Here is a 144,179-nt window from a genome sequence, read left to right as displayed (position 1 = left end):
ACGATGAGCATCCCGAATCCCCCTGTTACACGTTCTAAACCCAGCCCGTCTTCAGCTCTCCCTCCCTCCTCCCCAGTACCTGCCCCTCACCTCCGTGAGATCTGCAAACATTTAGTAGACTCCCGCCAGGCTTCACAGCTCTTCACGCAAGCTTTCCTTCCTCTCACGGTATCCTCCACATCCTTGCCCCTCTGTAATCTTATTCAACCCCCCCCAACTCCCCAGTTCAGAAGGAATCCAAGTGTCTGCTCCACTGTGCTCACCTCCCCGTGGCTGAGAGTTTCTGGGGAACGTCCCACAATCTCTGGCTGGCAGCATATAACCCCATGGATGCAACTCAGCTGGGTCCTCAATGCCGCAGGAATTCTGCCCCCAAAGTGCCACAGCAGATCTTTGTAAACCTCTCCAAGCTCCAGCCCCACCCCTCCCCTCACACTCTCAGCAGGTGACTTTGCCCCCACTTCTAAGGGGTGGGGGGTCTTTCAGCATCCTGCCGGCACATCATCAAATGTTAACCCCCTTCCCACATTCACCCAAAAATTGTCTGCACATACCTGGGGGCTCATATCCCTCCATCCCTTCTGGTCCTGAGTGCCTGCCTCAGTGGACCCCTCAGCCTCACTCCCATCCCTCCCGCTGGCTGCCCCCTCCTCCCTACTCCATACCTCCCCTTTTTTAATGCCCACATAAAACCACTGTTGGGAAGAAGACTTTTCCTCTTCCAACTTGTGTCCTATGATTGAGGGCCTGCAAATTAACTGAGAAAAGCCAGACCAACAGGAGAAAAGACAAGGTTTATTTTCACACGTGAGAGCAGGAGATCCCAGTAAAGGAAAAACTCACAAAATAGTTCAAAGTAAAATTATTATATATATATATATATATATATATATATATATATATATATATATATATATATATATATATATATATACTTAACAAAAGTGGGAGTTAGTGCTTCAGTGGGAAAGTATGGTGGGAAATTCTACTGGGCTTTTTTTTTTGGCCGTGCCAGGCAGTATGCAGGATCTTAATTCCCTGACCAGGGATCGAACCTGTGCCCCCTGCAGTGGAAGCACAGAGTCTTAACCATTGGACCTCCAGGGAAGTCCCTCTACTGGGCTTTTTGATGCTATGGGGAATGGGCAGTTGGTCTTCTAGGCAGCTGTATATTTGTAAGAAACTCCCTGGGAAGGGATTCAGCAGCTGTGTTTTGGGGAGGCTCTACTTTAGTCAGATAAGGTTTCCTTCCACATCTTCTGTTGCTCAAATGCTTTCAATTTAAAATAATCTTTATACCAACTCTGGGGATCTGAGAGGGAAGTCATACCACTCATACAAAGTATCATGGGTATGGTAGATTTTACTGATCATTTTGGCCACCAATGGAGTTTAGATCATAGAAGTACAAACAACCTAAAACTGAACGGTAGAACTTCCTGTTTGTAAAATTCCCTCGGTCTAACTAACTTGTGCCAATTCGAGTACGTCTTCGGGGCACCACTCTCCCTTGCCCTCTGCTTCGCTTTTGTTCACAGCCCAGCAATGGCAACACTCCTCCCCCACTTCTTTTTCAGAGCACTGTCGCCCTCCCCAGCTTCTACACTTAAATCACCCCAGACCTCCTTTTACGTGGCCAAAGACCACATATTCAGCTAAGCAATGGGCACCTCCTGTGAGTCTCTGCAGTACCCCAGTCTCTGCCAGGCTCAGGAGAAGGAGAGAAATTCCTTCCCCCTCTGACCCTCTGGTATGAGAGAGTGGTGGTGGGGAAGAAGCCACAGCCAGTTTTGACTTTATTTATTTATTAACATCTTTATTGGAATATAATTGCTTTACAATGGTGTGTTAGTTGCTGCTGTATAACAAGTGAATCAGCTATACATATACATATATCCCCATATACCCTCCCTCTTGCATCTCCCTCCCACCCTCCCTATCCCACCCCTCTAGGTGGTCACAAAGCACCGAGCTGATCTCCCTGTGCTATGCAGCTGCTTCCCACTAGCTATCTATTTTACATTTGGTAGTGTATATATGTCAGTGCCACTCTCTCACTTCGTCCCAGCTTACCCTTCCCCCTCCCCGTGTCCTCAAGTCCATTCTCTACATCTGCGTTTTTATTCCTGTCCGGCCCCTAGGTTCATCAGGACAATTTCTTTTTTTTTTTTAGATTCCATATATATGCGTTAGCATATGGTATTTGGTTTTCTCTTTCTGACTCACTTCACTCTGTATGACAGACTCCAGGTCCATCCACCTCACTACAAATAACTCAATTTCGTTTCTTTTTATGGCTGAGTAATATTCCATTGTAAATATGTACCACATCTTCTTTATCCATTCGTCTGTTGATGGACACTTAGGTTGCTTCCATGTCCTGGCTATTGTAAATAGTGTTTCAGGGAACATTGTGGTACATGTCTCTTTTTGAATTATGGTTTTCTCAGGGTATATGCCCAGTAGTGGGATTGCTGAGTCATATGGTAGTTCTATTTTTAGTTTTTTAAGGAACATCCATACTGTTCTCCATAGTGGCTGTATCAATTTACATTCCTGCCAACAGTGCAAGAGGGTTCCCTTTTCTCCACACCCTCTCCAGCATTTATTGTTTGTAGATTTTCTGATGGTGGCCATTCTGACTGGTATGAGGTGATACCTTATTGTAGTTTTGATTTGCATTCCTCTGATGATTAGTGATGTTGAGCATCCTTTCATTAGTTTGTTGGAAATCTGTATATCTTCTTTGGAGAAATGTCTATTTAGATCTTCTGCTTATTTTTGGATTGGGTTGTTTGTTTTTTTGATATTGAGCTTCATGAGCTGCTTGTATATTTTGGAGACTAATTCTTTACCAGTTGCTTTGTTTACAAATATTTTCTCTCATTCTGTGGGCTGATTCTTCATCTGTTTATGGTTTCCTTTGCTGTGCAAAAGCTTTGAAGTTTCATTAGGTCCCATTTGTTTATTTTTGTTTTTATTTCCATTTCTCTAGGAGGTAGGTCAAAAAGGATCTTGCTGTGATGTATGTCATAGAGTGTTCTGCCTATGTTTTCCTCTAAGAGTTTTACAGTGTCTGGCCTTACATTTAGGTCTTTAATCCATTTCGAGTTTATTTTTGTGTTTGGTGTTAGGGAGTATTCTAGTTTCATCCTTTTACATGTAGTTGTTGAGTTTTCCCAGCACCGTTTACCAAAGAGGCTGTCTTTTCTCCATTGTATATTCTTGCCTCCTTTATCAAAGATAAGGTGACCATATGTGTGTGGGTTTACCTCTGGGCTTTCTATCCTGCTCCATTGATCTATATTTCTGTTTTTGTGCCAGTACCATACTGCCTTGATTACTGTAGCTTTGTAGTATAGTCTGAAGTCAGGGAGCCTGATTCCTCCAGCTCTGTTTTTCTTTCTCAAGATTGCTTTGGCTATTCGGGGTCTTTTGTGTTTCCATACAGATTGTGAAGTTTTTTGTTCTAGTTCTGTTAAAAATGCCATTGGTAGTTTGATAGGGATTGCATTGAATCTGTAGATTGCTTTGGGCAGTATAGTCATTTTCACAACGTTGATTCTTCCAATCCAAGAACATGGTATATCACTCCATCTGTTTGTATTGTTTTTAATTTCTTTCATCAGTGTCTTATAGTTTTCTGCATACAGGTCTTTTGTCTCCTTAGGTAGGCTTATTCCTAGGTATTTTATTCTTTTTGTTGCAGTGGTAAATGCGAGTGTTTCCTTTATTTCTCTTTCAGCTTTTTCATCATTAGTGTATAGGAATGCAAGAGATTTCTGTGCATTAATTTTGTATCCTGCTACTTTACCAAATTCATTGATTAGCTCTAGTAGTTTTCTGGTAGCATCTTTAGGATTCTCTATGTATAGTATCATGTCATCTGCAAACAGTGACAGTTTTACTTCTTCTTTCCTATTTGGATTCCCTTTATTTCTTTTTCTTCTCTGATTGCTGTGGCTAAAGCTTCCAAAACTATGTTGAATAATAGCGGTGAGAGTAGGCAACCTTGTCTTGTTCCTGATCTTAGAGGAAATGGTTTCAGTTTTTCACCATTGAGAATGGTGTTGGCTGTGGGTTTGTCATATATGGCCTTTATTATGTTGAGGTAAGTTCCTTCTATACCTACCTTCTGGAGAGTTTTTATCATAAATGGGTGTTGAATTTTGTCAAAAGCTTTTTCTGCATCTATTGACATTATCATATGGTTTTTATCCTTCAATTTGTTAATATGGTGTATCACATTGATTGATTAGCATATATTGAAGAATCCTTACATTCCTGGGCTAAATGCCACTTGATCATGATGTATGATCCTTTTAATGGGCTGTTGGATTCTGTTTGCTAGTATTTTGTTGAGGATTTTTGCATCTATGTTCATCAGTGATATTGGTCTGTAGTTTTCTTTTTTAGTGACATCCTTGTCTGGTTTTGGTATCAGGGTGATGGTGGCCTCGTAGAATGAGTTTAGGAGTGTTCCTCTCTCTGCTATATTTTGCAAGAGTTTGAGAAGGATAGGTGTTAGCTCTTCTCTAAATGTTTGATGGAATTCACCCGTGAAGACATCTGGTCCTGAACTTTTGTTTCTTGGAAGATTTTGTGTGTGTGTGTGTGTGTGTGTGTGTGTGTGTGTGTGTGATTCCTGGGCCTCTCACTGCTGTGGCCTCTTCTGTTGCGGAGCACAGGCTCCGGACGTGCAAGCTCAGCGGCCATGGTCCACGGGCCCAGCCAGTCCACGGCATGTGGGATCTTCCTGGACCGGGGCACGAACCCGTGTCCCCTGCATCGACAGGAGGACTCTCAACCACTACACCACCAGGGAAGCCCAGTTTCCTGGAAGATTTTTAATCACAGTTTCAATTTCAGTGCTTGTGATTGGTCTGTTTTTATTTTCTATTTCTTCCTGGTTCAGTCTCAGAAGGTTGTGCTTTTCTAAGAATTTGTCCATTTCTTCCAGCTTGTCCATTTTATTGGCATATAGTTGCCTGTAGTAATCTCTCATGATCCTTTGTATTTCTGCAGTGTCACTTGTTACTTCTCCATTTTCATTTCTAATTCTGTTGATTTGAGTCTTCTCCCTTTTTTCTTGATGAATCTGGCTAATGGTTAATCAATTTTGTTTATCTTCTCAAAGAACCAGCTTTTACTTTTATTGATCTTTGCTATTGTTTCCTTCATTTCTTTTTCACTGATATCTGATCTGATCTTTATGATTTCTTTCCTTCTGCTAACTTTTAGGGGTTTTTTGTTCTTCTTTTTCTAATTGCTTTAGGTGTAAAGTTAGGTTGTTTATTTGAGATTTTTCTTGTTTCTTGAGGTAGGATTGTATTGCTATAAACTTCCCTCTTAGAACTACTTTTCCTGCATCCCATAGGTTTTAGGTCGTCGTGTTTTCATTGTCATTTTTTTCTAGGTATTTTTTGATTTCCTCTTTGATTTCTTCAGTAATCTTTTGGTTATTTAGTAGTGTATTGTTTAGCCTTAATGTGTTTGTATTTTTTAAAGTTTTTTTTTTTTTTTCCTGTAATTGATGTCTAGTCTCCTAGTATTGTCATCGGGAAAGATACTTGATACGATTTCAATTTCCTTAAATTTACCAAGGCTTGATTTGTGACCCAAGATATGATCTATCCTGGAGAATGTTCCATGAGAGCTTGAGGAGAAAGTGTATTCTGTTGCTTTTGGTTGGAATGTCATATAACTATCACTGAAGTCCATCTTGTTAATGTATCATTTAAAGCTTGTGTTTCCTTATTTATTTTCATTCTGGATGATCTGTCCATTGGTGAAAGTGGGGTGTTAGAGTCCCCTACTATGATTGTGTTACTGTCAACTTCCCCTTTTATGGCTGTTAGCATTTGCCTTATGTATCGAGGTGTTCCTATGTTAGGTGCATAAATATTTACAATTGTTATATCTTCTTCTTGGATTGATCCCTTAATCATTATGTAGTGTCCTTCTTTGTCTCTTGAAATAGTCTATTTTAAAGTCTATTTTGTCTGATATGAGAACTGCTACTCCAACTTTCTTTTGATTTCCATTTGCATGGAATATCTTTTTCTATCCCCTCACTTTCAGTCTGTATGTGTCCCTAAGTCTGAAGTGGGTCTCTTGTAGACAGCATATATTCGGGTCTTGTTTTTGTAACCATTCAGCCAGTCTATGTCTTTTGGTTGGAGCATTTAATCCATTTACATTTAAGGTAATTATCAATATGTATGTTCCTATTACCATTTTCTTAATTGTTTTGGGTTTGTTATTGCAGGTCTTATCCTTCGCTTGTGTTTCCTGCCTAGAGAAATTCCTTTAGCATTTGTTGTAAAGCTGGTTTGGTGGTGCTGAATTCTCTTAACTTTTGCTTGTCTGTAAAGGTTTTTAATTTCTCCATCGAATCTGAATGAGATCCTTACTGGGTAGAGTAATCTTGGTTGTAGGTTTTTCCCTTTCATCACTTTAAATATGTCCTGCCACTCCCTTCTGGCTTGCAGAGTTTCTGCTGAAAGATCAGCTGTTAACCATACGGGGATTCCCTTGTATGTTATTTGTTGTTTTTCCCTTGCTGCTTTTAATATTTTTTCTTTGTGTGTAATTTTTGATAGTTTGATTAATATGTGTCTTGGAGTGTTTCTCCTTGGATTTATCCTGTATGGAACTCTCTGTGCTTCCTGGACTTGATTGACTATTTCCTTTCCCATGTTAGGGAAGTTTTCAACTATAATCTCTTCAAATATTTTCTCAGACCCTTTCTTTTTCTCTTCTTCTTCTGGGACCCCTATAATTTGAATGTTGGTGCGTTTAATGTTGTCCCAGAGGTTTCTGAGACTGTACTCAATTCTTTTCATTTTTTTTTCTTTATTCTGCTCTGTGGTAGTTATTTCCACTATTTTATCTTCCAGGTCACTTATCCGTTATTCTGCCTCTGTTATTCTGCTATTGATTCCTTCTAGAGAATTTTAAATTACATTTATTGTGTTGTTTATCATTGTTTGTTTGCTCTTTAGTTCTTCTAGGTCCTTATTAAATGTTTCTTGTATTTCTTCCATTCTATTTCCAAGATTTTGGATCAAAATATTTACTATCATTATTCTGAATTCTTTTTCAGGTAGACGGCCTATTTCCTCTTCATTTGTTTGCTCTGGTGGGTTTTTGCCTTGCTCCTTCATCTGCTGCATATTTCTCTGTTTTCTTATTTTGCTTAACTTACTGTGTTTGAGGTCTCCTTTTTGCAGGCTGCAGGTTCGTAGTTCCCGTTGTTTTTGGTGTCTGCCCCCAGTGGGTGAGGTTGGTTCAGTGGGTTGTATAGGCTTCCTGGTGGAGGGGACTAGTGCCTGTATTCTGGTGGATGAGGCTGGATCTTGTCTTTCTAGTGGGCAGGACCATGTCTGGTGGTTTGTTTTGGGGTGTCTGTGAACTTAGTATGATTTTAGGCAGCCTCTCTGCTAATGGGTGGGGTTGTGTTCCTGTCTTGCTAGTTGACTGGCATGGGGCATCCAGCACTGGAGCTTTCCCGCCATTGGGTGGAGCTGGGTCTTAGCGTTGAGACAGAGATCTCTAGGAGAGCTCTCTCTGATTGATATTACATGGGGCCGGGAGGTCTCTGGTGGTCCAATGTCCTGAACTCGGCTTTCCCACCTCAGAGGCTCAGGTCTGTCACCAGGCGGGAGCACGAAGACCCTGTCAGCCACACGGCTCAACAAGGCCAATTTGAATCTTTCTCAGGGATGGATAAGGCTGCTGAAGAAGAGATGTTTTTCTCTCTTTCTGTGAGATCATATTATTTGAGGACCAGCTTATTCTACAGCTTCCAGGAGCCACTGACACCACCTGGAGATAGAGAATTGCACTTGCAGAAGAATTTTCATTAGCAAAAATAAATGCTAGGAAAAACTGACATGACATCTTCAAAGAGCTGAAGGAATTCTATACTAGTTCAGCCAACCTCCAAGACTAAGTGTGAGGGTTCTTCATCTGGCAGTGTGGCAGTCTCAAGTTTTGATTTTAGAAACCACTCTTTTCCCTGGGACACAGGTCTCCCATGTCCCACTCCCCCAACACGCCCGCCCCCTCCCCCAGTCAGTCCCACTCAATGGAAGAGATGCTCATCTCCCTAGAATCAAACCGCCTGAGTCTGCTGTTCTCACCCCTCCTGCCTGCTCCCTCCTCCCTCATCTATTTTTTTCCTCTTTCTCTGCCTTTGAACTACTATCTCCATTGGCTTCTTTCCATGTGGATTTAAAGACTCTAAATTCTCTTTCAGTCTTTGGGGGAGGAAAAAAAAAAGGAAAAACCCAAATCCTCTTTCCTCATTTTATTTTATTTTTTTTTTTTTTTGTGGTATGCGGGCCTCTCACTGTTGGGGCCTCTCCCGTTGCGGAGCACAGGCTTCGGATGCGCAGGCTCAGCGGCCATGGCTCACGGGCCCAGCCGCTCCGCGGCATGTGGGATCTTCCGGGACCGGGGCACGAACCCGTGTCCCCTGCATCAGCAGGCGGACTCTCAACCACAGCGCCACCAGGGAAGCCCGGGAAGCCCCACCCAAACCCTCTTTAAATCTCGTCTTCCATCTCCAGCTGCTGCCCTAGTTCTCAGCCAAGATCTGGAAAAGTCGTCTCTGCTCGCGGTCCAGGCGTCCCCAGTCCCAGGTCTCCCATCGGGGTGCCGCTCTCTCCACTCCACAGAAACCTGCTCCGTTTACACCACGGGCGACTTCTCTGCTGCGAAATCCAGTGGCCACCCCGCTGCCCCGCTCCTCTCTCTCCGCTGCGTTCCATGCTGGGAACATGCCCTGCGCTCCCGGGTCCTCAGGCTCCGGGACCTTACCCTCGCCCCGCTGGCTTCCCTCCTGCGTCTCGGCTCCGGCTGCCCCTCCACGTGGTCCTCCCCACCGCCGTCCGCCCCTGTAAGGGTAGTTCTGCCCGGCTTCGTCTTCAGGCACCTTCCCACTCTGGGTGCTCTCGCTGAGCAATCCTGGCGTCATAACCATCATTTGTCACACCACGCCTCTCCCTGGAAAGTGCTGGCATCTTGGGGATGATGATTATAGCAGGACTGCGGGTTGCATCTATTCTCCCCTTTTTACCTAGTAACGGATCCCCGATATTTACCTGGGTACGTGGTGGTCCGCAATAAAGACGGCATTTCCCAGCCTCCCCTGCCCGAGGTTGTGGCCATGGGACTCGGTCCAGCTGATGCGAACGTGTTATGCGGGATTTCTAAGAAGACTACCTCAGAAAAGCTCACTTCACTCGGGGTCACCTCCCGCCTACCTTTCCCACTTCCTCCTTTTCACAGACTGGAAGGAGATGTCATGCCTGACTCCACTGCCATCTTAGATCATGAGGCGATTTTAAGGATGGCAGCCCCAAGTGGTAGGTTAAAAAGATGGGAGCAGTCTGGATAACTTGGTAGAGCCTCAACACCTGCCCTGCGTGCCCACCGGGACTTCTTTTATGGGAGAGGAAAGCAAACACACAGAACAGAACACTTGTGCAGTGTGTTTAGGTCCCTGTTGAATCTTTGGAGATTGGGAGTCAGCAGGCATCCTGATACATCTGTCTTCCTCTTGCCCATTAAGTTGATGACCTTCTCCCGTCCCAAACTTGCTGCTCGTCTTGTGTGCCCTACCACCCCTCCCTCCCAGCTCCCTTCCTGGCTCACCCTTTGTCCGGACTGGAAACCGTGGTGTCACGTTCAATTCCCTCCTATCTCCTTAGACCCACCCAGTGATCAAATCCTGTCATACCTGCCTTGCCACTGCATCTCAGGATGCACACTGCTTCTAGGCCCTGTTTCAGGCCACCATGAACCACTGCTCCATGACCACCTACAGCTCTCGGGGTCCTGGGATGCTGGGAAACTGCTGGACGCAAGCAGCGATCCTGGGAGCTAAGCCTGAGACGAAAGGGGAGGTGAGAGTGCCTGCGAGCTACGACGGTAGAATATATTAAAAATTACAAAAATTTGTATAGGCAAACCATTTCCTTAAGTTGATGGCCAAATGTGAAAACGTTATTTTTCATATCATTTATAATCCTGTCACAGTCCGCTTAACGAAGTTTGGTTAGATTTCAGTGAAAATTATCTTCCAGAGTAGTTTTCCCCTCCCCGGGAAGCGGGGTGGTAACTTTACTATGATTAGCATACATGGTGCAGAATTTCATGCAAATGAGATGTGCCAGCAGTGTGATCATTTAAATGTATTTAAACAAAAACAAAAAAAGGATGAATGCACAAACTTGCATGGGTGAAGGTGCCTGGGAGCTAGGCCTGGACCGCCTGAGACAAAAGGGAGGAGGAACCCCTGAAGGGACGTGAGGCCCCAGGGACAAGCCCCATCTGCCCCACCATTTCTTCCGGCGCCAGCCAGCTGGGGTGGTGTCACAGGCAAAGGAAGAGCCAGGCCAAATCTCAGCATTGGCATTTTAGCTCGGCTGCAGCAGGCCCTTCCTGGGGACTTCCCTCTTTCACCCCAAAGTCACTTCTAGCCACTTCTTCTTCGGGAGACTTATTATCAACTCAAGGCCCCCGGCATTCTCAGGTTTAATCTTCCATCTGCTAAGTACCTGCTGTGAGCCTGGTACCATGCTGACAACCTCCACCATCCTTTGGGAGAGTTTTTCATGCCTATTTTGTAGGTGGGACCCTGGGACTCAGAGTGGTGAAGTGACTCGCCCAGGGCAGCCAGGGCAGCACAGCTCGAAAAGAATGGGCCTGAGATTGGCCCCTGGGTCTGTCTGACTCCAAACCGCTCCTCTTCTCCTGTTCACCAATTATTCTAAGGCGGGATAAGGATCTCCATCACCTGCAGAGCTATTAAGAATTCGGATTCTGGAGCCAAACCCCAGAGATTCTGCTTCAGCTGTTTTAGGCTGGAGCTGGGGAGTCTGTGTTTCCTCAAGGGCACCAGGTCTCCCAGGTGATCCGGACACTCAGCAGGCCCAGGACTGGCCCTGCATCAGGTCCCGCTGCCTCTAGGTGATAGAAGCTGCCGCTTCCCCAGTGCAGCAGGGAGGGAGAGCCACTTGGTTGGCCTTGATGAGGCAGCTGCTGCCCTGCACAGGGGTCCGGCCAAGTATGAAAGAAGTGTGCTTAGCGGTAGGCCCAGCAGAGCCTGCTGAAAAGGGCAGGTGCCAGGAGACAGCTGTGCCCCTTTGTTATTCCTCCCCAGTACGGGGCTCAGGGATTGTTGCTTTGAATTCTTTGTGCATTTGACCAAATCTGTCTCTCTTCTTTCTATCCCCCCTACACAGAGGTGCCAAGTTAAGCTGCTGGGCACAGCACTGCCCGTGTCAGCCCGTTTGAACATTTTCATGGGCTCCTCTGCAACCAGAGGATCCAGGTGAAGCTCCTGGCCCCCAGGTGGTCTGACCTGACCTCCTCCTCCTGCCTTCTCTCTGGCTGGTCTCCTTCAGGAAGATGCTGGACCCTTTGCTCTGCTTCCCCCTTCTCCCCCTCCCTGGCCTGGAATATGCCCTAGAGCCCTTCTTCACTCCCCAGATCCCCCTCCAGCTTGAATAACCCGTCCTCCAGGGAGCCCTTCATGACTGCCCTGGCCCATATTCCTTCCTGGAAGACTTGCTGTCATTTATGCCTCGGATTCTGCTGTGTCCTGTGATCTCTACATGTTTGTGTCCTAACGACACAAGCAGAGGTCACTTATCAAGGTCACTGGCTGGGTCTTGAATGTCTTCTTGACTCTGCACCTGCACTCCCCAGCTGTGCCCCAAGCCTTGGATTTTCCTAACAATATTTTCCCTCCTTCCCCTGTCCTCAAAACTGAGCTTCCCTGTGGCCCTTTACTCTGTCATAGAATCAATAAGCCAGTTTGTGATAACTCAATCATATATTTAATTTTTTCATTTTATTAGAAGAGATAAATTTTACAGCACATCTGCCTTTTTCTAGGTTTTTGGCCTCAGTTATTTATTCATCACAAAAACTCTCTGAGGTAGGTGTAGTACCCATTTTATTGATGCGGAAACTAACGTTCGGGAAAGCTAAGCGATGTGCCCAAGGTCTCACAGCGAGTGAGAGATGGAGCCGGGAGTGAGGTCCAGGCAAGGCCTGTTCAATCATTTCCGTAACAGCACGACGAACTCCTTTACCGCTCTGCAGTGTTAACAAAAGCCGCTAGGTGGCGTCAGAAGGCAGTCTCGAGCTTGGCTGGCCTGCATGGCACGTTGGTGGCATGCCGAACCTGTGGTGCCCACATTTACCACTAGGGGGCAGGAGGGGGAAAGAAATGGCACATAGGGCCACACAAGGGGCGGCTCAGCCCCTATAGAACCCCCTTATCAAATGACTAGTGAACCCCATTACCTTAGGACTGGGGAAGGCCACGGAAGCTCATTGATTAGCTTTTACAAACATTACAAGTTTAAAAACGTGTTAACTGAAATCTTCCTTACATATAATTGAAGCACCACAGCCTAAGCAGAAGTGTAATCTTTTTTGTTGACTTAAAGGCATCAGCATGGCTGGTAAAAAGAACAGAATTCCATCTCCGCAACTTCCTGGCTTGGCCAACAAAGAGAACCACCATTAATTGTCTCCTGTGTGCCAGGCGCTTTACATGCTTTATCTCATTTCATCTTTACATCTTTGAGGGGTTCTGAGAGGTGAGGTAACTTGCCCAAGTTTACACAGCAGAGCCAGAATTTCAACTTCAGTGGATCCAAGTTCAAAGTTTCTTAAGCTCTCTGAGCCTCAGTCACCTCATCTGTTAAAGGGGCATAATTATAATACCTAGCCCAGTGTTGAATAAGGTAATGTATGTGAAGTGCTTCCGACAGGACAAAGATGTGGAGTGCTAACATGGGTGAAGTAAAAGATGCTGATTACCTGAGTGAGGTCTGTCACATAGTGAATCCTAAAACAGGTACCCAAGCACAGTCTCCCTTCTCTAGCACCAATAGCATTAGAAATTCCAGTGGCAGGTGTTTTCATATCTGATTTACATAAGAAACTGAGGCCAAAAGGGGGATGAGATTTGGCTGAACCCTGTGAACTGGCTGGTGTTCATTCATTCTCATTGATTCACATACTTGACAAACATTTATTGAATACTCAACACGTATCAGGCCTGTGCTAGGCACTAAGATATTGCCCCAAACTTCAGGTATTCACATTCTAGGGAAATCAGGACTGTGCTCTCATCCCCACTGCATTCTGTGAAGTCACCTCACCCATACATTCACTCATAGACCCACCCACCAATTCACCCATTCAGTCACTCACCCATCCACCAAACTAGCCATCCATCCATCCACCTATCTGCCCACATATTCATCCACCGATCTATCTACCCACCTAACTATCAATTCATCCACTCACCTATCTATCAATTCATCCACTCACCCATCCACCCATCCAAACATCCAACCATGAATGTACCCATTTACCTGTACATCCATCTAACAACTGTTTAGATGTTCCTTCCTCTGGGTGAAGGAACACCCTCTTTGGTGCTCCTGTAGTCATTTGTGTTCCCTTTATCACATCACTGATCACTCTGTTGCAATGGTCTAGTCTCTAACCTATATTCCCTTCTAAACAGCGAGTTCCCTGAGAACAGGAAACTGGAGAAGGGAAACTATAAGACATTCAGTAAATGCTTGTTAATAAAGCAGTGATGCCCAAAGCAGGAGCTGGGCAGTCAAGATTTGTCTAAGATGATCCACTGGAATGCAGGAAGACCATTTTAAAACTTCTGTTTGCATTTTAATTTTTAATTAAATAGCAAGAACATAATTAATCCTCTCCTGATACTTGATATCCAGATTGACAATGGTGTCACTGATGTACTGGGTAGTCCTGCCTCACCCTGAGTAGGTGAAGCATCCTGAGAGGAGGATGGGAGTTTCCACCTGTGGGTGGACTACTGGGAACCCCTCTCTCTTGTTCGCTAGTTTTCAGGCAATTGCAAATACAGTCATTCTTCAACTGTGGTGTCACTGATGTTAATCTATATAAGCGAGATCTTCAAGTATCAAAATCTTTGTGTGACTTTGTACAAGATATTGAGTGACTAAAATTTTTGAATTAGTTGGTGGTTAAATATGTTTAACATCATCCCCTGAATTGGATATCAAATGGCAAAACTGGGCTTTATGTTTAGCAAAACAAGGGGGTCAACCAAGAAAGGAGACATGGGATTTGGGACACGGGGGATCCCCCATAGCACAGCAGGGCAGGGGATGTCAGAATGGCTGCTGGGCATCAGACCCAGAAATCAGCCAGCTCAGATGGAGCTGATGGCTGGAGGACTCTGGGGAAAATGACTTGCTGGCAGGCCTTGTGTTTAGCCAGGATATGGTCATTTAAGTACTTCTGAACTGGTTGTTAAATAATAGCTAACATGAGCCACCCTTCTTCCACTGCCCAGCCTCTTCCCAGCAGCTGGACCTCACCACGGTCCAGACCCAGACCCCAGGAGTATGCCTGGCACAACAGGGGGCTTCTAGCGTCTGCCCCAGGCTTTGGTGGCTAGCGCTTTGTCCACTCTGGTTGCTACCTGCTATGAATGATCCCCATATACTGAATTAAATTGGTTTCGTTGGTGACTGAATCTTTTCAGCATAATTCTCTGCTCGTTAGAATATCTGATATGAAGGAAAGTTTGGAAACAAAAGTGAGGATGTGATGTAGACAAACAGTACAAAGAAAGGCAAGTAGAAACTCCAGGACAAACAAAAGGCTTACCAGGAAGATAGTTTGCTCATAGTATATTACAGTAGCTGGCTGAGCCGCCATCAGTATTTGCCTTATCATAATTACGTAAACATTGCTTCCCGATTTTCAGTTTTTAGACTCAGCCTGTAAACAAAGAACAGAAACCTTATTTGTAGTTGTGGAACAGAACAGTAATCATGAAGAAATAAAGTAAAGCTTACCAGCGCGGGGAGGAAGGAATAGAGAGGGAAATTGATATTTTCATCTCACCAAGGGAAAGTCAAAAGACACTGGGGAAGGATGGTGGGCTTAGGAGTAGAAATGTAAAGGTAGTATTTATACTGACAAAGTCATCCAAACAAGGAATTGCATATGAGTATCTGAACTCAGATTAATCAGGAAGCTAATAGATAATACCTAAAATTAATAATTCTAGAAAGCACGTTAAAATCACGTTAACTTGAGACACGGAGTGAACCACCAGCAAAGCAGCTGGAAGAATTCAGGGTGGCCCCGCTGGGAGCCCGGGAGGGTGACTGGGGCCTTTCCTTACAAGCTCCTCTGTGCTTCTTGACTTTTTAACCAACCTGTGCATGTGCTAAAAACCCCAAAGCAGTAAATGGAGGTTTTTTGTGATTAAAATGTACGAGGTGAGGACTGTTTGACAATACTCCATTCCGTGGCAGTTCATGAGATCTAAAATTTATTGACAGACAGCTTTGATGAGACATCTGTTGCCATGCAGACTCTCCCCGAAGAAACTGGGCTTCTCTCCTCTGTTGGACCTCATTGAAGGAGGCCCGAGAGAGGTGACCAGGTGGGGTTCCAGGGCTGGAAGGCTGCCGATGGGGTCGGAAGGGGACTTAGGGCTCTTCAGGTGGGGATCCCAGGTGGGGTGTGGCAGGGAAGGAACCAGACCAGATCCCAGACAGCAGGAGCTTGGCCATCCAGGGCCCCCATGCCTCCTGCACATCCCTGACCGGGATGGAGGACAAAGGGATGGTGGGGGAGAGGTCATTCCTGCCCGATGAACTGGGTCTCAGGGCCACTTGCCTGCTGGGCCAGCTGCCCCCAGCCCCTGGGCCATTCTGCATTCCTCCCCGAGGACAGATGGAGGCAGTGTTGGCTGCCAGACACATGCACAGGTGGGAAGGCAGGTCCTAGGAAGGGTGGCCTGTCCTTCTCATTCCCCTCCTCCCCCTCTGCCCCAATCTGAAGAGCTGAGAATACCGGTCGTCAGGGTACCCTCCTGTCCCTCCTACCACTCCACTTTCTGCCCACCCCAGACCCCGCCTGGACCCCCAGATTCCTCCCACCTTGCACAGGGCCCTTGATTCCATAATAATGCACCACTCCTCTCCATCAACCCCCGACTCTCAAGGTCCTGCTCCTAACTGACCCGGATCCTTGCTACTCAAAGCATGGTTCTTGGACCAGCATCACGGGCATCACCCGGAAGCTTATTGGAAATGCAGAGTCTTGGGGCTCCACTTCAGACCTCCTGCTTCGGGAGGCGCCTTTTAAGAAAATTCCCAAGGAATTCACATGTGCTTTAAAGTCTGAGAGGCAGTGAGTAGATTACACCATCTGACAAATCAATTTATCCAATACTACTAGTTGACATTAAAAAAAAAATCCTTCCTATGATCCAGGCTGTGTGCTAAGACTTTGCATGTCTTGTCTTTTTTTTTTTTTCGCGGTACGTGGGCCTCTCACTGCTGTAGCCTCTCCGGTTGAGGGGCACAGGCTCTGGACGCGCAGGCTCAGCGGCCATTGCTCTGCGGCACGTGGGATCTTCCCGGACCGGGGCACGAACCCGTGTCCCCTGCATCGGCAGGCGGACTCTCAACCACTGCACCACCAGGGAAGTGCGCATATCTTGTCTTATTTAACTTTCACACAACTTTACAAAGTACGGACTCTGCTGAATCCATTTTCCAGATGAAGAAGCTAAAGTTTGGAGAGATCAAGCTGTTTGCTTACGTTCACACAGCAAAGAGCCGAACTGGGATTTGAAGCCAGGCAATCTGGCTCCAAAAAACTCTGAGGTCTCAAGACAGAGGTCAGCAACTCTGTTATCCATCTTGGGAGGCTTTGTGTTTATTTTAAAAAAGAAAAGCAGGGGAGGGTGTCCAGGAGCGGGGAGGAGCTAGGGACATAGTGGGAGTGGACTTGGGTTCAAGAACCACTTTCGAAGAGGGTGACTTTGGGCCAGTCACTTAGCCTCCTCTTTGGAGTGAGAATGATAATGACAGTTTCTGCTCCAAGGCGGCTGGCTGGAGGGTGGGGGGGTGAGGGGGCGGTATTTGATTATTCAGTGAGAAGGTATGCAAATCCCTTTATAAACAATCTTCCGGGCCAGTGCCAGATGCGGGGGATGTAGAGATGGGTGATGACACCCTGCCCTCTGAGAGTTCAGAGCCCGGGGATGGGAGGGGTCGGGGGACTGATGGATCCGCCCATATTCAATTTCCAACAACGCGGGGTGTGTTTGTTACTACATAGACGCGCGGGGGACTGTGGGGACCAGGGGAGAGATGTGGGATCTGCTATGAGCAAGAGGAAATGCTGCCCTCCTTGAGGTGCCCCCAGGATTTAGTTCGGAAGCAGTCAGGCTGGTGAAGGGAGGGGCACAGGGCCAGGGCTGGGATTCGAGCAGGGCACTGCCCAGCAGCTAGAGGGCAGGAGGGTCTGGGGAAGGCAGTGTCCGCAGCACAGACCAGGGTGTGAGAGGGCCGGAGATGGGTCTGAGAGCCAATGGGCAGTTTCCCTGCCCGACCCGGACAGATTGCCCCAAGCCCCTCCCCCACTGCCAGCCTCATCTGACTTCATGTCTCTTGGCTTCCAGGCTCTTTCTGGCTTCTGACGAAGGCTTCTGATCTTTTCACTGGCATGAAATTGCTCTCCCCTCTCCCTGCTGCTGGGTTTGGAGACTGTGTTTTGGGCTAGCACCTCAGACCCCCACTGTTCTGCTGCCCAGCTTCCTCCTCAGCTCTCACTCATGTCTTGGGAAAACCGTCCCCTGAGTGTTGCCACTAGCCCACAGTGTGGTTTTGTGCCTCTTCCTCCAGGCAGACACAGCCCTGAGCCAGGGTTCACAGTAAAGCAAAAGGAGTGCGGACTGGACTTCAGTCCCACTCGCATTTCATTTGGGCCCTTTGTGCAGTGCTCAACCTGCACAACCGTACATGGTGATCCTGATGCTTAAGAAACTGCCCAGCTTTCTGCTCAGACTGGTTTTGGCGGGGGCGGTGGCGGCGCACCTTGGGAACAAAGACAGTGTTGTACTCATCTCTGACAGCCCAGTGTCCAGGAACAGAGCCTGGTGGGATGAGTAGGTGACCTCACACCCATGTCCTCCAGCTCAACTGTCAAAGTAAGGGCAAGGGAAGCCAGGAGACGCACTGCACAGCTGCATTGCACAGCCTGCCTGATGGGGCCAGGGCTGCACCTTCTGTCTCTACTTCTCCTCAGCTTGGACTCAGGGCACCCTATTTCTGCCCTCCAGTGGGACTCAGTCTAGGCAAAGTATCTGAGGCTAGAGGTGGGAGTAGTCTCTGAAATTCTTTTACGCAAAGGAAGATCTGCTCCCCAAGGAGGGATAAGGGACAGGCCCTGCCATGAGGGAGTTATAACCAGGGTGGGGAGATATCACATTTTTCACGAGAACAAATAATGAATAATTCAAAGCCACGTTTCAGGGCCACACTCTGTGGTTCAGGCTTCCCAGACTCCACTAGTGAGCGGATCCACTGAGCTCCTGCTGGGGCCCCTGGGAGTCTGGGGTGAGCCTGTACTGCCTGCTACAAGCTCCAGGGCTCTTTGAAAATTACCTGTTTCATCTTAAAAATCCATGAGGATTTTGCACTCAACTTCTGGGCTTGTTTTAACGTAACGTTGTGTGCTAAACTGCTTTCCAGGGGTAAAACAGAAACTGCAGAAAGATGCCCGCGTTTCCCTGTGACTTCACATCCTGCCAGCACAGTCTCGGAGTGGAGACAGCTGTTGTTTATCCTGTCCTGTCTCCGTCCCTTTCTGGTACTGATGGCTCAGTTTCCCTTAGGGAGAACCATCCCTCTGCACTCTCTGTCCACAGTCAGACTCTGCCCTCTGTCCCTGGGGTTGGACCCCTAGATCAGGTTACATTCCTCTGAGCCCAGTGTTTGCTCGGGGGTGAACACATGGCCCAAGTTGAACCAATAAGCATTAGCCTTAGGACTTCAGCTGCTACTACTGGGATGAGAAGGCTTATTCCTGCTAGGATGGCTAAAGTGCTGCGAGATAGCCTGGAAGTTTGGGGGCTGCCTAGTAGAAAAAGCTGCCTGGGAATGAATCAATCCAAAGGATAGCAGAGCTGAAACATGGCAAGAGGCAAAGTCCCAATGGGTCATGTAAATCTCTGGATCTAGCTATACCTGAAGCCACTTAATTTTGGGGTTAAACTGGTTTGCATTAGGTTTCTTTCATTGTAACCAACAGAGTTCTGACTAATTCAACCAGTGGATACATGCCCCAGTTTAGCGGCCCAGTCTTACTGGAAAGAATTTCAGAGCTTTGGCATGGGAGCCAGAAGACTGGATTTGGGTCCCAGCTTTCCCACAAACTTGCTGTGATTTTAAGGGTTGGATTAGGTCATCTCCAGGGTTGCTTCCAACTCTAAGATCTTCTGCCTAAAAATCTTGTACAAATTTAATGAAAGGCAAATTTACCCTGGACTTGGGGTGGGATTCCTGGACTGCAAATCTGGAGATTCTCACTCTGTGTCTGGGTGGGGCTCAGAAATCTGTATTTGTAACGCAATGTCCAGGTGGTTTTGATATGTAACCAGGTTTGGAAACCACTCAGATTCTTAAATTCTTCTTCCTAAAGCAGCAGTTTAAAGGTGCATCTGATAGGAATTTACTGAGCACCTACTATATGTCAGGGATACCTTTTTCTGACAATGGCCTTCTTGCTGGGCGGGGAGGGTACCCCCCATCCTCATGCTGGACTTGGTATAAAATCCTAAAGCTGGCTCTGAGAATGAACATACATCACTGGTGACACACTTCCTCAGTCATTCAATTGCTTCATAAATGGCATTTAAAACTTTTATTGATGAATAAGCTATTCACTCTCCACTTGGTTCGTTTATAAACAGCAAGAGGTGAACGCATGTATTTATGTTGCTGTGGCTGTTGACGTCTTGTGTAAAACCTTAACAAGACCCGGCCATGACAACCGTTAACTCCCACACTACTTGAATTCAAATGGCTTATTATCAAGATAAACATTTATTCTATGAAGGTATGCAATATGAATGTCATATTTTATACATGGTTACTTGTAACATAGTTCAGCTTGGGGCCAACACCATATTGAATTATTTAAAAGCATTTCTCCATGGGTTATTAAAAAGTTCAGTAAAATATATATTAGTGTATAAAATTTTAATGCATAGTTCTCATTGCAGTATTTGCAAACTCTTGGTCTTTAGAAGAGGAAAGCCAGGGAAGGCGCACTCCACACAGACTGTGTCTTTGAGAAGTTGCTCGACCAAACACAGCCTGTGCTTTGTCTCAGCAGAGACTTTCAGCCCCGTCAGGCTCTTATACAAGTTACGGGTGAGGAGTCCACAATAAGTGGACAGCCATCAACAGTGGCCCCGAGAGGACTTTGGGTCCCCAATTTCAGTGACTTTGACCCTTGCTGACTTGGCTACAGAGAAGTGTCCAGCAATTCTGTTATGTGTGACCCCTATAGCCCCTGGGTCGCTTAGGGGGTTAAGCTCGGCTCTCTCTGAGGGGGACAGGTAGAGGCTGGAGCCTGGGGTGTGACGTTAGGGGGTGAAGGGGAAGCTGGCAGTGGTGAGTGCCTGCAAGGTGAGGATGACACTTCACTTTCATGGCAGGTCTTCTGAGGGAAGGCACAGATGCTGGGGACGGGACCCTCGGGTGTGTGACATTGGGGACCAGCAGTGAACAAATGCTGCCCAAGCTAGGCAGGAGGAGGTGACATCACCCATTTTAAATGGACCACATGGATGATGAGAATCTCAGTGGTGGTTTTAATGACCCGAAGACCAGAGATATTTCCTCAAGTTTTCAGGACTGTGCAAATCCCACTGACTTCTTGGGTGACCCTGGGGAAGAGAGGGTATCCCCAATCATGAGTTATGTTGGGCATCTCACTGTCCTGCTAAGTCGGGGCTGAGAGCCAGATTGAACTTGAATTAAGAGAAAAGAACTCACAGCTGTCCCTCAGTATCTGAGGTGAGTGGGGGGATTATTTCCAGGGCCCTCTGCAGATACCAAGATCTGGGGATTCTCAAGTCCCTTATATAAAATGGTGTAGCATTTGCATATACCCTACTGCACATCCTCCTGTGTACTTGAAATCATCTCTAGATTACTTATATTACCTAATACAATGTAAATGCTATGTAAATAGTTGCTAGCATGTGGCAAATTCAAGTGTTGCTTTTTGGAACTTTCTGGATTTTTTTTTTTTTTATCTGAATGTTTGCTATCCGTGGTTGGTTGAATCTTCGGATCCGTGGATACCAAGGGCCGACTGTCACGTGGGCTTTGTTGCCCTTGAGTGTTGTGGAGCAAATGCAAACCTATTTCAGTGGTTGGAGTGAATAAAGGTTTGAAATCAGACAGGAGAGACGCCTGAAAGGTGAGCCCTTGTACTGAAATCCTGTGTGTCCAGCACAGACACAGGGAGAAGCGTCTTTTCTACAGCAAGTGAAAATAGTGTCAAGAAGCTGGAACACAGAGCAGAGAATGATTTTTAAGAGACTGAGATCCCCCAAAATGCCTCTTCATCTTTAAAGACTCACAGAGTGTGTTGAGTCATGGAGAAGATGAAGAAAAGGACTTGGGTCTTATGACAAAGTCTAGACATTCAGGACTTTAAAACAGAGCAGGGGACTTCCCTGGTGGCACAGTGGTTAAGAATCCTCCTGCCAACGCAGAGGACACGGGTTCGAGCCCCGGTCCGGGAAGATCTCACATGCCGCGGAGCAACCAAGCCCATGCGCCACAACTACAGAGCCTGCGCTCTAGAGCCCGCGAGCCACAACTACCGAAGCCCGCGCACCTAGAGCCCGTGCTCTGCAACAAGAGAAGCCACCGCAATGAGAAGCCTGTGCACCGCAACGAAGAGCAGCCCCTGCTCGCTGCAACTAGAGAAAGTCTGCGCGCAGCAACGAAGACCCAACACAGCCAAAAATAAATAAATAAATTTATAAAAATTAAAAAAAAGAGCAGGACATCCTGTTCCCCAAAGGCAGCCTGTCACTTTGAGAGATGGCACAGGTGGCAAATGGAGACGGGTTCAAGAAAGGCTTAGGAGGGAGTCACACCTGACTCAGGCAGGTGTGTTACTTGGGGAATTCAAAGACTGGGGCAACTGTGCCTGATGGAAGGACTCTCCTGACCTTCCCAAAACCACCATAGCCAGCGAAGCCATAGGGATGGGCAGGCCAGAGTGTGTGGGGTAGCAAACCACTGAGCTATCATTCTACATCCACGACGAAGGTATCAGTGAATACATTGAAAACAAGGTACCAGTAACTCAGACGTCCGCACCTGACAGAATGTACTGTTGTCCCACTTCTGTGGAAGCACACGGCACACTGGAGGGGAAATTAAAAACACCCAGAGTGCATCCACCTAATACACATGGAACAAACATGGTTAAACTGTCGAAGGGACGCCACATTTATTTATAGCCTGTGTGAGAAACTCACATGCCTCAGGCCAGCCCTAAGGTAATAATTCTAACCTTTGAGTGATGGAGGAGGTGTCTTTATGAAATCAGGGTCTGAAAGGCATCCATGATTCCACCAGAAGCACAGGGGCCTCAGCTGCAGGGGGAGGTGAGAAGCAGTAGAGTCGGCAGGGGAGGCCGGGGAACACAGGCAGTTCTGTGTGGCAGGAGGTGCAAGTTGGAAGTTTCAGGACAGGAGTTGGAGACATAAACAAATATCAGATCACGGTGTTTCCCTATAATTATAATGACCATATATTATTCTTTAAATTGGGACACTTTAAAAAAATTAAACATTTTGTTTTGAGATAATTAGAGATTCGCATGCAGTTGTAAGACATAATACAGAGAGGTCCTGAGTACCCTTTACCCAGTTTCCCCCAATGGTCATGTTTTGCAAAACTATAGTACAACGTCACAGACAGGAGATTGACATTGACACAGTGAAGATCCAGAGCCTCACCACAAGGATCTCTGCAGCTGTGCCTTTTAGCAACACCCAATTCTCTCCCACCTGCTGCCTCTTTAACCCCTGGTAACCATTTTCCTATTTCTATAATTTTGTCATTTCAAGAGTGCTATATCAATGAAATCATACAGTATGTAACCTTTGGAATAGTTTCTTTCACTCAGCATCCTCTGGAGATTCCTCCAGGTTGTCACACGTATCAATAGTTCATCCCTTTTGATTGCCGAGTAGTATTCCATGGTGCGGATGTGACACAGATTGTTTAACCACTCACCTGTTGAAGGACATTTGGATTGTTTCCAGGTTTTAATTTTTTGAGCACCCTCCATACTGTTCTCCACAGTGGCTGTACCGATTTACATTCCACTACCGGTGCACAAGCGTTCCCTTTTCTCCACATCCTTGCCAGGGGCGTTGTCCCTAATTTTTATTATATCCATTCTGATAGGTGCGCAGTGATATTTTATTTTGGTTTCAATTTGTACTTCCCTAATGGCTAATGATGCTGAACCCCTTTTCATGTGCTTGTTTGCCATTTGTATATCAGTAAAGCGTCTGTTCATGTCTTTTGCCCATTTTCTAACTGCATTGTGGTTTTTTTCTTTTAACTTTTGAGTTTGAGTGTTCTTTATATATTCTAAATACTACCAGTCTTGCTGAATATGTGGTTTGCACATATCTCTCTCACCCTGTAGCTTGTCCTTCTATCTTCCTTACCGAGTCTTTCATGGAGCAAAAGTTTAAAATTTTACTTAAATCCAATTTATCATTTTTCCCTTTTATGGATCGTGCTTTTGGTGTCAGGTCTAAGAACTTTTTGCCTAGCCTTAGATCCGAATGAGACACATTGGGAGCAGATAGAAATAACAGGAATAAACCACAACTGCACAGGGCAAATCAGGGTGTCTGGTTACACTGTGTACATGTCGTGATAAATAGCTGTACTTAATCTTGTAGGTAAAGGAAAGTAACAAGATGAGATTTAGGTAGAAATGGATTGGCAGGGCTGAAACTGGAGGAGTGAACCCCTTAAGGAGGGGCTTTTAAAATTCAAAGAACCCAGAAGGTCAGGGTGGGAAGAAGCCTCAGAAATCAAGTTCCACCTTCTCAATACATGGATGAAGACACTGGGGCACCAGTGACGTGTACCCTCATCAGGAGATTCTTAATCACAAATCACGGAAACCTTCAGTGGAGGAGTTGAGAATTCATGCCGCTGGGGATCTTGTTAAAATGCACATTTTGATTCAGTAGGTCTGGGGTGGGGCCTGAGAGTCTGCATTTCTAATGCTTTCTCAGGTGATGCCTGTCCTGCTGGTCCACGTAGCAAAATTTAGAGAACATTAAATAGCTCTCAGAATTACCGGGTGAGCCAGAAAACCAGGGGAAGTGGCTTCAGGTCAGGAATAATGCTCAGATCACACGGGGAAGTAGGAACGGGCACTGCGGGGCCCTGCTGGCACTGAGACCCACACCGCTGCCACCCTTGCTGAGTGGATCCCATGGGGACCTGTTTCTTCACATCATGAGCTTCAGAATCACAGGCTGGCATGGGGCATCTGACTGGCAGAGTGGGGTTCAGGCTGGTCTCTTCCTGCAAGGGAAGCTGGGAAAGGGAGCTCCCCTAGTCCAGCTGGCCTAACCCATACAGTGGGGTATCTTCAAGCTCAGTTCAAAGGGGATAGACAGCCAGAAAGAATGACAGTTGTCCACTACATCCCTCTCTTGGGGACAAAGTCTACAGTCTCCTAACAACCAATAAGATTTAAAGTGATGAAATCTGGGAGGGAGAACACATTCACTCAAGTGTGTGAGGACCAATAATAACTTTTTATTCCTCTACCTATTAAAGAAATGAGTGGGTATTTGTTGTCTGCTATGAGCAAAGCAGTGAGGGGAAAATATCCTGTGTTCATATTTCCATCTCGTCAGGAACTAGGTTCCAGATATCTCTGCAAATTTCTTCAGGCTTATGACTTTACTCTGATCTGCAGAAATCACGGAACAGCCTCTCCTCAGGAAAGAGAAGTTTCCCTGGCATCCATGATGCCTTCGAACCTCCGTTCAGATTTCAATTCATTTGCACTAAATTGTTAAACTCCATTTACTTATTTTACCAGCAGGCTCATGGCACATTCTTCTTCATACAGAGGGGAGAATGGGCTGTCTTTCTGGAACATTCCAAGGCATAGTCAAATGATGATGATCTTATAACAATCAGAGCGAGATATGACACACCACAGATGGAAAAAGCGTCAAGATGTTCAAAGCTCGCAAAGTAACAAACAACGGAAAGGAAGGAAGATAGAAGTTGTATTTGCTAACAGATGGTCAGTATGAAAATCTGCAATCCTAATTCAAATATGCAGATATGTACGTTTATGAAGAAAACTGGAAATGGTAACTGAAAGGGTAAACCTGTAAGATTTTTTCTTCTTATTTAAATCTCATTGAAAAGATAATTGTCTAAACAACAAAAACAAACCACAATGGCTTTGGGGGTTATAATATATATATATATATAAATAAGATATATGACAACAAAATCAAGAAGGCTAGGATGGGTGAAATGAAAGCATAGATTGTAAGGTTCTTATACAATATGAGTAGTGAATAAAACATCTCTTGAAAGTATAACATGATAAGTTAAAGAGGTATAAACCTTAAAGCAAACTACTAACATAACAAAACAAAGAGCTATAGCTTATAAGTCAACAAAGGCAATAAAATGAAGCATAAACAATACTCAGTTCATCCAAAAGAAGGCAGAAAAGGAATCAAAAAGGAACACAGAACAGATGGGACATGAACTCCCGTTTTTTAAAAAAAGTATTTCTTTTAAGCAGTATAAAGTTGGGTCTTGCTTTTTTATCCATGTAGAAAAATCCAGGCACAGATGACTTCACTGATGAATTCTACGAAAAATTTAAGGAAGAGATAATAGCATTTCTACACAAACTTTTCTAGAAAATTGAAACGGAGGGAATCTTTTCCAACTCATCCTATGAGGTCAGTATTACTCTGACACCAAAACCAGACAAAAGACATTACAAGAAAAGAAAGCCACAGACTATATCCATCACTAGATTGATGCAAAAATTCAAAACAAAATGTTAGCTAATCAAATCCAAAAATGTGTTAAAAGGGATTATACATCACTGGTGAGTTTATTCCAGGAGCAGGGTTGGTTTAACATGTGTCAGCTGATCAATACAATTTATCATATTAATGAACTAAAAAAGAAAAACCCTACAATCATCTCAAATATGGAGAAAAACACTTGACAAAATCCAACATCCACTCCAGATAAAAGCTCACAGCAAATAGCAGTTCTTCTAAATGAAACTTCTTCAAATTGTTGAACCACATTTATGAAAAACCTAGAGGTAACATCTTAGTTAAAGGAGAAAGACTGACTACTTAAGGTCAGGAGCAAAACAAGAATGTCTGCTCTCACTACTTCTCTTCAACATTGTACTGGTGGGTCTAGCCAATGAAAATAAGGCAAGGAAAAGAAATAAAAGACATTCAGGGCTTCCCTGGTGGCGCAGTGGTTGAGAGTCCGCCTGCCGATGCAGGGGACACGGGTTCGTGCCCCGGTCCGGGAAGATCCCACATGCCGCGGAGCGGCTGGGCCCGTGAGCCATGGCCGCTGAGCCTGCGCGTCCGGAGCCTGTGCTCCACAACGGGAGAGGCCACAACAGTGAGAGGCCCGTGTACCGCAAAAAAAAAAAAAAAAAAAAAAAAGACATCCAGATTACTAATAAAGAAGAGCCATCCTTATTTGCAGGCAGCATGATCTCTTATGTAAAAAATCTGACGAAATCTATGAAAAAGACACTGGAACTAATAAATGAGTGTAGCAATATTGCAGGATACAAGAACACACACACACAAATCAACTGTATTTCTATATACTAGCAACCAATGGTCCAAAGTAGGAAATATTGTTTAAAATGTACAACTGCAGCAACAAGTAATACTTAGAGGTGAATCTCACAAAATTTGTGCAAGACTTATCCACTAAAACTACTAATCACTTTTGAGAGAATTTAAAGAAGACCTAAGTAAATAGAGAAATATATGTTTTTCACGAATTGGAAGACTCAATATTGTTGATATCAATTCTTCCCAAACTGATCTATAGATTCAATGCAATCCTTATTGAAATCCAAGCAAATTTTCTTTTGGAGAGAAATTGACAAGCTGATTCTAAAAGGTATGTGGAAGTACAGAAGACTGAGAATAGCCAAAATACATTTCATGAAGGACAAAGTTGGATGACCAATGCTAACTGATTTCATGACTTATTGTAAAGCTGCAGTAGTCAAGACTACGTATTATTGGCATCAAGACAGACAAATAGATCAGTAGAACAGAATAAAGAGTCCAGAAAAAGTCCACACATATACAGACGACTGAGATTTTACAAACGTGCAAAAGCAATTAGGTGGAGAAATGCTAGTCTTTTCAATAAACGGTGCTGGGACATTTGGGTATCTCTATGCAATAACATGACTTTCATCAATGTCTTATAGAAAACACAAAAATTAACTCAAAGTGGATCAAAATCTCAAAGTAAAACCTAAAACTATAAAACTTCTAGAAGAAAACATAGGAGAAAATCTTTGTGAGCTTAGGTAAAGCAAAGATTTAATAAGACACCAAAAGCACAGTCTATAACAGAGCAAGTGAATGATTTGGACTTCACTGAAATTAAAGATACCTTCTCTTAAAGGACCCTGCTAAGAGAATGAAAAGACAAGCTACACACTGGGAGAAAATAAAGCATACATCCGAAAAAGGATATCAGATGCAGAATATGTAAAGAACTCTCAAAATTTAATAATATAAAACAAACAAGCCACTTAAAAATGGACAAAAGATTTAACAGATATTTTAGCAAACAAGACATATAGGTGGTAAATAAGCATATGAAAATATACTTAACAGCATTAGTCATTAGGATCTGGAAATTAAAACCTCAGTGAAATATCACTTTACACCTAAACTTATAAAAAAGCTGATCCTATCAAATGTTGGCAAGGATGTGAAGGAACTAGAACTCTTACATACTGGGAAAGTAAAATGACACAACTTTGGAAACAATATGGCAATTTCTTAAAAAGTTAAACATACACCTACCATATGATCCAGCATTCTACTCCTAGGTATTTACCCAAGAGAAAAGAAAGCACATGGCCACACATGAATATTCATAGCAGCTTTATTTGTAATAACCCCAATCTAGAAGCAACTCAAATGTCCATCAATGGTGAATGGATAAGCAAATTGTGGTGTATCTATCCAATGGAACGCTACTCAGCAGTAAAAAGGAATGAACTATGGCAGCACATAAAGATATGGATGTTTCATAAAATAATTATCCTAAATGAAAGAATCTAGATTAAAAAAAAGAGCACATAAAAATCAAATATGTTCATTAGTGATCAAAAAATGAAAATAACAAGCTATTAAACTCCAAGTTTAGACTCCAGTCAGTGAAGAAAACACTGATGATAGGAAATGATTAGTGACCTGGAGATCAAATGAGGGGATTTTATTTTCATTTTCAAATGTTGATGAGAAATGGCAAGTTGATTTCAACAATCAGAATCTCCCTGATTATTAACTCATGTGATCAGATGTAAATGTCCATCCTTCCAAATCAGTTCACCTGCAGATAATCCGTTCTTTTTATTATTATGGGCAATTTTAAACAATGAATAGAATGGACAGTATAATAACGTCCCATGTTCCCATTACTCAGCTTCAAAAATTTTCAACTCGTCACCTATCTTGTTTCATCTGTATGTCCCCACCCACTCCCTGTGCCTGCAGCCCCCAGCATCATGCTGTTTCATCTGGAAATATTTGTTTGTGTTCCTACAAGAAGAGGATTATTTTCAGTCTCGGTTTCAGATTTCTAGTAATTCAGAACGAGTGCTGGCAACTTCATCTGAAAATCTTGGAGGGGCTGGGGAGGAATAGTAATCACATTGATTAACCTGCCAAGAGATTTTTCTTTTCTTTTTTTAAAAAATAAATTTATTTATGTATTTATTTATTTATGGCTGCGTTGGGTCTTCGTTGCGTGCAGGCTTTCTTTAGTTGCGTCGAGCAGGTGTTACTCTTCGTTGCGGTGTGCGGGCTTCTCATTGCGGCGCATCTCTTGTTGCGGAGCATGGGCTCTAGGCATGCGGGCTCAGTAGTTGTGGCTCGTGGGCTCTAGAGCGCAGGCTCTGTAGTTGTGGCGCAAGGGCTTAGTTGCTCCGCGGCATGTGGGATCTTCCCGGACCAGGGGTCGAACCCCTGTCCCCTGCATTGGCAGGCGGATTCTTAACCACTGCGCTTCCAGGGAAGCCCAAGATTTTTCTTAAGAAAATTAAAAAATAAAAGATTTATCTTCTCTGTTTACAAAAAAAAGAAAAAAGAAAGTTGCCTTTTCTGTAGCTAGCAGGCAGTGATATCCTATTAGACTCTATGTGAAAATCCTAGGAGCTGTTGTGTAATGTGACCATTATCCAGGAAAGGAGTGTGCATTTTTAGATGGAAATGTGAAATTCTAGAACATATTCCCTGTGGTCAGTGAGGCTTCTAAGGGCATCCACACTTGCTTTACAGGAGGCTACTTGATATGGGAAATCACCGAACAGATGTTGTGCTCCTGTGAGTTCTTCTGAGACATCAGCTCCCTGGAGATGATTTCAAAAGACAGTGAGATTGTTTGTTCTTCAAAACCTTCAAATCTCTCAGCCCCCTTTTCTTTTTTCTTTTTCTCTTTTTTTTTTCTGCTGTGGAACCACCTCCCTTCTCAGATGCAATAGCTCTACTAGTTGCTGCCAAGGGAAATACTGCATTGAATCCAAAGTATTTCTAGTGGAAAGGAAATAATTTTGAAAACAGAAATATTAGGGATACAGCTTCTTTTTTTTTTTTTTTTGCATTTAGGTATGTTATTCATAAAAGAAGTGCACAAATCCTTAGCACATAGCTTGACGGGTTTTTACATATGTATGTATTCACGTAACCGTCACCTGGATACAAATGTGGAACTTTTCTAGGACCCCAGCAAGCTTCCTCATGTATATTCCCAAGATCAATAACACACCCCCTGCCCCCTCCAAAGTAACACTCTTCTGACTTCTACAATCAGAGCTCGGTTTTGTCTGTTCTTGAACTCACCTAAATGGAGTTATGTGTTCTCTTAGGTCTAGCTTGTTATGGTCAAAATTGTCATGAGATTCATCCATACTGTGTGTAGCAGTAGTTCATGCCTCTTCAAAAAAAAATTATTATGTACTATTCCATTGTATGAATATTGCCCCAATGTACTTATCTATTCTCCTGTTGATGGGTATTTGGGTTGTTTCCAGTTTGGGCCTGTTAGGAATAGTAATGCACACCCTGGTCAGTTATGTGTATGGTAACCATCTTCCCCCAGACTACGCCCTTGCCTTTTCACTTTCTAATATGTCTTTTGATGAAGAAGTTATTAATTTTAATGAAGTTCAATATATTTAGCTTTTTCTTTATGGTTACTGTATTATGTGTGCTGCTAAAGAAGCCTTGCTTACCCCAAGGACATGAAGATTTTTTCCTATGTTTTCTTCTAGAAGATTTTTGTTGTTTTACATTTCGTGTTTAGGTCTATAATCACTTTCAATTTAATTTTTGTCTGTAACATGAGATGGGGGAAGATTTGTATTTTTCCACCTGGATATACAATTGACACAGCAATACTCGTTGAAAAGACCATCTTTCTCCCACTGAATTCCAGTAACACAATTGATCGACGATGTAAGCGTGGTCTATTCTATTCCATTAGTCTAGTCTAGTCTAGTCTAGTCTGTTCATTCGTCTACTTGTTTATCCATATGCAAATCAAACTATCTAATTATTATATCTTTATAGTAAGTCTCATTATCTGGTAATAATAATTTCTCCTACTTTACTTTTCTTTTTTTAGATTGTTTATAATTATTTTAAGTCCTTTATGTTTCCAAATGAATTTAGAATCAACTTGTCAATTTCCACAACACAACTCAGAAAAATTTTATTGTTATTGTATTGACTATAGATACTTGGGGAGAAGTGACATCTTAACAATATTGAACCTTTCAATGGACATGGTATATCTCTCCATTTATTTAGACCTTCTTCAGTGTCTCTTGACAATGTTTTGTAGTTTTCAGTGTAGAGGTCCTGCACATCCTTCATTAGATTTTCTTATTTTTGTTACTATACAGGACACTGTTTTATACTTCATTTTCTAATTGTTGCTAGCACGTAGGCATACGATTTTTAAAAATTGACCTTGCATCCAGTGACCTTTCTAAATTCTTTTATTAATTCTCAAATCTTCTGTAGATTCATTTCTATGTATACAATGATGTCATCTGCAAATAACGTTGGTTTCATTTCTTCTCTTCCAATTTTTAATACCTTGTAATTTCTTGTCCTTGTCTTATTGAACTGCCTATATTTCCAATATAATGTTGCATAGAAATAGCGAGAATGGGCAAGCTTTCTTGTTTGTCAGCTAAGAGGAAAGCATTCAATAATTTATCATTAAATGTGATATTAGCTACAGGTGTTTTGTAGATTTCCTTTACTAGATTGACTGTTCCCCTCTTTCTAGTTTTCTGAAAGTTTTTTTAAAAATCACAAACAAGTGTTGCATTTTAGCAAATGCTTTTACCACATCTGAGATGATAATGTTTTTTCTCTTTTACTTGGTCACTATGATGAATTGCATCACTTTTTGATTTTTAAATCAACTCGTGAAACAAACTGACTTTGATCATGATAAACCTCTTTATATACCCCTGGATTTGCTTTGCATTTTCTTTAAGATCTTACATGTCCATTTTTAGTAGTACCTGGAAATGTTACGTACATCGTGGGTGCTCAGGAGTGGCATAAACTTCTGATTGTGCCTGGGTCAGACTCTGGGTCATTGCTGGAAGGGCTTCACCCAGGCGTGGTTTCCTCACTCCTGTATACTCTGACCTCGTCACTCTGCAAGAAGCACTTCAGGAAAAAGACCATTTTAATCTTAGGCCAGTCAAAATGTGCTCACTTTTGGTGGATCAGAATGGCACTGGGGTAATGCCAATCCCAGCAGTCTGGTGGCGTCCTGGAGCTGGCTCGCAACAGCTGATGGTTAAAATTTCAGGAATTTTGAAAGCTTGCTATTGATTACAACAATGATTAAAAATAAATTATATAAACTTGCAATTAAGTAAGTCATATTTTGAAAAGGTAAGAAATACCCTAAACTCATCACTTTTAATTATATTGCTATCGTCTTTGTCCTATGGGTAATTTACATTTATTGTATATATATGCTGGAAATACTACAAAGGATTGGCCACTGATCATCATTTCCCAACTCTGTATGTAGTGCCATCACGTGGGAGCTTGAAATCAGCTATAGTGCGAGTATCTACACTATGGAAAACAGCAAACACTACACATCAGGGTTTTGAATTTTTCCCCAGAGAGCTGGTTGTTAAACTTTTGCAAGCCCACCACTGTAGCAACTTCCCCATCTGCTCCCTACGTCTTTTCCCTGTTTGGCAACGTCCAGCGTACTCTATATTTACCAGCTTACTTGGTTGTGTACTTTTCCTACTAGAAGATAAATTCCATGAGGGTGGAGAGTTTTGTTTGTTTTCTTCACTATAGTATCCTTAGCACCACCCACAGTGCCCGGCACATGGCAGGCCTCGATACACAGCTGTTGAATGAATGAACGAATGGATGAGTGAATGAGTGGATGGCGAGTGTCCTCCCATCTACCCCTGCCTAAGTCCTGCAGGCACCCAGTCATCAAGCCCCAAGGATGTGGGCCTTCTGCACTGGCTCTCTCTTCACCCCCCCTACTCCCAAGGGCCCCTGGGACCAACAGCCTTGCCCTGGATTTCCCTACCTCTACTTTCACCTGCGTGCTAAGTCCCCTTCCACAGACCCTCCAGGAAGGCTGTACAAAGACACGAACTAACGCCTCAAGCCTGCTGTGATTCCTGCAACAGCATTTAAGAAATCTAGGCCAGGCCCTGCACCTGCTGCTTCTTGTTACTCAGAAGGATCTCATTTTGACGGTAGCCTAAGGCTCCTTGGAGATGCTTCAGCTGTTTGTCATATGATGTTCAAGTGGGAGAGGCAGAGGGGTGGGCTTCAAAAGCACCCCCAACACACACATCTGGAACACATTGGCTTTTATCTATTTCACTAAAGTTTGGGATCTTTGCAACTGTGTTTGAACAAAGAATTTCGCAGATCTCTAGGATAAAGTCTATGGGCTGTTCTCTTGACACCCATAGATCCACATTCTCCCTTCTCTGCCCTGCTCTGTAGGACTTCTAAGGACAACGCCAATCAGGTTCCCTTGCCTGCTGTGCTCCCTGGGGTTTCAACCAATGGGGAGGCATGGATGGAGATGGGAGGAGGGACAAGAGATGGGTCAGAGTATTTATGCCCCGGCTCCCTCCTTGCCAGATTGTGGTTGGCACAGGCTGTGTCCCTCCATCTAAGGCCACAGCTCTCTTACAGCTGCAGGTCCCCTTTTTCTAGTTACTGTTCCCCTCTTTTAGCCCTCTGAAACTAGTGACGTAACAACTTTCCCCTCCCACTAATGCAGGGTGCTTCACAGTGGTTGGATTCCCCGAGCCCTGCCCACACCTGTGTATGCAGCCCTTTTATTAACTCTCCTCAGCCTCCCTTTTGAGTGTGCTGGCTATGTCCTGGAACCCCGACCCCTTCCAAGCCCTTATCCCTGAGTGTGCCTTACAAGCCCTCATTCTGCATCACTGCGCCCTGCCTCCACACAGCTCGTCTTCCATCACCTGGGCGTTCCCTCCCACACTCTGAGCCCTTTCCCACCTCCACGCATTGCTTCTGCTGGGCCTTCTCTCCTCTGGGCCCCTTGTTCACACTGTCAGCAGGCACTGGGCTTTGCACCCACCAGTTTGCGTGTCAGTCCCTCTGCTGGGGTGTGGGGTACCCCTGGCGGCAGGATCAAGACACCCCTTGGGGCTGGCACAAAGCCTGGCACACAGCCAGTTGTTGACTCAAAGTGATGACTGAATGGCAACTTTTTCCTTCAAATGCCAACCCTGTGCAGCAAATCATTAGCATATTATCTCTGCTGGATGGAAAAATCTCCAGGCACGGGGCCAGTATAACTGAGGCCTCTGTGCCAGCTGGAAGAAACGGCACTCACCCTGATTCTCCCACACAGGCTGGTGGGCTGGGCACTCAACCAACGCCAGGGCTCCTCAGGAAAAGAGTCTTATTTGTTGCATAGACAAAGCAGGTAAGGACACGGTCGCCACGCCAGAGTTGGCTTGTCACTGGCTTATTTACTCCCAAAACCCATCAAGCAAGTGGAGGGGGCACCATTATTATTGGCCAAATGTATCAGCTTCAGTCTGTCCCATACCTTTTATTCTACAGTTTTTCTGATGGATCATGGCAATGCTCCCTGAGAAATTCTCCACACACCTCCAGCCCCACAGGACAGGAGCGGGTGGGGCTAGAGTCAATCTATCATGAATTGTGCAGCATCAGGGCAGAAGTGGCTGGTCCTTCCTCCCCGGTTCTGGAGAGCCACCAGGTCAACGTCACTAAAGGAAGGAAGAGGATTGGTAAGGACTCCCTGCCTTTGGACTTAATCACATTGGTGACAAGCACCATTCAAAATCTTCTCCTCTTTGAGAATTCTGGGTGGGCTGGGGCAGCTTTCTCTAGTCTATGATATACAGTTGGCCCTTCATATTCACTACCTCCGCATCCTCCGATTCAACCAATCAGATCAGTCTGCAGTTGGTTGAATCCGCGGATGTGGAACCCGTGGATACCGAGGGAACTTGAGCATCTGAGGATTTTGGTATCCCTGGGGCATCCTGAAACCGATCCCTCGTGAATACCGAGGGACGGCTGTACATTCTAACATCAACCATGTCTTCACTGAGATGTAATTCAGCACCTTATCTAGGGGAGCTCAACCCTGGCTGCACATTGGACTGACCTGGAGAGCTTTAAAAACTATCAAAGCAGGGACCCCAACCCCCAGAGGTCTTGATTTAATTGGTCTGGGGAAGGACCTGGGCCCTGGGACGTTTTACGAAGTTCCTCAAAGGGATTCTACTGTGCAGCTGGGCTTGCCTAATCATATCATCCAGCTCATTAACAGGAGAACCCAAGAATTCTTGTCTTCGTGCTCGAGTTCACCGTCTAACCACAGGTCATCTTTGGTGTCTGGGCAGAGATCCTGGGTGTCTGTGAGCTCCTTGGACATCAGTGGCTGAGCATGTGAGATATTTCAAAGTCAAGTCCGGAATTAGCAGACTCCCCTCCTGAAGCCTCCCTTGGTTGGGGTATGCATGTGTGTGTGTGTGCGTGTGTGCGCGTGTGCGCGTGTGCGTGTGTGTGTGTGCGTGTGTGTGTGTGTGTGTTTACCAGCTGATGTATGTCCTGGTAATAGTCCAGAGAGGCGAATGCAGAAGTCATGATCCAGACCCAGACAGTTAACGCCAGGAGGGAGACAGTTAACGCCCAGAGAGTTAACGCCCTGATGTGACTTGAGAGGGGTGGACCCAAGGGTGGGTTACAGAACAGAGGCCCCTTCTCAAGGGACTGACACTGCTCAGTCTCTGCCAGCATCACCATCAAGGAATGTGTGCCTGGTCTTACTACACCTCCTTAATTTTCAAGAGGAGTCAGAAATCTGGATTTTCTGTTCAATTACTTGACTTTTCTGAGTTGAGCTCAATTTTATTAAACCACACACACACACACACACACACACACACACACACACACACACACTCTAAGTAGGACAACAAAACACATCTGCAGACTGGGATGGGACCCAGGCCCCCAGAACTAGAGGGAACAGCAGACCAACTCCTCGTGTTTTGGATTAAAAGTGGAGATTTCCACTCCTTGTCGAGGACCTGAAGAGCAATGCCGCAGTCTCCTGTCCGTTTGCCGAGGCACAAACGTGCCTTCTGTTGCAGCCAGGTCCCGGGGAGCGGGCACAGCTGTCCTGGCACAGATCAGTCGCCACGTAACTGTGCTACTTGCCACCTGCTGCCCTTTGGGCTGTAACATCGTGAGGTGATGCAATCTGTTTCTTGGTGAAAGGCAGCCCCCTAAAGTAGCCAGCGGCATGGCATGAGTGATGGGGAGAAAGCCAGGGAAAGAGGGGCGGCTTTGATCCGGAAAGTGGGAATGTGACATTGGGGTAAAGTGTGAACGGGGGGACTCAGCAGGGCTCAGATCTGTGGGGAACCGAGCTCACCATATGCTCTTCTGCAGACCATTAAAAAGCGATTAGCAGGACTGTTTCAGCTGGTGCCGCTGTCAGGAGCCTCAGAGAACATGCCGGGGATGGGAGGGTCTGGGGCTGGGTGATGATGGGCACTGGCCCTGGAGGGTCATGAGGTGTCCAGGATGTCCACCAGGGAAAGGCCATCAGTGTGTGTGTGTGTGTGTGTGTGTGTGTGTGGTGTGTGAGGGTACTGATGCACAAGGAACCCTGGACATACGTTGCACACACACAGGCAAACTGAACAGGAGCCTGGGCAGAGTGCAGTGCAGGGCTTCTGACCTCAGCTCAGCTCATCGGGGCACAGAGCTCCCCGCTTTGAGCAGGATGGGGCAGCCGGAAGTTCCCCCTACTGAGAGAGCCCCCCACCACTGCCTCTCACGTGTTTCGCTCCCTCTTGTTTTTTCAGAACTCGGCATCTCCCCAGAGGCCTTCTTGATCACCCTCAGTAATGGGGTCCCTCTGCTCCCTGCTCTTAGCCCCTGGCCCAGCTCATCTCTTCCCTCTGACGTCATCTCACAGTTGCTTTTTTTTTTTTTTTTTTGCGGTACGCGGGCCTCTCATTGCTGTGGCCTCTCCTGTTGCGGAGCACAGGCTCCGGACACGCAGGCTCAGTGGCCATGGCTCACGGGCCCAGCCGTTCCGCGGCGTGTGAGATCTTCCCGGACCGGGGCACAAACCCACGTCCCCTGCATCGGCAGGCGGACTCTCAACCACTGCGCCAGCAGGGAAGCCCCTCACAGTTGCTTTTCTTCTGCGTCATCGTCTCCCCCTCAGAACGTGAGCTCCAGAAGGGCAGGGCCACATCTCCCTCTTGTCCCCAGGCCTCGCTGGGTGCATGTAAATGCCCAACAATACCCGTGGAATGGCCAGGGAGTCAGAGGCGTGGTGTCCCGGAGGATCCAGCAGGAACTCCTCTCTGCCCCCAGGATTTTCCTCGCAGGTTTCATGGGCACCCCAGCTATAAAGGGGGTATCTTCTCATTCCCCACCACCGCCAGGCCTTCTCTGAGTCTATGTGTCTGGCCCCAGGGCTGTGTGGGAATAATGGCACAGGTCCTACTGTCCCAAGGCTCACAGCCTACTGAGCAGGTGAGGCCACAGGGCAGAGAGGGGCTCCGTTCCAAGTGTTTGGGTGAGGGTCCTGGGTGCCAGGAGAGGTGTCATCAGCCCAGGAGGCATGGAGCTGGCTCTGAGAGTGGGCAGAGTTTCGTGGGTGGTTAGGGAGGGCTTCCTGGAGGAGGGTGGAGTAAGGACCAGGAGGGCACTGCTCGGGGGAGGCAATTGCATAAGCAAGGTGGATGCAGCCAAGCTGGAAAGCTGGTGCTGAAACGGGGACCCTATGAGTTGGGAGAGAGAGGGTCCTCATCCACTGGCCACCTGGTTCAGCCCCTACACCGTGTGGAGGAGGAGGTGACTTATCCAAGGTCACAGCATATATAAAGCTGGGACTCAAACCCAGGCCTCCTGACCCTGAGCCCGAGCCTATGCAGGAAGCTGCCTTTCTACAGCCCAAACCTGCCTGAGGCTGAGCCCAGTCAGAAGTCAGAGTGGTGGTGGAGGACACAGCCCCTGGGGGCAGGTGCAGCATGTCTGGTTCTTTTGGTCTGTTCTCACCAAGGTTGTCTTCCCTTAAAAAGCAGGTGTGAAGAGTGCTTCTTCCTCCAGGAAGCCCTCCCTTCAGGCCCTATCTTGCCCAGCCCCTTCGTGAGCTCCCTCTCACTTTATTAGGCTGTGCTGTAAACGTCTCCACTGGGGATGGGATAGATCTCTTCCAGCTCTGGGTCCTCAGAGGTTGGCACAGTGTGTGTCGGTAGCCAGTACTACTGAGTGAGTACTGCACTAGTCCTGACCTAGACCCCAGCCTGAACTGGCTCCTGACCTCACACGCCCACCCTTCAGCAACTTGCACCGCTTCTTGGTGACACCATGCACTTCCAAAGTCGCATCCAGCCCCACCTCTGGGTCACTTTGTTGGCCCTTAGGGTTTACCCTGCTTGACCCTCTGCCCCCTACAGAGCCACCCTGTGGACATCGCGGCCCTGGCATCAATCATTTGGCCTGTTTTTCCACCATGGAAGCTAGCATTATATGGCTCCAGGCCCCAGGCCCCAGGCCCATTCTCTCCGCCGGGGCAGGCCTTTGTAAAATGACTAGAGTCTGGGATTACATGGGGACAACCGGACAGAAGAGACAGGAAGTGCCTGGGGAGGGATGCACAGTCCTGCCTTCTGAAGGTTTGGCAGCCAGGTTGATAGAAGACACCCTCCCAGTCCCTTCCCAAAGAGCACTGAATAAACTGAAGGACTGAATAACAAACTTTATTAGAAACGCTCTTCATTCGTCGAATTCACATTAAAGTGGCAGGGGGCAGTGCCGTCTGGGGCTCTGGTGTCCTGCTGCTGTGACAATTTCCAGTTAAAAATCAGTCTGGGCAGAGAGTGTTGGAAACGCGAGAGATGCCTGGTGGTGGCAGCGGCGGCAGCAGCATTGTTCCCGGGGGGAGGACAGGCTGGGGCGGGTGGAGAAGATGCCTCACATCCACCCTTCCAGTTACAAAGCTGCCCCCATGGCCCCAAGCTGATAAATAAACAGCACATCACACACACACACACACACACACACACACACACACACACAGAGACACACGTGAAACAGAAACAAACTCGTACAAGTCTCCTCAAGTGAAAAAATAATTCGCTCAAATAAAGCTTTGTGGCAGCCAGGCTGTATCCTGAATGGACGGTTGCCTGGAGACCCTCAGCCCCCCAGGAAGGCTCCCCAGCCCGTGGACATCACCCCCCCGTGGGTGTCACAAGGCCTCCAATTCCCCCATTAGCACCTTTGGACTAAGTACTGCCCTCACCACACTCTTTTAAAAGGCATCGCTACTTAAAACAATAATAATAAAGGATACACTCATTCCCTGGGGTGAATCTGTCAGACTCAGCTTCCCTGAATAGAGGTGCCCTGGGCATCCAGAGACTGGGGGTCCGGGTGGGGAAGGACGGCGAGTGAGAGGGGAAGTAAACAACGTTCAGAGAGGTAAGCTGGGAGGTGTCTCAACACTGCTTTGTCCACTTGCCAATTCCGCAGCTGGGCATCCCTAGGTAACGGTCTCTCAAAGGGGCACAAAGTCCTAAAGTGTCATGACAATCCTACTGCCCTGGGAAGGGTGGGGACCCAGAGGGGCAAGGGCATCAAGCTGCTTTCACCATGCATTATTTAGAAGGCAATGTTCTCCCAGAGCTGGCCAATTTTCCCCTGGCCCTGTCTGCAGCGGGGCACACAGCAGAAAGTGTCCTGCCCCAATGTTTTTATTCATTCTCTTGAATAAGGAAACAGGCTCTCGGATCAATGCCGGTGGCTGCCTGGCTGCTGTGTCCTGCTCAGCGGGCAGGATCTCCACCCAGCGCAGGCTTCGGGCTCTTTCCGGCTTCCAAGGAGGTGTCTGACTTGGGAGGGCTGCTTCAAGGCGGCAAATACTGTTGGCAACAGACATTTCATTTTCAAAGTTGGGAAGATGTCCTGGCCTTTCAAAGAAGTGAATGTCCTGGGGAACCAGGGTGAGGAGGGAGACTTCCTCCTGATGTACAGTGTGACCGTGAAGCGACAGGCCTGGGTCTGTGGGTGCCCTCCGCTGCCCCTCCATCCCCGGCTCACTGGTACTGCAGATAGTTTTTGAGAGATTGAGGCAGGGGCAGGGAGCCGATGTCCTGTAGGCGCTGGCGGCCCAGGGCCAGGCGGATGCATCTCCGGCACAGGTCCGTCAACGGCAGGGGCTCGGCTACAACGAGAGGGAAGAGAGTTAAGTCTCACCAGAGCTGTCCCTACACCTCTCACCCTTACCCAGCCCCTGCTCACCCCCTGCCCGCCTGCTCCTGAGCTGCCCTTCAGGGCCCCAGGTTCCTCAGAGAAGCCTTCTCTGGTTATAGTAGCTGAAGGCTTAGAGCAGTGTCTTTCACATTGTGGGATGCAACCAACCCGACTAAAGACACATGGAATCAATTCATTAGGTGGTGACCAGTGATTAAAGAAAAAAAAAGAAAGAAAAGGAAAGAAAAGAAAAGAAAGAAGAAACAGAGAGCAATGCCACAGCAAGGGGTGAATACTGCTCCACGAAAGCTCTGTCTCTGATGTAAGTGTTCAGCGTGTCTCAATGTAAAAAATACTTTTCACTGCAGGTCGTGATAAAATGAGAGATGCTGACCTAGGGTGGGTCTGCAGGGGGCTTCCTCTTAGAAACAGGTGAGGTGGCGGGGGCTGTTTGAAATGGCCTTGAAGCCTCAAACTTTCCTCTAGCCTCTTTTGATGGTGAGTGGAGGAATGCATTTTCTTCAAATGTCCAGTTCTAGAAAAAATTCATGAATTAGAATTCATAAGCCATGGAACCTCTGGACATAGGACCGAGGTTTAGTTAGGTTTATCGCAGACATACTTGTGAAGCTCTTATTCTCTTCCAGGCTCTCTAATTGGACCGAGGGGATACAGAGATAACTAAGCCAAGGCCAATGGCAGCCCTGGGTGTGAAGGAAGGCTCGAGGTCTGGAAGTTTAAATATGTGAATAATTGTAGCAGAGTGTAACATGTGCAATAATTCTTAAATGCACAAGGACAGAAACTGAGCAGTTCCTATATGGAAGAGTCGCTTGAAAGCTTCCAAGAGAGGATACTGGAAAGGGGTTTTGAAGGGTGATTAGGAGTTTTATGTGATGTGAGGTTGGGGAGGGTGTTCTAGGCAGAGAGAACAGGTAAAAGCATGGAGGCATAAGACAGGACAGGCTGGGAGGTCTGGAGGGAGAGGAATGGTGCTGATCAGCTGGGTCTGGAATGAAGAGGGTGGTGGTTGCATGCTGTTTCATGTGGCTTCTGCAGCCCTAGTTTCCCCCAACCCACAGGAACATGCTAGAGGCCTGATGCTGCATCTCAGCACTTGTTTTTTTGTCAACAGAACAGGTGATGTTTTAAAAGCATTCTATAACGTGCTAAGATACAATAAAACTGTAAGTGGTAAACACTAACACAAGAGTTGTGAGAGGAATAATATCACAAGGGAATGGAAGGAATGGGAAGGTTGTTGAGAGTGTTTTATAGGAATTTTCATTTACTGGAGATGCAGAGTTAATGAGGAGAGTCATTAAAATCAAACCCAGACTTGGCTGGTGCGTTGGAAGCCATGCACAAGAGCGTACCCAGCCCTCCTTCATGTGGGGCGAGGCTGCATATCCTCGTGGAGCGTTGGTGGTTTTAAACACTCCCACCTCCATATCCTCTTTTGGTCCTCATACAAACCCTTGAAGTTAGCTAGGGAGGCCTGGGCACCCCCTCTTTCCCAGGCCTAGAAAGCAGATTACAGACATATGGGAACATATGTATATGTATAACTGATTCACTTTGTTATAAAGCAGAAACTAACACACCATTGTAAAGCAATTATACCCCAATAAAGATGTTAAAAAAAAAAAAAAAAGAAAGAAAGCAGATTACTCACCCTGAGTCTTGCGGTCACATGGTCACCATGCCTAGGCCAACAGACACCCCCCTCGAGGTGTCCCCATCTCTCCCCTAGCAATGCCCCTGCACCCAGCTCTCCTCTCACTGTCTCCCACCCGGTTCTCATCCAAGCTTTGCACAGTTCCCCAAATTATGCCTCTGTGAACCCCTTTCCCTGCCTCCCCACCCGAATCTTCCCATCCTTAACATCCTGACCTGCCCACCGCAAGTTCCCATGATCTCCTTTTAGCTCCTATAGCACCAATGCTTGCCGCCTGTGCCACTGGACGTTGGGGAGAAAAAAACCTTTAAAAGCCTTATTTAATGACCAATTGTTACTTATTTACCAAGCAACATGAGAGATGAAATATAATTGTAGCTACTGTTTATTGAAGGCATATTATGTGGCCAGGTGCTGTGCTAAGCTCTTTATCTGTACCAACTCACGTGAATGTATGTATCAAACTCATATCACAGTTACCTCTTAGGGGTGGATGGACCTAGAGTCTGTCATACAGCGTGAAGTAAGTCAGAAAGAGAAAAACAAGTACCGTATGCTAATGCATATATATGGAATCTAAAAGAACGGTACTGGTGAACCTAGTGGCAGGGCAGGAATAAAGATGCAGATGTAGAGAATGGACTTGAGGACACGGTGGGGGGGGGGGGCAAGGGAAGCTGGCACGAAGTAAGAGATTAACGTTGACATATATACACTACCAAATGTAAAGCAGATAGCTAGTGGGAAGCTGCTGCATAGCACAGGGAGATCAGCTCGATGCCTTGTGATGATCTAGAGGGGTGGGATAGGGAGGGTAGAAGGGAGGCTCAAGAGGGAGGGGATATGGGGATATATGTATATATATAGCTGATTCACTTTTTTGTATAGCAGAAACTAACACAACATTGTAAAGCAATTATACTCCAATAAAGATGTAAAAAATATAAAAATAAAAAGGTAATACAGTAAAAAAAAATTACCTCTTAGGTTAGGAACTATTATTATTATCCCCATTTTAAGGAGGAAGAAACAGAAACACAGAGTGGGTAAGTCACTTGCCCAAGGACACACAGCTGGTAAATGGCAGAGCTGGGAGTTAGACCCAGGCAGCTGGAAACTGGAAACTGTCTTATATTTAACCACATTCATCGAGCATCTGTTCTGTCCCTTTGCTACGTTAGGTTTACAGTTAAGTCCCCTACATATGAACAAGTCCTGCTCCAAGAGTGTGTTCATAAGTCCAGTTTGTTCGTAAGTCCAACAAAGTTAGCCTAGGTACCCAACTAGCACAATCAGCTACATAGTACTGTACTGTAATAGGTTTATAATACTTTTCACACAAATAATACATAAAAAAGAAAAAATAAATAAGCAAACATTTAAAATCTTACAGTCCAGTACCCTGAAAAGTACAGTAGTCCAGTACAACAGCTGGCATCCAGGGGCTGGCATCGAGTGAACAGGCAAGGAGAGTTACTGACTGGAGGAGGGAGAGGAGGTGGGAGATGGTAGAGATGAAGGATCGTCAGCCATTGGAGACGGAGGGCAAGCTGCAATTTCACTCACGCCTGATGTTGATGGCACAGGTTCTGGTTCCTCGCTGGATTCAATTCTATCTACCCTCTTGAAAAAACGATCCAGTGATGTCTGGCTAGTAGCTCTTTTTTTCTCGTCATAGATGACACAGTAGCGCTGGATTGCATTCTGAACGGGTGCTGCAACCTTCGTGTACCTTTCTACATTCGGGTCCTGTGCCTCAGAGACTAACAGTGCCTCCTGAAATAAAGAAAATCCCCTGCCATTTTTCTGCATGGTGAATCTCTTCGGTTCTTCAGTTACTTCTTCTTCCTCTTGTCTCTCTCGGTCCTTTCTCTGGGACGAAGAGAATTCAAGAAATTCCTGGGCAGCTACCATATCTGCACTCGCTGCCTTGCCGCTTACTTTTACCTTGTGAAGGTTGGCTCTAGCCTTGAACCGATAAAACCAGCCAAGGCTGGCATTAAAAGACGCACCCTCTGATTCTTCGCCGCGTTTCTTCTTCAAGTCTTCATAAAAGCTTTTAGCTTTCTCTTGAATCAGCATTAAGCTGAGCGGGACGCAACTCTGATGCTGCTGCTGCGTCCGCGCGCTGAGAAGTTTTTCATCTCCTCCATCACTTTCCCACACTTCTTCAATATCACAGCGGACTTCACATGCTCCACGATCTTGCACTTGTCCTTTAGAATCGTGCCGACGGTTGAACAATTCATGTTATAAGAACGAGCAACGTCTAACCATCTTTTTGCCTCACTCCACGCTCTCGGTTATTTTCACTTTTGTTTCCATCGTTATCGCTTGGCACTTCTTAGCAGTACCAGCAGTACCAGCTACAACTGCCACTTTTACGCCTGCTTCCGGACATCCTGGGCTTGAAATAAAGATACTGTACTACTCTACTCCATACAGTACTGTACGGTAAAGTACACAAAAGCACAACCACTTGTAGAGGATGCACGCACGTGACAGTGTACGCCAGACACGTGGACTAACTTACGTGACCGGACATGCGAATGAATGTTCGCATCTTTGAAAGTTTGCAACTTGAAGGTTTGTATGTAGGGGACATACTGTATCTCATTTAGAGATGCCTACTTCAGAGAAAAGGAAACTGAGGCTCAGAGGTGAAGGGGCTTGTCCAGAGTCACACAGCCCAAAAGCCTACAGGTGGAGCATCACGGTGCCTCCCTTAAACACCATGCAATAATGGAAGATCGCTTTAAGGTACAAAGCGAAGGAGAGGGTCACCTGTCTCCCAGGCTCACACAGTCCATAGGCTCTTACTCTGGCTCCGACCGCTTTCCAGTTCACCGGTGCCCACCTCTCCTGCCGTGAGCTCTGCACCCACCTAAATGGGCCGCCCTGCCACCAAGATGCCTTTTCTGCTCTCATGCGCGCCCATTTCATCGTGGACCCGGTCAGCCACTTTCCCTTTCTTCACGGCCATCAGACCCCTCTCCTCTGGCACATCCCAGGGATCTTCAGAAATCTGGAGTCCCTGATTTCCAGCTCCAGCTCTGCCAACTGCAAGTCTGTGCCTTTGTGAAGGTACTCTGAGCGCTTGTTTCTTCCCTTGTAAAATGGACCAACAATCTCCAGCCTGGGCCTGTCACAGGGGAATGGCCCAGAAACCATCTGTTAAATGAACAAATTGACTTGCTTCTTTGGGGGCGTGTCTTCTACAGCTGTTTCAAGCTATTGAAATAAATTGCTCTTACCTGACAATGTTGCTGTCTTGAGTTCCCGCTCTCCTGTAAACCCCCTGAGAACAGGGCAGGTCTTAATTGACAGGAGGCTTGTGGTGAGGGTTAAACGAGTTAGAGAGTAGAAAGCACTTGGCACAGTGACCAGCACATAGTAGGTGTCCGACATTCAGCACTTCTAGCTATCTCGTCCCCATCCAGGCATTTGTTTGGTCACCCTTTGTGAGGATGAGCTTGGGCAGGGCTGTTAATGAGGTGGGGTCTGCTAGGACGCCAGCAGTTCCTTCTCTGAATGTTGGAAGATGGGCTCACATTCTGCATCGGGAAAATTTTGAGCTGTTAACGTTTGGGAATCATTGCCAGGGCTGAAGAACTTCTGTAATCACTTTAAAGCTCTAGGCACATACTAGGTCCTCAATGTCCAAAATGCCAAGCCTGGTCAGCAAACTCAATTCCCTGTGTGTTCCCTGCCCAGTTAGGTGCTGAAGAGAAGGAAAGAGCTGTGTTTCTATTCATTCCTCTGCAGTCACTGAAATCACTCCAGAGCCTAAACTCCAAAGGAAGTGAGGGAGGGGGGAGGGGCCGGAGTTCAGAGCACACCTTTAGCTCTAAATGTGAAATATAAACCATCTCTCCCGGGGCTTCCCTGGTGGCGCAGTGGTTAAGAATCCGCCTGCCAATGCAGGGGACACGGGTATGATCCCTGGTCTGGGAAGATCCCACATGCCGCGGAGCAACTAAGCCCATGTGCCACAACTACTGAGCCTGCGCTCTAGAGCCCATGAGACACAACTACTGAGCCCATGTGCCACAACTACTGAAGCCTGCGCGCCTAGAGCCAGTGCAACAAGAGGAGCCACCGCCATGAGAAGTCCACGCACCGCAACGAAGACCCAATGCAGCCAAAAATAAACAAATAATTAATTTAAAAAAAAAGATCTTGCAATTGTTAAAAAAAAAAAACTCTCCTAATTTCTGAGGGAACTTTAACTGATGACTTCACAGTAACCCCAAAGCGCACAGAGAAAGTAACTTCCAGAGCTCCAAGGATGCCCCGTGTGGCCTAGGCCATCCCCCAACTCCTCTTTCTAACTCCCTTTGGCTTTAGAACTGCCAAGTGTCAAGGTTTAGAAATGATCACCCAGGTGGGAAGAGAAACACAGCATCTTTCAGCCTGGAAGCCATTCTTAGAAATATTTTCTGACAAAGATAAACTTAAAAAGGAATCATTGTTGCAAAAGTGAATATCCAAATAACCAATAAATATACGGAAAAGTGCTCGACTTCAAGAACCATCAGAAAAATGCAAATTAACACCATAATGTGACCCTGCTATATGCCAACAAGAATGGCTAAAATGAAAATAAGACAGTAGCAAGTGCTGGTGAGGATGTGGAGCAACTGGAACTCTCATATGGCTTCGGGTGGGCGTGGAAACTGGCACAAGCATTTTGGAAAACTGGGAGCATCTATTAAGACTGAATCTAGGGCCCACAGTCTCCCCCTGGTGTACACATGCTCACCAAAATGCACGCACACGGATGCTTAGAGACGCGCCCAACTGGAAACAAGCATTCTACTCTCCGCCATCAGTGGAAGGCACACACAAACTGCGTCTCTTCTGATAGTAGAATGCTAATCAGCCGTGAGAATGAAGGAACCACAATTACATGCAAAAAAGAAACATGGATGAATCACTCAAACATCATTTTGAGGGAAAGAAGTACATTTTGTGTAACCTCATCTGTATAGAGTTCAATAGCAGGGTGGTGAAGTTAGGGTAGTGGTGACATTAGTGGGGAGCAGTGATTGGGGGGTGGGTATCGTTCTGCTCCTTGATTTGAGCTCTGGCAACACCAGTGTGGTCAGTTTGTAAAAATCATCAGGCTTAATCACCTGAGATTTGTACACTTTCAGCATATATGTTATACTTCAAAAACAAGTTTATATTAAAAAAATATCAGTCACTGACTGAGTTAGGAGGGCCCTGGCTCCCTGGTGGGTGGGTGTGATATGACACAAGCCAGGCACCTTCCCACCTGTCCCAACAGGCAAAGTGGGGGGGAAGGGACTAGTTTGGAATCCCAGCTTCTGCTCCCAGGGAATTCCCTGGTGGTCCAGTGGTTAAGACTCCATGCTTCCACTGCAGGGGGGCCGGGTTTGATTCCTGGTTGGGGAACTAAGATCCCGCATGCCGCGTGGCAAGGCCAAAAGAAAAAGGAATGCAGTAAACATTTATTAAAAGAAAACTATCCAGCTTCTGCTCCCACCACCAGTGGGCCAGACAGCTGGCTCACCTTCACAGAGGCACATTTTTCTCATCTGTAAAATGGGGGCATCAACACCTCCGTCCATGCCTTGTGACAACGGTATGACACAACATGCTCCTTGTTCCAAAGGCGTTCTCTCTACAGTATGTCTTATTCCAGGCCATCAGCCCAAGAGGTACCTTTAAAAAATAGTAATACTTTGCTTATTGTGGTCCTAAAAATGTCCCAGTATATCATCCTAATTGACAACAGTGCTCTGCTCTTGATGAAGACTTACGGGGGCCAGGGCTGGATGTCTTGTTCTGTGCTAAAAATATCGCAAGGCAATCATTTCCAAAGTTCTCCAGGAAGCTGAATTGTCCATAATTCTCCACCACTCACCCCCTACGTGACCCTCAGTAAGCCACAGAACTGCCCAGGGACTCTGTTTTGCTGTCAATAAAATGGGGGTGTTAGCTCATCTGGTTTTGATGGTCTATGTCTATGATGAAACAGTGGAGAGCTAGGCACTTTGTGCCTTAAGCTTCTTCTCTGGGCCCCTTTAAGTCTCCTCTGCTGATGGCGAGGAGATGCCAAGACGCGAGTCATCACCCTACCCCCATTCCTGCATTTATATTTTGAAAAAAAAAGAAGATCAACATTTTTAAGGTCAAGAGGTGAAATTCTTTTGGAACAGTTTAGACAATGGTCAGCCGATGGGGGAAGCTTTCGGTGACAGCCCTGAAATCTGAACTTAAGTAGACATGGTTTTTAGGGGAAAAAAAGGTAAAGACATGCATGTGGGCAAGCACACACACTCTACGAGTCAGACACTGTGCTAATCACTTTTTGCAGACCATGGTTTTGGTGTCCAAAGACTCAGTGTGTCCTCCCCTCATGCTATCGCTTCAGCGAGAACATCCTCCCCTGTACTGCCTGTCAGAAGCCTGTCTTCTCTTTCAGGACCCAAATCAAGTGTCACCTCCTCCCCAATGACATGGCTCCCCCACCTTCTGGGTCTGCACCTGTCAAGTGTCAACCCACTTAGCTAACTACACAAATGTGTCATTACCTGCTCACTTCTAAAATACGCCATACCTCTACCAATTGGCCCTATCGTGGCCAACAGAGACCTCAGCTCACATCTAGAAATCCCCTGGAATCTGGAGGTTTCTCTTAGCAAGCTTTACTGTTTCCCCAACAAAAAGGGTATGACTACAGCTGGGACAAAAGCAGCATCTTCAGATGCACTTGGTTCCAGCAAGCATCACGGGCACAGACGGAAGTGCCCGAGGGGCTGGCCTGTCCACCAGCTCCCCGACACAGTACTAGACAGCAAGATATTCTCACCTAAAGACTCTGCGCTGCTCCCAGGCAAAGGGGAGCTATGTGGCTGTGGAGTGAACAGCAGCTGCATTTTTAGATGTGTTCAGTGGCTCTAAAGGAAGAGCCTCTACCCACCCAGCCTGAAAGTTACTTAAGGAGTTATTCCAGCAAAATGAAAAAGGAATCCAAGAAACAGGATGGCACAAGCTTCCAGGAAAAGGGGGGAGTAAATGGACCACAGAAGGAAAGGAAGGTAGAATGAATGATACGAAGGTCCATTAGATGGTGATGCTTGGAAGAGCCTCCTTCCAGTGGCCGTCATGTCTCTAAAGTGCCACACCCACAAAGCTCCGTGCCTCCTGACCTCTGACCCCAGCCCTTGGCTTCCCCACCCTCAGAGCTCCCATTGTGCCCTCTGGCAGTGCCACTCCACACAGAAAACTGCAACCCAACTTCTTTTCTGAGAGCTCCCTCCACCTCCCGCCTTAACTGAATCCAGCTTCCTCTCCCAGGACACCACTGCCCTTCAGCCTTCCCTGGGCGCTGTTGGTGTCTCGGGGCCAGGAGGTGGACAGGACCCCTCGCTCCTTTGCCACATACGAAGCTCTGCAGCCTCCATCTGCTATGAGAAGTCCCAGCTCCTCCGTGGCTCACACCACTTGGCCGGGTCCTCTTCTGGTCCTTGTCAGGGCTCTGGCTTGGCCTCCCCGGTCCCTTCTCAACCCACACCTGCCACCCCCCCGGTGACAGAATCCTCCACAGGCACGACCCTCTCATCACGCAGCCTCCTGGGGCTGGAGGCCACGCCCATCCACCCAGCTACCCACATCCTGGGCCACAGCACGGACTGCAGCATCGCTCCTAAATGCCCCTTCCAGGACCCCAGGGATGCTGAATCAGCCACCCCCACTTTGACCATTACTTCCTGCTCTCTTTTGCTCAGCCCATCAGCATTGCCTTTCTTCACCTCCCTCCTCACCCAGCTGACCAGTTAGCTATTCTCAGGGACAAAGCACACGGGGGCAAGGCAGGCAGGATGGTGTGGGGGGGCTGGTGAGTAGCTGTGGGGACACCAGGTTGGGGGCTGGACAATGAATTGGGGACAAGAAGCCTCTGGCATTCAGGTCATCTGTGTTCAGTGCCGCTTCAGAGCGTCTTCTCCCCAACCCGGCCTCACCCTAGTACAAGGTCAAGGCCAGTCTGTTTCAGCAGCAGCTGGCAGCCCTGGGCTCTGGCCGGCCTTGGCCACCGTCTAGCAGAGCGGCCTCCCCAACCTCCTTGGGGCCTCAGCCTCTACCAGTGTGGCAAGTGGCTTGGGAAGAAGGCTGGGGGTCCTTTGTACCAGCTGACACTTGACAGAACAGAAGTCACATTTAATCCTGGCAGTGGAAGGACTCTGACTGCACCCAATCAAATCAGGTTTCAACACACAAGAAAAAGTGAATGGCAAGGCCAGGGATGCCTGTGAAATACATGTTAGATGATGAGTCTTGGTAATCCAGGGCCGTGGCTCCCAAGCTGCTGGCACAAGCCAGGCAGGCTTCCTGGGGGAGGTGGTGCTGAGCCAGGTCCAGGGGGCTAGCTGGTTACAATCTGCTATTATATCAAAAGCAAGGCTGGCTGCTCAAAGGCTGCCCTCAGCTTTACCAGGTGAGGCTCATTTTAGCCACAGCATTGTCAAAAGAACGAGGGATCCGGTGACCTGAATCCCCTGTCCGAGGGCCTTCCATCCACCAGTACTCTCTGCCCCGCTGGCCGAGATCTCGGCAGGGCTGTAGCTGCCTGTCCGCCCACCTTGCAGCCATGCCTGGCTCTGCTGAAGCCAGGGGGGTGTTACCTGTTGCCCTTCCCAGCTCTGAGGCTGAATGAATGGCTCCAGGTGGGCACTGGGGACGTCCCTCCTGGGGTGGTTTGGGGCCTTCTCAACCTCCAAGCAGATGCAGCCTGGAGGAACCTCTGTGTGCTTGGGTTGGGAAGGAGTGGGGAGAGGGAAGAGGGTCCCATCACCTGCCCAGCCTCTGAGAGCCTGGCTGGGGTGTAGGGAGCTGTGCTGGATAGGACTCCGAGCTCAGCCTCCACCCTAGTACAAGGCCAAGGCCAGTCTGTTTCAGCATTAAACTTGAGCCATGTAAGTGATTGGTGCATTCTGCGGATGGAAAAATCAAGGCACGAAGAACATCACTGTTTTGATCGAAGGCTTCTCAAGAAGGGTTTGGAGGGGTATCAGAGTTCTAATGTCATTTTGGGGACTCTGAGGATAAAGTCTTGTCTAACTTGTGATGCTCATCACACATGCATGTATTCATCAGACTTCTACTTACAAACGTGCTTTGCAGGTCCTGAGCAGACAGCCAGGCCCACAGAGGCTCACGGGGCTACAGACAGGACAGGGAGACTGAAAAAAGCACAGAGGGGTCTGTGCTTAAGAGAAGGAATTGTAGGGGAAGCTGAGGGAGCCAGGAAGAGGGGCACCTAACCCAGCCAGGGGGTGTCCAGGACGGCTTCCTGGAGGAGACTGCAGCTAAGAGAAGTTTTAAAGGATGAATAAGAGTTATCTCTGCTGAGGGCTGAGAAGGATGTCTGTTGGCTCTGAAGGCATATCTCTAAGATGCATTCAAAGAAATCTCTTTTGTGTAACATTGGGAAAAGTTCACAGTTTTCCCAGAAGACACTTTGAGGAAACAATGATCAATTGTTGGAGAAAGTCTAGTCTGTCAAAAAAAAAAAAAAAAAACAGTCAGTGCAGACTGTGGGCTCCCACAGGCAGGGACTGGCTCTTGTCCTCGCTGCCCAGCCCCGTGGCTCTGCTTTGGACATCGTGGGTGCTGGGCCAGTGGGAGGGTATCTGGGGGAGGGGAGACAGCTGCAGTGAGCCTTCACCTCTACAAAGCAAACTATGGCCCAGCTCTTCTGGTGCAGGGAATGAATTTTAAAAGTAGCCCTTTCCTACTGCCCTAAGTCAGCTAAAGAACCCTCCGGCAAGGTTCCTGCAGGCTGACAGAATTAGCAACACACTGTACCGGCTCCGCGGGTCTGCTGGAGGGATGCTCCGAACTCAGCTGAAAAATTTCCCAGAAAATCTGACTGTTTTCAATTTGGAGCCCGCTCCAGGGAGCTGCACAATGACTGGACACCCTGGCCCTGGCCGAGGACAGCCTCTGGTCACGTGCGGAGAGCCTCAGTGGGGGAGGGCCTGACTGGCGTGTACCCTGCACCACGGACCATCCCAACACCTCTAGAAGTTATCTCTGCTGCTGCAGCCATGGGAGCAACCCGGTTGCCCCTACAGACACTGAAAGAAGCACGTCCAAGATAGGGAGACCAGGGAGGGGAGTAGCGTCCTTCAGAGACAGTTGGTACTCATCCCATCCAGGGCAAGGTTGGGGCCCTCAGGGATGGGACCCCCATTCCTCATGGTGTGTCCCCTTCTAAAGAAGAAAAATGAGCGTTGGGATAGCCAGCTGGAGAGCAGGACTTACTTAAAGCCATGGGAATGAACACAGTGTGGTACTGGGAAAGGAAGAGGCAAACTCGAAAGTTCGAGAACTAAACTAAGCAAGGTGTTATTTAGACACATACTATAGGTGTCTAAAAAGTCTGCAAGGAACAGGAAACACAGAATTCAGAGGAGTGGCTGCCTTGAGGAAGAGGGGATGGGGGCTGGCAAGGCTAGACCATGGAGGCACAGAAGCGCCCGGTTGTCAATTTTCGAGTCCTTGGGTTGGACGACGGATTCGTGGTGGCATTAAATTAGTAAGAAATAAATATAGGAACCAGCAAAGCAGAATAAAAGAGGGCTATGCACGGGACCAATGATGACAGTGTATTACAAGCAACGATTCTGTTTAATCCAATTCTGTGTATCAGTTAAAAACAAAAAAAGAGAAAGGGCAAAAGCGAATGAGAAGAGTCATGAGTTGGCCTTAATCTGGCTCAAATGAGAGCTTGGCTAGAAGATGAATTACAGTTAAATTCTAGTTAATGGGCAGTAACGCTCTTGTCTGTTGAGAACTTAGCATAGCCGCGGGGAAGGCATCACTGGGAAGCAGAAGCACAGGCCTGGGGTGAGAAGGCGTAGAGCCAGTTCTGGTCTCACAGGGCAGCTGCTTCCTCTGTAGCAGGGGCCAAGCCCCGCCTCACGGGGAGCTGGGGCAGGACGAGAGGGGGGCGGAGGATAGGTACCCGGCGTAGGCCCTGGCACATGTGGGCCATCGTCAAATGACAGCTATTTTGTTTTCAGAGCAGCTAGTCCTTTAGGACAAAGTGCAAAAAAAAAAAAGAGGCAGCTAGTGTGGTGAGCTGAGGACCTGACGCCCTGTGTGGGATGCCTGCATGTCGACAACCACAGATAATTCCCACCAGAGGTCTGAGCAGGCCAGGAGCTGGGGTCCAACCCCAGCCCTGTGGGACCCTGATCCAGCCCTATCCCTCAGCCTCTTCTACTTTGGGGGATGTTCCTTCCAATCTTTCACCAGAAGCGGAAGCGTGAGGACACTCACGAGTGCTGGTAGATTTTCAAAGCCCATCTTGGTGTTCTGGGCTCTTTGGCTGGATTGCTGGCGATGATGATGATGTGAATAGTCACGGCAAGGACTTACCTAGCACGTCCTGTGTCGTCAGATGTTCTAAGCAGTTTATGTCTTACTGTACTTATACTTCACTATGACCCGACGAGGTAGTTACTATCATGAAAGCCCATTTATAGACTGAGGAAACCAAGGCACAGAGTAACTCACCGAAAGCCACAGTTAAGTAGTAAAAAATGCGACTGGAATTCAGGCAGTGTGGTTTGGGGTGTATTCTGTTGCCAAACTCTCCTGGGAAGGTAGGGTGACAGTCCCTGCAAAGGAGATGCAGCCCTACTGATTCTGTCACTCAGTGACAGTGCCCCCATGCCCCGGACCCCAACCCCATGTGGTAGTGCTAGATCACTGTCTGTGCACTAGAGGCCCCTGAATGGACTGGAGGGGGGCCCCTGACCCAACAAAGCCCAGCCCTGGCTGGCAGGTAAGCCATGAGGTGGCCTCGATGAAGGACCCTGCCCATGGGGATAGTTACTAATGGGTTGTTCAATCCACCTGGTTCTGTCTGGGATTTAGCCTGAAGACCAAATCTTCAGGAGAGGAGAGGAGAAGGAAGCAGGTGCAGACCACGTGAGGGGTCTTCTCCTCTCCAGGGCCAACCACCAGAATCACCCATCCCTTCCCGAAGCAGCCCTGGGGCTGTGTTCCTTGCAACTACTAAGGCCAACTGGTACCGTTGACCCTTGTTTTCCAGCAAATCGCCAAGGTCAGGCCAACTTCCACTGGGGAAAGGGCATCACGTTAGCTCTTGCTAAACAGCACCAGCCCCAGGCGTTTAATATGAAGGCCTTCTAATGGATTTATTGTGTTTATTTGACCTTTCCCAGTGTGAGCCCAGAAACAGGCCCAGAGGAGGGTGGCAGAAGCTTGTTTTTCTTAAGCTAAGGAAAACTGAGGAGTAAACTGAATCCTTGGTTGGCGTCTGCTGAGTTTTCTCACCCTGGCTCCCCGCCTCCCTTAGTTACAAGATCCAGTTAGACTCAAGAGGAACCCGTGTTTATGGGATAGCTCTGGAAGAGGAAAACTGTGTCTACTAAGAAGTGGTAAATGACGAGGTCTGCAGATAAATATTTTCAGTGTGTCGAGAGCCCTGATAAAGGATAATCGGTAGTGTATTTAGCAATGACTGCTCTATTTCCACTTCTAGTCTCAAGGCAAATGATTTCTTGTTTTAAAATAACTTTTCAAACAGTTAATGATCAATGCATGAATGAAACCACTTCTAGTATCACAAGTATGGTTGGGTTTTTGACCAGAGGCTGCAAACTCCAGTGCCTAGGGGCCAGGCAGGTACCCTAAGTGACCAGTGCGGAGCAGATGAAAGCAGTGGGCAGGGGGAGAGGGGTGGGGTCCACGGACGCCGGAGACACACGCCAGGGGTCATCACTCAGCTCTGGCCTCAGCTCCAAGCAGGAATGTGGGCCCCTGTTACCAGATTCCCTGCCCTTTCCAAAAAAGCCAAGAATCCAGATTTTTTAATGTGACATTTCTGAGTTACTTTAATTTGGTATGGCCAAATGAAATATTGACATTTCTAGGCCCAGACACAGCCCTGGGCTGACAGTGTCACCTCTACTCAGAGTGAAGCTTATCTACCACCTTGCTGGGAAGTCGGAACCTGCTCACCCCACACGGGGGGCAGCCCATCCCCCATGAACTGCCAGAAGGTCTGATCCAACCACAGAGGCACAAACTCCAGGGGATCCACGAGTTTGCCCCCCGTCCTTCCACAGCCATAATATCCACAACTGCATGCGAAAACCAGAGCTTCACGAAAACCCATTTTCTCCTTTGGTCTCCGCGTGGATCCTGAGAGTCCAGATTGAGCAAATGTCACTCGCCCGGTCACCAGACACACCCACTCCTTCCCCCCACCAGTTCTCCGTGAGTGTGCAGAGGAGAGGGTGCCGCAGAGATCCCCACGGGGGGATGGCAGTGGCACCACCACCTCTGCGGCAAATGCGGAGTTCGCCCGGGCAGGTGCTGTGTGAGCACTGCCCAGTCCTCACAGCGCCTCTGCGCAGGTCCCATGTGCCCTCACTTTAGAGACGAGCAGGCTCAGGCACGGAGAGGGGCTTCCGAGAAATGGCACAGCCGTGGGCTCCAGAGTCTGTTCCTCACAAGACACCTCTCAACACCCAGAACATTTCTGTATTTGGTGTAAGATGCCTATAACATCTATCTTCCCATAAAATCAGGTATCTTCCTATTTCTTATTTTACTCTGGACAAGGGGCGGCGGATGGTAGAGGTTTATGGACAAAAACATATTAGCAGGGCTTCCCTGGTGGCGCAGTGGTTGAGAGTCCGCCTGCTGATGCAGGGGACACGGGTTCGTGCCCCGGTCCAGGAAGATCCCACATGCCGTGGAGCGGCTGGGCCCGTGAGCCATGGCCACTGAGCCGTCGCGTCCGGAGCCTGTGGTCCGCAACAGGAGAGGCCACAACAGTGAGAGGCCCGCGTACCACCAAAAAAAAAAAAAAAAAAAAAACATATTAGCAGAGAAAAATGACAGACAACATCAACTGTTTTGATTGTGGGAGGTAAGAAAATGCAGAAAAATCCCTTAGTTCAGGATGTGGCAAAACCAGTTTCCAAAAGGAACGTAGCTTGAGAATCCCCTTGACCTTGGATAACAGTGATAATCACCGACTAATACTGTATTATATACTTGCAAGTTGCTGGGAGAGTAGATCTTAAATGTTCCCACCACAAATAAGAAATGGTGATTATGTGAGATGACAGAGGTGTCGGCTGACACTACGGTGGCCATCATTTTGTGATAGATAAGTGTATCAGATCAACACGTTTTGTCCCTTAAACTTACACAAGGTTGTATGTCAACTGTATCTCAATAAAGCTGCAGAAATAAAAGGCTTATTTCCCAATTGAAATAACAATACTAATAACCTAAGGCAAGTAGCAGCTGCCCTCTGCTGAACCCTGCCTCTAGGCCAAGACTGGCCCGGCCACAGGGGGCTTAGATGCATCATCTCACCTGGCCAGCACAGTGAGCGTAGACACAGCACCACGTCCCGTGTTATTTCGCAGTGAAGAAATCAAGCATCGAGGCTGGGCTGCTGGCACAATACTACATAGAGGGTGAGGGGCGGGCAGACCCAATGTGTATTCGCTATCTTTTTACCACCAGGAGTCCCATATTTCTTGAGGATCCGCTGTGTGCCAGGCCAGGCGCTGGGGAATCACAGAAGTCAGACACCCGCAATTTGAGAAGCGCACAGCTTCCTGAGGGGCCTGGGAGGTGAAGGGCGCTTCCCCCCGCGCCATGCTCAGAGTGCACTAAGTTCACCCCTTGGATATTCCTGCGTGCACACAGTTGCCCTGTTGATTGAAGTCTGGTGACAACTTCCTTGCACGGAATTTCATTTTCTAACTGGGGTGAAGTTTGCATAACATAAAAGGGACCGTTTTAAAATGCGTGATCCAGTGGCATCTGGCGCATTCACAATGTTGGACAACCATCACATCTGTCAAGCTCCAAACCATTCTCATCACCCACAAAGGAAACCCTGTATCCGTTCAGCAGTTCCTCCCCATTCCTTCAGCAACGGCTAATCTGCTTTCTATCTCTAGGAACTGATCTATTCCGGATACGCCATAGAAATGGGATCATACAATACATGACCTTTGTATCTGGCCTTCTTCACTCAGTATGTCTTCGAGGTTCATCTGTGCTGTAGCATGTATCAGAATTTCGTTTCTTTTAATGGCTAAGTAATACTCCACTGTATCGATATACCCCATTTTGTTTATCCTTTCAGCCACCGAGGGACATTTTGGGGTGTATTCCCCTTTTGGCTATTGTGATTAGTGCTTCTATGAATATTAGTGTATAAGTACCTGTTTGAGAACCTGTTTTCATTTCTCTTGGGTATACACCTAGGAGTGGAATTGCTGGGTCATGTCGATTCCATGCTTAATTTTTTGAGGAACCTGCCAGACTGCTTTCCACAGCAGCTGCATCGTTGTGCAGTCCCACCTGCAATCTGTCCATACGCTCACCATTTCTTATTTTCAAATACTTGACTTGAGTTGGATAAGATTCTTGAAGTGAGAGACAGAAGACACAGGTCTGTCTCTGCCACAAATTCATTGTGATAGTAATAACATATATATTAATAATAATAATGACAGTTAGCATTTCTAGTGAGTTTACTGCACCAGGCACTGTTTTAAGAACTTCCATAAATTAACTTATTTAATCCCCACAACCATCAACATCTTTCTTTACAGATGAGGAAAGTGAGTCAAGGGGCGGGGGGATCATAATTGGCCAAGGTCACACAGCTAGTGATCTGGGATTCCAACCCAGGCAGTCTTAACCCAGGTCTAAGGGGCACACATGGCAACAGTTCTCAGCCTGTGTGATGAGGAAGGGCAGGTCTCTTTGCCAAAGCAGGAGAACCCCTTTGCCAGATGAAATTTTATGTACAACCCCAGTCTATTTAGCAGATAGAAGGGAAGCTGCTGGAAGGATGGGGTCCCAGTTTCCCACCTTAAGGTAGGGCCTTGGGGACTTCGGAGGAAGAGGGTTTTGGAACCCTCTGGCAAATTCCACGATTCTGAGTGAGATGCTGAGAAGTGAGTGAGAAGACAAAATCTCAGACTCTTGACCAATGGTAGGCAAGGGCACAGCCTTTTGCTTTTAAATTTAATGTGTGAGAACAATACCTTAGATTTACAAAGCACGTTGTCTTTTCTGAGGACCTGCACAAACATCCTATTTGCTGTCAGAGTGAACCATTCCAAAACACATTCAAGGATCTATGAGGTCCTAAAGAACCTCTATGGACTAGGATACAGTACTCAGGGACGAGGGAGATGCGCTGATTTCAATCATGGGCCAACTGGAGGAGCCCCACTGTTTTCCTGCTTTTGTTTCAGCTCTTGTGGGGCCTCTTTCCTGCCTCGTCTGTCCAACCTAGGGACCCAGAATCACCACCAATGTCTGTGCACTTACTATGTGCTGGGCCTGTGCTCAGAACTTCTTTTTTTAAAAAAATAAATTTATTTATTATTTTATTTATTTACTGTTTCTGGCTGCGTTGGGTCTCTATTGCTGCTTCATTGCTTTTCTCTAGTTGCAGTGCACGGGCTTCTCATTGCGGAGGCTTCTCTTGTGGAGCGTGGGCTCTAGGCGTGCGGGCTTCAGTAGTTGTGGCACGTGGGCTCAGTAGTTGTGGCTCGAGGGCGCTAGAGCGCAGGCTCAGTAGTTGGGGCGCAAGGGCTTAGTTGCTCCGCGGCATGTGGGATCTTCCCAGACCAGGGCTCGAATCCGTGTCCCCTGCATTGGCAGGCGGATTCTTAACCACTGCGCCACCAGGGAAGCCCACGTGCTGAGAACTTCGGACACATCATCTCCCTTCATCCTCACTACAACCCCTTGAGGGAGGTGAGACAGATTTGTGGTCCCTTATCCAAAACCCTGGGGCAGACTGTTTGGGAATTCAGAGTTCCAGAATTTAGTAATTAGGTTGCATATGCCATGTGTTGCCTAACATCCCAGGGGTCTGGGGCAGCGTCTGCAATCACACACGTTGATGTTTCTATAGCGAAACCTATGAATATTCACACTGAGTGAAATAAGAAACGACTCAAAACAGCCTCACACCAGTTCAGGTTGATCTGGCTGTCAAAGGAGTTTGCCCCAAACTTAGGAATGAAGTTTTGATTTTCAGAACGTAGTCTTGTGCTAACATCTTCATCTGACGAAGAAATGAGGCTCTAAGAGGTGGAGTGGCTTGCCTAGTGAGGGTAACGCAACAGGTGGGTACTGGAGGTAGGATTCAAGCCGGAAGTCTGCCTTGAGAGCCCATGTCTAAACATGGGAAAAGAGCACAGATATCTGGGAGAAACAACAGGGGGTTCGAATCCCTGCTCTGCCACTTTGGAGCTGTGGGGTCCGGCTTCACCCTGGGACCCTCGGCTTCTGTAGAGGTTGTTAGGACTATTCTCAAATATTCCAGCTCTCACCCTCCGGGCACAAAATCACCTTGCCCTTTCCTACTCACCGAAGTTAGGTGCCGCCATAAGTCTTGCCTTGGCCAAAGAGTGGAAGTGCTGTGTGTCACTTCCACCTGGAAGCTTTAGCAGCTAGCTGGTCAGGGCATTGCTGCCTTCTCTTTTCCATTAGTGACCATTAGGATCTGCTTCTAGTGACCCCGGACCTGAAGTGAGGACACAAACCTCGCAGAACAGAGCCTCCAGGGGACTAGTGATGAGCGCGCACCAAGGGCAAAGACAAATCTTGGCTGTTTGAAGTCAGTGTGACTTGGGGCTTGTCTATTACTGCAGCAAGACCCGGCCCATCCTGACTGATACAGGCTCCTTCTCTATAAAGCAACTGGGGTGAAGACTGAATTAAGTGGCACGTGTAAAGTTCCAGGAGAGTGCCCGACCAATGACATTCGTTGATTCCCTTTCCCATGCTCAGCCTGAATTCCCCAGCTGTAAAGGAGGGTGGGGGAGGGAGAGTGGAGGAAGGCGGTAATAGTTACCTTGCTCCGTTTAAATAACTGAAACTACTGTTAACCCATGAGGTATTCATGGAAAGGATTTTGTGGATGTTTACCAACGTATTGAGTCATGTGCGTCCCTCATCCCGCCCTGGCATTGACGGAGAGGCTGGGTGGAGGTGGAGGGAGGTTGGGGATAGAATGTCAGCCCCGAGACAAACAGCTGCCCAAGGACTTCAGGTTCCTGATGGAAGTGACAGCTGTGGACCAAATATCCCCAAAGGCGGGACTGCAAAGGGCCCGCTTGTGTCAGGAGGAGGTTAGGAGGGCCAGGCAGCCTGCTGACAGCTGCTGAGCACGGGGGAGGCACCACTTCCTCCGAGAGGGGCGCCAGATGCAGGGAGCGAGGCTGCCTGGAGGATATTTTCCGTGATGAGAATGTGCAGTTGCCAGGGGACTTGCATTAAGACCCCATTTAGCAACACCGATTAAGGAGCTATAAATAGCACCTGAGCTCTTTCACAGGCCATAAAACATACTTCCCTGCATCGTTCCCAGCCAGCAGCCTGCCCTGCTTAATTGGGGCTCAGAATAAAATACCTGGGATGCCACTTCTGGATGGAAGGGCCGTGTTGTCTTAGGGACCAGCTGCTGGGCTAGGGATGGGGCAGAGGCTGGACACAGGGCTGCTGCCGCAAAGGTGGGAAGGAGGAGGAGAGAGGAAGGGGAGGGGAGAGCACACGTCTGAAGGTGACGATGGAAGTCTGGAGCCACACCACAAGAGGTAGTGCTACATCAGCTGATGGCCTGCAATGACCACCCAAAACGGCAGCCGCACCCCTCACCTCTGCCAACTGCTGGTCTGACAAATGAGGACCACCAAGGCAGGGAAGTGGGCCTGGTTGTCCCTGTGTCGATGTGAGGGCAGAAGACTAGCGTTTCGGTCCTATCTCAGTCACTGGACAGCTGGGAGACCTGGGTGGGGGGCTCCCCACTTTCTCTGGGTCTCTGGTCTTTTCCACTGCAACACGAGGGCGGCATGAGAGGTCTCTAAACTCTAGATGCTCAGCCTGGGGCGCTACCTCGGAACTCCCACCAGCGTCAAGAAGAAGGAAGAAGCCCATCGTGTGCTGAGTCACCTCCAAGGTCCATGAAGCGGAGAAAGAAGGGTGTGGGACTTCCTGGTGGTGCAGTGGTTAAGAATCCAGCTGCCAATGCAGGGGACACAGGTTCGAGCCCTGGTCTGGGAGGATCCCACATGCTGCGGAGCAACTAAGCCTGTGCACCACAACTACTGAGCCCATGCGCCACAACTACTGAAGCCCACGCGCCTAGAGCCCATGCTCCGCAACGAGAGAAGCCACCGCAATGAGAAGCCCGCGCACCGCAACCAAGAGTAGCCCCCGCTAGCCACAACTAGAGAAAGCCCACACGCAGCAACGAAGACCCGATGCAACCAAAAATTAACTAAAATTAATTAATTTTTAAAAACAGAAGAAAGAAGGGTGCATGTCAGCAGGGAGGGGAATACTGCTGTTTGTGTATTTTCGAAAAGTATCTTAGAAGAAAACAGGAGAATCTGACAGCACTCATTGCTTCTGGGGAAGGTGGCTGGAAACGGGTAGGCAGGGAACTTATAACTGTTATTTTAAATAAACCTTATGAATGCATGTAGTGTATATAAAATCTAAATTTAAAAACTACAGGACTTCAGAAGGCCCAGGTTTTAATGAAGGAATAAATGACAAACTAGACCAGTGGGGTCTCTTTCCATGAACTAGTCTCTCCGCTACTACTCTCTGCTTCACGTGCTCCTCAACTTGGCTGTGTGTTTTAAGCCTCTGGGCCTTTGCACATGCTGCACCCACCCCTGAAATGCCTTTCTCAGCAGGGCCCAGGTCTGATTCTAGAGTGTATTGGGACCTGGCACAGAGTGCCACTCAGCACAGCACTCTGGGTCTCTGCGGACTCACGCACACACACAGAGCATTCATTTCCGATGATCCCCTTGTGGTTTATCTGCAGAAAATCAAGTCTCTGCTCTCACACCACCTCCTCCCTTGGCCTCATCTGAATGTGCTGGGAAAGTTAATTTGTAACATTGGCCCGAGCAAAATACAATTAGGAAGGGATGCCCTGTAGCAACAAGTACTTGCAATAGAGGTGCCAGCAATGCCACAGGGAGGGGCCTGACTGGGGAAAACTGATTTTGTGATTATTCATGGCACAGATGTCATCTGGGCCTTCACCTCGGCTGCCTTCCTGCCTGCCAGCTCAGGAATCCCATGGTAACGAGGCACCCGTGGAGAAGGGGCTGCCAGGCGGAGGAGTGTCTTGGCTCTGCAATTCAACTGGCTGGAGGAACTCAGCAAGGCCCTGACTCTCGCTCATCCCGTCCACTGCCTGGGGGGCTTGGGCCAGGGTCCCTCTGACCCTCTCTGGTTCCCATCCATACCTTGGAGGGGGCTTGGACCAGGTCCCTAAAGCCCTCCGTATTTGGAACTCTATCTGGAATTTTAAACCTCAGCCAAGCAGGGCAGAACAGTGAGAGAAGCCCACTCTAGATAAATGAGTAATATCTCGCAGTGAACATCAGAGACAAGAGGAGGGGATGTAAGGAAGCCCCAGTAGTTACAGGAACATATTCACATGCAAGGCACACGCCCATGTGTAAACCCCAAACCCTAAGAATGGAAGTCACCATTTTGTTTTTTTGGGGTGTTTTTTGCGGTACGCGGGCATCTCACTGCTGTGGCCTCTCCCATTGCGGAGCACAGGCTCCAGACGTGCAGGCTCAGCGGCCATGGTTCACGGGCCCAACTGCTCCGCGGCATGTGGGATCTTCCCGGACCGGGCCACGAACCCGTGTCCCTTGCAGCGGCAGGCGGACGCTCAACCACTGCGCCACCAGGGAAGCCCGGAAGTCACCATTGAAATGTGTCCTCAGCACGACTGTCCTCTGTGGATGGTAGCATGGGAGGACAGGATACGGTTGCTACCAAATGAAACTTCCCAGGGACAATGAAGTGACGCTATCAGAAGGATGGCCTTATCACCCTGATTTAACTGAAAGATCAATCATTTATAAACTTCCATTCTACTAACCCTTATGTTAGTTACTAATGGATTCCTGATGGTTTTGCCTCCAGCATCCTCTGCTTCCTTTTTTAGTAAAACATCTTTGGATTCCCTTGTGGAGTGTGTTTGTTTCGAGACTTTGCCCCCTCCCACCTTCTGGGGTGGAGCCTGTGACAGCGGCTGAGCCAGTCAGCACATTCCAATCCAGTGGCCACGGTGACTGGTTGGGGGGGGCGGGGGGCGGGGAATGTGACCCAAATTGGACCAATCAGAATGCATTCCAGGACCTGTGCTAGGCAAAGCTAGCGCAAGCATGCTGGCTCCTGCTGGATAAGGAGGGAAGTTCCTGCAGTCATTTTGGGATGCTAGAAAGAAGACCCCAACCATGGGGCCTCCATCCAGAACGTGTGTGTGTTGGAGGCGCTTAGGGATGGTGCTCTGTGGGATGGGAGATCTAGGGATCAGTGTGGAATCACTGTCTTTACTTAGATTGTGTCTTTTCATGTAGGTTGAGAGTATGAGGACCTAAAGCCCCATAAGACACCCCTAAGGCACCACTAGGCTTGAAGGAAGAAGGGCTGAGAAATAGAGAGAAACCAGATCTAGATCCTGGCAACGGTGTCTGAACCCTGGATACAGGTGAAGTTGAAGCCAAATTTACCCCAGCACTAAAAAGCACATACATTCCCTTTATCAACGTAAGGCAGTTCGGGTCAGGTTTCCGGTTCCTTACAAGTGAATACAACTAATAACCTCCCCCACTGTGCTAAGTCTTCGCTAGATCCTGAACTTAAATTCTTGGACTACAATCAGAGGTCATTCCTGTTGGAAACACCCTAGTGTGTGGAAGAGGATCTCTGGTCCCCTGAAGAAAGGCAGGGGGCAAGAACTGACCTTAAGCGCCTGGAGTCTGAGAGAATCCCAGAGAAAGAGTGAGAACCCACAGTGGGCCAAGCCACCCACTTGCAGGAGAAGGTGCTACCTTCACACAGTGGCCTGAGGGCTCCGGAAAGCCCTACTTGCCCAACCCCACTTCCCCCTGTGGTGCCTCAAAATCTACCTGCATAATTTTCCCAAGTTCAATGCAACATAAGAGAGACAACGGAGAGTCAGGGAATGTCTGTTCGAAGGGATCTCCAGGAAGAATACCAGTCCATGCCGGAGCTGCACAATCAAGGATCTGCTGTCAAGAGAGCTGAAGCGGCTGACTCAGGGCCAGCAGGGTGGGTCTAGGGCAGGGCACAGACTGGAGCCCCTGGGCTCTCACTTCCAGCACAGAGTCCCTCCCACTGGCTGCAGTTGCTGTCTGGTTAAGTCTTTTTTTTTTTTTTTTTTTTAACATCTTTATTGGAGTATAATTGCGTTACAATGGCATGTTAGTTTCTGCTCTATAACAAAGTGAATCAGTTATACGTATACATATGTCCCCATATCTTTTCCCTGTTGCATCTCCCTCCCTCCCACACTCCTTATCCCACCCCTCTAGGTGGTCACAAAGCACCGAGCTGATCTCCCTGTGCTATACGGCTGCTTCCCACTAGCTATCTATTTTACGTTTGGTAGTGTATATATGTCCATGCCACTCTCTCACTTTGTCCCAGCTTACCCTGGTTAAGTCTTTGTTCTTCTCTTTTAAATCTCTCCCCTGTTATGTATGCAAAGACTCTGCCACCAGGTGGCAATATGGAGTTACCGCATTCGGTGTGGAATTCAGTGGGCCTCATAGATTTGCTTTTACATAAAACTGTATCTTTATTCATCTCAAAAGATAATTGGCATATAAAGCTATGATTAATTTGAATAAAACCTCGAGGACAAACCAGAAGATTATAATAGGGTTACACACATTGTCTCTTCTTTACTAATTACTTGCCTTTTTCTAACACTGCTGAGGGAGGGAGTTGAGAGAAGCTAGCTAGGCTTTGAAGTCAGACTGGCCTGGCTGTGAAAGCCAGCTCTGCTTAGCTGTGTCTTAGCTGTATGTGTCTTAGCTGTAGGTCTTAGCTGTATGTCTTCGAAAGTCACTCCTCTTTGAGCTCCACACGTCCGTCCATCTGTAACAATGGGTTCACTACTACTCTGGACAGGGCTGCCGTGAAGGAGAACTTCCTTGTTGCATCCCCAGGGCTAGCATACAGCAGGTGCTGATTAGATCTCAGCTGAAGCAATGAACGCCGCACCTACTGAAGTGTTTGGCATAATACAGCAAGTACTCTATAAATGACACTTCTTATCAGAGGCAGAAGGGAAGCAGGTCTACCAGTGAAATTACAGGCCATGGGCAGTTAAAAAAAAAAAGGGAGGGGGGGTTTGTAGGGGATGTGAGAACTCAGCGGAGGCCAGAAATCACAGTGTGTCCGTGGCTGCCCACGAGCTTACTGCATAAGGTTGATGCTTTTCAACCTCAGTGCACATCATCCCCCCTCACCATGCACCTCGGCTCTGAAACCCTTCTAGAATTCTCTCTGCCTCGAGAGGAGGGTCTGCAGGACAATTCCCATTCAACTCTCTCCGTGAGCTCCCTGAGCTCACCTGTGGGCAGGGGGCTAACGGTCCCCAAAGCATGGTGTTAAAGAAGATTCTTGGGGAACAGGGTCTCCTCATCTAACACCGGCTCGAGGGCTGAGTTCCCAGGCTCAGGGCCCCATTCTCTCCCTCTGCAAAACCTGCAGCTGGCTTGGCTGGTGCCCACGTCCCCTCCAGAGGGAACACCCCTCGCCCTCGAGCTGACTGGCCTTCCTAGGGGCACAGGATTCACGTAACTTCAAACCTTCTCAACTCTAAAGGAGCAAATTATGTGACACTTTATTTTTCCCAAGTTGAACGGGCAGAGCCAGCACCTCATAAAGTGATCGGGAAAATATCTGGCTGGTTTTGTAAGCCGGGGCCACAAAGGCTCACTTGTGATGGGCGGCCCTGCCCAGGTCTGGGCAGCGAGGTCCGCAGACAACCACTGCCCGCTTGACACCGGCCACCTGCGTGCAGGCCACGAGGCCTGACAGCCTCTCAGCCCCGCCAGGCCATCTCCTCCCACCTCCCACACCCTTCCAGACCCTGAGCTGCCAAAAACAACACCAGACATCGGCCCTGCAGGGGGGATTCTCGGGGTGGGGGGGCAGGGAGGCCCTCAAAGAAGCTTCTGTGGACTGGTCAGTGGCAGCCACCCAGGAGAGGTCTGCAGTGTGTCTGGGTCATGGTCTGGCCCCAGGAGGGCTCCCCTTAAGGAATCCACCCTCGGGCCTCCCAGCCTCCTTGCCTTTGCTCCCGCCATCCCCCCGCCTGGACCACATCTCCCTGTCCTCTCCACCCACCCCTCCCCAGCCCTGCAGCACATCCTCCATCCTATCACGCTGGGCCCACAGGGACTGTTCCCCTGCACGAGCTGACAGGACTCACCGCCTGTGCCTCTCATGAGATAATGAATCACACCCTTCTTGGGGTGCCTCTTATGACTTAATGGTGGGATTATTTATTTCACTGACACCTCATTTATTTGAAACTTAGGGAAAGAGCTTTTTCAACGTCAGTGAATTTTTCTGACAAGTTATCCTTGTAAGTACCAACTTACTTTCAGCTTGATCTCTTTGGGTGGGAGTTTTTCTAAAATGCATTATGCCTTCATTTTTTTTTAATTTTATTTTTTCCGTTTTACTGAGATATAATTGATACAGGACACTGTATAAGTTTAAGGTGTACCACAATAATTTGATATATGCATATACAGCAAAAAGGTATTACGTCCTCCTCTTAAATGAATTATCCCTGGATGGAATGGAGTCCATTTTTGAGGATGCAGAATTACAAAAGAAAATGCCATCTCTGGGGTCGTGACCTTGCTCTGTTCGGCTCCTGAGTTGGGGGCTGTGTGCCCCTTTGCTGACTGGCCCCAGATGGCGATGCTTTGGGAGCTCATGCTTGCTGTCGCTGTTCTGTGTCCCTCCACGTGGGTAGGTGGTCCATGCTGCGGGGGATGAAGTTGGTGTGTTTGCCTCTGGCCTCACCTACCCCCTACGCTCCCATCTGCTGTTTCTATTCTGTGAAGGGAGGGGGACGCAGATAACAAAGCGTGTGTCAATGCCAGTAGGATGTAGATGAACAGCAAACAGTATCTGAGAAGGGTTCCTTTCAAGGCCCCAAGTGAGTCTTCCCGTTCGCTCTCAGGGTTGGGGTTGTGTAGAGCTGAGGGTGCCACATAAGGGCACCTATGCTGATGCATCCGTGGGGTGGTGAGAGGGATCCCTTGTGCCCATACAGAGCCTGACCCAGGGTAGCTCAGACACAGGACCCAGCTGACTTACTTTGGGATGTGTGACCTGGATGTGGCTCATTCCAGAGCTCCATCATCAGCTCTTACTTTAGAATCAATTGCATCCTAAAAGGGCAGCTGGGCCTGCAGGTGGAGCTGGCTCAGCCTCACCACGGGCTCCCAGGGGCCGTGGCTTCAGGTCGCTGGCGGCTGCCGTCTCCAAAGGGTGTGGCTTTGGGTCGGGTAAAGATTTCTAAAGCCTTGTTGCAAGCAAACGCTGCATCTGACCTGTGGTTCTTGGGAAAACAGAGATGTCCAACAACTTTTTGCGGCACACAAGACAGGCATGGCCACTTACGAACCATCTGGTTTCTTGAAAGTTACCACAGCTGGTTCGGGCTGCAGTAAATCCTCTTTTAAGCCCTGGGAACAGAGGGGCTGGACAAAGCGCAAGCTGGGTGCAGTGACTACACTGCACTGTCAGGATCCAGGGACGGGGAAGAAAGGGCCTAGGAGGGCCCTGGAGACCCCAGGTCGGGTGTGGAGGCAGAGATGTGGCCTCTCTCCTCCAGGTAGGGTGGCCCTGCTGCCCTGAAGTTGATGAGCTCTGCCGGGCAGCGTGCTCCTACCTGGCGATGTTGCTTTCCTCAAGCGGCTACTTTGACCACGAGGCTTCTCGAAGGTACCACTTGGCCACCTGGCCTTGGGCACTGTTAGTGAGCTTGTAATCTCGCCCATACCCCAAATCATCCTCACTCAAAATTCTTATATACACAAAGCTTTACTTCCTGCTTGCTTCCTTTGACCATTTTTTTTTTTTTTTTTTGGCTGCACTGTCCAGCATGCAGGATCTTAGTTCCCCGACCAGGGATTGAACCCACGCCCCCTGCAGTGGAAGCATGGATTCTTAACCACTGGACTTCCAGGGAAGTCCCAACTTCCTTTAATCTTTGTGAGACCCTGCCTGCCCCCCACTGCCAGCTTTGTTTCCTGCCATGCTCCATGTGTGCCACCTGCCATCTCCATTCCTAAACTGTACCAGGCTCCTTCCTGCCTCAGGGCCTTTGCACATGCTGTTCCCTCTGCCTGGAACACCCTTTTCTTCACTCTCACCCCATAGCAGACACTTTATTAGTTTGTTAATTTTTCCTCTGAGCTTACAGGGTCCCTAGATTGGCCTTCTCTGATGCCCAAGACAGACCAGGCCCCTCACACACTCTCTCAGTACCCTCTGCTTCCCCAGTGTGACGCCTAACACAATAGGGACCACAGGATAATCTCTGTACTTGGCTGTGACATGTCTCCCTGTGGACTTGTAAGTTCCATGGGACGGGGTCCCCGGCTGCCTGTCCATGGCCTTATCTCCAGCACCTAGCACAGGGCCTGGCACATAGTTCACAGTCAGTAAATACTTGCTATTAATCAACGCCCACACCCTTCACTCCAACTCGAGCCATGCCAGGCTGCCCCCAGAACCCAAGCCCTGTCATAACTCTATAATTTCTTGCTCTTTCTGCCTGGATACACCTTTCTTGCCTAAGTAATTCCTGCTCTTTGATGAAGGAATGAATAAATCAATGAAAGCGTGAACCAATAAACAAACTATCAGAATGTCAGAGAATTCATAATTCTCTGAGGCCCTCCACTGCACGACTGAAAAGGCACCAAATGTGTGGCAAGAGAAGTATTCATAGAGGAAAAGGCCCTTGAGTGGGAGTACTGCCCACAGCAAAGCTCCATGAACGCACAAGCATCCTTCTAAAATGCTTTTGGGAAATCCTAAAAAGTCTCTGGTGAGCAAGGGCTGGTGAGCGGAAATGAATAGCGCGGAACCTGCTATGATGAATTTGAGATGGGCGTGCGTCATCAGCGCACCTTGAACTTAGGGTGCTGTCTGTTGCTCAGCTTAAGGAAGGGGAAAACATCCATAAGGTGGAAAGAGCCTAGGTGTCTGTCATCTGGAGAACATTATGCAGGTAGTAATAAGAGCTACCTGGCAGTGATCACGTCAGCATGCCAGCGCTGTGCTAGGCAGTTGGTATGCCTTATATTATCGAATCCTCAAGAGAACTTTGAAAGGTGGGAGTTATATCCGTGTTGCAGATGAGAAGATGGAGGTTCGGAGAGGTTGAGCAACTTGGCCAAGGTTACAGAGCTCGCTGTGGCAGGGGTGGGCTTTACCCCAAACAGCTGGACTCCCAAGTCTCTGCCCCGGCTACAGAGCGAGGTGCTGATCAGGGGTCTCCGGGCAGGCGTCCCCCAAGCGGAAGGTGAAGTGCTGCCATGGAAACAAGGTTCCCAGCTTCCGGCCCTGCCAGGTCTGCTTCCCAAGTCTTTAACCAGGTCTCCCCCAGCCTCCCAGCCTGGGGTTCTGCAGTGGCCAGGGAGGAGGGGAAGGGCAGCCCTCAGACCACTCGGGCCAGGCCACTAGGGCACATGGGGCCAGCCTGTAGTGGCGTGGTGGTGGCAGTTTCCAAGGGGATAGCAGTTGGGCTCTAAGGTCCCCGTCCTTCTCCACAGGGACCTCGTCCATTGCCGGCCTTGGACAATCTGGGGGGCGTGGTTAAGGGCAGCCCCATTCACCTCCCACCTGTCTTTCCATGACTGCAGAGCTGCAGGTCCCATAAAGCCCGTCCTCGGCCTCCCGGAAGTTACATCCCCACGTGGTCACCATGTATCTCCACCACCAGAGGAGCAGCTAGTTGGCTTGGGCCCTGGAAACGGGGGGGCTCTGAGTCATTCACAGGAACTCCTTGTCAGGTTCATGCAAGCAGCATTGCCCAGAGAGCTACTGTGTGGTTAACTGTCTGGGCACCGAGGGCACCCTTGCCTTCTCTCTCTAGGCTCCAGGCTCAAGCCCAGGGCAGCCAAGTCCTGGGAGGTAGGGTGTCCCCTCTACGGGCTCTAGTCCCCTCCATCCCTCTCCACCTGTTCAAGCCATCCTGAGGCACCATTCCTGAGCAAATGGAGACCTGTGTTGGGCAGGTGAGGCTTTACCCTCTGTGCTAGTTAGCTAGGACTGCCACTACAAAGTGCCACGGAGTGTATTGTCTCACAGTTCCGGAGGCAGGAAGTCCACGATCCAGGTGTCAGCAGGGCTGGTTCCTTCGGAGGCTGAGAGACAGAGTCTGTTCCAGGCCTCTCCCCTAGCTTCTGGTGGTGTGCCACCTATCTCTGGTGGTCCTTGGCTTGTAGACACATCCCACTGATCTCCGCCTTCATGTTCACGTGGCATTCTCCCAGCAGCTGTGTCTCTGTGTCCAAATTTCCCCTTTTTATAAGGACACCGGTCGTATTAGATTAGGGCCCACTCTCACCACCCCATCTTAACTTATTACATCTTATTTCCAAGTGAGGTCACCTTCTGAGGTACTGGGAGTTAGGACTTCAACATATGAATTTCAGGGGCACACAGTTCAACCCATAACACTCTGTTTACTTTATGCAAGGGGAGGCCAGGGTGATAGGAAAGAATGATACAGCCCAGCAGCTGACTATAGCGTAGCTGGGTTGACAAGAGCCCCCAGAACACCACTGGAGAGCCACGAAAGAAAGTGAGACATTTTGCACAGAAGGTAGCACAGGGTGGGCAGAGCCACGGCAGCCAGAGCAGGGGGCCACGTGGTTGCCGCGGGGCCATAACAACCGCTGCAGCAGACCCGTGGCTGCCCAGTCAGGCCAGGACGAGACCAGTCAAGACAACGCTGCCGCGCATGTCTGAGGGCCGCACAGTCTACCACAGCGCCGAACAGAGGGGATTCTCAGAAGGTGAACGTAAGCCATGTTGGACTTTAGGTCAGGGGGCCCCAAGAGGCCGGACAACCTCAGAACCAGCCTATTCTGATGCCCCAATCTCTTGTTCTTAACTAAATCTGAGTTCACAGTAAAATGCCTTCCCGACAGGACTAACAACCAAGCTCACTTAACATAAATTCCCTCTAAGGAAACGGTGCCCACCCCCCAACCCCTGGCCCGGGTCCTGAGACTCTGCGAGGCACTGACCAAAAGGCTGAAATATACAAATGTTATACACATGTATATCAAAATACACAAAATACACAAAATACAAAATACTTCAAAATACACATGTTAGTTTAATTAATTAGAGAATCCTTTCCTGGAATATCAGCTGGCGCTCAGTATCAGCAATCTCAAAAACGAGCCATTATTTTTACTCCTAACAATGAACCATGCTGATAGAAATAAAAAGGACAGCAAGTAGAAGCAGAAGCATCACTGAAGCATTATGTGTAAAAGGGAAAAACTGGAAACAACCTAAATGCACAGAAGTGAGGATGGTTAATTACATGACGATATAACCAAATGGTGACATATTATTTAGTCATTACCAATTAAATTGTCCCACCACCACTACTTAGCACCCTCCTAGAAGTACTGGCCAAATAATTAGGAAGAGAAAGAAAGAAAAATTGTCATTATCTGCAGACAATATGCTTGTATACCTAGAATACCCAAGAGGATCAGAAGGGAACCTACTAGAGGAATACGAATTCAGTGAAGCAGAAAATCACTAGTAATCAAAAATCAGCAGCTTCCCACTAGACACAGAACCAGCTAGGAAATAGAACGGAGGACAGGATTCCTTCCATAGTAACTACAAAAAAGATGAAATACCTAGGGCTAAACATAACAAGATATGTGTAAGACTTGTAAGAATAAAAATTTAAATCAGACTATAGGACCTGACAGAAAACTTGAATAAATGGAAAGGCATTTTATGTCTGCAGAGGAGTACTCAATAACTCAAAAACGCCAATTATCCCCTAAAATAATCTATAAATGCAGTATGATCTCAATGAAAATACCTTCAGGTTTTGGGGGACCTTACCAAAATGATTAAGGTTTGCCTGGAAAAGTAAACACAAAAGAAGAAACAGAAAAACATTAAAATAAAGAATAATGAGGCAGGAGCAGTCCTACGGGTTATTAAAAGATTTTTAATCATAGCGCTACAGTAATTAAAACCATGTGGTCCTGGTGAAGGCCTAGACGGATGGATCAATGGAATGCTGCATTTCTCCAAGAATCGGCAAAAAGCTGCTGCTCGTAAGAAAGTGGTCTGGTGGAGAAGGAAAGGCACGGATTTGAGAGCCAGACAGACCTGGGCTGTCCTCCCAGCCTGGGTGGCCTTGGACGCCTGTGGCTTCTGTTCTGAGCCTGTTTTTGTTTCATGTGAGTATCGTGAGAACTTAAGAAGGTTATGTATGTAAAGTGCTCAGAACAGGGTCTCAAATGTACTCACTGAAAGGTCACTATTGCTATCAATAATTTATTATCAATATTTTTTTAAAAAATTAATTTAGGACTTCCCTCGTGGCGCAGTGGTTAAGAATCCGCCTGCCAATGCAAGGGACAAGGGTCTGAGCCCTGGTCCGGGAAGATCCCACATGCCGCGGAGTAGCTAAGTCCATGCACCACAACTACTGAGCCTGTGCTCCAGAGCCCGCAAGCCACAAATACTGAGCCTGTGCGCCACAACTACTGAAGCCCGTGCACCCTAGAGCCCACGTGCTGCAACTACTGAGCCTGCGTGCTGCAACTACTGAAGCCCGCGTGCCTAGAGCCTGTGCACCGCAACAAGAGAAGCCATTGCAGTAAGAAGCCCGTGCACTGCAACAAAGAATAGCCCCTGCTCACCACAACTAGAGAAAGCCTGCGTGCAGCAACGAAGACCCAATACAGCCAAAAAAAAATGTAAAATTAATTTAACTATTGAATATTACCACTCTGCCACCCAATCAGAGGCCCCCTGGCCTTGTGTTCTGTGGCACCAGCCACACCCAGCTCTCCATCTGGTCCTCCCTCCCTAACAGAGCTGCCTGCAGATCCCCGACCCATCCCTCCTCGCCTAACAGAGAGAGGCCAGTCCCCGTCCTTCATGGGAGACAAGCAGGAAGTCCAAATGAAGAGAGCTTAAGAGATGTTCCCAAGAAAGGATCAAGACTTTGGGAAATGTGAGTCTTCCGAGAGATGGTGGTCAGCCTCGGAAACACAGTCTCTCTTGTTTAAAAGCCTTGGTCGTGGGCCCAGGACGGTATCATTGAAGCTCTTCCCCTTCTCAGGGTGGGTGAGGGCGGCAGCAGCGGAAGAGATGGAGGAATCGGCATCGTGGGCCCAGGAGTCGACGAAGGCCCTGGCCTGACTTCAAGGATGGTCTGCGTTAGGGCAGAGGGTCACTGGGTCACACAGGTGCTGGGAGCTAGTGATGGAGAGTCCCCCCTGCAGGCTGAGTGGTCTGGCCTCGTTCTGGCCACGAACACAGACTTTCAAGAGAGAACGGAAGAAAGAGAAATGGTATTTCAGGGTGATAAGCTGGAAGCCATGTAACCAAAGGCACCAGGTTGAGGACAGGGGACCCAGAGACAGGAAGGTCAGCCAGGACACTGATGCAGCTGACCAGGAGAGAGGGGAGAAGACAATGGGCCTGGTTCAACCATGGGGCACGTCAGGCACAAGGCTCTGGATCACAAATTTTTCAAGGGCCTTAAAAAATGTTTGAGGACTAGGGTGAATGTATTGATTCACAAGCTACTGAAAGAAAACTGCAAAATTAAAATTAATACATGTTAATTGAATATTTACCCAAAAAAAGCAACGTGTCAAGAAGTCAAGTGCAACCCAGCTGACAGTGACACCTTCGTTATATTTAATGTAGGATGTTGTTGTGAATTTTTAACGTGTTTGTTATGATGATGTTACCACCTGCGTAAGCAGCACAAGCTGGAAATGATAGATAATACCGAGCAGGGAATGAGAAACCCAAATGCCCCCCACAGTCTAGGAAATCTTGCATAGTGCAATAGGACGGAGCCCATCAGGGATTCATATAGAGTCCTGCTCTTAGGCCTTGGAAGTAAATCTGGCTGGCAGGACATATTATTATTCTGTGACATAATATTCTGCGAAAGAGAGTCACAAGCTCCCTGAGACTGGAAAATGAGAGCCGCCTGCTCAGTTAGCTGAGACTAACAGAGACCACATCAAAAGAAGTATGAGGTTAGGGCTTCCCTGGTGGCGCAGTGGTTGGGAGTCCGCCTGCCGATGCAGGGGACGCGGGTTCGTGCCCCGGTCCGGGAAGATCCCACATGCCGCCGAGCGGCTGGGCCCGTGAGCCATGGCCGCTGAGCCCGCGCGTCCGGAGCCTGTGCTCCGCAACGGGAGAGGCCACAGCAGTGAGAGGCCCGCGTACCACAAAAAAAAAAAAAAAAAAAAAAGGAAGTATGAGGTCCAAATGAAAGGAGGCAAGGTCCCACTGTAACTTGGGTTGGAGAGGCCCTGACTGTGCATCATACCATCTACCTCCTTTGGTCACTAAACTCACCTGCTGTCTTATTAACCTATTTAGCTGCTTCCACCTCTGGCCCTGGGTGGTCATCACATCTGAGGTTTTCCTCTTCCAGAGGAAAGCATATAAGAAGCTTCTGACTGAGGCGGAAGATGCCTCCAGCTCTTCTGCCTTGGGTGTTATTTCTACCGCGTCGATGCTCTTCTTATAGATTCCTGAATCCAGGCGCGGACTCAGCCCAGACTTGCTTGCAAGGGTCTCCTGGCTGCCCACCGGTTTGAACTCAAGATCTCTAATGATGCCACATCTGCTCCCTGGTCCTTCCTCATCCTGTGAGAGTTCCTCTGCCCACCTTGCCAGCCCTGGGTTACGCACCCACCCCCCGGCCCCGCCCAGCCTTCTAAGCCGAACGCACTGGGGCAGATTACCTAAAATGTTCCCGGGGGACAGGGCACCGAGGGTTCCATGCCATTCCAGCATGCCAGGTCCCAGCTGCTTCCCAGGAAGTCTGGGTAGGCACGGGCCCTCCCCAGTCACTCCCCTCACAGAGAAAAGTGAAAATTCCCTCCTTCCTCCTGATGTCTGGGGCCTTGCAGTCAACAGAGCCAGATGACATTAGGATTTATATGAGTTTTGACAACATCAAGTCCCAGCAAAGTCTCAGGAGAGCCGGGAAGGGAGCAGCTGGGGGAGCGAGGAATGAAAAAGTCTGTTCTGAGCCCCAGGACAGCCTCTTCCATTATGCATTTGTATTCATCCTGTAGTCATGGTGCTCCAGGCAGGGGCCCAAATAATACAGAGGACACAGCTGTTGAGGAGCTTACAGTCTCAAATTTTCCGCCTCAGAGTCGCCCGGAAATCCCTTCCTGAACATGCCCCTCTGCAGTCTCAGCCGTGGAGCAGGCCCCTCCCGGGGCACTGCAGGGGCTGCAGCCTTGCCCCCACACCTAGCGTCACTCCGTGCGGCGGTCCCCGCCTGCCCGGGCCTCCCGTCCCCACTGCCACGTCCAGGCGGGCCCAAGACAGGGGCCGGGAGCGCTCTTCAAGGGACAGGCTGGTCACGCCCTGTCGGGGAGCAACTATATATAGTTAGATAGTCAAGGCTTTATCTGCCACACTTTCTCATAAAATGCTTCCCTGGTGCCCTGTGAGGATGCTGCTAGATCCCCCCTGTTCTCTGAGAAGGAAATGCAGCTGCAGAGAAAAGGTGTCGGGCTGGGGGACAAGAGAGTCACAGGCAGGAGGGTGGAGGCGCCACCAGGAGGGGAGTGTCCTTACTGCAGCTACTGCCGTGAGCGCCGGGGGCATAGCCACACTCAGGGTGACCCCACCTGAGGGGTGAGGGAACTGGGGCGTTCACAACCCCCCTCTAGCGAGTGACTGCAGCTGCTCCAGGGCAGTGGGTGGCCCAGCGGGGGCCCAAGGTTTCAGAGCTGGGGCAGGCACAGAGGTCAGGCCACAGGGCGCGGAGAGTCGGCCGAGAGTGACGGGGCCTCCTCCAGTCTCAGCCCTACCAGGCGAGTGGTTTCCACGTGTTTGTTGCAGGACTTTTGAGGTGGGCTAAACAAAAGGCCAGGGGCAAGCACAAGATCCAACCCGTGTTCTCCTCAGGCCGACTCAAAAATTGCCTCCTCCGAGAAGCCTGCCCTGCTCTGCTCGCCCTTCCCTGGGCTCAGGGCACAGAGTGTGTGCAAGGAGCAGCTGTGCAGCTCCACCGCCTCCGAGGAGGCTCCCCGAATCCGGGCACAGACTCAGCCCACACTTGCTTGCAAGGGTCTCCTGGCTGCCCACCAGTTTGAACTCAAGATCTCTAATAATGCCACATCTGCTCTGGCACTGTGGGCAGAGGGACTCTCACAAGATGAGGAAGGGCCAGGGAGTAGCTGGGCGGCTCCACTGCCCCACCGGCCACGTTGGCCTGGGGAGGGCCAGCAGAGTCACTCCTCGGGATGCCCTGTGGGAGCCAGCACAGACCTGCCCGGGGCCAGAGCGCAAATTCCGTGATTTACCAAGTTCCCAAGCACCTACTGTGTGCAGCGCCTTGGTGGAGAGAGGGGTGGACGGCACCCAGTCAGCGCGGGGACGTCCGGGCGGGACAACAGGGGCTGCCGGTGGGAGGCATGGGAGGAGGGGGAAGATGGGCACGAGCTGTGTCAGCTGCAGAGGGTGCCCACTGGACTCCAACGAGCCCCGGGCAGCCAGGCTGCTGCTCTAGAAACAGCATGAGCATATGCCCAGCTACCGGTAACTAAAGGGAACCGGGCCAGGCTGGGTGGCATCTGTTCAACGTCCACGGCATGCCGGACACTTGGCTGCCTTTTTCTATAGACGCCACCACACTAAAGCCCCCAGACATCCCGGGGGGGAGGTGCCGCTACCCCCCCCCCACTTCCCAGAAGAGGAAACTGAGGCCCAGAACATGGCCAAGACTGCCCAAGGTCCCACAGGAGGTTTACGTGGTATTGGGGGAAGGGGCTGTTTGGCCCGAGTTCAGCAAGGCGTGGCTCAGGCTCTGGATGGCTGAGGAAGTAGGCACATGGCTCTTCATACCCAGCTGGTAAGAAGGACCCTTGGCTCCTGTCTGGGCCCTGTTGCAGAAGTTGAGCTGCTTCGTGAAAATGTGTATGTGTGTGATCGATGTGTGTGGGAGGAGGGGGGAGGGGAGGGCGCAGCTGGGCCTGGCAGCTGGCACACAGCTCTCCTCCAGCACTGCAGGGCGGCAAGGTGGCTCTGGAGATCCGGAAGCTTCCCCAGCTGTGACTAATCCACTGGGGCCTCGAGCGCAGGTTCACCTCTCTGGGCCTCCTCTTTGTCGCCTAAGGTGGAACGTTCTGATGAATTAAATTACACCTCAGTCAGTGAAGCAGAATAAGCATGTTTTGGGAATGAGAGAGACTGTGGTTTGGATCCTGGCTCCGCCACTTATTGGCTGGGTGATCTTGGGCGAGTTAAGTGACCTCTCTGAGCCCAATTACCTCATTTACAAAGTAGAAAAGGAAGTAACATCTGCTTGGCAGATTGCTGGGAAGACTTACAATATGAAGAGGGCTTACCACGATATACGGCACGACCACATATTTTATCATTGTTGCCGTTGTCATTATGTCCAGCTGGCATTTTTAGCTTTAAGTTCCAAGAAGCCTTGATTTCTCCCTACAGACTCTATTATGAAAAGGAACAGCTTCATCTCCCTGCATGACCTCTGCAAATGTTCCCGCATCCGCGGGGCTGCCCAGCCTCCTGACCTCTTCTCCCGCCTCTGAGTGGGGGTCCTGGCACCTTTCATCTCCAGGCAGGTCAGGCTCAGCACTCCACGCCACCCCTCTGCTCAGAGCCACAGTGCGGCCCACAGCCCCTGCTGAGCAGGGCCGAGGGAGGGAGACGGAGTAGCAAGAGGCCAAGCCCGAGCATCAGTCTGTCCTGGAAATAGCTCGGCCAGGTTGCTTTACCTCTCTGAGCCTCTTAATACAGGGAGAGCAGCCCCTCCCTGCCGTGGAGCAGGGGTGAAGGAGTTGACAAGATAGCCAGTGTATGCTGGCACAGGGAGGGGCTCCCTCCGGGTGGAGGGGGCACTGTCTCCTCTCTCTCCTCGCCTTGGGTCAGTGCGGGGCTGAGTCAGCAAGTCAGCAAGCTTGGGAGGCCACCGGAGATGCTGCGAACCCCACAGCAGGGGACTGAGCCCCCTTGCCAGCCATTCCTCCAGAGGACCAACTCATGGGCAATGGCATGGCAAAGCCGGCAGCTGCCTGGGCTGCTCCAGCAGAGTGTTGCTGGGTCACAGCCTCAAGCCTCACTCCTGCTGCACAGGGGCCCACAGCGGTGCTAACTGGAATGGTGATGAAGGCCTTCAGCGCAGTATGTCCTGATCACCCCTCCGTGATGGTCGAGAACGGAAGATGTGGTTAGTGAGGGAGCAGGGCTTGGTTGAGCACCGGTTGATTTCACCCTGGAAGTCTTCCTCTTGTCTGCCCATAATATCATCTACTATTTATCCAGTCCTGTTTTGCACCACATACTTTACTTCCAGTGCGTGAACGATGCTAAGAATCAAGCCCCCCGCCCCACCTTGCAGAAAAAGAAGCTGAAGCTCGAAGAGGTGAAATACCCTGCACCAGGGCTCCCAGCTGGGGACAAAGGAAGCTGAGATGTGAACCCTGCTCAGCTTGACTCAAAGCCACCCCAGGCTCCTCCACCCCGTACTGCTAACTCTGGGTTCATGGCTTCTTGCAAAGTGTGTTTCCTGCTGGGTCGGACGACACACTGACCACTAAGACAAGCAGCAGCTGGGTGGGCCGGCTCCAGTGAACGCCAGTTTTGCTGAACTAGCCCTACCTCTGCAGCTGCTTTTCAAAAGGAAGTTTTCCAACAAAAGGAGGTTGCCCTGCCCTGTCACTACCGCTGTAGGTTTCAGCCTGTGTCCCCTGGCCTTTCCGCATGAACCTGGGCCCCTGGCACTACCTGCGGTGGGCACTGCCATGGGAGCTTGTCCCAAGCAGAGCTGGCGTCCACATTCTCAAGGGCAAGCAGCACCTGCTCTGTTTAATTAAGTCGTTTGTCAGCGTTAACAGGCTGTGGCAGAAAGATCAGAGAAGCGGGTCTGGGGTCTGCACTGGAGCCCTGGCTCTGTCACTAACATGCAGGGGAGAGCTGAGCACCTCCCTTAAAACTCTCTGAACCCGGGCTTCCCTGGTGGCGCAGTGATTGAGAATCCACCTGCCGATGCAGGGGACACGGGTTCGTGCCCCGGTCCGGGAGGATCCCACACGCCGCGGAGTGGCTGGGTTCGTGAGCCATGGCCGCTGAGTCTACGCGTCCGGAGCCTGTGCCCCGCAACGGGAAAGGCCACAGCAGTGAGAGGCCGGCGTACCACAAAAAAACAAAACAAAACACTTTGACCAAAACTCTCTGAACCCCAGGCTTCTCACTTGCCAGATGCAGCTAAGTATGTCCTGTCTTATTGCTCCGGACATTTTGGAGGGTCAAAAACCATAGAAAGTGGATTTAAAAGTTGAAAAGCCCCTGTAAGAGGCATATGCTTGCTGAGATAATAATTCCTATCATTAATAACAATGCTTGTTTATGGTCCTCTTACTCTATGCCATTTATTATTAGAGACTTTACATGCACCATCTCACATAATCTCCACAACAGCCCCTAGGAGGTAGTTATGGTTTTCATCCCTGTTTTACAGAAGGAGAAAATGAGACTTGGTTTCTAAGCATTACGGTGCCCCAGGGCTTGGTCCTGAGACCTCTCCTCTTCAGTAGCTACATCCATTACCCCAGGGATTTCACACTGTGTCATGGTTACAAAAACCATCTATATGCTGGACCTCTCCCCTGCACTCCATATCCAACTGCCTATACAGCACCTCTTCTCGGATGCCCTGTGGGCATCTCAACCCTTACATGTCCCAGGTCCAGCTCCTGACGACCCCCCCCCAACCTGCAGTCCTGCCCATCTTAGATAAAGGCACCTTCATCCTTCTAGTTGCCTGGGCCCCAAACCTGGGGAACATCCTTGACTCTTTTTTTTTTTTTTTTAAAGTGTTTTCAGCCATTCTCTAATGTGGTTTAATTAATTTATTTATTTTTGCTGTGTTGGGTCTTCGTTTCTTTGCGAGGGCTTTCTCCAGCTGTGGCAAGCAGGGGCCACTCTTCATCGCGGTGCGCGGGCCTCTCACTATCGCGGCCTCTCTTGTTGCGGAGCACAGGCTCCAGACGCGCAGGCTCAGTAGTTGTGGCTCACGGGCCCAGTTGCTCCGCGGCATGTGGGATCTTCCCAGACCAGGGCTCGAACCCGTGTCCCCTGCATCGGCAGGCAGATTCTCAACCACTGCGCCACCAGGGAAGCCCCCATCCTTGACTCTTTGACTTTTCTCTTTCTCTCAAAAAGAGAAAGTGTTGGTCCCACTTTCAGCATACATCCAGCAACAGCTACCTTTCGTCAGCTACACCATTACCATCCTGACCCAAGCCACTAGCATCTCTCATTTGTACTGAAACAGCCTCCTAACTGGCCTCCCTGCTTTTACCCTCCCCCCTCCCCCCAAAAAACTTATTCCCAAGACTGCAATTAACGTGATGGCTGAAACCTAAGGCAAATCAGGTCACTCCTCTTCCCCAAACTCTGTAGTGACTCCCCATCTCGTTCAGAGAGAAAACTGAAGGTCATACTTGGTCTGCCTCCCCCCACCGCCTGGTTCCTCTCTGGCCTCACCCCCTGTGCCTCTTCCCTTCACCTTTCAGTTCCAGCACACGTGACCCTGTGACTCAGGGCCTTTGCACCTGCTGTTACTTCTGCCTGGAGAGCTCTTCCCAGATACACCCCCACCTGGCTCATTCCCGCTCCTCTTTCAAGTTCTTTGCTCAAATGTCACTTTCTCAACAAGGCCTTCCTCAGCCACCTTATTTAAAAATCGCAAACTCCAACTTCCCCCAATACACTCTAGCCCCGTCCCAGCTTTATTTTTCTCCATAGCACGTATCACCAGCGAACAGTTTACTATTCACTGATTGGCTGATTGTCTACCTCCACCTACTAAAATATACGCTTCATAAGGACAGGGATTTTTGTCTGTTTTGTCCCTGCAGTTCTGTATCCCCAGTGCATGGGATAGTAGGAGGTGCTCAATTAATATATGCAGAATGAATTTTTAAAAAATTACTTGCCCGGGGTCGCATGGTAGTAGAACTGGGGTCTAAATTCTGGGCTGACCCTATGTATATTCCCAATCTGGGAGGGGGAGAGAGAGAAAGAGAGAGAGAGAGAGAGAGAAGTGTTCTGCTTAGTATTCCCCTCAATTTATAAACAAACTAGAAGGGCAGAAGGAGCAGAAAAAAGGGGTGGGTGGCCAGCATCACCCAAGACTGGTGTTCATGGATGTCCCCGTCCCTCCCACAGTAGATATACCTACATCTCACTTGCTGCTTTGAAGAAACAAAAAGAGCAGTTCCAAGCCGGCTCTAAAGTGACTCCCCAGGTCACCCAGCTGATTAGTGGCGGAGCAATCAACATCCACAAACTCTGAAAAGATTTCTGTGAACTCCCTGAAAATTGGTTTTTTTCAAAGATAACTGGCTTTTGACAAATTCCCTACAGAATAAGGTAAGGGCTTCTGTCCAAGTGCATTCATCATCTCATCTGGTTCCTGACCCTGAGGCCGCTGGCACACACAGACCTGCTTATGAAAGTCTGCATAAAGAATTCATTGCAGTCAGGCTCCCCTGGTGGCGCAGTGGTTGAGAGTTCGCCTGCCGATGCAGGGGACACGGGTTTGTGCCCCGGTCCGGGAAGATCCCACATGCCGCGGAGCGGCTGGGCCCGTGAGCCATGGCCACTGAACCTGCGCGTCCCGAGCCTGTACTCCGCAACGGGAGAGGCCACAACAGTGAGAGGCCCACGTACCGCAAAAACAAAAAAAAAGAATTCATTGCAGTCGAAGAAAATGATAGGGTCAGTTGTTAGAAACACCCCATGTGCTCACTGTCCTACTCTGCCTCCCTGCCCCCACCCCGTCTTTCACACTCCACACCTTTGCTCCAGCAGCCCCCATGGCCTACCTTGCTCCTCAGGCTCTACCCAACCTGGCAGAAGTCCCTTCCTCTGCACAGCCCTCCCCGATTGGATATCTGTGTCCCCTGTGTGCCCTCTGTCCCTGTCTGAGGACTGTGGGAACCTGGGGCTCCTACTCGACTGTTCTACTCTTGCTGGACATACGGACTGGACCATGTCAGCCCCTCTTTGCAGCTGTAAGGCCTCAGCCCAGGTCTGGCCTGCTGGGGGAGGTAGAGAAGGCTCAGCCAGTGTTTGGACAGTGCATACTGACCGGCTGGGCGAAGAGAGGATTGGTCCCACACTCCCTTTCCTTGAGGACCAGTAACCTCTAGCTGGGGTTGGTCCCACTCTTGGGGGATGTGGGTGCCCCCATAAACAGGATCGAGGTTGCCAGGAAGGGCTCCTGGGTGCACCGACCGGTGCCTGAAATCCCCGAGTGTCTCATCCAGTCACGAAGGAAGCACATTGCAGAATGCTCCCATTTGTGGACTTTTTTTTTTAGTTTATTCAGTAAATTTATTGAGTAGATGGAATAAGCATAAAGAGAACAAGATAGGAATCCGGAAATCAGTATTTGGATACGGACACAGATGCACTTGTGTATGCCTAGAACACATCTGAGATGCTCTACAAGAAAGTGGTCAGGGTTTCCCTGGTGGCGCAGTGGTTGAGAGTCCGCCTGCCGATGCAGGGGACACGGGTTCGTGCCCTGGTCCGGGGGGGATCCCACATGCCGTGGAGCGGCTGGGCCCGTGAGCCATGGCCGCTGAGCCTGCGCGTCCGGAGCCTGTGCTCCGCAGCGGGAGAGGCCACAACAGTGAGAGGCCCGCGTGCCAAAAAAAAAAAGAAAGTGGTCAGAGTGGGCCTGTCTTAGTTGGGGTTCCCCTGTGGGTGCCGGTAGTTTTGGGGGGAGGCAATCTCAGGAAATAAAAATGAGGGAGAGGGGAGAGTGAAACAGGAAAGGGAGGAAGACTAGAGAGGGTGCGTTAATGAGTGGACACAGCCGGGGGCTCGTGCTCGGACCCTCTGAGCGGCTGTGTAGAATGTGCCTCAGGGCTGTCCCACTGGAGGCTGGGGAGCCAGGGACACTTACCCACTGAGCCCTGTGCTCCCAAGGCTGCCCTCAAGGTTGTACCTGTGTCCAGCTGAGTGGCCACCTGCAGCTCCAGGGAGAGCAGAGGGCATGGATGCTGCCCTTCAGGAAGCACCAGGCCTGGGACTGCCTGCCACTGTGGGGTGGAGGGGATGGGGGGTGGGCTCCCCAGGAATCAAATAGGAAATGGGGATGGTTAGAAAGCGTTAGACTTTCCACAGTTCTATCCTTCTGTAAGTGTTGATTTGGAAAGGACATTAAGCACAAAGAAGCAGGAAATTCACCTCTTCTCCTCCCACCTAGATACCGTGCATGGGGCACAGCCTTGCAGCGTTATTTTTTATAGTGTGTGTCAATGCACTTGTGTATGCCTAGAACACATCTGAGATGCTCTACAAGAAAGTGGTCAGGGTTTCCCTGTACTTTGTGCCGTCTTTGTGTGTCCCCATGTAGCACGGGTGACGCCTCCCCTTGGAGCTGGTGCTAACAGCTCAGCTGTCCAGGGGAGGGGGATGGGCGGCCGCCGGCCCACTTCCAAGCCAGGCTTGGGAAGGAGTTTGAGGTCCAGATGGAACTCAGAGGGGAGGGCGGCCCCCCACCCCATGGCACAGAGCGGATTTATCGCTGACACCGCCGCCTCCGTCCCAGCTATTAAACACGGTGCTGCCCAAGGGGCCAGCAGGGCCTTAAATCTCCGCCCTGGGGTCACTTCCATTTTCCTGCTCACCGAGCACGACCAAACTTTTGCTTCCTAAAGAAAAGTCTATCCTTTAAGGTTGTAAGCGCAGAAGTGTCCCAGCACCCGGATCCCCGCCACAGACAAGGCAGGGACTCCTCAAGGAGGTGGCTGGAGACACTCACCACCCCTCTCCTCCCGCCGCCAGCCTTGGCAGGTGGGCTTGGCACTCGGCTCTGGGCCCGGGTCCAGCTCTGCTGCCCCCGGCCAGCCCAGGCAAGCCCCTTCGCCTCTGGAGCCTCTGCTTCCTTGCCTGGAAAATGGGTATGTCACACCTGCTCCCCAGGACAATTTGAGGATCAAACAAGGACATGGATGTGAAGCAGCTGCGACGGGGCCTGACATTGTTGGGACATCAAAACTGGGGGCCTCAAGAGCACACCCTGGACTTTTCGCCTCCTGCTGGGTCCCTCCCCTGGGTCCCTCCCCTGGGCCCACCTCCCTACGTGGCCTACCTCCCTCCACCATCTGCTCGCGTCCTGTCTGCCCCCCCTGTCCACAATCCCACCCCCCCCAAACTCTGCTAACACGGAATCCTCTGGACACCTGGCTTTCACATGCTCTTCCAGCCCCTCCCTCGCCTCCCACTGTCTACCTGCGGATCTCAACTCCAAGGGAGTGAGCTGCACGCCTGCTGCCCCACCACTGTCCACACTGCCTGCCACGGGAGTCCCACGAGGACAGCCCTTCTTTGAGACAGGCCCAGAGAGCTCGTGCTCCGAGCAAGGGTCAGGCGAATTGCAGGCAAATTGGACTACGAGGGCTCAGAAGCCCTGGTCCTCTGTGTCGCATGGCACCTCTGGGGCAGCTGTCCCTGAAGCTCTGGGCAACCTCCACGCCCAGCCCTTTCCCCCTTAAACCCAAGGCTTGCTCCTGTTCAGGACCAACGTTTCCACGTAAGACAGCACGGGCTGTGGGTCAGCTGACCCGGGAGGTCAAAGCTCAGCTTCATTTTTCACCAGCTGTGTGACCCTGGGCAAGTCCCTAGGCCTCACTTTCCCCAGGAGGAATGTCACTAGCAGCCTAGCTGTCTAGTGTTCTTAGGAGGAAAAGATGCTGATAACAGAGCCTGGGACACGGTCTCGTTATTATAATTGTCACCACAGTGCTGACTTGTTGAGTGTGTCCTATGTGTCACTTTACAGCTGTTCTGTCACTAATCCTCACTCTGCAAGGCAGGTCCTGTTAGCCTTGTTTTACAAATGAGGAAACTAAGACCCAAAAGAGGAATTTACCCAGAATCCTAGCCCACACCTGCCTGGTCCCAAAGACTGTGCTCTTCAGAGCCGTTACCTCTTACATGCACATACCGTGTGCCAGATGTGTAAGCCCTTTATGTGTATATTACGACACGTATGGGCCTTACAACAGCCCTTCAAGGTAGGTACTATTATTATCATCATCGCCATTTCACAGATAAGGAGACAAAGGAACTGAGAGGTTAAGTTATCATACACAAGGTTAAGTAACATATACCAGCAGCAAGGCCAGAATTGGAACCCAGGCAGTTTGAGGCCAGAGCCTGCGCTCCTAACTGCTACCCTCTGTGTCTCTTCCCTGCTTTGCCTTCCTTTGTTACATGTGATCCTTCCAGCAACCCCTGAAGACAGGTAGTATTAACCCCATTTCACAGCTAAGGAAACTGAGGCTCTGACACACAGCAGGTGTGAAATTAAGCCAGGAGACAATGCATTTCCAGCTGTGAAATAAAATGGCTCAGAACTTTCCTCAAATTCTTTCTCTATTATGACCTTCTGGAAAAGCTCTCACTGGGGGATGAGGCTGCAGTTACCTTAGTGACACTGTATTCCTCTCTTGTCCTCCAGGTCCATGCTCTAATGGCATGGCCCATTCTGCAGACTCTGGGCTTGCTGAAGCGCAATGGATGCCTTAAGGACGCTGTAGATCAGACACAAAATCAGACTGCAAAGCACCAAGAAACCCTTCACCCAGAATTCTGCTCAGCTCTGGGGCTTTGGAGAGTGGCTGGCCGTGTGCCTGGCTCTGTTTGCAGGAATTGCACCAAACACCTTGGGAATCCCTGGGGAGAGGACCTCCTGGCGGCAGACCAGCAAGACAAACACTGGGATGCATCTTGTCGGCTCCACGCCCACAAGGAAGGGAGACCTCATTAATCGAGCAGTGTTCTTTCCCACAGAGGCAAGGTAGGGCCTCTGGATCCTTTGCAGAACAATGTTCTAGTCAGCACTTATTGATCAGAACTACATTTCTCAGCTTCCTTGCAGCTAAGAGTGGTATGTGATGTTTTAACCACTGAGCTATATATAAGCAGAAGCAGAATAGGGTATTTCTGAGACATCCTTTTTTTTTTTTTTTTTTTTTTTTTTTTGGTAGTACGCGGGCCTCTCACTATTGTGGCCTCTCCCCTTGCGGAGCATAGGCTCCGGACGCACAGGCCCAGCAGCCATGGCTCACGGGCCCAGCCGCTCCGCGGCATGTGGGATCCTCCCGGACCGGGGCACGAACCCACGTCCCCTGCATCGGCAGGCGGACTCTCAACCACTGCGCCACCAGGTAAACCCCTGAGACATCCTTTTAAAGAGAGACAGTGTGCCCTCCAGCTCTTTTTCCATCCTACTTCCTGGAACGTAGGTGCCAAGGCTGGAGGTCTGGCAGCCATCTGAGTCCATGAGGTACCTTAGAGAACAAAAATCACAAGCCGGGAAGGTAGAGCAGCAGGCAGGTGGAGCCTGAGGCACTGATCACCTCCTGGAGCCCTACAATATCCTTGGATTGCCTGTTTCCAGACTTCTCTTAAGTGAGAGAGAAATGAACCTCTACTCGATTTTAAGCCTATTATTAGGGATTTGGGGTTGCACACAATCAAACCTAATTCATACTGATATACCTCTAACCCTCAATCATCCTCCAGGTATACTTCTGGCATGCTCTCCAATTTGCAGGCCCCTGAATCTATCAAGCTGCTTTGCACCCCGAGCCAGTACCTGCTGCATGCCGTTCTTCTGTCTGAAACACACTCCCCCCCTCCTCTAGTTGGCAAACTCCAACTCATCCTTCAAGACAGCTCAAGTGCTCCTCCTAGAGAAGCTGTCCTGGATTCCCAGGTTATAGTGCATCCACCTTCTGAGTTCTTATGATGCTCTGGGTCCCCTGCTCACCCTGTCCTGTAATTATCTATAGCTGTCTCGGGGGGCTCCTGGTAGCAAGGCAATGTCCAAGCGTCCCCATGGGCCCAGGCAAGGAAGCACAGTGAAAGGCTGTAGACAGAGTGAACAGTGTCTGAATGAGTGCCTGGAGGGTCAGACAGGCTCTGCTACAGAAGCTCCAGCAGTGGCTCTAGCCAGGGAAGACTTCCTGGAGGAGGAGGCAGAAAGTGGCACAGAGCATACCGGCTCAGGCTATTGGGCCAGGCTACTGCCTGTGGCACAGAAAGCAGACACCACAAACCCTCAAGAGATCTTTATATATGGCTTAATGGAATGTCTCCAAGACAGTCTCTTAAGCGTCTCTGTGAGGTCATGGCCCCCAGCTGCTGCCAGGCCTAGATCACCAATTGGTAGTGATTGACAGGGCAGCTGCCTAAAGAATCTCCAAGGCCCCAGGTCAGGCGGGGGAGGGGTCAGGCATTGTTGGAAGCTGAGCTTACTCTGTGCTGGTGTTATACAGCCATCTGGTTTGGGTCAGAGGTCTCCAGGGACAGGTTTGATTTATAGGCCGGTGCAGCCGCCCGGGGGGCATGGAGGGAGGGCACAGGGAGGCCAGGACGGGGTGGGGGGGTGAGGAGGAGGAGGGAAGGGCCAGGCAGGGTCCCCTCAGAGGCTGAGCGAGCACCGTGCTTCTGCTCTCAGCCTCGAGCACCTCAGGTTGCTTTTAATAGAGAAACATCGCAAAAGAAAGTATTGGAAGAGCCAAGAAGTCTTTACTGTGTGCCCACTGTCTACTCAGGGCTGTATCTCAGGCTGTTCCTATCTGGGAGAGGAAGGGAATCCACGTGAGCGCCATCCAGGGCAGCCCCTCTCCAGCGCTGAGCTGGGCTTGCCAAGCTGACAGGTTCCCTGACCCCTCTCTGCCACCCTCCAGCACGGCCATCGTTAGCCGCCCTTTGCAGGTGATGACACCAAAGGGAAAGCACAGAGAGGCCGCAGCCCGGAATGGCAGAGCTAGGATTCAAACCCGGGCTTTCTGCCTGACTTCCCTCTGCTCTGCAGGGCCCCCAGAGGATTCCGGAGCTCAGACGAGGAGAGGTAAGCGGCGGGCCGGAGTCGAAGGAAGACGCGCCACGGAGAGAGGCGTCGGAGCGCTGGTCACTAAGAATGCGGTCGTGCCTTCAACTTTTCTGAGTTGTAAGGTCCTGCACCCCCTCTATCCACCCAAGTGCGCTCCAGCAGCACAGAGCAGAGCTGCCAGTATGGACTGAGGTCACTGGGGAGCACTTCACAAACGAAGTTGGCATCTCTCTGAGCCTTGAGAAAGGATAGCTCTGGGCAGATGGAGATGGAGAAGATGGCATCCAGGCAGGAGGCACAGCACAGGCAAAAGCGGAGGTGAAATCTGCCTGGTGAGATGTGAATGCTGGCCTGAGCACTGGGGGCCCGCTCTTGGAACAGAAGTGCTAAGAAGCCGGCTCTGGTGAGGGAAGCCACATACGAGGTCCATCTCCTTGGGTCTGCCCTGAGGAAGGGGTGCAACTAAGAGCCCTCACTTCCCAGGGCAGAGTCAGCTGTGCTCTCAGAAGGTCGAGAACATGGGGCCCATGCGGGGCTGATGCCTTTCCCACGTCCTCTGCTGGACACGTTCTGGGATCGAGAGGCACCACCAGGGTCCTACCGGGGCTGGTGAGGGTGGGTAGCATGGGGACAGCAGTGACTGTCTCCTCAGAAACCATGGAGCACAGTTCCCCTGGGCCCCTCCACGTACCTGGCACCCCACCACTCCAGTTCCTTGGATATGTGAGGTGCCCCCACTGTCTAGTGAGGGTACCTGGGGCTCAGAGGGGTTCTGTGGCTGGCCCAGGTCACACAGCTCTGCAAAACCTGGCCCTAAGCCCACACCTAGAGAAGTTCAGGTCATCACGCTGAGGCTGAACAATGAGAGCAGGGAGCATTTCAGGTGTTGCAAAACCCCACTGTGATCAGATGGAAGATACCAGAGGCAAGAAGGAAACTTTCAGGACATTTGAACCTGAAATGGGAATCAGACAGACTAGGGTCCACATTCCAGTTCTGACCCTGTGACCACTTGGCCTCTCACAGCCTCAGTTTCCCTATCCATGAAATGGGGATGTTAACATGATTCACCAAAAAGAACTGAATGGAACTGCATATATATAAAGCATTTAGTTTGGGGCAGGGAAGTGTTTAGCAAACGGTTACTTTGACTTAGCTTCACAGCCACTTCTGCGGGGAAGCCCACCAGCCGTATGGCGGGACAGGTGGCTCTGGTGGGCTTCAACTCCCCTTTCCACGTTCTGTGTGTCTTGGTAGGGACTTCATGAAAAGCCGGAGCCAGTCCTGAGCCATGAACCCATCCAGGGCTGGGGTGCAGCAGGCAATCCATCATCCACAGTCAGCCAGTCGAGTGACCTCCCAGCGAGGAATGCAGATGAAAGCCCATTTCATCATGAAACTAGACACCAGGCTACTTCCTGCCAAGTGCACCCCTTGCGAGATGCCAGCAAAGCCCCGCTCTGGCCTTTGACCTCTGCCCTTGGTTTGTTTATACACGGCGGGGCTGGGGTCAGAAAATGACAACCAGACCCAGGCAGACACACACATGTGTCAGGGACAAGGAAAGTGTTGGACAACTCCCGGGGCATGAGCACATGCCGGCGAAGGGCCACCAGGTCAGGAGGAAGGAGGAAAGAGCCAGGGGCCCCCCGCATGGTGGCCACCAGTGCCGTTCTGTTCAGCTGCAGTGGGACAGAATGGACGGAAGCCGCCTGCGTGCTCAGGGCTGCAGGGACATGGGGAGAACACACCCACCCCTTCTCCAAAGAGCCTACTGCCCAGATGGACAGACAGGACAGACACCCCAGAACCTTAAAATCACCACTGAGGGCAGCTACGATTACAAGTCAAAACGGACACTCAACCGGGCCTCGTGAAGCAGTCTCTACCGCGATCCGGGCCACCATTTACGAAGGGCTCTCAAGGGTCTGGTTCCATTTCATCTCCTTAACAAGCCTCTTTCTCATTCCTCCCCTTTCACCCACAAGGAGGTGGAGGCTCCGCGGGCTCAGGGATGCTCCCAGGGACACAGACTAGCGAGGGGTTTCCGCTGCTCCCCCAACCTGCACTGGGTGTACCGGGGCTCTTGCTTCTCTGGTGCAGCTGCCCCTCCTCCCCACCAGGGCTCCTGACCCCTGCTGTCCCCCAGGCCCTCCTCCTCGCATTCCTGGCATACCTCCTGTCCTTGCCCCCTCCTGGCTCTCCCCACCCAGTTCTCCAAGTATTCCTGGTAGTGTGGCTGCCCAACTCTCCCTGGGCAGGCAACTGTGCTGAACCTTCTTCCTGACCCACCATCCTGGAGCTGGGCCCTGGGATAACTAATTCATGGGAGAGCTGAACCTCCTTGCAGCCCCAGATGGAAAGAGCCCCATGACGGAAACAGTGGCCAACGCCCTTTCCATGAGGCTCCCCAGTCCTCCCGGTGGCTCTAAAGCAGCACTGTCCACTAGAGTTTGGGGCGATGATGGAAATGTTCTACATCTGCCCTGTCCGATATGGTAGCCACCAGCCACATGTGGCTATGGAGTACTCAAATGTGGCTACTGCAACTGAAAAACTGGATTTTTTTATTTTTGGCGGTACGCGGGCCTCTCACTGCCGTGGCCTCTCCCGTTGCGGAGCACAGGCTCCGGACGCACAGGCTCAGCAGCCATGGCTCACGGGCCCAGCCGCTCCGCGGCACGTGGGATCTTCCCGGACCGGGGCACAAACCCGCGTCCCCTGCATCGGCAGGCGGACTCTCAACCACTGCACCACCAGGGAAGCCCGAAAAGCTGGATTTTTAATTTTATTTTCATTAAACTTAAATGTAAATAGCCACACGTGGCTAGTGGCTACTGTATTGTACAGCACAGCTATATAAAGTCTGTCATCCAAAAGATCAGACGAGCGGACAGCCTCTGGATGTTAGATACCAATGAATAATGGACTCTTCCAGGCTATCTTGTCTAATCCCTTCTTTCCTGTGATGGAGAAACAGAGGCACAGAGAGGGGAGGTGATTCGCCCAAGGTCACACAGCCATTGCCAAGCTGGAGGGGCCCAGCCAGGTTTCCTGGCTCCTAGTGCAGTGCTCCTTCCAGGACCTATCCCCCCCACCTTTTCCAAGCACCTCCCGACAACTAGTACCTGTAAACCTGGGACATCTCTGCTTAGCCACCAGCACCCCCCTCACTACATGACCCTGCAACCCTACTCACTCCAGCAGCCTCCTTCCAGCCAGGCATCTCAAGGAGCTGACTTCCAGCCAGTGCTGCGTTGATGGCATGATCAGCTGGGAAGCTTATAATACACACACACACTTTCCAGGGTCCATGGATTCAGAGACAGCCAGAACCTGTGTTTCTCCCACTCTCCCTGAGGGTCGCTGAGGTCCAGGCAAATGTGCCAAGTGGCCAGCTCCAGGATTCCCCACAACTAAGGGAACCAGCAGGTGGGACCCGACCCAGAGGCACCAGTCAGAGGGCTGGTGGGAACCTCTGTCTGCACCTGAGAAGCGCTGACCCATCAGAGACGCTCAGGACTTTAAACCAAGACCTGGGAAAATAACGTGTCAGCTAACAGGGAGGCGGAAGCGGTCAGGGACCAAGGAGGGGTCAGGGTTCTGGTGAGCTATCCTCAAGAGATACCCAAATTATGAGGGAACAGAGATGACATAGGAGAGGTGGGGCACAGGTGGACGGGAGGGGGTCTGGGGCAGACGTGCAGTGGAGGCAGCTGTGGGGTGCCTGAGAGCATCCCATTCCTGGACCCGCCCACTACACATGCAACCTTACGCCCACCCCTTCCCTCAGGCAACTTGGATCTCCTGGGGTCTGGATTTCCAAGGGAGCCTCAACTAAACGTCCCTCCCCTTTCTCGAAGCTTGGCCCCTGGGTGAGTTTTGTGAGTGGCCCTGGGCTGTGATTCTGGCCCCTCACCCCAGAGGGAGCCACCCTCAGGGAGAAGACCGGGATCCCACATGGCACCCCCAGCAGGGCCCAGACAACAAGCAGAGGGCTACTGTCCACCTCAGTAAGCACTAGGGCAAAACCGCCCTCACCCTGGGACACCATCGTGGATGCATTTTGAGGGAGAGACCTCAACAAATGGGACGAGATCTGGAATGCCCCTGTGGCTCCGAATGGATTGACCAAATGGATCCAAATGGGTCGACGCTTCTACTTAAAGGATGACCATGTCTCTGCTGGCAGCTCTGGCCCTCAGTGCTCCCTGGTGAGGTCATGGGCCTCGGAGGTGTGAGAGATGGGGACCTCAGGTGCCTCGTCAAGTGGGGCCCCAGGGCCCCAGCATGGGGCAGCCTGTACCCGTTGGGGTTCCCAGCAGGCAGATCACGAAGTGGGGCTCGCAGCTCTATTTATAGAAAGCAGCTGCTGCGGAGGAGGAAGAACTGGGGAGAACCAGCTCGGCAGTATTTTCCAAGCTCACCCTGTCTCGGCTTAATTTCATCCCAAGCAAATAAATCATTAAGGAGGCACCGAGTCCTGGGAGATCTGATGAAGAAGGGCCATTAAACGGCACAGCCTTAACTTGAATTATGGAAGGCCTCAGACAAGCAGCCTTATTAGTGTCTGGGTTAGGCCATAACTCATGCTAACCGCCCCCTGGTCTTAACCAAGCGAGGAGACGGGGACAATTAGCCGGCTCCCTGGCCGCAGGCATAGCCCAGCAGGCTGTCTGCTCTCCCAGCGGTTTGAACACCCTCCTGCAAATGTGCTTTGCTCTGTGCCTTGCCTTCCCGGCAACACCCACTCCCACGGGCAGGGGTGAGGACGGATGACCTGGCTGTGCGGTATTTAAGGGTGTTCACAGGCTGTGGCAGTGGGAGCCGCCGGCACCATTGTGTCGGGGAGCCCTTCTGCGGAGCACAGGAAAGCTGAGGCCTGGGAACACCCACAGAGCCACGGCAGACTCACGTGACCCGAGCGGCATGGAGGTGAGAGGCGTGGGTTCAAGGTTGCCGGATGGCTGCCTGCCAAGCTCCTGCCATGAGCGGGCTCTTCATCCCCCCTCAGCCTCAGTCTCCTCATGAGTGAAGTGGGAGAGCAGTGCCTTGTCATCCATGGACAGAACGAGATAACACGCATGGAACGCTCACTGGCGTTTGCACGGGGCTGTGGCAGTTTAAATCAGATGGCGCACGTGCCGTGCTGAGCTGCTCCTGGCCTCTCGTTAAGTGCTCACGCGATGACTGTTTAACACAGAGCTGTTTCTATCTGCGGTAATCCCTTCCCAAACGAAGTCGCCCTCGCGGGAAATTCATGGATAAGAGTATGGATTCACTTGGCGACGAGCCGTCGTGGAGGCTTTGCCCTATGCCCCCTCCCAGCGGCACCCACGCCAGTCCCACCGACGCCCATCGGCAGGGATGAGCGCGAATGGTCTGGCTGTGCTGTATTTAAGGGTGCTTCCATGCGGTGACAGCGGCTTCGGGAAACCCTTCTGCTGAACAGACTGCCCGATGCCTCAATAGGCTGCATCCCCAGCGTCGTCAGGAGCTTGTCAGGAATGCAGTCTGGGGCCCTACCCAGACCTGCTGCGTCAGAACCTGCTTTTAACAAGATCCCCAGTGGATGTGAGTGGCACATGACAGTTGGAGGTGCGCAGCCGACTACGAGTCTGTGGTGAAGTCCCAGCATCACACCCACTGTACAGGACGGAGAAGTTAGGAAAACTATGCCCAGGTCATCCAGGTAGTAAATGGAGAGATCAGTTATGTCTGGTCCTGCCGGCGCTGAAACCCCCTAGTTCTGTGGTCTGAGCAGGAGGAGGGTATCTGACATGTGGGAGGCACTGAGAGGCCACGGAGGGTCTTCCTATGTGTCGATGTGGGAGTGGGGAGCACCTATTCTAAATTCCACCCAAGCTCCAAAGGCCCTTCCACCCTCACCCATCATTCTCCTCCTGAACTCCTACGTCCTCCTACACTTATGTCGGGCTTTTCAATATGGACTCATAAACTGCACTGAATGCTTAATCTCTTGTTTCTGGCAAGGTGCACCGTCAAGGAGGGATTGGAGGCCTGGGTTTTAGACTGGTTCTGCCGCTCATTAGCGGGTGACCTTGGGCCAGTCCTCCCAGCTCTCTAGTCCATTCAGCTCCCACCTGTAAAATGTGGGTCTTGCACAGGCTGCTGAATGGCCCGTTCCAGCCCTAAAGCCTGGGGCCTGTCTTCAAGCCCTGCTAGTCCCAGAAAGGTGGAGACCGGCCGTCTCCTCCTCACTCCCTTTCCTGCATGGTCCAGTAGCGGCCAGCCCGCAGCCAGGCCCAGCAACCATCTGTTCAGAGGCAGATGCTGGTCTTCAGGCCCACCACCTCACAGCCCATCCCCGCTGAACACACGTGCGGGCACAGCTGGCGAGGACACCACTCGTTTGGACATCCGTGCTGAACACATGCTCACCAGGCAAGTCACCAGTGGGAGCTACAGAGCGCTTGAGCCAGACATTGAGCTGGAAGCCTTTAAGGCTGCTCGAAGGGAAGGCTGAGCACTCCCAGCTCACCTGTGACAAGCTCACAGTGGCCTCTGAACCTCACGTGGCGTTTCCTTCATGCCTCCTAAAGAGAAAAGAGTCCAAGACCTCCCCAGACCAATGTATTCCCTTGTGTGGAATCCCTCAGAGCTCACAGTGTGGACCCAAATTTAATAACAATAATTATTTCCACATCTAATAACACTAAGTAACTTTAACAGCCTACGGGAGCTATAATAGTTACAACCGGCAATTTTTAAACCTACCTTTGTCAGTACCTTCTATGTGCCCGGCACCAGCCTAGTCACTTTCCATATATGACCCACGATCCTGAGGGATCGTGGCAAAGTCCATTTCTATTACTATTACAGATGAGGAAACCGGCTCAGGGGTGAAGTGACTCACTCAAGGTCACAGCTAACAAGCAGTCAAGTCAGGACTGGGCCCAGGGCTGGGAGATCCCTGAGCCGCAGTTCTTCCCATGACACCAGGCTGTGAGCCTCTGAGAAAGATGGCAGCAGCTCTGCGGTGGCCCACGGTGACACCTGTCCCAGACGGGCCTGCGTTTCAAAGCTCCCTTCTGCAGGCAGGACTTCCTGGACTGAACCTACTCATGACTGTGTTAATTGTGGGGAAAAAAGCCCTCAAAGCAGGGCCACAGCGTCTGAGTGAAACCTTTTTTCAGCTGAAAGTCTGTTCCTTTTTAGTGGGAAACAAAGGGTAGGGGCCAGTTTCTGAATGCTGAGATCCTGAATTGAACTGCTGGGCCATCGTGCAGCCTCTGCTTGGCCCGGGTGTGGGGACAGATGTGCTGTGCACGGTGCACGATGAGGGGTGGAAGTGGATCACTCTGGGGTCAGGCTTCAAGGGGGTGACAGCTCAGAGCCAGCCTCACTTCGTTCCAGGCAACTATGACTCCAGTCCCGCTGCGATGGAGAAAACGTGCACGTATTGAGCACCTACTATGTACTCCGCTCTGAGGGTGGCTGAGGCGGCTAGGATGCAGTCCCGCCTCAAAGAACTGCCGCTCTCGGCAGGAGCAGCAATAACAAAAGAGCAAAACACACCTCTTATGAACCTGCTCTGTTCGAGTAAGGGGTCCAGGGGTCTCACTGTGCTGACATACACCCCATGTAAGGACTGATCGTGGTCCAACAATGAGTCTGAAGCCGTCTTAACTGCAAATTTATGTGATCGTGCCGTATTTTAAATCAGAGACCAAATCTTTCACAAGCATTCATCGGGTGCCCAAGACGAGCTCAGCACTGGGCAGAGCACAATCAATGATGCAGGCTACGTGTGTGATAGCAACAGCTCCCCTCCACCCCGCACCTAACGTGAGCCACATGCTGGACCACGCTGCGTTTCCGCATCTATCTTAATACTCACCAACCCTGCGAGGTACATATAATCATTCCCACTGCACAGATGGCAAAACAAAGGCTTGAGGATGTCAATTAGCCAGCAGGGGGCAGAAATAAAATTCAAATCAGGACCAGAAGTTTATTCTCAAAGACTGGAAACTGCCTGAAGGTCCCAAAATAAGGGTCTGGATAATCCAATCATGATCCAGCCACACCATGGAAACCCATGCAGCTGTTAATAAGGAGTGAGGCAGCTCTACATTAATCATATGAAACAATCACCAAGATCGATTAAGGGGGAAAACGAGGTGCAGAGCGGTGTTCACAGTGTGATCACATATGTGTGAAACTTCTCTGTCATAAGATTCTGGAAGGACGTAGGAGAAAGTGATCATGGCGGTCATCAGCAGGAAGAGGGGCTGGGGAGCTTCGGGGTGGAGGTATCTCACCAGGCAGGCTTTTGTAGCATTGAAATTTGTTGCCACAGGCATTCTTTACCTTTCAAAAGTATTTTAAAGTCCCCAGTGTGCCCGCTTCCCCACACATGCCTCCTGGCTGACCATCTGTGCCCTGGGGAGCTTCACACCTACCCAAGAAGGCATACACATGTGGAAAAGTGAGTGACTGGGGCAAAGCGGGGATTGGGGAGGGGGGGATGGGAGGAGGACTCAGCCTTGAATTGGGGGTGCAGGGGACAGAGCCCTGGGTTGAGGGCTGTGGTGAGCTGGAGTCAGGGCAGAATGATAGGGTGTGGGGCAAAGGGGAGACCAGGCCTGGACCTGGCTCAGGATGGGGGAAGAGGATGGTGCCACCCAGGAGACACAGGGGAGCTGGGCAGGAAGGTCGTGAGTGCAGTGCACACAGCTCTGGCAAGGGGACGGTGTCCTTGCAGCCATCCTGGTAGAAAACTCTCTCTGCCCTTCATCAGTACCAGAAGCCTTGGCTGGACGCCAGCCTCCTCTGCTGAGCTGATGTGCCAATAAATGCTGGTTGGCAGATCAATTAAACCATCTAGGAATGACGTCTGGAACGACAGTTTCCCTGGCTCTAAGCAGGTGGACAAGGCTTCCCTGCCCGCTGGGCCTGAGATCCTGGGGTACCCGCTCCCCGTCCCCGCTTAGTCAGCCCTGGGCTCGGACACCTGCTCTTTGGAATCAGCGGACAGAGTGGAGGCAGCAGGGCCGGCCCAGGTAGCAGGAGGCGCGGGAATGGTCACGACGACCTGGGTTTCAGGGCAGCTCTGCCACCGGCTAGCCGTGCGGCCTTAGGCTAACTCTTCACCTCTCCAAGAGTCAGTTTCCTCGTCTATAAGATGGGTTGAATAACAATGACGTTGCCTCAAGGTTTATTGCGTGGGCTGACAAAAAAAGAAAATGAGTAAAACACTTGGCCCAGGGCACAGAACTTGGGTGGATTCCCCCAAACGTATAATTATTATGACCCTCAAATCAAAGCTGCTCCGTCTGGGGTCCCCTCTCCTCTTCCTGTGTCACTCGCGTACTACTCACCACCACAAGAACTCCAAGACAGGAGACAAAGCCGTTCTGTCAGCCCTCCAGGCCGCCAGCATGTGGAAGGAGGTGCCAGGGGCTGGAGGGCAATTCCAGAAACCAGCCTGGAGCAGATCCCACGGGCCACCCTCACAGCAGTTGGGACATTTTCAGTGACATTCTCCTGTTAGCGACCGAAGGATGCCTGATTCACAGCCACCGCTGGGGCTGTCTGTATGCAACTAGCTTTTCAGAAGGCCCCGCGGAGTGCTGTGCTCAGCCAAGAGCTTGGTGGGCTGGAGGTGAAACCGGGGGGAGGGACAGCATCTCAGGGCCTTCTCCAAACTCACCGCTGAAGGAAAGGGTCCAGTCCTTTGCTGAGTGGCCACCCAGCCCAGTGGAGCAGCCTCTCCTATTCCTTCTCTTCCTGCCTTGTCTGTAAACGTCTCCACAAGGGACCCACTAAGCCAGTGTGCCTCAGTTTGATCCAGTTATTAGCTGTGTGACCTTGAGCAAATTACTCAAGCTCTCTGGGCTTCAATTTCTTCATCGGAAAATGAAGATGCTAATAAAGGTATTAGCTCAAAGAGTTGTTACAAGGATTAAACGAATTAAAATTTGTAAAGTGCTTAGAATCTAGCCCAGCACAGACTAAGTATCAGAGAAGTGTTGTTAGCATGGCGCTGTTATTGCTGTTATTATTTGACCCTGGACCCAGTCATCCGGAGCCAGCTGGCCTGTTTGCCTGGCCTCGGTTCTGCACTTCCCAGCTCACTCGGATGGCAGAGCCCCTGGGCGTCCTGCAGCTCTCTACTGTAAACCCCCCAAGACGCTGAGTTGTTTCGTTCCATGGTGTAGCCGAAGAACACATTTGTAATAGGAAAAATGCACTTCCAGGAGCTCTTGTCCTCCACAAACACATACTTCAGAGTTACAGGCAGTTAGCTCTTTCTCAGTCTTGCTTTCATAGTCATAAAAATCAAAAATTGAGAAAATCATGCCCATTAACTTCCTTCCTACACATTAGAAGGGAAGTCTCTTATTGAGGCCACTCTTGTTTTTATCCATAGGTGAAGCCCCGGACCTGGCCCAGCTCACCTGGTTAGTCAAAGCCGCAAGCACCAGTCGCTGTGGCCCTGCTCTGTGCTGGCGAGCTTTATCATGCCTGTTTTACAAAGGAGAACACTGAGGTCCAGAGCGAGGAGGTAATCATCGTCCAGGGCCTCCTGGTGAGTCCTGGGACCAAACTCTAACCCCATCTGTTCTACCCCCCATGGCCTTGTGGGGAAGCAACCCCAGAGAGCGGCCCTGCCTTTCTGCCCTAGAGTCTGTCTCTAACTGTGGTCACCTAACCCCCTGAATTTGGGGACCCACCTTCGTGTCCACAACCAACTGGCTCAGAACTCTTTTCATGCACAGAATTCCACCTTGAGTCACCCTACCTGCCCAGGGACTCCCTAGGGCCAAACCCTTCTCGGTGTCCAGGGATCCACTGGACTTCAGCCCAGGTCACTAGCTACAGGCATCACACAGTCCCTTCCCAACCAGCCCGTCAGACTCCCCTCAGCCTGTTCTTTGGTGGCTCACCCTGTAGTCAGGGCTTGTTCAAAAAAGCTGAGCTCCCCCTTTCTGCAATCACACCCTGCCCAAGATAGAGAACATCACTCCTATGTGGAGAAGGGGCCAGCACCACAGCACTCAAGCCTAATCCTGTCACCCAACAGGAGATGCCACAGGCTCGCATCATATGACATCCTGGCCTTGTCTCCCCTTGCCCCCTGGATGGGCTTTCTAGCCTCAGCCAACCTGAAAAAACCACTGCCAACAGGGAGGATAGAATGCTCCAAGTTTTAGTCTCACCAAGCATCTCCAGCCACCTGAAGGATCCAAGAGCTCAAAACGCTCTGATCACAACTGTCCTCTCCCACCCAGCCTCCACCCTCAGCAGCACACCAAGAACACCATGGCTTGAATACCCTTGGTCCTATCCTTCGTGGCTGCAACCTTGTTAGCACCTTAGTTTTGTGCCAGTAAACCAATCAACAGACGATAGTCCAAGCGTGGATCAATACCCAAGAGGAAGCCCACCTTGGGGGCCCAATAGTTGGCTCAGGTAATTCCTCTGGGTATCAGTGCCAGCCTTTAATCCCAGCTACCATATTATTGGTGCCGTCACACAAGATCTCACAGCAGCTATGAAAGGGATCTGACACTGTCCCATTTTACAGATGAGTAAAACGAGCCCTAAAGCATTAGAGTGACTCACCAAAGACACAAAACCAATGAGCACTGGGGATGCAGTGGGAAATGAGGCGTGTCAGACCCCAGAGCCTTGGTACAACAAGGCCATCCTTGTAGTCCAGTGATCAGCTCTGGCAAGTAGATTTTCCAATTCCATTTAAAGAGAGTATTTGTTGTTGCTGTTGATCTTCTAAGCACTGGGGTTTGCCTGGTCATCATGTCTCTGAGGGTTCTCAACATTCTCCACAAGGCACTGCGGTGACTAAACTAGCCTGATTCAGGACACACTCAGCCTCTCTTTACTTAACCAGTTAATCAGAGAAAACAGGCCACTCTGCCATTCGATGGCAACCTGAGTCCAGCAACCACGGAAATGAAATATGAGCAAGAGTGTCGCCAATGGTACCACAGAGTGGAGCACATCAGCCACTTTCTGGCGGTCTGTCACCCTTGAAAATGGTCTACCCACGCTAACCTGAGTCAATGTCAATTTTTACTTGAGTCAAATCTTGTTCTTGACCTCTTTTCTGGAGTGTCACTCTCAGCCCCTCAGCCAAAGGGGGGAGCATGGGAAAAGAGTGGGCTTTGGAGGCTGACAGACCTGGGGAGGTTCGGGTTCTGGTTCTCCATAGCTCTGCTCTTCTCTGAAGAGGGGCAATTATATCTCTCATTTAAAATGTATAAGCTAGGGGCTTCCCTGGTGGCGCAGTGGTTGAGTGTCTGCCTGCCGATGCAGGGGAGGTGGGTTTGTGCCCCGGTCCAGGAGGATCCCACATGCCGCGGAGCGGCTGGGCCCGTGAGCCACGGCCGCCGGGCCTGCGTGTCCGGAGCCTGTGTTCCACGGCGGGAGAGGCCACAGCGGTGAAAGGCCCACGTACCGCAAAAAAATAAAATAAAATAAAATGAATAAGCTGGAATTCTGGCTTTAAGTGCCCAGCACTGGGAGCTTCATCAGGGATGTGGCAGGAAGCCTGTTTGGATGAGGTGTGTACAAGCTCACAGGTGACTGACTCCAGGCCCCACTCGGCTGGGATTCAACACGGGACAGGCGACCACATGCACCTCTGTCCAGAGGCCACCCTGCCTCCCTAAGTGACTCCCTCCTAACACCAAGAACTATTTTCGTTACTAGGATTTTTAAGCTGCCTCACAGGATGGTTGTGTATATTAAATGAGAGGAGGCCTTAGATTTGTCAGCAGTCAAACACAGCAGCCTGTGGGCTTCTGTGCAACCTGCGAGGGTGTTTTGTGTGTCCACACGGTGTCTTAAGCAGCTGCCAACGTTAAAAATTGGAATAGTTCACACAAAATCTAGATTTCTAGGTCCTCTTGAAAGAAATCAGAAGGTTCCACAACTTGTGGCTCTCGTTCCCATGAGGCAATAATCAGCCAGATGCCCCCTTTAACAGAGAGCTCAGCAGGGAGACCTAGATTTGAGTGTTCAGCCCCTGCATACAGTAGGTGTTCAATAAATGATAGTTATCACTACTTATTATTTATCAGTAACTCGAGTGCATGGGATTCAAGTGCAGAGATTGTGTCTTCTACTTGTCACTCTCCTCCCACTGTGAACTTGAAGCCAGAAACACGGGAGACATCGTTTTGCACAACCCTTACAGAGACTGAAACGTTCGTAATTAGCATCAACACCCAAATCACTTATTAGGCGCCAGTTCTAAGCACTGTCCTAAGCACGTCACATATATTATTATCTTATTTGATTTCTCACAACAACCCGGAGCTAGATTACTATCATTGAGCCACTTTTGCAGAAAGGGAAACTGAGGCACACGCCAAGATCACCCAGCGAGCAAAAAAGAGTCGAGGTCCAAACCCAGGAGCCTGGCCTCGGAGTCCACGTCCTCACCATGAATTCAGGATTATCCCAAGTGCTGATGGAGGATAGGGCCTCAGGAGGATGTTTTCCCCCGTCTCCCCGCCCCCCCCAGTTCTGCCTGGGACAGGCAGCCTCTGCCCACCCCTTCCCCCCTCAGCAGGCTGCACTTACGGTCAAGGCCATTGATGTAGCGCATGGTGACTTCACAGTGGCCCCACACGGCACTCACCACCGGGTAAAGCTTCTTGCCCTTGAGGCCACGGAAGGCCACGCCCAGGTACTGGCCGTCCACGACGAAGCTGAGTGTGCCCTCGTCCATGTCCAGCACCACGAGCAGCGAGTCGGGCAGCGCGAAGGCCTCATCGGGCCCCAGGAAGGCGGGGTAGGCCACGCCGGGTCGGTTCTTGCCGTCGTGGTAGAGGCGGCTGCGGCCCAGGTCCCAGCCCCAGGACTCGGCGTCGCTGCCCACCAGCGCCGTGTAGCCCACCGAGTGCAGCGGGGCCCGCGCCGTGGCCACGCCCACCACAGCGTGTGTGCCCCGCTGCCGCGCCGGCCAGTGGATCTGCCAGGCGTGCAGGCCGCGGGCGTGGCCCACCTTGCCGCGGATGCCGTCCGTGCTCTGCGCCACAGGGTGCCGGTGGAAGGTGAGCCGGTCATCATCCTTGACGAAGACGTTGAGCGAGCGGTCCTCGGGGTTCCACGCATGGCGCAGCTGCACCGCCAGCCCCGCTGCCGGCATGTCCAGCAGCTGGTCCAGCCGCGCCGGCCGCCCCGGCTCCGCTCCCCGCAGCTCGCGCTTGGCCGGCCGCAGCGCCGGCTCTCGCACCTCCACCGACTTGAGGCTCCCCGAGAGCTTCTGGCCCATGGCTCGCTGCCGGGACGGGGCCGCTGCGGGCCACCGCTACCTCGTGGGAGCTTCCGGTCCCCGCAGCCAGGGATGGGCCACGGGGCTGGAAACCAGGCTTCCGGACCGTACACGTCCACAGCCTCTGCGGGGCTGGGGCAGGGGCCCAAGCTCCTGGAAGGAAGCAAAGGACACGGGTTATTACAGCAGCCTCGACAGCCACTTATGCCCACGCCTTGGCTGGGCCCTGGGCATGCATTAATAACAGTAACTAATGAATCGAATGATATCTGGCACTTATCTAGAACTTGCCATATGCCAGACACTTTTAAGTGATTCATATTTATTAGCTCATTTAATCCTTAAGACCTCCCTATAAGACATTCATTATCATTCCCATTTTATAGATGAGACAAGTAAAGAGTATAGAGGAGATAAGTAATTAACCAACGTCTACGGTTAAGAAGGGGCTGAGCCCAGATTCACACAGGCCACCTGGCTTCAGAGTCTGTGTTCGGCTCTTAGAGTAGTCACAGGCAATTTTATTTTAGAAATAAGGACTGAGCCCAGAGAAGTTGTGATTTGCTCAAGATCACAGAACATAGAGAACCCCAATGCATTTGGTCCCAAGAAACAAGCCCTGTGCCAAGGTTGGGGGGGACAAAGTGCCCAAGACAGGGGGTCAAAGATGTTTAGGGTGTGGCCCATTGGTTCCCATCCCTGGCTGCCCTGGGGAGCTTAAACAGCATTTAAAGTGCAGCCAGGCTTGAGAAGCCAGACACTGAGCAAGGATCCACCAAGGTCACCCAGGGACGTGGACACGGACATAAGATAACCATCTGAGGAGTGGGTGGGGTCTCCATGGGAAGGTGAGTTGGAGGCAGGGGGATGAGAGAGTTGATGTCCAGACTCTGGAGCCAGCGAGAAGTATATGCAAATCCCTCTCTCCATCGCCTAGCTGTGTGTCCACAGGAAGGTCTCTTTGCCTCTCTAAGACTCCAGTTTCCTCATTTGTTGAATGGGGGTAACATGCTCCCTCCAGGTGGTGTGGGAAGCTAAGAGACAATATCAAAAGTCAAGCCTGAGATTCTGCGGGCTCTATCTTCTGGGCATCCTGCATATACACCTTCCCTTTGGATGGGCCAGCTCTTTCTTTAGGCATATAAACATAGTTAACAGCATTGACCCTGGGCAACCTCCGCTGAGACAAGATCCTGGTCTTCAGGACTTGGCCACCATCACTAAGAGACTAGCCAGAATCCAGGGTGCTTGCGCTGTTTGGATGGGCCCCGGGTGTGGGAAGAGATGGAGAGCTGAGCACTGCAACCTGTCCAGAGCATAGGTGTGTGTCCTCCCCTCCCTGGTCTGAGAGCTCCTAGGCTTTCCTTGAGATAGGTCAGGAGGCAGATGTTTTTCATGCCCCGCTCTGCCTGGCCATGACCTCCCACCCAAACAGTGGCACAGTCCCAGCCAAAGTGCCATACAGCACAGGCAGCAATGATATGCATTGCTTTTTTAACCCTCCAATTTTATTCTCGACTCCCATTTTCTTTCCTTTCTACTGTCAGACCCCAGCTTCAGCTCATGCTGACCCTATCCAGAGAGTTCTGGCTAATGTTTAAGGAAATATCAGAATACATAAAAATGTACAACACTAGACAGTTCTAAGATAGCAGAATAGTTACTCCTTTTCATATCCAAAATCACCCAAAATAAAGGAGAAAGAGAAAGAGGAATGCAAATTTTGTCTTCAGCAAAACTAGAACACATTTGTAATCCAACCACAACTTATAAAGAGAGGCTGCCAAAAAAATGGTCAAGGGTTGCCAAAACCAGTGAAGAGCAAACGAGGTGTGAGAAAACACCTACAGAAGACACCTGTGGCTGCAGATCTCAGTTGAAGATGGCAGAGCCAGCCAGTAGCTGGCACTCCCTGAAGGAGAAAACCAATGATTCCTAATCAGGAACAATGGGAACAGGGTATGCGGTCTAACCGTGGGAGCTGCCTCTGACACTGTGGGGAAGGAGGAGGGCAGGGCTAACAGAGAAAACTTTGCAGGTCTGCCATCTTCACAGGAAGCAGTGTGTTGCTGAGGTAGAGCGGGAGAAGGGCCTGAACTGGGGGAAGCCCAGGGCTGCAGATCTCTGCTGACTGGGTAGAAACTAGAAATCACTGCCACAGTCCTGTGAACAGAGTTACCAGGAACCGGGGAGCAATCCTGCTCTCCTAAAATGCCTCCTGGCATCTCCTCTCCATGCATCCCTTGCAAAATGCTGATTCAGGAAGGTCCGCCTCTTCTAACTAGGAACCAGCACATGATGGAGTCAAAGATGCTGGAAAAGAAACAGAGGAGGAACAGAACAGGGAAAAATATGGTAAGCCAAGAAAACTCACCGTAAGAAAAAGCTGTCACAAAGCAGATAAAAATTGGGAGCAAATTTGTAAACTAATTTTGTGATCACTTATTTGAGAAGGGAGACAACTAGTACAGCCTAAAAAAAAAAAAAAGATTAAATACATTTTTACATAGTTACAAAGGCAACCTCCAGAAGAACTCCAGAAGAATAAATTACAGATCTTCCAAACTGTCAAAATGAACACAAAATAAAACACCATACTGAAAGATTTTGCTTTAAGAAGCAATAGAGACTAAGAACCAAGATGGCGGAGTAGAAGGACGTGCTCTCACTCCCTCTTGCGAGAACACCAGAATCACAACTAGCTGCTGGACAATCATCGACAGGAAGACACTGGAACTCACCAAAAAGCTACCCCACATCCAAAGACAAAGGAGAAGCCGCAATGAGATGGTAGGAGGGGTGCAACCACACTAAAATCAAATCCCATAACTGCTGGGTGGGTGACTCACAGACTGGAGAACACTTATACCACAGAAGCCCACCCACTGGAGTGAAGGTTCTGAGCCCCACGTCAGGCTTCCCAACCTGGGGGTCCGGCAACGGGAGGAGGAATTCCTAGAGAATCAGACTTTGAAGGCTACTGGGATTTGATTGTAGGACATTGATAGGACTGAGGGAAACAGAGACTCCACTCTTGCAGGGCACACACAAAGTAGTGTGCGCATCGGGACCCAGGGGAAGGAGCAGTGACCCCATAGGAGACTGAACCAGACCTACCTGCTAGTGTTGGAGGGTCTCCTGCAGAGGTGGGGGGTGGCTGTGGCTCACAGTGGGGACAAGGACACTGGCAACAGAAGTTCTGGAAGTACTCCTTGGCATGAGCCCTCCCAGAGTCTGTGATTAGCTCCACCAAAGAGCCCAGGTAGGCTCCAGTGTTGGGTTGCCTCAGGCCAAACAACCAACAGGGAGGGAACCCAGCCCCACCCATCAGCAGTCAAGCGGATTAAAGTTTTACTGAGCTCTGCCCACCAGAGCAACAGTCAGCTCTACCCACCACCAGTCCCTCCCATCAGGAAACTTACACAAGCCTCTTAGATAGCCTCATCCACCAGAGGGCAGACAGCAGAAGCAAGAAGAACTATAATCCTGCAGCCTGTGGAACAAAACCCACATTCACAGAAAGATAGACAAGATGAAAAGGCAGAGGGCTATGTACCAGATGAAGGAACAAGATAAAACCCCAGAAAAACAACTAAATGAAATGGAGATAGGCAACCTTCCAGAAAAAGAATTCAGAATAATGATAGTGAAGACGATCCAGGACCTTGGAAAAAGAATGGAGGCAATGACCAAGAAGATGCAAGAAATGTTTAACAAAGACCTAGAAGAATTAAAGAACAAACAGAGATGAACAATACAATAACTGAAATGAAAACTGCACTAGAAGGAATCAATAGCAGAATAACTGAGGCAGAAGAACGGATAAGTGACCTGGAGGACAGAATGGTGGAATTCACGGCTGCGGAACAGAATAAAGAAAAAAGAATGCAAAGAAACGAAGACAGCCTAAGAGACCTCTGGGACAACATTAAATACAACAACATTTGCATTATAGGGGTCCCAGAAGGAGAAGAGAGAGAGAAAGGACCCGAGAAAATATTTGAAGAGATTATAGTCTAAAACTTCCCTAACATGGGAAAGGAAATAGCCACCCAAGTCCAGGAAGCACAGCGAGTCCCATACAGGATAAACCCAAGGAGAAACACGCCGCGACACATAGTAATCAAATTGGCAAAAATTAAAGACAAAGAAAAATTATTGAAAGCAGCAAGGGAAAAGTGACAAATAACATACAAGGGAACTCCCATAGGGTTAACAGCTGATTTCTCAGCAGAAACTCTATAAGCCAGAAGGGAGTGGCATGATATACTTAAAATGATGAAAGGGAAGAACCTACAACCAAGATTACTCTACCCAGCAAGGATCTCATTCAGATTCGATGGAGAAATCAAAAGCTTCACAGACAAGCAAAAGCAAAGAGAATTCAGCACCACCAAACCAGCTCTACAACAAGAGCTAAAGGAACTTCTCTAAGTGGGAAACACAAGAAAAGAAAAGGAGCTACAAAAACAAACCCAAAACAATTAAGAAAATGGTCATAGGAACACACATATCGATAATTACCTTAAACGTGAAGGGACTAAATGCTCCAACCAAAAGACACAGGCTTGCTGAATGGATACAAAAACAAGACCCATATACATGCTGCCTACAAGGGACCCACTTCAGACCTAGGAACACATACAGACTGAAAGTGAGGGGATGGAAAAAGATATTCCATGCAAATGCAAATCAAAAGAAAGCTGGAGTAGCAATACTCATAACAGATAAAATAGACTTTAAAATAAAGAATGTTACAAGAGACAAGGAAGGACACTACATAATGATCAAGGGATCAACCCAAGAAGAAGATATAACAATTATAAATATATATGCACCCAACATAGGAGCACCTCAATACATAAGGCAACTGCTAACAGGTATAAAAGAGGAAATCGACAGTAACACAATTCTAGTGGGGGACTTTAACGCCTCACTTACACCAATGGACAGATCATCCCAGATGAAAATAAATAAGGAAACAGAAGCTTTAAATGACACAATAGACCAGATAGATTTGATTGATATTTATAGGACATTCCATCCAAAAACAGCAGATTACACTTTCTTCTCAATTGCGAACGGAACATTCTCCAGGATACATCACATCTTGGGTCACAAATCAAGCCTCAGTAAATTTGAGAAAATTGAAATCATATCAAGCATCTTTTCTGACCACAACGCTATGAGATTAAAAATGAATTACAGGGAAAAAAACGTAAAAAACACAAAAACATGGAGGCTAAACAATACGTTACTAAATAACCAAGAGGTCACTGAAGAAATCAAAGAGGAAATAAAGAAATACCTAGAGACAAATGGCAATGAAAACACGATGATCCAAACCTATGGGATGCAGCAAAAGCAGTTCTAAGAGGGAAGTTTATAGCTATACAAGCCTACCTCAAGAAACAAGAAAAATCTCAAATAAACAATCTAACCTTACACCTAAAGGAACTAGAGAAAGAAGAACAAACAAAACCCAAAGTTAGCAGAAGGAAAGAAATCATAAAGATCAGAGCAGAAATAAATGAAATAGAAACAAAGAAAACATAGCAAAGATCAATAAAACTAAAAGCTTGTTCTTTGAGAAGATAAAAAAAATTGACAAATCATTAGCCAGACCCATCAAGAAAAAGAGGGAGAGGACTCAAATCTATAAAATTAGAAATGAAACAGGAGAAGTTACAACAGACACTGCAGAAATACAAAGCATCCTAAGAGACTACTACAAGCAACTCTATGCCAATAAAATGGACAACCTGGAAGAAATGGACAAATTCTTAGAAAGGTATAACCTTCCAAGACTGAACCAGGAAGAAAGAGAAAATATGAACAGACCAATCACAAGTAATGAAATTGAAACTGTGATTAAAAATCTTCCAACAAACAAAATTCCAGGACCAGATGGCTTCACAGGTGAATTCTATCAAACATTTAGAGAAGATCTAACACCCATCCTTCTCAAATGCTTCCAAAAAATTGCAGAGGAAGGAACACTCCCAAACTCATTCTATGAGGCCACCATTACCCTGATACCAAAACCAGACAAAGATACTACAAAAAAAGAAAATTACAGACCAATATCACTGATGAATATAGATGCAAAAATCCTTAACAAAATACTAGCAAACAGAATCCAACAACACTTTAAAAGGATCATACACCATGATCAAGTGGGATTTATCTCAGGGATGCAAGGATTCTTCAATGTACGCAAATCAATCAATGTGATACACCATATTAACAAATTGAAGAAGAAAAACCAAATGATCATCTCAATAGATGCAGAAAAAGCTTTTGACAAAATTCAACACCCATTTATGATAAAAACTCTCCAGAAAGTGGGCAGAGAGGGAACCTACCTCAACATAATAAAGGCCTTATATGACAAACCCACAGCAAACATCATTCTCAATGGTGAAAAACTGAAAGCATTTCCTCTAAGATCAGGAACAAGACAAAGGTGTCCAGTCTCACCACTATTATTCAACATAGTTTTGGAAGTTTTAGCCACGGCAATCAGAGAAGCAAAAGAAATAAAAGGAATACAAATCGGAAAAGAAGAAGTAAAACTGTCACTGTTTGCAGATGACATGATACTATACGTAGAGAATCTTAAAAATGCCACCAGAAAACTACTAGAGCTAATCAATGAATTTGGTAAAGTACCAGGATACAAAATTAATGCACAGAAATCTCTTGCATTCCTATACACTAATGATGAAAAATCTGAAAGAGAAATTAAGGAAACACTCCCATTTACCATTGCAACAAAAAGAATAAAATCCTAGGAATAAACCTACCTAGGGAGACAAAAGACCTGTATGTAGAAAACTATAAGACACTGATGAAAGAAATTAAAGATGATACCAACAGATGGAGAGATATACCATGTTCTTGCATTGGAAGAATCAATATTGTGAAAATGACTGTACTACCCAAAGCAATCTACAGATTCAGTGCAATCCCTATCAAATTACCAATGGCATTTTTTACGGAACTAGAACAAAAAATAAAATTCGTATGAAGACACAAAAGACCCTGAATAGCCAAAGCAGTCTTGAGGGAAAAAAATGGAGCTGGAGGAATCAGACTCTCTGACTTCAGACTATACTACAAAGCTACAGTAATCAAGACAATATGGTACTGGCACAAAAACAGAAACATAGATCAATGGAACAAGATAGAAAGCCCAGAGATAAACCCACGCACCTATGGTCAATTAATCTATGACAAAGGAGGCAAGGATATACAATGGAGAAAAGACAGTCTCTTCAATAAGTGTTGCTGGGAAAACTGGACAGCTACATGTAAAAGAATGAAATTAGAACACTCCCTAACACCATACACAAAAATAAACTCAAAATGGATTCAAGACCTAAATTTAAGACCGGACACTATAAAACTCTTAGATGAAAATATAGGAAGAACACTCTTTGACATAAATCACAGCAAGATCTTTTTTGATCCACCTCCTAGAGTAATGGAAATAAAAACAAAAATAAACAAATGGGACCTAATGAAACTTAAAAGCTTTTGAACAGCAAAGGAGACCATAAACAAGACGAAAAGACAACCCTCAGAATGGGAGAAAATATTTGCAAACGAGTCAACGGAAAAAGGATTAAACTCCAAAATATATAAACAGCTCATGCAGCTCGATATTAAAGAAACAAACAACCCAATCCAAAAATGGGCAGAAGACCTAAATAGACATTTCTCCAAAGAAGACATACAGATGGTCAAGAAGCACATGAAAAACTGCTCAACCTCACTAATTATTAGAGGAATGCAAATCAAAACTACAATGAGGTATCACCTCACACCAGCTAGAATGGGCATCATCAGAAAATCTACAAACAACAAATGCTGGAGAGGGTGTGGAGAAAACGGAACCCTCTTGCACTGTTGGTGGGAATGTAAATTGGTGCAGCCACTATGGAGAACAGTATGGAGGTTCCTTAAAAAACTAAAAATAGAATTACCATATGACCCAGCAATCCCACTACTGGGCATATACCCAGAGAAAACTATAATTCAAAAAGACACATGAGGGGCTTCCCTGGTGGTGCAGTGGTTGAGAGTCCGTCTGCCTATGCAGGGGACACAGGTTCGTGCCCTGGACCGGGAAGATCCCACATGCTGCAGAGTGCTGGGCCCGTGAGCCATGGCTGCTGAGCCTGTGCATCCGGAGCCTGTGCTCCGCAAAAGGAGAGGCCACAACAGTGAGAGGCCCGCGTACCGCAAAAAAAAAAAAAAAAAAAAAAAAAAAAGACACATGCACACCAATGTTCATTGCAGCACTATTTACAATAGCCAGGTCATGGAAGCAACCTAAATGCCCATCGACAGACGAATGGATAAAGAAGATGTGGTCCGTATATGCAATGGAATATTACTCAGCCATAAAAAGGAATGAAACTGGGTCATTTGTTGAGACGTGGATGGATCTAAATACTGTCTTACAGAGTGAAGTAAGTCAGCAAGAGAAAAACAAATATCGTATATTAATGCATGTATGTGGAACCTAGAAAAATGATACAGGTGAACCGGTTTGCAGGGCAGAAATAGAGACACAGATGTAGAGAACAAACGTATGGACACCAAGGGGGGAAAGCGGCGGGGGTGGGGAGTGTGATGAATTGGGAGATTGGGATTGACATGTATACACTAATGTGTATAAAATTGATGACTAATAAGAACCTGCTGTATAAAAAAATAGATAAAATAAAATTTAAAAATTAATAAAAAAAGAAGCAATAGGAACAAAAACACAGAGACATAAAATATGATAGTAAAATTATGACCAAAATACTAGCTATGGGGCTTCCCTGGTGGCGCAGTGGTTGGGAGTCTGCCTGCCGATGCAGGGGACACGGGTTCGTGCCCCGGTCCGGGAGGATCCCACATGCCGCAGAGCGGCTGGGCCCATGAGCCATGGCCACTGAGCCTGCGCGTCCGGAGCATGTGCTCTGCAACGGGAGAGGCCACAACAGTGAGAGGTCTGCGTACCGCAAAAAAAAAAAAAAAAAAAAAAAAATACTAGCTATGTTAATGATTGGCCATAGTGAACTACTAAAAAGAAAAGATTGTAAGGTTGGGGAACAAGACAAAACTCCCACCGTATTGCATATTTAAGAGATATCCCCAAAGCAAAGTAATTCAACAATGTTGAAAAAATAGGAAAGGTAAATATATATCAAGTAAGGGCTACATCAAACTAAGCAGGTACAGTAACCTTAATATGAGGCAAGTAAGGTTGAATTCAGGGCAAACGATATTAAGTGAGACAAAGAACATTTTATAACAATAAAGAACATAATCCACAATTGAAAACGGAACACACCAAATAACAGGAAATACAAGAAAGGTCAAACAGATACACAGTAGAGGCAGATGATTTTAATTCACCTCTTTCAGCTCATGACAGATCAATGCACCAAATGAAGTAAAGACATAGAAAAACCAAAATTGCATAAGTGATGACATTTAATTGATGTATACATATTTCTAAAAATTGCCCATATATTAGGCCACAAATAAAACCTCAGCAAAAATTCAGACATAATACAGAACCTGGTAACACAGAAGAAAAACTAGAAATTAATCACAGAGTTATGGATCACAAAATCCTACCACCTGGACGTTTTTGAAAACTCTCTTTTAAACAACTCAGATCAAAAAAGAGACCTATATAGAAATTGTACAGTATCTAGAAAACAAGAATATCAAAAAACATTCCATATATTGGAACCTGTGGGATCCCGTTAAGGTAGAGCCCAGAGGAAGTCATGGCTGGTGTACTTATATTAGTAAATGAAAAAGAGTGAAAATATACAAATTAAGCATAATAAAATAGAAAAATGAAAGATCTAATCAGCACAGCTGTCGGGGAGCCCAACGCGCCACTCCGCGTCCTGCCCCATCTGTCCCCTGGAGTCGCCGCCCGCCGTCACCGCGCCATGACCACCGAGCAACTAGTCCTCCAGGGCCCGGGACCGTGGGGCTTCTGCCTTGTGGGGGGCAAGGACTTCGAGCAGCCTCTCACCGTCTCCCGGGTCACTCCCGGAAGCAAGGCTGCTATAGCTAATTTATTATGTGTTGGAGATGTAATCACAGCCATCGACACACTTGGAAGCTCAGGAGAAAATCAAGGGCTGTACAGACAACGTGACTCTCACAGTAACCAGATCTGAACAGAAAATCTGGTCGCTTCTGATGACAGAGGAAGGGAAACATTATCCATACAAGATGAATTTAGCCTCTGAACCGCAAGAGGTTCTACACATAGGAAGCACCCACAGCCAGAGCGCCCTGCCCCTTACCACCTCACCTGCCTCCACTTCTGCCCCAGGGTCATCACAAACCAGTACAACAACCCAGCTGGCCTCTACTCCTCTGAAAACATCTCCAACTTCAACAGTGCCTTGGAGTCAAAGACGGCAGCCAGTGGGCAGGAGACGAATGGCAGAGCATTAGACCATTCTCAGCTTCCAAGCGGACTCATCATTGATAAAGAATCTGAAGTTTACAAGATGCAGCAGGAGAAACAAGAGTTAAATGAGCCTCCAAAACAGTCCACTTCATTCCTGGTTTTGCAGGAAATCCTGGAGTCTGAGGAGAAAGGGGATCCCAACCATCCCTCAGGATTCAGAAGAGTTAAGGCTCCAGTCACCAAAGTGGCTGCATAGATTGGAAATGTCCAGAAGCTGCCCATGTGTGACAAATGTGGCACCAGCATTGTCGGCATGTTTGTGAAGCGGTGGGACCGTCACCGCCACCCTGAGTGTTATGTGTGCACCGACTGTGGCAACAACCTGAAACAGAAGGGTCATTTCTTTGTGGAGGGTCAGATCTACTGTGAAAAGCACACCTGGGAGCGGGTCACTCCACCCGAGGGCTACGATGTGATCACCGTGTTCCCTAAGTAAGCCGGCAGCTCTGCACATAACACTGTTCTGCAGCGAGCCCCTGCTGCATCTTGTCCTCTGAAAGCTCTGGCCTCTCTTGTCTTGAAAGTTCTCGCTTACTTTGGTTTTATCCCTGCTCGTTAGCTAACTGACTCACGCTGGCTGTGTGATGCCCGCTTTTATAATTAACGGAAGATGGTTTTGTTCAGTGTCCCGTTACCAGCATCACCGTGTCTTCTCTTCTCCTCCAATCATCTCTGCTGCAAATGGACATCAGCCAAATTTGAACCAAGCTGAATTTAATATGTCTGACAATGATTCTTTTACTCAATAAATTAATAGACTTCAAAACAAAAAAAAAAGATCTAATCAAAAAACAGAACAGGGCCTCTCACGGTGCCGACTGTAAGCAGCTCTGTGGCCCACACGGGGCATTTCTTAGGGAAATTGCTTTATCCTTGTGCACACCATGCCAACTTTGGAGCTGTTGAAAGACACCTTTAACATATTTGAAAGCAGCGGCCAAGCAGCAGCCCCAGAGGAGACCATGCTGGGTCATGGAGGGCACGGTGCTTTCCTTGCTGGCCTCGAGACCTCTGCCCCATCAGTGGCAGGTGGGGGCCTCAAAAGCTGCCCACCCTGGCGACGGTGGAGTGGACACACAGCAGCCCTTTGCTACTCCCCCCAAGACAGGACCCAGAGTGAAGTGCTCATGTCCATTATTGGCCATCCACTAAGGAAAATTAGTGACGGCACAATATAACGAAGGGCAGGGTTTGAATCCCTTCCTGTCCATTGGGCCCTGGCAAGGGCTTACCCTCTCTGAGACTCATCTGAAAAGTGCTCTATGTGCTAAGCTTGCCTGTCTTTGCAAGGATCAGGGAAGACATCTGTAAAGTCTGAAATGGCACAGGGCACCTGGGAGGCACCCAGTAAATGTTAAGTGCTCCTTTAAACTGTGTATGTCCTGCGACATTGCCATTTCACCACCTGAATGCATCCTAAAGAAACACCAGGGCGTGCACTAGGATTCAGCTACAGAAGCAAAGGGCAGGGTGGTTCATAGAACCAAAAGGTGGAGATTAATGTAAATGCTCACAATAGGGGGCTATAACTTTTTCATGGGGTCCCCAGCTTCCAGCCAGATCTACTCTGCCCGTACCTCCCCTGCACCCAGCTGGGATGTTGCCTCTGCAGTCCTCGTCCCGGAGAAGTTCCAGCTCCTATGGTCTCCTGCAACTGTGACTGAACTAACAAATGAATAAAAGACGGGCTAAGTAACTCGGTTTTATTCCCCATGGAACCTGTCAAAGGTAGTGGTCAGGATCAGAAGCCAGAGCTGGGAGACAGGAAGTTACTAATGCAGATTCCCAACTCCTAAACCGGGGTCACAGGTTTATCTTCATGTCTTTGTCCAGGCAGTTGGGACCCCCAGTCCTTCCTTCCTCACCTCCTCAATCCAGCCTGAGAGCCCCACCTCCTCCAGGAAGCCCGCCCTGATCCCCCCAGGGCCTCTAGGTGCCTGCCCCACAGTTCTGTCACCCCTGAGCCAGCCACGACTTTCTGGTCCACTGATCTGCGTTTTTCTACCTTGAGGGGCATTCCTCTGGGGACAGGAAGCTCTCCCCTGGGCTTCTTCACCAACTCCCATCCAACCCCACCTAGCACATATACAAACAAGCACCGTGCTTTGGAAGACAGGGAAGAATACATGTATGGGTGTGAAGAGGAGATTCTGGGCTTCAGCAAGTTCTCACGTTCTGCTCTCTCTAGAGGATTCAGCAGGGAAAGGGCCGGGGCTGGAGTCAGGAGATGAGAGCACGGGGCCTCGTTCTCCATTAACACAGTCACTGCCTCTGAGCCGCTGACCCTGGGCTGTATCCAGTCTACCCCTTGTTATACACTGCTGTGCAGCCTTCCTGCTCCCAGCCTCATTTATTCTTTCAACAAACACTTGGTGGATGGCTGTCATGTGCCAGGCTCTGTGAGGCTGAGAGCTAGGGACACGCAGCAGTGGCCAAGTCAGGCTCAGCCCCTGTTCTCTCTCTCCAGACGGAGGGAGCAGGTACTGGTCACCTTTCTCCTCTTGTCTCCACCATAGCTCGTGGCGCTGGGCCAGGCACAGAGGAGATACCACAGAGTCTAAGTTCCTGGTAGGAATAACACTGTCTCTCAACCCAGCAAGCAGACAGCATACTGAACGATGCCTCCATCACATTTCCTCAAACCAAACTTAATTTCTTAGGCCATGCTTGGATGGGGATGCTTAATGACATTATCCGGAAGGATCCGCCCCAGGGCTTCAGTGATGGCTGCGCAAGAAAACAAAAAGATTGCCAATTGCCTTTCCCAGGACCCTGGTGGGTATTGCAACCTGACAGGGGAAATGAGGAGACACGAAGCGTGGATGTCGCACTTCTTCAGGAGCCTCAACGGTTTGCAAGGTGTGGCGCTCAGTCTTCAGAGGCCCAGGACCCAAAATCCCATTCTCGAAGTCTTGTCTGCTGGACTCAGCCAGGCATGGGGTCTGCCAGGAGACAGGACTGCCGCAGGATTGATCATGACTGGGTTAAATGCCCTCCCCTCAATGCGGCCTATGGCTTTGGACTTGCTGGGGTAGGGGTTGGGGGCGGATTTCATTCCTTCATTTAACCAGCAGTAACGATGCCTCCCTGGGGATCTGAGGCTACAGGAAAGTGTAAGACCCGATCACTTCCCTCCTGAGAGAGCTCACGCCAAAGGGGTCAGACCCAGTGACAGGTCTGAATAATGACAAGGACTGTAAAAAGCAGTGCACTTCGATACCACTTGAATTCCTATAATAGACTGCATATTGGTTTCAAATATATACGACACCACTCGTAAAAATGCAAAGCTGATCTAATTCACTCTCCCTGCTTAAAATGCTCCACAGGCTCTCCACAGCTTTCAGGATAAAGTACAAACTCCTAACCCTAACCCTCCCCAAATGCTCCCTGATGCTTCCCTGACCCTCTCCCTCTGTGAAGCCCTTCATGGCGTCCCCACTAACCTGCGTGTCCTGACCCTCTGCTGCCTTCACCCCTTCCCCCTCCCTTGCACGCCCCCCCTTGCACGCCCCTCCACATACACACACCTGGGCAATTCATTCTACTCGGGTATCAGTGCCCCTGGGGAGCTCCCCATCCCGTGCCCTCAGAGCCCCTGCACCTGTCTCCATCACAGACTTCCCACGAGGGGCCCTTACGTCTCCTCAGCTGCCTCCCTCCCACCAGACGGGAGACAATGCAAGAGCAGGGGCTGGGTCTCCTCACCGGAGTCCCCAGGACTCTGCAGGGCTCTGGCTCAGAGAAAATGGTGGATGCACAAGCACGAGCAAAGAAATAAAAGCAACCTGCCACTTTAGAAAGAACCTCCACCGAGGCATGGCTGGGAGAGCAGAGCTCCCTGAGCTCGGGCAAGTCGTTTACATTTTCAGCCCTCAGTTTTCACCTCTGTGCAATGGTGCCAACGGTACCCACTTGGACCTGGTTAGGCTGGGATGTTTCTAAGATTTTCTTAGTACAAATATTAAGTAGAGAGGCTATTCTATTAAAAGATGCTGATTCAGAATGAACCTGCCAATGGTGAATGAGCTAAAGAACCTCCAAGCTTTTATTCACAGGCGTCCATTCACTTTTCTCTCTGTACACGTGCATGGAGCTCATGCGACACTGGGCTGGGCAGGCCCTTTCTTCCCAGGAGAGCCATCTGTGCAGCTCCAGGTGGAACCATCTCACACCCATCTTCCTGGACTGTGAATCAACGAGGCTTCCCCGTGCCTCTCCTTCTTGTGGGGTTTCCATGGGAATCTTCCCACGGGTGACCGAACCAGGAGCCCCCAGGGCGGAAGCTCAGGCTGTCAGCCAGCAAGGAATGCAGGGGATGGGATGAAGGAGGTCAGCGTGCTCTGCCAGGTCATTTGAAAGAGACACACCTCCAAGGCAGGAAGGCCAGAGGCCCTATTTCCACGTGTATTCCTGGCGGGTCTGGTCATCGCTCCAGCTGTCCCTGTGCCCTAAGTACACGTGGGTAAAGTTCTGCAGGACAGCTGGCCTCTGTGAGACCCAGCATGGCTCAGGCTGGAGCAGAGCTAGGAGAAAGGGGACAGGGTGGGCGCTGCATAACGGGACCCTCTTGGATCAACTTCTATGACGAAAACACAATGATCTTCATGTCTGGCCCATCATTTATCTCATGAGCCGAACTTTGCCCACTTAGTATAACTGGTTGTCTGAAAACTCGGGATGCCTGAATGAAAAGGGAAACTCAGGCTTGGTCTAGGAGATCATAGTAGGAACCTGCTGGGATTTCTGAAGGTCCCTCTGTTAAGCTTCAGCTGTCTCTGGGAGCATTTTTGAGATACGGGGGTGGGGGTTGGGGGGTGGGGGGGCATTGCTGGAGACGAAGAGGGGATGGAGAGGAAGTGGGGAGACAGGGAGACCCAGAGAGAGAGAAGAGAGGGAGGGAGCCCCAGGGAGCAGAGAGCCACTCTGGCCCCGGGAATCTGTGTGACTTGCGAATCTCACAGAATGTGGCTGACAGGTGAGAGGTCTCTGCGGACTCAGCCCCACGAGTTTCTGGAGAAGTCAGAGCTCCAGGCTCACTCATAAGTGACTTTTCACAGCACTGAAAGCCAGGTGGGGTACTTGGGAACTGCTCTGGGCCTCTCCCTCTGCACACACCAGCACATGGAGGTGTAGAGCTCGGGGCAGTCTCCTGCCACCTCTCGGCTCTGAGGTCCACTTGGCTGGCCTCATAAATGGGGCACACCCACTGCCGCATCTTCAGTGTCTGCTGTGCCCTCTCTGCATGCATCTTCTCTTATGACTGGCAGTTCCAGCCCTCTGTGGATCCTCCCAAACGGAGTCTCCAGCCCCGCTTTCTCTCCTCAGCACCAGACCCACCTATCCCAAGGCCTCTGGCCACGCCAGACTAGGGTCTCCTTCAAACGACCTTGTAAAGCCAGCTGGTCTCTTTCCCCTAGGACACGCCCACCCACTCTAGATATCAGACCTGGGGTTTTGGGGGCCACTGGCACCTCAGAATCTACATGCCCAGGACTGAAAGCAGCCTCTTCCCTCTCCGGCAAACCAGGTTCTTCTCTCGTCCCCATTTCTGCCATGGATCCCCCTGTCTCTCGGTCTCCCGCAATGCCTTCAGCTCTCCCTCAATTCAGATCTTGCCTGGATTACTAAATGGTAATCTCCCAGTGGGGCTCCCCGACTCCAGTCTGTGGCTCCCAAGCCACCCTCCATGCTGCCACAGGGTAAATCTGACCAAGGCACACACACATCTTTTGTTCAGCTCTCCAGGTGGCTTCTCCAGGGAGAAGCCGCACCCCTTAGCTTGGCATGTAAGAGTCCTTAAGATCTGTTCTTGCTTACTTCTCCCACGCCTAGTCTCCCAGCACGGCCCCCATCAGACCAGTCATAGCAGACTCCCCTGAGAGACCACATCCTGCCCATACCTTGGCCTCCGGGGGCCTTCCCACCTTCCCTTGCCTAGCTGACAGTCATTCATTCTCCTCCCACCCGCAAGTGGGACCGGGCACCCTCTGTGGTGTCCCTCCATCCCCCTTCGGCCTCGTCCTGCATCCACAGCTGTCTTCTGCACCCCGTGCTACATTTCCTGCTGGCGAGGCCAGCACCCAGCCAGCCTCTATCTCCTACCAGCACCATACGGGCATCTGCTACCTCTGTCTGCATTAGAAAGCACTTCGCAGACTGAAGAAGAAACTTCCACTCCACACCTCTTGTATAGTCTGCATTTTTAACAACAAACATTTTTCTTTTGTAACTTTTCTTTCATTTTTCTTTCATAGCATTTTAAATGGGGGTTAACTCAATATGTGTAGCAAAAAATCACATGCAATCAACACCGCCCTGGAAAGTTCTTCTGAAGAAGGTTCATGATACCCAATTTGGGTCTACCATCCTCTTTCCCAAGGGGTTCAGCACAGACAACTGTTTTTCCTCCAGCTTCAGAACCGATACAGCCAGTGAGACTTATTTAGGGACCACGTTTTATTTAAAATGGGGACTTCCCTGACGGTCCAGTGGTTAAGACTCTGCACTTCCACTGCAGGGGGCATGGGTTCGTTCCCTGGTCGGGGAACTAAGATCCCGCATGCCGCGCGGCATGGCCAAAAAATAATAACAAAATAAAATGTGTTGCTGTTTTATTTAATTTTTTTGTTGTTGATCTTTCTTGCCAAGTATGTTTGGTTATGTTCACATAAGTTAAGTGCATGTATTTATGTACTTATTTTTTTTAACTGACTCAGGCAGAGACTTCTGGTAGCTTTGCTCCAGGTACCTTCACACCCCCTGACTTTCTGTACCGAGTGGCCTGTTCTACCTGCCGGGCTGCCTGAGACCCTTCATTCCTGTACCAATAGAGAAGGGGCCTTTCAAGAACCTGGCAATGTTACAACAGGTCAGGCAACTTGGGGAGAATCAATTAGCCCCCATATGGTGAATGGCACTAGGTCTTTTCCCAGAGGGATGGGGAACGCTGCACTGGCCCAGGTCTTGGCCACTTTCTGGGGTAGAAGCAAAGCCTCCCAAGGACAGGCCTGTCTAAACGAGGAGAAGGAGCCAGTCTTAAAAAAGCCAAGGGAAAAAGTCCTTGGAGTGTTGGAGCAAAACCAAAAAGACCAGGGGGTGGAAGGTAATGAGAGAGGCAAACAGTGAGAAAGGGGTGAAGGGAGCAGTAACCAGACCCGGAGGGCCCTGGGGGCACCTAGATTTTACACCCTGGCAACCTCGAGGACGTTCTAAGACTGGGAGGGATTTGATCTATTTTATATTTTTAAAAGATGTTTCTGATAAATTATTATTATTTGCTAATCTGATTTGTGAAGAACTGTATCTTATTGTAGTTTTAACTTACATTTTTCTTACTGAGTGAGGTAGGGCAGCTTGTCTTATGTTTGCTATTTCAATTTTATTTTGTGCATGTGAACTGTTAATGGTCTTTGTCTGTTTCTGCCCTTTTTCTTCTTGACTTGAGAACATTTGTACACATTAAAGAGATGAGCCCTTTGTGACAGGAGTGACGATTCTCTCCCCAGTTTGTCATATGTCTTTTAACTGTTTCTGGTGATGTCCCTGTAGATTTTCTTTTTATATAATTCAGTTTATCAGTCTCTGAAATAAAATAGAAATACAGACTGGAGAGAGATTTGAGTGGAATGGCCAGCAAGTTGAATTTTGTTTGCTGTTTGTCAAAAGTGGCTTAAATTCCTTTTATTACTACTTTTAAAGGAAGTTTAAAAAATGGAATCAATCAGAGGGTATGTATCTCAAGAGGATTATGCCCTTGTGTCAAACATGTTCATATCATGCTACTGACACAGTCTTTCTACAAACTCCATTAATCAGTAGCACTTTTTGAAAAATGAAGGTGTGGGAGATGAGGGATTCCCCCATCACCCTCAGTGACGGAGGCTTCAGGATTTTGTTGGAGGATAGAGGCACCAAGGTGGGAAAACAGAGGGAGAGACAGGAGAGGGGAGAGACGTAGTGCACTGATGCTTCTTCCCTAGGTGCGATGACCTCCTGGAAGGGGGGACAGGCAGTTCCTGGATTCTCCTTTTAATAGCTTTTTTCTGAGGCTCAGGCACGCCTTCCTGATTTATGCTCATCGATTGCAGGGGGAGAGAAGGTGCATAGAGGAGGGAGGCTCAGATTCCTAGAGAGGAGAGGACTCCTACCTTCACCCCCGAAACTCCCCCAGGAGGAGGATGGGGCAGACGAGGAAACTGAGCTGGGAGAGATGAGAGTACTTGCCCAAGGTCACACCGCTGGTGTGGAGGCGGAATTCGAACTCAAGCCTTACTCCAGAGCCCAGAGCTCCCCACCTCCTAGCGCTGGCGGCCCAGAAGTGCCCTCCTCTCCTTTCCAGTCCGCAACAGCCCACGCTCCGCCATCCGGGAGGCAGGAGCAGCCACTCCCCCTTGCTTCTCCCGCCAGGGAGAGGTCCTGGGCTCGCGTCCCCTCCTGGCTCCGAGCCCGTGGCGCGTCTTGCGCTACCCGGGCGGACACATTCACCGCGCTCCAAGCTCTGGCCTCCTCCCTCCTTCCCAGACCCCACCCCCACGCCCTGCCCGTGACTCACGAAGCACGCGACCCCCTCCCTTCTTAAGCATCGCCAAGTTTGCCTCCGAGCAAGGCCAGGAACTGGCCCCAAGCAGCGCCCGGACCGGGCGACAAGCCTCACTATCCAGCGTCAAGAGTAAACGATAACAGTCACCACTTCACCAGCGCCCACTGCGTGCCGGGCGCTTGATTTCCACCGCTCTGAACACGCCCCACCAACAACCCAGATGAACAGACCCCTGGAAATTACTGTCCCCAATACATACACGAGAGCTGCTGCAGCTCTGGAAAGTTGGATAACACGCTTGGGCTCACACAGCTAATAATAATGCTGGCTAACATTTGATCGAGTATCTCCTATGTGCCAGGCACAGGTCCACGTACATTACGAGGACCACCCCATAGATCCTACCAATAGCCCTATTAAAAGGGCACCATTATCATCCCCATCCTATGGATGAGGAAATCGAGGTTTGGCGCCTTGCCCAAGGTCACCCAGCCAGTGAATGACAGATCATGGACCCAACCCAGGCAGGGTGACTGGGGGGAGGGGGGGAGTTTTTTGTGGTGTCTCCATTACGCAGAAAAGCAGCGGGCTTCGAACCTATGGCACCAGGGGCCGGCCCTCAACGCCCCATGGCTGCGCGCAAACCAACCAGGTCGGACTGCCACAGCCTTTAGAGAGGAATTCCCGAGGACCTGGACGGGACCCACGCCAGGAGCGTCGGCTGTGGCGAGTGCCGGCCCGCACGAGGTCCGCGCGGCCAGATTTCGACTCCCGCGTGCCCCTCACCAGAAGATGGAGAATACTCACCATAAAAGAGAGGGCAAGCGCCTGCCCTGGAGGAATCGCCAGCGCTGGCAGGTCCTGGACTGCCGGGAGAGGCGTCTGCCGCCGCTGCCGCCCACTCAGGGGCGCCCGAGCGACCCCGAAGATGCCGGCTGGCTCCCCGGGGCCAGGGTCGCGTCCTCACGGCCCGTGCCCAGGAGCAGCGCCCCCTCTGCCCAGCAGGGTGGCCTGGAGTTGGAGCGTTCTTGGGAAGTTGGCGCTCCGGCGCGGCGGGAGGGCACAGGAGGCCGGGTGGAAGTGGGGAAGCGCCTTTCTGCGCGGATCCCGGGGGCGCGCCAAGGCCCGCGCTCCAGTGGTTCCTAAGCTCCGCGCCAGACCCGGAGGGCGGCGAGTCCCGAGCTCGGGGCGCACGGGCCGCGCCTCGGCCTCCGGCCCCTGGCGCGCCCAGCGACTTCCCCCGCGCCCTGGGCGCACGCACTGGTGGTTGGAGCTGGGGCCCGGGCCCGGGCTACGGTGCGCTCATCGCCCTCCCCAGGGGCTGGGCGCCTTTGTGCGCGGGGCGCGTCGGCCGCCGCGGCCAGCTCTGGATGCTGCAGCCGCCACCGCCTTCCCCTCTTCCTCCGCCGCCGCCCGCTCCCCGCCTTCCCGGCCGGCCCGGAGGCTGCAGCTGAAAGCCGATCCGGCTGAGCTCATCCCTGAAGGCCACTAATCCAATAGCCGCGGAAGGCGCGGCCGCCGGGAACGCCCCTTCCCCCACCATCCCGCGCCCCGGCCCGTCCCAGCTCGGGCCGCTGCCGGCGCCGCCACCTTCCCGAGGCCACCAGCTGGCGGGAGAGGGAAGTGGAGCCCGCGCCCGCGTCCCCGTGCCGAGTCGGCGCGGTCGCCATTCACCAGACCGCTAGCCCGCGCACTCCCTCACTCACGCACTCATTCATGCGCGCCCCTCCCTATTCATTCAAGAGCTCCGGGAGCGCCGGGGTCGGTACCCCTGAGCTGGAGGGGACACACACAGTCACTCGGCAGCTTTGCTGTCTTTACCCAATGCATGTGGGAAATAGCAGTCGGGGAAAGGGCATGGTTTAATAACCTCTTCCTCAGACACGTGTCTACACTTAATTTTTTAAGATCAGGATCCAACTCATCTTCTAAAGTCCAATTTCATACCGCACCTGCTTCACGGAGCCTTCCCCGCCCACCCAAGGCGCAAGTAGGTCGGTCTCTCTACTCTGCCTGCTACCAGCGCTGAAGGTGGGCAGCCTCTTTGCCAGCAGGCGCAGAGAGATAAGGAAGAGGGCGTGGCCAGAGCGGAGGCCAAGCGAGTGCTTGTAGCATCAGTGCTTCCTTGGGGATATTGAAAGTTACTGGTCTGGGTGCCTTCGTCTCTGCTCCCAGAGTTGACCTCAGTTCATTCCACAGTCATTTGGTCTGACCCCAGCCCTCTCTGTGCCAGGTACCAAAGAGCCTCGATGCAGAGCGCCCATTCATCTGGGACACAGGCAAGCAAAGGCAATCCAACCTAGTGCGAGAAATGTTTTGGTGGCGGCTCTGGGGCTCCTTTCCCAGACTGGGAAGGGCAGTCTGGAATTAGCTCCTGGAGGCAGAGGGATGGGATGGTCACCTGGCTAGGTTCCTATCACAGCACAGAGCCTATGGTATGACTGGAATGTAAACAAAAAGGTAAGATGTAGCTGGAGGGATGGACAGTGGCTAGGGTCTTGGGAGCCATCCAAAGAGTTTGACCGTTTCCCCAAGATTAGTTGAGGCCTTTAAGCAGGGTAATATTTTGTCAGATTTGCATTCTATAAAGATCTCTCAGTAGCAGATTAGGTGGATGGAGGAAATCAGCTTGGAAGCTACTGGAATAGTCCAAGCAAAAGATGATGCCTCATAAACCAGGGTAGCCGTGGTGGGATGGCCAAAGGGTGTATTGATCAAGTATTTGTTGCACTTATCCTATTGTTTTGTCGTTGCCTGTTTGTATGTCTGTCTCCCCCCTAAGGCTGTGAACCCCCCAAAGGGCAAGAATACATTTTATACATCTCTGGATTCCCTGTACCCAGAACAGAACAGACATGGAGTAAATGTGATTTGAACTGACTCGAGTGGCAGTTCTGATGTACATTCACACTTACTGTGTTTTGGGGGTCTCCACAGCAGGCCTTTCTATCCCCCCCCCCCCGCATTAGGAAACTCTTGGAGCATCTACTCTGCAAGTTACTGAGGGGGCTATGGACGCAGGTGGGGGGCAAGAAAAGAAAATCTGGGGAAAAAGATATAGAAGCAAAGGGGAATTGAAAGAAGACTTTCGGTGGCTTCTCCACCTGAACCTAATCTGGCTGATGGGGTGGAGGAAGAGGATGCCATCACTTTCCCTCTTTGCTGGAAACATGACAACAGCTTCAAGGACAAGATGGGGAAGGAGAAATAGCCACAATTTGAGAAACTAACTTCCCTCTCCCTTGGGGGCTCCAGATAGGTTCAACATACTGACCCTTCCAAATATGCCTTAGGCCCAAAGGAGTGGCCACAAGAGCCCCCCAAGTGTCCCTGCAGGCCCTAAAATACTCCAGCCCCTGGATACCAGGTGAAGCAATTTGTCATTTTGGTAGAAACCAGAATAACCTGGCTATTAAAACTCTTCACATTGAGGTAATCAGCCTCTAAGATGTCTCCAGCAGTCTCTGCCTCTCGGTTTCACACCCTTGTGTAACCCCTCTGCTTAGGTGTGGGCTGGCCTCATGGACTTGCTTCTCACCAAGAGAATAATGTGGAAGGTGATTAACTGATTCACTTTGTTATAAAGCAGAAACTAACACACCATTGTAAAGCAATTATACTCCAATAAAGCTGTTAAAATAATAATAATAATAATGTGGAAGTGATGGATGACCCATCCAAGATTAGGTTATAAAAAGACTGTGCCTTCTACTTTGAGCATTCTCTCTTTCTCTCTCTCTCTCTCTCTCTCTCTCTCTCTCTCTAACTTTCTTTTGAATTAGCTCTCTGGGAGAAGCCAGTGCTATATGTGGAAGCAGCCTTGTGGAGAAGCCCCTGTGGTGGGGACAGAGGCCTGCCAACAACTCACTTCAACTTCTAAGTGAGCGAACTTAGGAGCAGATCTCACCCCCCAGTCCCAGCTGAGCCTTCATATGAGACGGCAGCCCTTGTCTGACACCTTGACTGCAAGTTCATGAGAAACCTTGAATCAGAGACATTCAGCTACACTGTGCCCACATTCCTGACCACAGAAACTGTAAAAGAATAAATGTTTATTGTATTAAGCTGCTCATTTGGGGGGTAATTTCTTGTGCAGCAATAGATAACTCATGCAAGACGTTCTTAACTGTCCAAGGTTGATTCAAAAAATAAATCTTAAAGAACTAGCCAGTCTCACTCCAAAGAAAACACAATATTTCATGCGTATGGCCAGGCAGCCTTTATGTTTAATTTCAATTCAGACTCTTTGGGTCTTAGCTTTCTCATTGTAAAATGGGGACAGAAGGATTTCCTGAGTATGGTTATGTGTTGTAGCATGTTACATACATAGTAGCTGCTCAGTAAGTCTTTTTCTTCTACTTCTGAGCAGTAGGTGAAGACCTGCAGCATTCTTGGGATTTCTCGGGCTAAGGCAAAGTCATGCCTAGAGCAGAAGGTCCACTGGGGGGCTGCTACAGTCAAGGGTCCAGAACCTCTGTTTGTAATGCAAAGCTGTGAACCCCACCATTTGCTTGCCTCTTCTCCCAAGCGGCTTAGAATCTACTTACCAGGTTTCAGCAACCTTGGTCTCCTTCTCAGTCTTCCAAAAGTATCAACTGTAGTTTAATAGAAGGTGAGGGAAAACCGTCAGTACTGAGAAATTCTGGCGCTTGAGGCTTGCTCCGAGGAGATGCATGCCAGGGAGGAGAAGGGTGGTGTGTGCTGTCGGCACATCTTCTGCCCTCCCTCAGAGGAAACCCCATTTGAGCCCAGTCTGCAGTGTGGGGTTGCCCATAAGGGGCCCTCCTCTCTGGTCCTCTCTACAGCTCACTCACCACCATCTATCCCCAACTGCTGCAGCGCCTCCTTACTTCTGCTCCACAGCTAGAGCTGGCTTCTCAAAGTGAAAGTCAGCCCTGCCGCCCCCTTCAGAGGATGGCCCACAGGGTGGTTTTCCCACTTCTTAGCTGAATCTGGCTCCTGCGTACTAGCCTCACTTTCCTGCACCCTTGCTCTGGGCCAGGCCACCTCTGAGCAACTCCAGGGAACCAAGCTTCCTCCCTGACACCAGCCTTCACACACACTGACCTTTCTCCCTGGCACAGACTTTGCCCGGGTAACTCCAATTCTCTGCTTGTATGCATGCCCTCTCCTCCAGGAAGCCTTCCTGAAAGCCTAGTCTCGGTGTACCCCCTCTTGTGTGTGCCCTCTGGCCTGTGCCCTCTCTCAGGGCCCCAATTCCACTGTTGCTGCTGCCTCTTTTCTTGCCATTCTCCCCTCCCACAAGATGTGAGCACTTCCAGGGCTGAGCTGTCTTTTTCTTCTTTACAGCTTTTGCACTCCCACCTCCATTTCCAACTCACTGATTTCTCTAAGCTCTACAGACCTCCCCAGCAGCCTCAGGTGGGTTAGGGAGCCCAACAGCAGCTTGTTGTCTTACCTCTGTCACAGCACATCGCAAACCCTTCGGGAACTTCAGACTCCCGCAGCAGACAGCGGCTCTCTTAAGGGCACGACTGTGTCTGTTTCACTTCAGTGCTCCTGGCACCCAACCTAGGACCAGGTACGCAGTAGACAGCCAATAAAAGGTCATGGAATAAATGACTGAAGTCATGGCAGAAGGAAGGAAAGACAAAGGTTGGGAGGAAGAAAATCTATCTCCATTACCCCCTCCCTCCCTCCCTCCCTCCCTCCCTTCCTTCTGACATCAATGCTGAGAATTGGATTAATCATATTCCTTGGTTCATGACACACTGTCGTCATTAACCTATGCATGGCCCTTACATAGTTATGTATTTATTCATAATATAGTAAACACCTATGAGTCCACCATCCAACCCAAGGCACCTATGTCTCCCATGTGCTCCTTTTCTAGCCCATCATTTTGCCTCCCCATCACGTAAAACCACTCTCCTGATTAAGATTTATCATTTCCTTAGATTATTTTTTTCAAATATCTCTACAGTTGACCCCTGAACAACCCCAGGAAATGGGGATGACAATCCCCACGCAGTTTAAAATCCTTATATAACTTTATAGTTGGCCCACTGACCCTCTGTATCCGAGGTTCTACATCCAGGGATTCAACCAACCACAGATTGTGTAGAACTGTAGCACATATTTCTTGAAAGCCATCTGTGTGTAAGTAGACTCGTGTGGTTCAAACCCAAGGGTCAACTGTGTGTGTGTTTTTGCATGTGTGTATATATATACACACACACATATATATACACAATATATATATGCTTAAACATTATTTTATTTAGTTTTACTTGTTTTTTAAACTCTATTAAAAGATGTTATACTGTATGTAGTTTTCTAGGACTTGCTCTTTGGAGTCAACAAGATTCATCCATATTGATGCATGCAACTGTAGCTCATTCATTTTCATGGCTATAATAGCTTATTGGGTGAACAAACACAATGTTAAAAAATTATTCCTGACATTTGTTAAAGATGGTAAGGAGGGCTTCCCTGGTGGCGCAGTGGTTGAGAGTCCGCCTGCCGATGCAGGGAACGTGGGTTCGTGCTCCGGTCCGGGAAGATCCTACATGCCGAGGAGCGGCTGGCCCCGTGAGCCATGGCCGCTGAGCCTGCGCGTCCAGAGCCTGTGTTCCGCAACGGGAGAGGCCACAACAGTGAGAGGCCCACGTACCGGAAGAAAAAAAAAAAGATGGTAAGGAAAACTCTTCCATGGGGGCGGGGTGGGGAGGTACAGGGGAGAGCGATCAGGTTCAACTCTGAATACAACAAAGACAAGTGGGGATTTATAGCCAAGGAGCAAGGATGGGGGTCAGGGGATGGAAAATTACTAAGAGCAAACACAGGGGTAGGGAGGATTCTTGCTAGACTGACTCAACAGGGTCCTTGCTGAAGACAGGCCAGCATGAGGGATGAGAGATTTGATCAGATGTTGAGGGTGGTCAGATACCAAAGGGTGGGAGAGTTTTGCTATACTGACTTAGCAGGATTCCTACTCAAACGGGATTCTAGGGGAACAGAGAGGGAAGCCCAAGGTCAGGCCTGGATGAGCAGAGGAAACATTAAAGTTTGGTCAAAAGAAAGAGTCTTTGCCAGCAGTTTATTTTTCCATGGTCCTTTCAAGGAGTGTTGGGATTGATTCTAGTTTGGGGCTATTATGAACAGTGCTGCTATGAACATTCTTGAACAGGTTCCCTACTGCATCTGTGCTAATGTTTTCTTGGGCCTATTCGTAGGAGTGGACTTGTTGATTCACTGTCTAGCCTGGGTCAGCCTATCCAAAGCTATGCTAAAAACTGTTTCAATCCTCCACATCAAATGTCATCAGGGGGATGCAAATCAAAACAAGGTATCACTACGCACCTGTTAGAATGGGCAAAATCCAGAATACTGACAGCATCAAACACCGATGAGGATGTGGAGCAACAGGAACTCTCATCCATTGCTGGTGGGAATGCAAAATGGTGCAGCCACTTCGGAAGACAGTTTGGCAGACTCCTAGAGGAGTTGAAAACCTATGTTTACACAAAAACCTGCACATGGATGTTTATAGCAGCTTTATTCATAAATGCCCAAATTTGGAAGCAACCAAGATATCCTTTGTAGGTGAACGGATAAATAAACTGTGTACATCCATACAATATTATTCAGGACTGAAAAGAAATGAACTCTTGGGCTTCCCTGGTGACGCAGTGGTTGAGAGTCCGCCTGCCGATGCAGGGGACACGGGTTCGTGCTCCGGTCCGGGAAGATCCCACGTGCCATGGAGCGTCTGGGCCCGTGAGCCATGGCCGCTGAGCCTGCGCGTCTGGAGCCTGTGCTCCGCAACGGGAGAGGCCACAACAGTGAGAGGCCCATGTACCGCAAAAAAAAAAAAAAAAGAAATGAACTCTCAAGCCTTGAAAAGACAGGGAGGAAACTTAAATGTATGTTTCTTACTAAGTGAAAGAAGCCAATCTAAAAAGGCTACATATAGTATGATTCCAACTATATGACACTCTGGAAAAGGCAAAGAAGTATGGAGACAGTAGGAAGATCGTTGGTTGCCAAGGGTTAGGAGGGAGGAAGGGATGAATAGCTGGAGCACAGATTTTTACAGCAGTGAAACTACTCTGTGTGATGCTGTAATGGTGGATACAGGTCGTTAGACATTTGTTGAAACCCACAGCATGTACACCAAGAGCGACCCTAAGACAAGCTATGGACTTTGACTGCTAATGATGTGTCGGTGCAGGTTCATCAATTGTAACCAATGTATCACTCTGGTGGGGGATGCCCATTATGGGGGAGGCTGTGCATGTGTCAGAGCAGGGGGTGTATGGGAACTCTCTGTACCTTCCACTCAGTTGTGCTGTGTCCCTAAAACTACTCTAAAAATGAAGTCTATTTTTTTTTTAAAAAGCTGTTTCAGTACAGCTACGAAACATGGAGGGTTAAAGGCACCATAAATAATTTGCATCATTCACAGGACACAAAAATGATGGACCCAGGGATGCCCAACACTATTTCCTTGGAATCATTTGCATACAAATGATTTGCATACCAACATAGCTGCAGATCCCAGGTTATTCCATTCCCCTTCCTGTTGCCCTTTACTTCCTAGATGAGCAGAGCTACTAGGGCCCTGAGGTCTGAGCACCCCAGGAGGACTCTGGAATACACCCGAGTTAGCCTGTAGTAAGAAAGAAGACAGGTGAGACTCAGTGGCAGAGACCCCAAATTCATCCAGTGAACACTGAACTTGATGCAGGACAAGGTATTAAGGATACACACACCCACACACCTACACCCAGAGTTCTGGAGAGTTCTGTGGTCATAAAACACCTCGGTACAGTGGGATGGGGTGGCGGGACGGAGGGCAGAACACGGCAGGGTCACACCACAGAACTTTTAGCCTTTAATGGATTTCTATAAGCCTCATTTTTCTCATATAAAATGGGAGAGATACTATCTAGCACATAGAGTTGTACGGATTAAAGGAGGTGATGTCTATAAGGGCTTTGCCCAATGTTTGTTCTTCAAATTGTGATCTCGCACAAGTTACCAAATGTCTGGGAAGTTCAGTTTCCAACCTGTGAACTAATAAATGTACCTTTCTCTAGTGGCATTTGTCACATTGGGACCCTGAGCCGCTGAACCACCTTTCTAAGCCTGAGGAGTTCCCCTCTGCGTGCATCCAGGTAGGAAGCAGAGTCGCTTCCTGCTGATGGATAAAAAGCCCAGCGCCCAGTCATGGCTCTCAAATCTCTTGCAAACCCTCTTTGCATTTTATTTTTGGTAAAATCAAACAAATAAAACCCCTTCATGGGACTTCCCTGGTGGTGCAGTGGTTAAGAATCTGCCCACCAATGCAGGAGACACGGGTTTGAGCCCTGGTCCGGGAAGATCCCACATGCCGTGGAGCAACTAAGCCTGTGCGCCACAGCTACCGAGCCTGTGCTCTAGAGCCTGCAAGGCATAACTAATAAGCCCACGTGCCACAACTACTGAAGCCCATATGCCTAGAGCCCATGCATCACAACTAAGAGTAGCCCCCGCTCGCTGCAACTAGAGAAAGCACGCACACAGCAGCAAAGACCCAAGGCAGCCAAAAATAAATAAATAAATTTATAAAAACAAAAACAAAAGCCCCTTCATGTCCTAGCCTCCCTTTCCCTGGATGGGGGTGTGATCTGGATTCTACCAGACAAATACACCAGTCAGATTCAGAAGTTCGCTACTGCAGGAAATTCTCTAGGACTACGGTGTTAGTTCTGGCTGGTACTTCTGGGGAAGTAGAGGCAACTCTTTTCTGGGATCAGGGTAAGAGTGGCAGCTTCCTCATCACAGCTGTGGTAGAAGCTCCCTTACCAGGCCTGTTCTGCAGTGTAGACAGAAGTATTTTCCAGAAAGCTCAGTCCAGAGCCTAATTTTCAACAATCTGAATGATTCCATAAGCTATTTAATCTGTTTTACTAAGTCCCACCTGCATGAAGTAGGTGGAGTGGATTCTATCGTTGACAACTAAGAACCCCTTCTGTTGCCCTCCCTTTTCCAGTCTTCCTGATGGCTTGGCCAATCAGAACCTCCCTCCTGGGTTTTCAAAGCTGGAATCAGCTATTCCAAAAAAGCAAAGATGGTGGAGAATTCATTCTTTGTTTTTGTTTGTTTGTTTTTTTTTTGCGGTACGCGGGCCTCTCACTGTTGCGGCCTCTCCCGTTGCGGAGCACAGGCTCCGGACGCGCAGGCTCAGCGGCCATGGCTCACGGGCCCAGCCGCTCCTCAGCATGTGGGATCTTCCCGGACCGGGGCATGAACCCGTGTCCCCTGCATCGGCAGGCGGACTCTCAACCACTGTGCCACCAGGGAAGCCCGAGAATTCATTCTGATGGAGGCATTGGCAGCAGCAACATCCAGATCCCAGGGATGCCATTAGCACTGGTACCCACTCCCATGTCCAGTGATCAGTGCTGGGAATGGCAGCTCAGTAGTTTGGGTTTGGGGTGTGATTCCAGCTGTATTCCTGCTGCCCGGCATTTGTTGTTGATTTTATTGTTGTTGCTGCTCCTGCCTGTTCTTTTTCTGGATCTTGCTCTCCAGCTTTCCCAGGCGTTCTGTGATTTCCCAATTTCCCTTCTTTTTAAATCTGGTCATACAGTGAATTACAGTGATTGAGTTTTGAATGTGGAACTAACTTTGCATTCCTGGAATAAATCCCACTTGGCCACGACATATTATCCTTTTAATACATTGTTGGATTCCATTAGCATATATGTTCATGAGGAATACAGTCTGTGCTTTTCTTTTCTTGTAATGTCTTTTGCCTGGCTTTGTCACCAAACTAATGCTGGCTTTCAAGAATGAGTTAACAATGTTCCTTTTTCTTCTAAGAAAAAAGAAGAGTTTATATAGAATTGGTATTATTTCCTCCTTAAACGTTTCATAGAATTCACCAGTGAATTGATCTGGCCCTGGAGTTTTCCTTTTTTTATTTTATTATTATTATTTTTTTTGCCTGCGTTGAGTCTTTGTTGTGGCGCCCGGGCTTCCCTCTAGTTGTGGTGTGCAGGTTCTCTCTCTAGTTGTGGCACGTGGGCTCCAGGGTGCATGGGCTCAGTAGTTGTGGCACACAGGCTTAGTTGTCCCGCAGCCTGTGGGATCTTAGTTCCCTGACCAGGGATCGAACCCATGTCCCTGGCATTGGAAGGCAGATTCTCTACCACCGGACCACCAGGGAAATTCCTGGAGCTTTCTTTATGGGGAGAGTTTTAAATAGAAATTCAATGACTTTAACATTGATATAGAGCCATTCTGTTTATCTGTTTCTTTTTGAATGAACTATAGTAGTTTATATCTTTCAAGACATTTGTCATTTCATCTAATTATTGTATATATTGACATTAAGTTGTTCATAATTTTTCCTTACCATCCTTTTATTACATGAAAAATCTGTAGTGATATCACCTCTCTTGTTTCTGATACTGGTAACTTGGGTCTTCTCTCTCTTATTTTGTCTGTTCAGTCTGGCTAGCAGTTTATCGATTTTATTGATGGTCTCAAATAATCAGCTTTTGGTTTCACTCATTTTCTCTATTTTTTTGTTTGTTTTTGTCTGTTTATTTTTTGGCTCTATTTCCTTTCTTCTGCTTACTTTTGGCATCCATTTGCTCTTTCACTAGTTTCTTAAGGTGGAAGCTGAGATCATTGATTTTAGACCATTTTTCTTGGCTAATATAGGCCTTTAGTGCCATAAATTGTTTTTTAAGTACCGCATCTCACAAATTTTGCAATGTAGCATTTTCATTTACATTCAGTTCAAAATACTTTGTAACGTAATTTTTTTTCTTTTTGATGCATAGCTTACTTAGAATTGTGTTATTTTGTTTCCAAATATTTGAAGATTTTCCAGACATCATTCCAGTATTGATTTCTAATTTATTTCTATTGTGGTCAGAGAACATTCTTTGTATAACTTAAATAGTTTTAAATTTACTGAAACATTTCATGGCTCAGAATATAGTTGAACTTTCTAAATGTTTCGGGTCCACTTCAAAAGAACATGTATTCTGCTGTTGTTGGGTGGAGTGTTCTGGAAATACCAATGAGGTCAGGTTGGTTGTGTTATTAAAGTCTTCTCTATTCCTACCGATTTTCTATCTATCTGTTCTGTCAGTCCTTAAGAGAAGGATGTATGACTATACCTGTGGATCTATCTGCTTCTTGCAGTTCTATCACTTTTTGTTTCATGTGTTCTGAAGCTTTGTTTTAGGTGCATATACCTTTGGGTTGTTTCATCCATTTATGAAATGACTCTCCTTGTGCCTGCTAATAATACTCACTGCCCTGAAATCTGTTTTATTTCTTATTGCTATATCTGCTCTCACTTTTTAAAATTAGTGTTAGCACAATGCATCTTTTCCATCCTTTTACTTTTAAAATATGTGGGTCTTATAAAGCAGGTCTGATGGTAATGAGTTCTTGAGGCTTTTGTATATCTGAAAAAGCCTTGCTGGCCCTCACTTTTGAAAGCTTTTCCTCTTGGTAAAGAATTCTAGGTTGATGGATTGTTTTTCTTTCATTGCTTTAAAGATGTTGCTTCACGGTCTTTTAGCTTGAATTGTTTCTGACAAAAAATTTGCTGTCATCCTCTTTGCTCCTCTGTATGTAATGTGTTTCCTCCTTTCCTCTACCTACTTCCAACATTTTTTCTTTATGAGTGGTTTTAATCAATTCAATTATGATGTGCCTCAGTGTCATTTTCTTTACGTGTCTTGTGTTTGAGTTTCTTTAAGTTTTTTAGATCTGTGGCTTTAGAGTTTTATTCATATTGGGAAATTTGGGTGCTATTATTTCTTCAAATATTTTTCTGCTCCTCCATTTCCTTCAAGGACCTCTACTTCACATGCCCAGGCTGCATGAAGTTGTCACACAACTTGCTGTCATTCTGTTCATGTTTTTCATCTGTTTCCTCTCTGTGCTTCATTTTCAACAGTTTCTATATTTTTATGTCCTCAATTTCACTAACTCTTCCTTCTACCATGTCTAATCTGTGATTAATCCCACCCAGTGGGATTTCATCTCAAACACTGTAGATTTGTTTCTAGAAATTTAACTTGGGCCTTTTTTTTCTATATCTCCCATGTATTTATTTAACATACTTGGTATCTCAAATAGTATCTCAAATGTATGGGATACAGTCATAGTACTTTTTAAAATGTCCTTGTCCACTAATTCTATTATCTGGGTCATTTCTGGGTTAGTTTCAATGGATTGATTTTTCTTCTCACATTGGATTGCATGTACCTGCTTTTCTGCATGCCTGGTAATTTTTTCCCACTGTGGAGCAAGAGCCTTTTCTTATTTTGCCTGATGACCACTCTGGCTGGTAGGGAGAGAAGCTATTTCTAGTCCTAGGTGAGCTCCAGAGATTGTTTCCTCTAGTTTTTTTTTTTTTTTTTTTTTTTTTGCGGTATGTGGGTCTCTCACTGTTGTGGCCTCTCCCGTTGTGGAGCACAGGTTCCGGACGCGCAGGCTCAGCAGCCATGGCTCACGGGCCCAGCCGCTCCGTGGCATGTGGGATCCTCCCGGACCGGGGCACGAACCCATGTCCCCTGCATCGGCAGGCGGACTCCCAACCACTGCGCCACCAGGGAAGCCCATGTTCCCTCTAGTTTTATTGGTAGTTACTTTCCATGCCTTGGATAGTTTCCTCTTGTGCACGCCCTGATCTGTGCTCAGCTGAATCTTCTAGGGGGACCCTTTGCAAATCTCCATGGTCCTCTCTCTGTGCAGCTTTCTCCTTTCCAGTACTCTGCCCTGCAAATTTTAGTTGCCTTGGCCTCCTTGCTCTCAGCTCCATATTCCCAAACCAAGGAGAATACCAAGCTCTGCCAGTCTTCCCCTTTTTTTGCAAACTCCCATATCTCAGAGCTTACTGTCCTTCATTGCCCATTATACAATATCTTAAAAACCATTGTTAAAAAAAAAAACATTGTTTTATATATTTCACTGACTTTTTAGTTCTTTCAGGTGGGAGGGCACATCCAGCCTGTGTTTTTCCATCTTGGCTGGAAGCAGAAGCCTTCCTTTTGTACTTCCCTTTGTACACAGGCAGAGTAATTTTCTGATGTTTACAATGGAGAACACTGGGTGAAACTCCACCTTGTAAGATTAATGGGAAGATTAAATGAGAGAACACATATAATTGCTCAGGACAACGCCAGCACTGAACAAGTGTTCAGTTAATGTTGATGTACTTGTCAGCCTTTGCTGTGGCAACAAACAACCTCCACACCTCAGTGACTTACGATAACAAACACCTCTAGCTCATGGGTGTTCTGGTTTATTGGTCTTTATCTGTCATGACTCAGCTGTGCTTAGCTCACCTTGAGCACCAGTCTTTCTCATTCTGGGACCCAGACTGACAGTAGGATCATCTGAGAAGACAAGAGCATGAGGCCAAATAAATCACTGAAATGCATTTAATGTTTTTGCTTTGGTGTGGTGCCTGTTGCATGCTCTCACATTCCATTGGCCATCCTGAAAATCAATGGGAGACCACTATACTCCATCCTCAGAGAGTGCTGGCAGAGAAAGGATGTGTGATTCTCTTACAGAAGAGGGAGCTGATAACTGGGGACAAAACATAATTTACAACAGCTGGTGATTGTTATTCACATCTTCGGCAAGTAAGTTTCCCTGTATGTTTTTGTTCAAAGCTATACTTTGTAAAGAGTATTGGGGTGAACACATCTCTGTCCATTAGCATTTCCTTTATCTTGGGTTTATATCTGTCTTCCACTTGGTTTGTTATTGCCCAGAGGACTCTGATGACTGCAGGAGTTGGAACGATTCATTCACAGTGGGCCCAAAGGCCATTGAGACAGATGGATGTTGAGAACTGGCAACTCAAGGACACACAGTATCAGTGGCCTGGGCATTGGGTGGATAACTTAATGACTTCCTTCAGTCTTCAGTGTGCCACTCCTATCTTAGGCATCCAAGTCTTTATTCATTATCATTGGTGCAGGAAACAAGGCTCCCAGGATGCATCTGAGAAAATCAGCCCATCCGTGGAGGATGCCAGTCACTTCCCTTCTTCATGTAAGAATCTACTCCACCCACCTCTGCCTGAATGGTTCTCTCCTCCACCGAACTCCAAGAGCCTTTATTTCAGGGCATCTCACTTGCCAATTACTTACAGGCAATTTTGTAACAGGTCTCCTGTTACATTATTTAACTACCACATGGTTTGAAGACAAAGGAACTCGGATTGTCTCAGGGCCAACTTTGTGCCAAGTCCCTTACACGTAGCAGCTCTTCTAAACCTCGTGATGACCTGACCAGGAGGTTATTGGTGGCTCTGTTTCACAGGTGAGGAAATAGAGGTATAGAGAGGTTAAGTGACTGTTCAAGGTCACACAGCTAGTAAGTGGCAGAGCTGGGATTGGAACCCAAGTTTGTGTGCTTTTCATTGTAAGTATTTTGGGTCTTTAGTGGGATTTTGTGTTCCTGGAAAACAAGGACTACTTCTTATACTTCTTCGTATCATCCGCAAAAATCCAATACAGAGACTGAGCAATGGTTAGGTTATTTAAAAACGTTACTAAATGTCTTTATAAAGAGAGAAGCAGGTGACTTAATGCTCCTTGAGTCCTGGAAGAAATACCAGGTATGGTGTAGGAGGAAGTATCGCTCCCCTCTGCTCTCATTCCTTGGTGGTCTAATCCTCAGAGCTGGCTGAGGCCATTGTGTGGCTGAGAGGATGTATAGATAAGAGGGCTCTGTCAGGGCACAGAAGTAAATCCATGAAGTTGCAGAGCTACAGTAGAAGAGAACTCACCCTTACAATGTGTCTCTCTACTGGGCTTTCATCATTTGTTATCTCAGCAAAGGCACATAATATCTTATAGGGTCATGTTTCTTAACCCCATTTAACACCCCGGTATCAAACAGCAATAAATAACAGAGCTGGAATCTGAATACAGGTCTGGCTGACTCCAAAGCCCCGACTGCTGCCTCTACACCCCACTACTGACACGGATAGTGCACCCTCTGTTGAGAGGAATCCTGGTCAAGCCATCACTGAGGATGGCCGGCCTTGAGCAAATGGGGAATTAATAACTCAGAATATATTCCACCCACACAACTGAAAGTTACCCGCTCCACGCTACCTGATCTATTGTCACTGAAGACTTTTTTTTTATCAGCTATTACCTGTGTGGTAGTCAAGCATTTCATTATTTTCACTGAATTATCTCATTATGTTCTTGACATAGTCTCTCATTCCCTCTGAAAATAAAGTGGTTTAAGATGAAAACTGCAATTACAGCGCCATCTATTAAAAGGACCTGGGGGGCTTCCATGGTGGCGCAGTGGTTGAGAGTCCGCCTGCCAATGCAGGGGACATGGGTTCGAGCCGTAGTCCGGGAATATCCCACAGGCCGCAGAGCAACTAAGCCCGTGTGCCACAGCTACTGAGCCTGCGCTCTAGAGCCCTCAAGCCATAACTACTGAGCCCTCGAGCCACAACTACTGAACCCACGAGCCACAACTACTGAAGCCCGCACACCTAGAGCCCATGCTCTGCAACAAGAGAAGCCACCTTAATGAGAGGCCTGAGCACCACAACGCAGAGTAGCCCCTGCTCGCCACAACCAAAAAACAAAAGAAAGCCCACATACAGCAACAAAGACCCAACGCAGCCAAAAATAAATAAACTTACAAAATTTTTTAAAAGTTAATACCACCAATAATGGGACAAATCAACATCACTGCCTCCTGATATGTTGCACTGAGAAGAACACTACATCACTTCTGTGGTGTTCTGCCCCAAAGTATAATACATAACCTAAAACTAATAACAAGGAAATATCAGACAAACCTAAATTAAGGGACATTCTACAAAACAATTGGCATGACTCTTAAAAATGTCAAAGTTATCAAAGAAAAAGACAGGATGAGGAATCCTTCCAGATTAAAGAAGGCTAAAGAGACCTTAACTAAAGGTAATATACGACCCTGGATTGGATCCTGGGCCAGAAAAAAAAAAATTGCTATAAATTATATTATTTAGACTATTACAATATGGACTATAGATTAGATAATAGTGGTTTTCAATGTTAAAATCCCTACTGTACTGTGGATATGTCAAAGAATTCTTTGTTTTTAGGAAATATATAAGGAAATATTTAGGGGTAAAAGAGCATGATGTATGCAACTTATTCTCAACTAGAGAGAAGAAAGATGACACAAATATGGCAAGATAACAATTGGTGAATTGTGGTACAGCAGAGATGGTCACAAACTTATTGTTACTCTTCTGATTGGGAGACAGACTAATTCCTGTCTTTAAATCTGAGCTGGTCTTAGTGACTTGTTAGACCACTAGATTGTGGGGGAATTGATGCTCTGGGATTTCCTTGATTACGTCATGAGAAGCTTTGAACTTTCGACCTGGGCTACTTTGAAAGCTTTCTCCAGGGGCCTTGAGCTGCTACAAGAAATCCAACTCTGGCTTCCCTGGTGGCGCAGTAGTTGAGAGTCCGCCTGCCGATGCAGGGGACACAGGTTCATGCCCCGGTCCAGGAAGATCCCACATGCTGCGGAACAGCTGGGCCCGTGAGCCATGGCCGCTGAGCCTACGCGTCCAGAACCTGTGCTCTGCAACAGGAGAGGCCACAACAGTGAGAGACCCACGTACCGCCAAAAAAAAAAAAGACATCCAACTCCCTGAGACCACCGTACTGAAGAGGCCCTGCATAGGTGCTCCTGTCGACACTTCCAGCTCAGCTCAGCATTGCAGCCATCTTCACCAAGGTGCCGGACTTGCAAGTGAAGCTCTCCTGGATTCTCCAGATCACTCTATCCACTAGCTGAAGAGCATTCCATGACCTCTGTCAACACCACATGGAACAGAGATCACTCACCTGAGCTCTGCCCAAATTCTGGACTCAGAAAATCATGATACATCCTATAATGGTTGTTGTTTTAAGCCATTAAGTTTGGGGGCAGTTTTTTTTTTACACAAAAATAGATAACTAGCTCTAGGTAGATTGATTTTTTACAAGGGCATTCCTTGCACTGTTCTTGCAACTTTTCTGTATGTTTGATATTAATTTTAAATGTAAAAAAAAATTAGGGCTATCAATTCACGGTTAACATGGGTGTGTATTTTTGCTTAAACCAAAAGCTCTTTTTTTTCAGCAGGAAAAACATTTAGCAATTCCTTAAATCTATGCCAACCTCTAGACCCAAGTTGAACTTTTTGAGTGAAACCTGGTGAGTCAATACCACAAAGGGGGGACTTCCCTGGTGGTGCAATGGTTGAGAATCCGCCTGCTAATTCAGAGGACACAGGTTCGAGCCCTGATCAGGGAAGATCCCACATGCCGCGGAGCAACTAACCCTGTGCGTCACACCTACTGAGCCTGTGCTCTAGAGCCCGCGAGCCACAACTACTGAGCCCACGTGCCACAACTACTGAAGCCTGCGCACCTAGAGCCCGTGCTCCACAACAAGAGAAGCCACTGCAATGAGAAGCCCGTGCACCGCAATGAAGAGTAGCCCCCGCTCGCCGCAACTAGAGAAAGCCCGTGCACAGCAATGAAGACCCAACGCAGCCAAAAATAAATAACTTAACTTAAATTTTAAAAACCCACAAAGGTGTTTGTTGAACTTTGATGCTCAATGTGGAAACCAAGACTCATAAATTGGAAACACACCTGCTAAATGTCTCACCTCTATACTCCATTGCCATTGGATCCAACTGCTTCTTCTACTTTCCCCCTGGATATCTCAGTGGTACTTCAGCTCAGCATCTCCTAATCCTAACTCACGTTCTCACCAACCTGAGCCCCAGCCCCCCACCGAAATAAACAAACAATAAATATATCTATTATCCCTAGCCCCCCTTTAGTGCTTGCTATATCGGAGAGTGGCTGCCCTGTTGCATCATTTCAGTATCAGAACAAGAAATCTGGGAAATTCTCCATCATAATTTGCATTGGTTTTGCCTCCTGATCGCTCTCCCATTTGTCCCCTTCAAGCCAAGCCACCATCACCTCTCACCTTCTAACCACTCTCTTTGAATTTCATCTCTTCCTCCTGAGACTTGGTCTCCAGTTCCCTGGGCAGCAGCCACGTTTAGAACACAAATAAGATCGTATCAACTTTCCCGCTGAAAAACAATTCGAGGCTTCCTTTTGTTCTTGGACTTCCTGCAGGAAGCCATAAAGGAAAACTTTAAATTTAACTAGGAAAAATGTATCAAACTCTCTGAGGCAAAAAAGAATACATATAAATTATCATAAAGCAGGCTAAAAGCAAATAACAAATTGGAGGGAAATATTTGCAACAAATTTTTGAGTAACAAAGAGCTATATTCCTCCTTTATATAAAAGACCTCACGAGGGCTTCCCTGGTGGCGCAGTGGTTGAGAATCCGCCTACCAATGCTGGGGGCACGGGTTTGTGTCCCGGTCCAGGAGGATCCCACATGCCGCGGAGCGGCTGCGCCCATGAGCCGTGGTGGCTGGGCCTGCGCGTCCGGAGCCTGTGCTCTGCGGCGGGAGAGGCCACAACGGTGAGAGGTCCGCGTACCGCAAAAAAAAAAAAAAAAAAAAGACCTCACGAATCAACAAGAAAAGGATCAACCTCTAATAGCAAAATGGATCTACAACACAACAATTTAGTTCACAATAAAGAGAAAAATGACATAGAAATACACAAAAAATGTGCCCACATAGAAGTACACAAAAAATGTGCCCAACTGCCCTCATAGTTAAATAAAAATGAAACTAAGAAACAAACAAAAAAGTTGCCTATCAGCTTGGCATAGATTGAAAGTTTTGAAAATACAAAATGTTAATGAAGGTATAAGGGTTCAGGCAATTCCCTACATGGTTTGTATAATCAAGGCCATTTTAAACCTTTACAGATTTCAGGCACTCTTACCGTCAGAAACCATGCCCTACATCATACACTACAATACATGTATATCCGATAGTAAGTACAATTTTTGCTGATATTGAAATGTTGAAAGGGTTCTAATAATTTTGCTTTTGAAGTTACTTGACTGTAAGTAATTCTTAGCATGAGCTGTTCAATTTATGACAGGCTATTTAATTTATAACAGCCTATTTCTCAACAGTCGCTATACGTACTTGTGAATTCTTGCAAAATAAGCAAAATATATAGCCTACAGATTGTTTTCAGATATAATGAACTTTGTATGAATAACAGCTTTACAAGTAATACGTTGTAGAGATATTTAATTAAATATGTATTGATCTCGAATTTGCAGTTTCCCTTTGTGTCAGGAAGCTAATCCATACTGTTCAGTGCCCAGACGTTTCCCTAGGCCCCTGATGCTGAACTATGCCTATAGAACATTTTAATGGTAAAAGGGCCCTGGACAAACATCTTCAGAGGACAATTAGGTAATGCCTCTCAAAATTATACAGGTGCATACTTTTCACCAAGAAATTCCACTGAAGTGAATTTATCCTACACGTATATTCACACATGTGCCCAAAAATGTCTTTATAAGAGTGTTCCTGGCCACATTGTTTGTCACAATTAAAAATAGTAAGAACTTAAAATATCCATCAATCAGAGATTGAGTAAATACATAATGGCACATCCGTGCATTGGGGTACCATGCAGCCCTTGGAAAAAACTGATGTATATCCAACGGCGCTAATGTGGAAAAGTCTCTGCATGTGTTGTCAAGAGGAAAAAAATGAAGGTATGAAACACTGCAAGTAGAACTCCATCCCCCTTCCCCTTACACACCAGCTGTTTCTTAGAAAAAGCTATATATTACGTGTGTGTGTGTGTGAAATCACTCTGGAAGCACATATGAGAAACCTTGACAATGGTTATCTCTATAGCATGGGGCACGGATCGGGGAGGGCACTGAGTTTTCTTTGACTATAACCCATGAGTCATTTTCATAATAATTTAACAAAGGGATAAGAGCAGAGGGAGGATGGGGAAGGGGAGGAGAAGGAAAAACAAACTCCTAAACTGGACCACAGAGTTCGAGAGATCAGGCACTTTCGTGATGCTGAAAGGCTTCATCTTGTGCTCCGGCCCCTCCCGGGCCTCCACGCTCTGGCTGGCTTGTGTCTCTCCCTTCTGCGCATTTCCAATCCTCCCTCCCATCTCTGAGTCTTTACACATGCTTTTCCTTCTGCCTGGAATTACCCCTACTAGCACACACACTTAATTAACTTTTACTCCTCTTTCCCATGATCTCTCACTCCTAAGGAGGCCACCCCTGACCTCTCAGGCTGGACCAAGCTCCCCATTATTCCCTCTTATCTATGCTTTTAATGCAGGGCATGAGTCACAGTTTCAAATCCTACACCTGTGGGTCTTTTCGTGCCTGGCTCCCTTAGTAAATCACTGATAGTCATATTCCTGTCATCCGGCACCTTATCTGACACATAGTAGGTGCTCTGTAAATATTTAATGAGTAAATGAATCACTTACAGAGCTGGGGGGTATCTCCCCTTGTGGAAGTGCGGCATTGTTTATCCAGCACGGCCCCTCTCCTGCCCTTCCTACCCCCATAATGTGAGCTAAAGACTTTACCTTCATCAGAGAAAAGCATTCCTCAAAGGGCCTCCCCCAGTGCTGTTAGAACACACAAGAATGAACACTTTCTTGTGAAGAGCTTGAAGGGGTGTCAACAGGCTTCCTTTTAATAATCTTACGTTTTTGTTGATGTCACAGCTGTTAGAATTTGGCAAAACGAAAGTCCATTTTATATTGGACAATATTTTGTCAGACATATGTTTAAAAAGCCTAAAATAAATTTAAAAGGAACGTGATATAGACAAAACAAAGGTAAAGGATATTTCCACTGCCAATATGGCCAAAGGACCTGATCCTCCCTGAGGAAACAATGAAAACTTTGGATAAATGTACTAAAAAAAAAAAAAGACCTGAAGACACTGAAGAAAGAACCAAAGCAGGCAGAGCCTGGGGACGAGTCTATCCTTGGAAAACAATGAATGGCACAGGGTGAGTTACTCATATTCATGGGTTTTAGACTTAAAGTAAGCCTAAGTTAGCTCCATACAAGGTCAGTAAACCTCTGCTAGAAAACCTGCACTTTTTGGCCTGAAAATGAAGAAGACAGAGTTCAGGGCAACTGTAGCCACTTGAAAAGTGAAGGTGGATCCTGTAAAGGAGAGAGCCAGAGAGAGGAAGTCCTGAATTCAGCGCAAAAGCTCCACTCACATCTCCAGAACCACTGACCCGTGCATGCCCAGGGCAGACTGTGAACAGCCTCATTAAGAGAAAAGGAATAAAGTGAGATTTGAGCTGCTACTAAAGAGAATTTGCAGTCGGAATCCAACAAAGGTAATCGCCTACCAAGAAACAAATGAATAAATATACAAACCAGAATCTTGAGTTTGTACAAAATAAGATGCACGATGTTGGGGATACAATTCAAATTTATTTGAAATACGAAGATCAGGAGAATTTAGCCCATCAGGAAGAAAAAAAGAAAATTAAAAAAGACCACCTTGAGATAACTCAGATGTTCAAATGAGCATGTAAGGATTTTAAAGCAGCTATTATAACTCTATACTATAATTCTACACGAATTCTTCCAGGAAATAGAAGAGAACACTTCCCAACTTATTCTATGAGGTCAGCATCACCCTGATACCAAAGCTCAAGACATGGCAAGAAACGAAAACCACAGACCAATAGGAACATAGATATAAACATTCCTTTAAAATTTTAGCAAATTTAATCCAACAGTCTATTAAAGAAGAGACTACATCATGACCAAATGCGGTTTATCCCAGGAATGCAAGATTGGCTGAACATTCAAAAGTCAATCAATATAATTCATAATGTCAACAGGCTAAAAAGAAAACTATGTGATCATCTTAATAGATGCAAAAAAAGCATTTGAAAATTTGCCTTTCATTTAGGATAAAAACTCTCAGCAAATTAAGAATTAGAAGGGGACAAAGGGAAGTTTCTCAACCTGAAAAAAGAGTATTTATTAAAAGCCTACAGCTAAACTCATACCCCTTGGTAAAGATTGAAGGCTTTCCCCCAAGAATGGGAAAAAGAATGTTCACT

At 48.7% G+C, this 144,179-nt stretch overlaps 1 protein-coding gene and 1 pseudogene across 2 annotated transcripts; one reads left to right on the top strand and one right to left on the bottom strand.

Annotated features, from left to right (window-relative positions):
- Nucleotides 1-38,537: 38,537 nt before the first annotated feature.
- Nucleotides 38,538-125,728, bottom strand: SPSB4 (splA/ryanodine receptor domain and SOCS box containing 4). Of its 2 annotated transcripts, none has more exons than XM_032629286.1 (3): nt 125,679-125,728; nt 101,398-102,244; nt 38,538-40,019 (listed from the first exon to the last, which is right to left on the bottom strand). In XM_032629286.1, the coding sequence occupies exons 2-3, from the start codon at nt 102,089-102,091 to the stop codon at nt 39,892-39,894; spliced, it is 822 nt and encodes a 273-aa protein (XP_032485177.1). In that variant the 5' UTR covers nt 102,092-102,244; nt 125,679-125,728; the 3' UTR covers nt 38,538-39,891. The 2 variants fall into 2 exon arrangements, with proteins under 2 accessions (XP_032485177.1, XP_032485176.1); XM_032629285.1 differs by lacking the exon at nt 125,679-125,728 and adding an exon at nt 121,939-122,521.
- Nucleotides 112,057-113,025, top strand: LOC116752537 (annotated as a pseudogene).
- Nucleotides 125,729-144,179: the final 18,451 nt, after the last annotated feature.

This window comes from Phocoena sinus, chromosome 4, assembly GCF_008692025.1.
Source record: "Phocoena sinus isolate mPhoSin1 chromosome 4, mPhoSin1.pri, whole genome shotgun sequence".
Taxonomy (NCBI): Eukaryota; Metazoa; Chordata; class Mammalia; order Artiodactyla; family Phocoenidae; genus Phocoena; species Phocoena sinus.
Note: the sequence above shows the minus strand (reverse complement) of the source record. Positions and strands in the feature narration are given on the sequence as shown.

Coding starts and splice junctions, on each gene's coding strand:
- SPSB4 (XM_032629286.1), bottom strand. CDS start 102,091: ATGGGCCAGAAGCTCTCGGGGAGCCTCAAGTCGGTGGAGGTGCGAGAG. Junction 40,020..101,397: donor CTACATCAATGGCCTTGACC/GTAAGTGCAGCC, acceptor CTCTCGTTGTAG/CCGAGCCCCTGCCGTTGACG.